The sequence below is a fragment of the Caretta caretta genome, chromosome 3, assembly GCF_965140235.1.
Source record: "Caretta caretta isolate rCarCar2 chromosome 3, rCarCar1.hap1, whole genome shotgun sequence".
Taxonomy (NCBI): Eukaryota; Metazoa; Chordata; order Testudines; family Cheloniidae; genus Caretta; species Caretta caretta.
The window spans coordinates 192,928,518-193,072,696 of NC_134208.1; the positions used below are offsets into that span (position 1 = coordinate 192,928,518).

A 144,179-nucleotide genomic window follows, 5' to 3' on the forward strand; every position below is an offset into this window, starting at 1 on the left:
CAAAAGGGAGTTTTCTTGGAACACTTTCTAATAAAAAGAGGGGGTATACAGTGAGGCGGTGCGGCTCCGGTCCACCCCAGAGAGGGTCGAGCCCCTCCAGACACCAGAGTGGGCGGAGCCAGGAAGCTCTGAGCCCGCCCCTCAGAGGGACAGACGGCGACCCGGAATTAGAAAGGCATGACTCGGAAGTATAAGGGCTCGCCCTCAGAGCTCACTAGAGGACCAGCCACCAGGGAGGCCAGACACGCCAGCCTAGCCCGCGACTGGGAAAACCCCACGGCCCCAGGTCCACCCCAAGACTGGCCTGACCTGCCCTGCACCCGCTATCCAGGGGAGTTACCAGACCTGCCCTGCCCTGTGCCCGCTACATAGAGGAGTTACCGGGCCTGCCGCTTGCCCACTACCCCGAGGAACCCATGGTGCTGGACCCCCCGGAGAACACCGCCATGACCCAGGTACCAGAAGGAGGGGAGTTAGGAAGTAGCCCGGGGGCAGCCGACCCTAGGCTGGCTGTAACTCTGCCAGAACCCATGTCAGTGTGTTGCGGTCAGGACACCGCTGACCCACCAGCGCCAGTTGTTTGCCGCTGCTAGGTCCCCGGGCTGGGATGCAGTGGAGTGGGAGGACCTGCGTCCCCCCTGCCACCCAACTCGTGGGTGGCAGTCTCCCCCTCTTCCAGGTCCTTGGAGGCCTGGGCTAATTCACATATGCTGTGAGCTACTGACTGTTTGTTGCCCCGCCCTGACCCAGGGCCTGGGCCTGTTACCACTGAAATGTTTGCTCACGCCCTGCTTGAGGGCCCGAGCTACTGAGTATTTGGTGTCTTGCCCTGACTCAGGGCCCGGGCCTACAGTGCTCATTCCAGTTACCACAAGGGCTGCCGAGGGAGACTCCGGTGGCCGGACAAATTCCCCAAAGTCAACTGTGTGTAGCGAGCCGGTGTGGCTCCCTGCCGCTCCGGAGAGGGTTGAGCCCCAGCTAGCCCCTTTACAGGGTATCAAAAATAATGACTCCCGTCTATTACCTGTACATTCCTGGCAGAGGAGATCATTCGCTTTGCTCCCTCATCCTACCTGCAGAGTTGAATCCTTGAACATCAACGGAATAACGAAGAATAGACATGAATGTAGCATAACACGAGTGATGAATTCAGTCCTGCCTGGTAGCAGCTGCTGTTGAAGTAAGTGCTATCTTGAGTCTCAGCTTCTGCTAAGTGTGGGTAAATGAGGCACGTGTGCCTGACCCCAAAACTGTCTAGGCCGGCAACTGCAGAGAAGTAAAGGGGGGAGGGTCTGATAAGTACGTTAGATACTGTGTGCAGATTGTGAGAGCTCAGCTAAGACATTACTTTCACATGGGTGTCAGTCACAAACCATGCTCCTTTGAAATGTAAAGAAAGACAGATCTCCAGCCTTCTCCACTTGTAACTAAGGTTTCTTTCTAGGACATGATTTACAACAATACCACTAAACAGAAGGCAACACTCATGGATTGTGCTACAATCTGGCTCTAGAGGACCATCAAAGAGATCAAATTCCAGGGGAAGGTATCCTCCACCTGCACTTCAGGAACCCAGACATCATAGGGTCTTTCTACACTGGCAGAGTTACAGAGCCGCTCAGAAAGTGCTGAAGGGAAACCGCTGTTGTGTGTTCATACTGTCAGCTGCCTGTGCAATAGCATGTTCACACTTGTGGCACTTGCAGTGGTATTCGGAGCGGTGCACTCTGGGCAGCTATCCCACAGAGCATCACTTTCTCTTCTGCCACTAAAAGTTGTAGGAAGGCAGAGGGGGTTGCGGGGCATCCTGGGTCCTGTCCCACTGCCCTGTGATGCACTGCTTCACATCTCAGCAATCCCTGTGCTTCCATCCACATTTGGCGCCATCTTTCAATGGTTTGTGCACTGCGTGGCCTGCCTCTTTGGGCTGCAGGAATGGATCCTGCACTGTTGACCAGTATGCTGCTCGCTCTGACTAACACATAACGAGTGGCAGTGGAGTTACTCCTTAAACTACAAAGGCAATAGGAGCGCGACACTGATCTTGCCAGGCATAGTAGCTACAGCACGAGATTGCTTGTGGCATTCAGGAGGTGCTGACCACAGTGGAACGTCACTTTTGGGCTGGGGAAACAAGCTCTGAGTGGTGGGATCACACTGTGATGCACGTCTGGGATGATGAGCAGTGGCTGCAGAACTTTCAGATGAGGAAAGCCACCTTCATGGGACTGTGCGATGAGCTCTCCCCAGCCCTGCGGCACAAGGACACAAGACTGAGAGCTGCTCTGTCATTGGAGAAGCACGTGGTGATTGCACTGTGGAAGCTGGCTACTCCAGACTGCTACCGATAGGTCGCTAACCAGTTCAGAGTGGGAAAGTCGACCATTGGACTCGTGTTGACGGAAGTGTGCAGGGCCATTAATCACATCCTGCTCTGAAAGACTGTGACTCTGGGCAATGTGTGTGACATTGTGGATGGCTTTGCACAAATGGGCTTCCCTAACTGCAGAGGGGCAATAGATGGCACACATTCCAATTCTGGCACCAGACCATCTAGCCACCAAGTACATTAATTGGAAGGGGTATTTCTCAATGGTTCTCCAGGCACTTGTGGATCACCATGGGCATTTCACAGGCATTAATGCAGGCTGGTCTGGAAAGGTGCACGATGCACACATCTTTCGGAACACTGGCCTGTTCAGGAAGCTGCAAGCAGGCACTTTCTTCCCGGACTAGAAGATCACCATAGGGGAAGTCAAAATGCCCATTGTGATTCTGGGAGACGCCGCCTACCCCTTAATGCTGTGGCTTATGAATCTCTACCCAGGGCACCTTGACAGCAGCAAGGAGTGGTTCAACAACAGGCTGAGCAAGGGCAGAATGGCTGTTGAGTGTGCTTTTGGCCATTTAAAGGCCCACTGGCGCTGCCTATATTGAAGGCTAGACCTGGCCGATGACAATATTCCTATGCTTATAGCCGCGTGCTGTACGCTCCATAATATTTGTGAAGGGAAGGGTGAAAGCTTCACTCAGGGCTGGACCGCTAAGGCTTAGCACCTGGAGGCTGAATTTGAACAGCCAGAGATCAGGGCTATTAGAGGGGTGCAGCACGGGGCCATAAGGATCAGGGATGCCTTGAGGCAGCAATTGGAAGCTGAAAGCCACTAATGTTTGTTGCAGTGCTCGGGAGTGCAGTGCTTGTCATGCGAGGAGGTGACTGTGATTGGGGCAGACGATGCCCTGTGAAGGTGTAAGGAAGTTGCCTGTTGCTTTGTAGGGCTCTGTTTGCTTTCCATTAATAGCACAAAGATTGCTTTCAAACCAAAACAGTTATTTTATTGAAAAACAACAACAAACAAAAAACACATCAGCACTGAGGAGGAGGGGGGAAGGGAGGGTCCCAGGAGGAGGTAGGTTAAAGATTTGTGTATGCCCAGGTGTCATATCCAACCTTCTCCGTTGGCGTACAGTGCAGCGGGTACTGTACTTCAGCAAGGCTAAACCGCAGAGGGACGGGTGTTGAGTGCAGTGGGTATTGGGAGTCCGCAGGGCTGGACTGCGATGGGGCAGGAATGGAACGCAGCTGGAGACAGGAGGTTGATAAGTGTGTTGGTGGTGTCTGGGGTGGCACATGGGAAAGAATTTTGTGACAGCAGCTGCAGGGGAGGGCAGGTGTGGAGCTGCTCGGTTTGCAGTGTTAGCCTGGAGCGTGTCCACTTGGCGCTCCACAAAGTTTAAGAGACAGTCTGTGGCTTCGTTTTAGCATGCTGTGTTCTCCTTTCAGTCCCTCTACTCGCTGTCCCTCCACTCCTTCAATTCTTGTTTTTCAACCATGGAGTGCAGCATTACATCACGTAGAAAGTCTTCTTTAGTTCTTTGTGGCAGCTTTCTAATTCTGTGCAGCTGTTCAGCCGGCGATAACGAACAGGGAGGCTGGGCTCCCAAGGTCATATCTGTGAAGCCAAAATGCAAAATTATACAGAAGCAGTATTGTTTGCAACATACAGGCCATTGATTTAAAACACAGCCACTATTCACATACCTGTCACTAACTGGCTGACCCCAGGCAAGCACACATGAGCCACAGGACCCCCAAAATGGTGAGTAACCTTAGGGGCAGTGGAAATGGGTGTTCCAAGATTATGCTGCACACTGGGCACATGACTCTTGGGAACAGCTAGCACTGTAGGCTTATAATTATTCCTGTCCACACATTTTCCACAGGCTGTGTTCATTATGGAAGATATCTCACTGCTGAGGGTGAGCAGAGAATCAAGGGAGGGTCTTCTCCAAGACTGTGGCTTCTGCTCTGGCCCTTATGCAGCTCTCCTGTGTGCAGCAACGGTCCCCACCCCAGTGACGGCAGAGTGGCGCGGGAAAGTTATCCTTAATGGGGTAAGAAACAAAGCAGCTCTGCCAAAGAACCTGTGGCAGCGGATTGTCCAGTATCTCCATGAGAGTTTCCTGGAGATCTCTGAGGCAGATTCAGTCAGGGAGTCAATCAACACCTGTTCCACTGCTCAGACTAGGCATGTGGTGATACGTACATCATACAGACACAAGCCTGCTTTCTGCAACCCTCCTGCCCCCAAAAACTTGCTTTAGAGATTCCCAAATTCAAAGCCACTTACCAGGGGCCTCCTCTCCTGTTTGCACTTTGCCAAGATCCAATAGCTGTGACTGGCTAGCCTCCTCCGGGGTAGAGAAGAACTCTGGGCTGCATGCATCTCTGACCCCCTCCACATCCTCATCCAAGATTTCCTCCTCCTGGCTCAGTCCACTCTTGACTGGCACGCGAGCCACCAAAGTATCCACAGTGGCCTTTGCAATGGAGGTGGGGTCATCACCAAGTATCGCTTCCAGCTCTTTGTAGAAACAGCAGCTCGTGGGCGCAACACCGGAGTGGTGGTTTGCCTCCCGCGCCTTGTGGTAGGTGTCCCGCAGCTCCTTCACTTTAACTCTGCACTGCAGTGTGTCCCGGTCCAGGCCCCTTTCTGTCATGCATTGTGAAATCTGTCCGTAGGTATCAAAATGTCTACGGCTGGAGCGCAGCTGGGACTGGACAGCCTCCTCTCTCCAAATATTGATGGGGTCCAGCAGCTCAGCGTTGCTCCTAGAGGGGGATTGCCTCATGTGTAGAGCAGGCATGGCCACCTGCAAAGATGGGCTGAGACCACTGTTCGCATCATTGAGCAAACAGGAAGGAGACTTTCAAAATTCCCAAGGAATTTAAGGACTGGAGATGACGGTTGGTCACCTGAGGGCAGGGCAGTAGAGTTCAAACCGATGGCCAGAGAGGTGAGAACAGGCATTGTGAGGCACCTCCCAGAGGCCAGTCACAGCGCTGTAATCGACCAGGTGTCTATACTGGCACTGCAGTGCTGTAGTCCCGGTGCAGAAAGCTCGACGCCTCTCGTCAGGGTGTTTCTTTAAAGCGCTGCAACTGCGCAGTTTCTGCGCACTAAGTGGCTTGGCCGCGTGTGCACCTCAGGTGCTACAGCGCTCAAAGCTGCTTTACTGCGTGCAAACTTGCCAGCGTAGACAAGGCCTTAGAGCCCTGTGCACTAAGTGCCTGATTTTCCGGCAAAGTCAGGAATACAGACATCTATCCACTCTAAATGCTACTACCCCAAATTGCGTTTCTAAACAAGGAGGCACATGTAAGGCCAGGCTGACGATTTAGTTCTAAATACATACAGCAAGGCATGTCTAAAATGGCTTAGCGATCAGCAGAGGGCTCTGAATCTTTCTTCTGGCCCAAAGAGCACGTGGATCTATCTGTTTCTGTGTTTTCTTTGTGTGGTCATATTGTTGAGCCAGACTGGATGACTGCTGATGACTCTCTCTCTTTCTTGACAATACCAACACCCCTGCTGCTACTGCAAATTCCTTCAGTAAGAAAATTGTGTGCCTGCTGCTAAAAGCTGCAGCAAAGTAGGGTGATTACAAGAAGTGTCTAATTTTGCTTTTGCCACTGGCCATTGGGGTTAGTGAGGGTTATTTACTGAGTTATAGACAAACCCTGCTCACCAAACTAATGCGTGCAGGCCCATTTATTTAAACATTGAAACTAATTTGCACTTATTAATTTCTCATTTCTCCCTAAATTCAGGAAAAGTGACTGCCAACAGCTCCCATAAAAGAGTGTCACTGATTCAGTCATTCAGATATGAATAGTAATTGCTTTCTGAAGTTTGGTTAATAACAAAATCCATTAGTGTAAATGGTTTCCCAGTTACTGTAATATCTATTTATTTCAGGTTATTGTTTCGCCTTTTCATGGTTTCCTTATCAAAATGTCTGTGTATCTAGCCAAACTAATTAAAATGGTCAGCTCTTCGGTTGCGGTGGGGACTAAATATAAAACTTCAATCGAAGCTGAAGAAAATAGAAAGTTTTAAGATGGAATAAAATCTTTTCATTTGAATTAGCTTTGTATTCACAGTTATAAATTAAGCAGATGAACTGAACATGAGTTGACAATCCAGGAAACCTATTTAATCCTATTCCATGCTAACGGGTCATTTACACGTTATGCTGGTGGTTTCCCAATTATTGAACACTCTAAAGAAGATGCCCCAAATACCTTTTTATGTGTGGTAATCTAAGGTCTTCATTACAGACAATGGCAAAACTTCCATTGGCTTCACTGGGGCTAGGATTTCATTCCATATTCCTTCTGTTTGAGTTACCAGGTTGAAGTTAAAAATATTTGGGCCGTATTTAGCCATTTCTTTCTCAGGTAAATTTTGTCATTGACTTTAGCAAGAGCCTCCTCCCCTTGCTTCTTTATTGGCATCATGTTTCACAGGGTCAGAGACTATTCAGGGATTGCAATTGTGGGAGGTTGATGGGCAGCTGCACAAGGAGACAAGGAGGGTCTTGCACACCCATGTACATGCAGTGGCCAACCAAAGTGTGACCCTAAGACAAAACCTCCAGATTTAGCTCTTTGTTATTTTCCAAATAGTTGCCTACTTGTACGGTTTCCAACTAACTACTTCTATTGTGCCCAGTAAGGTATTCCATTTGTTAAACCCTCTCAGAGGATGAAATCTGGCAATATTCTCATGCTAACACCTACACAAGCAGTCACATGGACTTCAGTGCATATGTTAGTATTTCCCATTCAGGCTTCACTCATCATGAGTAAGGGCTGTAGAAATTTGTGTAAGCAAATTTCTTTTCCACATCTTACTTTTTGGCCCCAGATCCTTATTGTAACCCCCAAGGAGATTACCTAGATTCCTGGGACTCTCTCTGCTGGCAGCTCAGGGAGAGGCACACTGCCCCTGGTAGGGAGGGGGAGCCAAGGCAGACTCAGAGTCCGCCCAGCAACCACTAGGGAGTGAGAGGCCCTCCCAGGGAGAAGCCAGTTTGTAGTCAGTCTGGAGCCAGCCAGGAAAAGGGCAGGATTGGCTGCGTGGGGAGCTGGTGAGTCCCAGGCCTGCAGGGTTCCCCCTGAGAACAGGCCTCTAGGGACCTGACAGCAGATCCCTCAGCTGGGTGTTCCCTTCCCCACTGATGATTCCCAATTTGTAGAGTTTGCTGGGAAACTTCCCAGCCAGGCTGAGTTTGCCCTCCAGCTCCCTAGGGGAGACCAGTCACCACATGGCCAGCTCTGCTCTGTCTGCTAGTCCAGGGAAGCTGCCTGCTGAGTGTGTGACTGGAGGCTGGGCTAGGAGGCTACCGTTTGGATGTTAGTGTAGTTGTGTAACCTACACCTTGAGCCCTGCACCCCCTTTGTGGTGAGGGGAAATCCTGGGACCCACGCACCCGGATTCCTGCCTGAGGAGGACCCCTGCCAGCAGAGAGCAGCCCCTCTGCAGTGACTGAGGAGTCCAGAGTCATCTTCAAACCTGAGGATCATTCATGGAGTTTGTGAGTGCACCATTGTTTAGTTAGTCAGGGAATTTGTTCTGGGGACCCCCTACTCCCTGAACTGGGTCCTCAAGCCAGGGAGTAAGGGTTTGAGGATTTTATAACCTGCTGCATATTACACCTCTGGATGGCTTTACCACCTTCTCCCACTTGCGAGTCCTTTGGGCTGTACTGAACCCAGTCAGCCACGCTGCTAAACCACTGCAGAGAAGAATTTTGTGGTTATAGGTCATCAAGGGCCCCAGCAAAGTGTGCATACCAATGGGACACTAATTTTACACTTTCTACATCAAGTCGCGGGTATTTGCAGTGTGGGCACCAGTGACCCTAAAAATAGTGTTTTACCCTGTTATGTTGTATTTGTCTCGTGTTTAATATAATTATTGTATTGAATATATTTTTATGTGTTTGTGTTATTTCTTGGAAGTCTCCAACTATTTGGCAAGTAAGTGGGGATTACTCTAGTTAAAATTTTGCGCCCAAGCTGCCCTGGTGACCCTGCCAGGAAGGAGCGAGGGGGGTGGAGGCACTGCCAAATAATTTCATAGGAAAAAAGAAGGAATATACACCCCGTTGAGTGGGTGACGGGATCCAAAAGAACCCAGACCTGTCCATCAAAACCTGTAAGCGGATTGGCATTAAATGAGGTAACCAGGTGGAGAGGGGACGCTACATTATATTTTCTCCATTAGTTCAAATCCCATTTTATAACCATCTGTTCTTCAAAAATGGGTAATGAGTCCTTCCTTAGTCTCATTTTTTCCGCTCAGGAGTACAGATTTTCTCTAAACTTTCTGCAAAAGTCAGATCCCAGCACCTCTATACTAACCTGTCTGCCAGATCTTCTCAATGTCTATAGTATCAGAGGTGACTGAAGTACTGTGCATTACCTATGTTGTCACCTGCTGATGGAGCATAAGATGATGTTAAGAACATAAGAATGGCCATACTGAGTCAGACCAGTGGTCCAGCTAGCACAGGATCCTCTCTTCTGCCAGCAGTCAGTGCCAGATGCTTTGGAGAGAATGAACAGAACAGGGCAATTTATTCAGTGATCCATCCCCTATTGTCCAGTCCCATCTTATGGAAGTCAGAGGTTCAGGAGAACCCAGGACATGGGGTTGTGTCCCTGACTGTTAACTACCAATAGCTGACTGACTGACCTAATCAGAAACCTGTCTGCTTCTGTCATTCTTACAGTAACCTAAATGGTCTCATAGCTCTACATACTAGGAAAATGGACTGTAATACTTCTATTTATGCATTTCACTAAAGTTTCCCTGAGGCACTGTCAAATGTATGAGTTTTATTATTTACAATTATACAATTGGCCTCTAGGGACCTGACAGCAGATCCCTCAGCTGGGTGTTCCCTTCCCCACTGATGATTCCCAATTTGTAGAGTTTGCTGGGAAACTTCCCAGCCAGGCTGAGTTTGCCCTCCAGCTCCCTAGGTGAGACCAGTCACCACATGGCCAGCTCTGCTCTGTCTGCTAGTCCAGGGAAGCTGCCTGCTGAGTGTGTGTACAATTATTGTTATTTACATTGTATGAGTGGCCCCAACCAAGACTGGGTCCTCATTGTACCAGGCACTTGACAAACAATTATCTTGTTGCTCAATTATTTGAATCATAAATACAGTATTGCTTTGTGTTAATATTGCTTCCTAGTCTTGTCATTACATTTCTGTAAGAAGAACTGAAGATGTACTTGAGCCATTTTATTTATTTATTTGCCAGCATTGGCTTGATTAGAGTCCCATGACATGGTGGTTATTGGATTTCCTCACACAATGCAAACAGTCAGCAGCATGGCAGATTTTAAATTACAAGGAAAAAAAAGTAATAATCATTTCCAAGAAGACATCCTGCCAAGTAATCAAATTTTAACAACCAGGACTTACTTTGCTTATCAGGGTTAGCAAGATCTTCAGACTAGCATACAATTATCTCATTGATTAGAAATAAATATGAATAGGGAATATATTGCATATGAATATTCTGGGTGAAATTCACCCTGTGCACAAAGCCCGTGAACCACTTCGGTCCTCCTGAGGGCTTACTTTGGCTTAGGTGATTCATATACCTTGTATCATCTGTTCTACAGAGATCCATTTCACTCTATGACTTTAACAGTACCAAGAGAGAAATACAAGTGTTGAACTTTCCCATTAAAAAAAATATAAAAATTAATGAGTGTTTGAAGACTGAGCTTTACCTCCTATTTATGCATCACATGAATGAAAACTAGAAGGAAAAATATATTTTTATAAGTAAATGGGAAAGATACCTGAAATGAAAAGCTTTTTTAGTTTCATGTTCTTGAACTATACATCCGACATACAGTAGTTTGGTTGTGGGGATTGGAGAGGGAAATACTTTTTAAATATACAGCATCTTCTGTTATTTTTTGGATGACCTGCTCACAGTCTACAATTACCTGCAGAAGGAGAAAATATCTGTTACTAGAGAGCTCTTTAATCCAGCAGACAAATGGCATGACACGATCCAATGGCTGGAAGCGAGTGTCAGCAGTGTTTAAACTGAAAATAAAATACACATTTTTAACAGTGAGGATAATTAATGGCTAGGACAACTCATCAAGGAATATGGTAGATTCTCCATAAACTGGAGTCTTTCCATTAAGATGGCAGAAAAGAGATCTTTCTAGAAGATATGCTCTAGCTCAACCACAAGTTGTTGGACTAGATATAGGAATCACTTAGTGTGGCCTGTGTTGCACAAAAGATCAGATGAGATTATCATAGTAGTCCCTTTTCATCTCAAAATCTACAAAACATGACCAAGTGCAGCAGAATCTAGCCCTAAATAAAAGTCCTCCTTCCTTGGACATTTCTTGGACATACTTAAGAGAATTATTCTACCATTATATTATGTGAATATAGATTAAAAGAAGATTAGCAATAATTATTTCTCTACAATTTATACCTTCCTTGGGGCCAGAGAGGCCAGAAAGATGCTGAAGCATGATATCCAGTCTGCCACTTATTATTATTCATATCATCATAGTGTTCACCCCTAAAAGCTGAGCTACAGCAGCTCCATCTGGATATAATCTCATGCGTGTGGGAGTAATATAATCTAGAGCAGGGGTTCCCAAACTTGGTTCGTGGCTTGGTCAGGATAAGCCCCTGGCGGGCTGCGAGACGCTTTGTTTACCTGAGCGTCCGCAGGTACGGCCGCTCCCGGATTTCTTTATAACTCTTCTCAATTCTAATTCCAGGTCGAGCATTCTAAACCTAGGACAGGGAGGGAGGAACCCTCAACCTCCAGTCTTCACTGTCACAATGATTCCTGACTCCATCAGCAATTCACTTATGTCCCAATCCACAAAGGTACTTCGCTACCAAACCCCCAGATTTAGCAAGCATACAACTAACAGACAAACTCACCCCAAGGATCATGTAGCCTCTCCTCCTTCACAAAACTCCCATCATGCTTATAATAACTGGTGCCATGAGACCAACCACCTGGCCTGCTTCCAGTCCTCTCTAACGTTGCCCCTTCTGCATCAGGGGACAAATCACCTTGCACAATCTGCTCAAGGTTCAAGACATGCCACATCTATATTTGTAGTTAATACATTTGCCTTTAGTCTGACCCAGTATGGCTGTTCTTATGTTCTAAACTATTTTCTGGGTCCTGCTTTGTCATGCCTGGAGATCCATTAGCTCTTCCCCATATGCTAATTAAGCAGATTGGCAACCAATGGGAATAATTTTTTTGGTCTTTTCTCATATAATCAGATCCTCCCTACTTTTCTACTCCTTTCCTCAGTCTTCCTCCTACCTAGAAGAGCCAAGCAGAAAAGGAGATGGAAGGAGAAAATGGAGCTGAATATTTGAGGATTCCTAGTCAGAATTTTCAAAGTAGAATTTTAGTAATTCCAGACACTGCTACGTGGGCAATTTATTCGCTCCTAGGATCTCACTACTTCTTAGGAGGCATAATATTCCTCTATATGCTCAACTCATGCAGATCTTTATGCATTGGTATATTGCATGTTAGCTTATCAAGGTTCCTTCCCCACTCTGAACTCTAGGGTACAGATGTGGGGACCTGCATGAAAAACCCCCTAAGCTTATTTTTACCAGCTTAGGTTAAAACTTCCCCAAGGTACAAACTATTTTACCTTTTGTCTCTGGACTTTATTGCTGCCACCAGCAAGCATCTAACAAATATAACAGGGAAAGAGCCCACTTGGAAACGTCTTTCCCCCCAAAATCCCGCCAAGCCCTACACCCCCTTTCCTGGGGAAGGCTTAATAAAAATCCTCACCAATTTGTATAGGTGAACACAGACCCAAACCCTTGGATCTTAAGAACAATGAAAAAGCAATCAGGTTCTTCAAAGAAGAATTTTAATTAAAGAAAAAGTAAAAGAATCACCTCTGTAAAATCAGGATGGTAAACACCTTCCAGGGTAATCAGATTCAAAACATAGAGAATCCCGCTAGACAAAACCTTAAGTTACAAAAAGACACAAAAACAGGAATATACATTCCATTCAGCACAACTTATTTTATCAGCCATTTAAACAAAACAGAATCTAACGCATATCTAACTAGATTGCTTACTGACTTTTTACAGGAGTTCTGACCTGTATTCCTGCTCTGGTCCCGGCAAAGGCAACACAGACAGAGAGAACCCTTTGTTTACCACCCCCCTCCAGCTTTGAAAGTATCTTGTCTCCTCATTGATCATTTTGGTCAGGTGCCAGCGAGGATGTCTTAGCTTCTTAACCCTTTACAGATGAAAGGGTTTTTCCTCTGGCCAGGAGGGATTTAAAGGTGTTTACCCTTCCCTTTATATTTATGACATAGCTACATATATTTACTCTTGAAATTAAATGACTTATGTTTTTAGAACATTTACCCACTTTCCTCTCAGGCTTCCCCCCCAAAAGTCTAAAAAAAATTAAGACGAGAGTCAGGAAATTAGATACAAACTTTTGAGTTCGGCTCCCACCACTGCATAAGAACTCAACTTCTGTCAGCGATTTTAAATCTGAAATAATAGGGTGCTCAGGGGATGGTAATGAGATAAAGAGCAACTGACCCCTCACTGGCCAGTCTAATGTGGTCTAGGTTAACAGTGACCAAAAGTTATTAGCATGGGAAGGCCACCACCTGACTGGCCAGATCTGGCTCACTAGCAGGCAATGTGTGGAAAGCTTGGGGAAAAAAGGAATACAAATACTTTGGGGAATCTCATTTACACCTCAGAAATTTTGGGAAGAAAGCATCTGATTGATTTTTTTCAGAGTATCAGCCGTGTTAGTCTGTATTCGCAAAAAGAAAAGGAGTACTTGTGGCACCTTAGAGACTAACCAATTTATTTGAGCATAAGCTTTCGTGAGCTACAACAAATCCATCACATTTCAGACTGGAAGCATGGAAAAGTTATTTTGCTTTTGAGAGGGGGAGACAGAAAGGAAAAATATCAGAACTCAGGCTTGACTTAAGCAGACGATACTGCAGCATACTACTATAACAACTGTGGCGGGCTCTTGGTAACAGTTGGTCAGTTACCCTCTCCATATAATTTTTATTTCAATCCTGGGGGGATTATATTTAATAATATTATGTAAAGCTACAAGTGATTTCTAGATTTGTTTTTGTGATTAGATGTATGACCTTGATAACCTCCACAGATGAAAATCGCTACTTTTATTTTAATAGAAAATTCTAATTCAACTCTTTGGAGCGGCTCAGATGGACATTCATATTGTCACACTACTGAACAGAATGTTTCTGCTTGCTGAATGTTGCTAAGGTCACATATGAAATCAGATAAACTCAGAAAACTCATCTATGACTAGAATTATTTTCAAGTGAAACAACTCTGACAGTAAACAAATTATTCCCAAATTCTCAACATGCAGAACAAGATCATGAGTCATCATTTATACTCAATCTTCTAAAGTCTGAGCCAGATTTCTGATGCACAATTTTTGAAAATATTATATTGCTTCCAAATACAGCTCAATACAGATTTAGACACTAGCAGGTTATTTGAACTCCTTTGCTGAAGCCCTTTCAAAAAATTAAATAATTGTCAAATCACAAATCTTAATGGCTGAGAACATTTCTGAAAACCCGTAGTGCCTTTGCAGACATGAAGATACAAGCCAATATACATACTATTACATACAAAACTCCCCGACGTTACAAGAATGTTATATTTGCAAAGTCAAGCCTTCAAAAGTTAGTAAATTCCTGCATAAAGAATGCCCACATAACCTTAATTCAGCCTCCTTGTGCATACACGCTATGATACAATCTTTAATTATATGATCACATGCTATTTTTAACTCTGCCATAGCTTCATTTTTTAAAAAAAAGAAACAAAAAACAATCCTAACATGTGGAACCATGCTGCCCCCCAACCCCCTTTGTGCCTCACCCCTCAGAATTCCAATCATGTCCCTTCCTCCTCTTCCTCACTGCCTAGGCTTCACCAGGAAGATCACTGAGAGCACAGAAAAGACTCTGCTCTCAGTTCCTGTACTGAGCACCACAGTGACCCATGGCCTCTGGGAGAAGCAACTGTAGAGAAAGTGCTACAGAGCCCCTGGAGAGGGGCATGCTCAGTCATTCTGCGGAGATGGTGCTTGCGCAGCCTGATTAAATGCAGGCGCTGTGAGGGGGTGGAGCATACTCAGTGCAGACGCAATCTTCAGAGAAGTCAGCTGCCAAACTCTAACAAGCTTCTAGTGAGCATGTGCAAAGTGCAATGTATGGAGGCTCTTTACTAAATATGGGCAGATTTTCACCAGGACGGCAAAAGGCACATCCCTGAAACCAGGGAGACAACCCCCTCCCTCTGCTAAATTTCAGATCCCTGCTCCAAAGAATGGGTGTGCTGGATCTTCTCAACAAAATGGTTTTAAGATATTTTTAAAATCCAGGCAAAATAATGTATTTTCTCCTAACCTTGTATTCAGTAACGGCTAAACCATTTTTGCTGAAACTTTCCATTAACATTCAGTCTGAAAAGGTTAAAAGTTAGGGAAAGTTACAAGCCAATTGAAAACAGGGCCTTAATGGGAAGCATTAGGCAAACAAACTACAAGCTTCACTTAAATAAGCTCAGCATAATTTAGTCAGTTTGTAGAACCAGCCATTTAAACATAAATTGACAGTATCATCAGTGTACACTAACTGGAAAAAAAAGATACACTAGAATTGATTTGGGGACATAATTTGAAATTTAGCATAAATTTTAAAAAATGGGTTTTCTCCAAGTTATTTAGACAGTTTTCAAAATTAGCAATTTACACCAGGAATGTCAGAGAAATAAGTGCAATTATAAGGTGAAGACATCCACTATTAACAGCCTGGTAAAACTTAATACGATAGTGTAGGATAGCTGAATAACAAACTAATAAAAATAACTGGTTTAACAAAGACTTCCTATTGAACTGAGAATGTTTTGATCTGCCATAAAAAAAGTTGTTCAATGTTACTTTTTCTTTATTTAGCATGGAATATATTACACCTTCGCAAAACTATAAACCTCCTTAAGGTAGGTCGACAATCCTTATTTGTTTGCAAGCATAGAAAGATATTCATGAGGAATGTTAATAGCTACATTCAAACCCATTAATCCTCCCTCTGACAATATGAGCTGTTAAGAAGTTGGAAAAGAGATGTTTTAAAAAAAAAGTCTTCAGTTAAACCACAATATAATCCCAGACTTTATGATTTGACTTCATCAGCTAAGAAGTTGAAGGCAAAACAATGTGTATCAAAAGAAAATGAAGCTGTTGCTCATTTTTTCCTCATGAAAAATCCGTCTGTAGTGTCTCAAGCACGGGTAAAGTTGGCTTTCAAAGTCATTCCCCAGCCCCCACCAATCCTGTAAACAGGTATGCTGTAAGTACTTCACATCATTTGGACAAAACTACTTTTTGGTTTTAATAAATTTTTGTGCTTCTTTCAAAAGTGTTTCAACATCTTCGTTGTCTTTGTCTTCAGGATCTGGCTCCCAATCGGAATCTTCATCAGTAGGGTCATACTCCTCTTTCTCCTCGTCATCTAGAAAGCTGTCATTCAGATCATATTCATTCGGTTCACCATCATTATCGCTGTCCTCCTCCAAAACACTTTTTCCTGTGCAGGGCAAAATGCAGAGAGATTAAAGTATAGACTTCAAGTGCTGTGGAAAAATCTAGATCTACGAGGTGCTTATTATAATGCAGTTAGCTCAAGAATTACAGTAATTTCACTTTTATTTTTTTTACCAGAAATTATTACAACCATTACAAAACTATTTATGGGATTATTTAGCTGTTCTATTAATAGAATACTTTGCACTTAGTTATATTTCTAGCACTTTGCACCCAATGATCCCAAAGCATGTATTAATATTAAGTAATCTTCTCATCACTGTGAAACATTGTACCCCATCTGACATCATGTACCCCATGTTCACCAATTTATAGGATTATGATATATTTTGTACAAAGTATGCCTTGTATCATTTGAAAACTCATAATCCACTGAACGTAATTGTCCTGTTAACATGTGTGTATCAACTGGATATGGTGCTACAAGATCTTGCTATATGATTGTTACTGAAATATGCTGTAGTTCTGGGTAACACCCTCAGTCCATTTTCTCAAAGACAAAGGCACCCTGGCAGGCCAGCTAGGTGCTAAAAGCTAGGTGCTAAGATTGGAGATTCACCAGCAGGGGAGTTGTAAACAAGAAATTTACAGTTCATCTGAAGGACAGCTGGCAGCTCACATATGCCATGGAACTGCCTGACCTCATGACCCAGGAAAGACTTTTCCAGTACAAAGGGTTAGAGCATAAGAAGTGGGGAAAATGCTTCTAGATACCTCTCCTTCGCCGTCTCTACTCACAGCAGCAAGATTGCTTGAAAGACAAAGGTGCACCACTGAACTGGGGGAGTGATCCTGCCCTGGAGGTTTTTCCAGCCAGTACAGTCTGCTGAAAGCTTGTGGGTGAGAGAAACTTTTTTGCTTTTAAACTTATTGGCCTTGGTAAAGTTTAGGAATTAGCTTGTGTGTTTATCCTTTTATTTATTTTGTAACTGATTCTAACTCATATACCTTATCATTTATAATCACTTTAAATCTTTCTCTAGTTAATAAACTTGTTTTACTGTTTTATCTAAACCAGCACGTTTGATTGACTCTCTACTCAGGTCAACTGGGCTGGTGCATATTCATTACCCTTTGTTGGAATGGCAGACTAATTTATGAGCTTGTACAGTCCAGTGGGCTACTGAACAAGACGCACATCTTTTGGGGGGCAAGGCTGGGATTGCGGGATATGTGGGTGTCACCCTGTATCTATTCATGGATGGCTGGGCATACCATTCATGCATTCAGCTGGAAGTGTTTTAACATGCTGGTGGCTGTGAATGAACAGAGCCTAGAGGGTTTGGTGTTCACTAGCAAAGCAGTGTAAAAGGCGTCCCAGTCTAGAGAGATAAGGGGACACAGCAGTTCAAGTTGCACCCTGGGGAATGTCACAACCACCACTATAAAATATTACTTTCATTTTTCAGATGGGTGAACAATGGCACAGGGAAGTTAAAAGACTTGCTGGAAGACACAGCAATCTGTGGAGGAGACAAGAGTACAATCCAAGAAAACCTAGTCCACAGTCCTCTGGATCTAACTACTTGCTTTGGACAATCCAGTTATGATGTGTGTGCCTAGAAAGGAATCAAATACTTGCCAACTCTGCCAATCTGGGCTGTAATCTACCATCTTGCTTGCTGTTTTACCACCTACCATCAGCTCTAAAAGGAGCAACTAATCATTTCCACCCAACCCCACTAACTTCACTGCTGAAAATGGTATTGCTTGTTACAAAAGTCACTAACGGCCTATGGAGCAGTAGATTCATAAGGGAACAGATAAGTGGCAGGTGTCCTAAATATGGTAAAAACAAAATCCTCACCATTTCAAACAAAACAATTAGAAAAGGTGTGAAAATACAGTAAAGTTGCAAGACAAAGGAAGGAAAAATTGGAAATAAGGAGGCATACAGGATTGAACAAACGGGAGGGTGGAGAAGAAGAAAAAAGGAAAGCAGCAGAAAACTGAAGAAAAGAATATATTGATTCCACTGTGTCCCTCTCTTTGAAAGGATCGAGTCTTCTCATGAGAGTGATTTTCATAAGTACCTGCAGCTCCCAATGACTTTAGTAAGAGCTGGAGGTGCTCAAGAACTTCTGAAAAGTCTCCCACAATTGTCCATTAACCACCTCCCACCCTGCCCAGTTAAGAAAAAAAAACAACTACCTGCTTCAAGAGTATTTGGCAAGAACGAAAATACAGGTTGATGATTATATGATACTGGACCTATTATAGACCACATTCTGGACCTCTTAAGCCTGTTGAATAGCACCTTACTCATCAAGTAGCCCCACTGAAATATATGGGATCTTTGGAGAGTAGTGAATTGCTCAATGTGAGTAAAGATGGCAGATTGGCCCTCTTGGGTATAGTAAGCCCAGAACCTTAAAAAAATCCCCCTTCACTTCCAGAGCACCACTTGTATCATCTTTAAGTGAACTGTTGTGTGGAGCTGCTGGCTATTTTCATCAACCTGTTGATATTCTGCCACTCGCCTACAAATAGTTAAAAATGGTACCAAAAAAAAAAAAAGAAGAAGACGACACATTTTTTCTTGCTTCGTTTTCAGACTCCAGCAAAGAACAGCGTAGGTGTTTTTATTGTTCCTTACGAAGTTTACTCAATCCCATGGCTCTTAAGGCAGCTTATTAAGCAAGCAGTTCTGACAAAACCGTCTCTTCTAGTGGCACCACATTTATCAAGATGACCTTGAGGCTCTTTTATTTAAAATGTGTTTACACAAAAGAAGCTCCAAGAGGATGCAGCACATCCTCTTTAAAAAAAGCTATTCTTGGGAACTAGATAATTTGCTTGCTAGAGATATGAAAGCTCTTCGTAAGAGGATTCCATATAGCTGATAGCGAAAGCAGACCACTCATCTGGGTAGCTGTAGAATGGACAGGCACAAATTTTCAAACAGTGAACAGAATCAGTGACTACATGAAGCCTTATTGACCCTTTTTGCTCTGATCCACCACCGTTCTACCCTTAGATAACGTTTCAAACCCTGGCCTCTTATTCTATATAGGCACTAAGCAATTAGCAGTCCCTCTGGTGGCAGTTAGGATAATGATTACGAACGAAACATGTCAAATGTCATCTAGTCAGTGCCCTTCTCTTGGTTGCTAGACTTTAAATATATTTATATGGAAATGTCAGCTCTACTCTGCTTAACACTGCAGCTGTGCCACACAGCATGTACTAAAGGTTAATGGAACCGTATCTGCCTGCAAGATACAGTATTCACAGCTGACAAGGACAGTCTCAAATGTGAACTTGCTGATCCTAGCCTTTTACAGGCTTTGACCTTTGGGAGCAACCACTGGACCCAGCAGATAGGACATTTTTAGAAAAAGTCAGCAAATATTAACCCTTGCTGATTGTAGTGTTGCAGCTGTGTTAGTCTCAGGGTATGAGAGAGACAAGACAAGCGAGGTAATATCTTTTATTGGACCAATTAGCAGGTGCAAGGGACAAGCTTTCGAGCTTCACAGCAACAGCAGTTGATCGAATAAAATATATTATCTCACCCACCTAGTCTCCAGCAACAATTAAGAGCACTTTAATTAATCTAAGTTATCTAAAATAAACAGAAAGAAAGACATATGAGCACAAAGAAACAAAATGTGAGTTTACTCTCACTGAAAGTGCCTTGCATCTTTAATATGTAGACTCTCTAAAATAACTGAGTTATACCATCACCCTGCCACAGATATTCATGTTCAGCTGGCCACCTGCCTGTGTACACACACATACCCCTGCTACAGCTGACAAGGGACACGTTATTTGAATTGTATTTCTTGTAGCTGCACACGCCATAAAAAACTCAGACTTATTTTTAATGTAAGTGGGACTTAAAACTATTAACTGATAGGACTTCACTATGCAGATGATCCAAACTGGACTGCATGACAACTGCATTTGCTACCTCTGAAGCAGCAGTGCCAGAGGGGTGGCGCCTAAAGTCAGATACTGTCAGCAAACATGTCTCAAAGAAGCATGGTGAGTAGGAACAGCCAGACTAAGTATTTCAGTAATAGCAGAAGTAAGCACAAATAATGTGAGGAAATCAGATCAACCACTGATGGTCTCAGAAAGATCTTCAATTAAAGCATTTCAAAGCTACTCATGGCCTCTCGGGAAAAGACAGTTACCTTTTCCGTAACTGGTGTTCTTCAAGATGTGTTGCTTATGTCCATTCCAAATTAGGTGTGTGCGCTCACCACATGCACCGGTGCCAGAAGTTTTTCTTGCAGTGGTAACCATAGGGGACCAGTTCTGGAGCCCCCTGGAGCAGCATGCACATGCTGCATTATAAGGGGTGCTGCCAGCTCCTCCCACCCTCAGTTCCTTCTTGCCGGAAACTCTTGACAGTGGGGAAGGAGGGCGGGTCATGGAATGGACATGAGCAACACATCTCGAAGAACACCAGTTACAGAAAAGGTAACTGTCTTTTCTTCTTCGAGTGCTTGCTCATGTCCATTCCATATTAGGTGACTCTCAAACACTGCCAACGGAGACGGGTACAAGTTCATGGACATGTAGATTGCAACACAGCTCTGCCGAACCCAGCATCATCTCTGGCTTGCTGAGTGATGGCGTAATGTGCCATAAGCGTGTGAACTGAAGACCACGTCATGGCTCTGAAAATGTCCTGGATGGGAACATGTGCCAGGAAGGCTGCCGAGGACGCCTGAGCTCTGGTCAAGCTGGCCTTCACAATCAGTGGTGGCGGGACCTGTGCCAACTCGTAACAGGTCTGGATGCAGGAGGTGATCCAATTGGAAATCCTCTGTGAAGACACTGGAAAGTCCTTCATCCTCTCCGCTGTCGTGATGAAGAGCTGCATCGATTTGTGGAAGGTCTTGGTATGCTCCAGATAAAATGCCAGGGCACGTCTGACATCCAGGGCATGCAGCCTCCTTTCCTCACTGGTGGTGTGCCACTTGGGACAAAACACCGGGAGGAAGATGTCCGGGTTAACATGGAAGGAAGACACCAACTTCGGCAGAAAGGCCGGATGGGGTCGCAGTTGAACTTTGTCCTTACAGAACACGGTATACAACAGTTCCGATGTCAGAGCTTTAATCTCCGACACTTGTCTCACGGATTTTATGGCTACAAGGAAAGCGACCTTCCATGACAGGTGGGAGAGGGAGCAGGAGCCCATAGGCTCAAAAAGCGGGCCTGTAATCCTAGAAAGAACCAAGTTAAGGTCCCACTGTGGGACAGGGGCTCAGGCCGGTGGGTAAAGCCTCTCGAGGCCTCTCAGGAATCGGACCGACATGTCATGTAAGAATACCATCTGACCTTGGAGTGGCAGGTGGAAAGTGGAGATAACTACAAGGTGCACCCTGACAGAGGACTGGGCCAGCCCCTGGTTCTTAAAATGGAGCAGGTAATCTAAGATAGATTGTAAGGAGGAGTGCGTTGGAGAAATACTATGCTCAGATGCCCAGTGGGAGAACCTCATCCACTTGGCCAGGTAGGCCGCTCTAATGGAAGCCTTCCTGCTTTCCAGGAGGATTATCTGGACCTCGCTAGAGCAGCCTGCTCTTCTGAGTTTAACCACGCAACATCCACGCTGTGAGGTGGAGTGGGACAAGATTGGGGTGTAAGAGAGGCCTGTGATCTTGCAAGAGCAGATCCAGTTGGATGGGAAGGGTCCAGGGAGAGGCCACCGCCAGGTCCACCAGTGAGCCGAACCAATGTTGGTGTGGCGACACCGGGGCGATCATAATAATTTGGGACTTGTCTCTCTTGATCTTTGACAGGACTCAGCTGATGAGCGGGATTGGCGGGAACACATACATCAGTCCCCCCAACCATGACAGGAGGAAGGCGTCAGGGAGGGAGTCCTTGCCCAGACCCTGCAGGGAACAGAAGCGATGGCATTTCCTGTTCTGTCTGGCGGTGAACAGGTCCACTTGGGGAGTTCCCCACCTCTGGAAGAGCATCCGGGCTACCTCTGGATGGAGTGACCACTCGTGAGAGAAAAAGGATCTGCTGAGGTGATCTGCCAGCATGTTCCTGACACCAGAGAGGTGATAGGCCTCCAAGTGGATCGCGTGCTCAATTCAGAAATCCTACAATCGGAGAGCCTCTTGATAGAGAGCCAATGAGCATGCTCCCGCTTGCCTGTTGATGTAGAACATTGAGGCCGTATTGTCCGTCAACACTCTCACCCCCTTGCCTGCCAGGTGCGGTAGGAGGACTCTGCAGGCCAACCGTACCGCTCTGAGCTCTTTGACGTTTATGTGCAATGTCATCTCCTCCGGGGACCACATGCTCTGGATCTGGAGGTTGCCGAGATGCGCTCCCCAGCCTCGGTCAGAGGCATCCAATATCAGCTAGATGGAGTGACAAGGGCTGTCGAACGGAACTCCTTTCAGGACTGACAGTGGGTCGTCCACCATTGCAGCAAGGTAAGTATTGTCAACGGGATGGTAATGACCTTTTCCAGGTGATCTCTGGACTGGGAATAGACCATCGCCAGCCACTGCTATAAGGGCTGCATCTGGAGCCTGGCATGGCAGATGACATACGTACATGCTGCCATGTGTCCCAGCAGGTGCAGACAAACCCTGGTCGTGGTCACGGGAATGCGGAGACTCCCGCGATGAGGTCCACCAATGCTTGGAACCTTTCCTGGGGCAGAAATGCTCTAGCACAGGTGGAGTTGAGCACCGCTCCAATGAACTCTATCCTCTGCACTGGAACTAATGTCAACTTTTTGTCATTTACCAGCAGGCCCAGGGATCAGCATGTGGCCTGCAACACCGAGACATCCCTTTGGACTTGACATCTGGATTGACCTTTGACCAGCCAGTCATCCAGGTACGGGAAGATCTGGATACCCCAGTGCCTGAGGTAAGTCGTAACTACCGACATGCACTTGGTAAACACCCTTGGTGCTGTCGCTAGGCTGAAAGGGAGGACCACAAACTGGCAGTGGTCTGATCCCACCCTGAAGCGTAGGAAGTGCCTATATGAAAGCATGCATCCTTCAAGTCAAGGGTGGCATACCAGTCTCCCGGATCCAGGGAGGGGGTGATGAAGGGCAGGGAGACCATGCAGAACCTCAACTTCTTTATGTATTTGTTGAGGTCTTGTAGATCCAGGATGGGCCGTAGACTGCCCTTGGCCTTTGGGATAAGAAGTACTGGGATAGAACACTTTGTTCCCGTACTCACAGGGAACCTCTTGCACCGCACCCAGCTGCAACAACCCTTCTACCTCCTGCATGAGGAGACTCTCATGAGAGGGGTCCCTGAAGAGGGATGGGGAAGGGGGATAAAAACTGTACGGTATAACGCTGCACCACTGTACTGAGCACTCACCGGTCTGAGGTTATGGTGGTCCATGCTGGGAGGAAAAAGGAAAGGTAGTTAGAGGAAGGCATGAAAGATAGATCTGGAGTATAATCTGGTAGGTCACCCTCTAGCGCACCCTCAAAAAGCCTGCTTGCTCCCCTGCTTATTGCAGGTCGAGCCTGATTGGGCTGAGGGAGGGGGTTGGTGGCTCGGGTGGCGTTTGTAGCTCCTGCTCTTTTTGTGGGGCGGCTCCTGCCGGGGTTGGCTCCCTTGGCCCTGAGTTGGCTGTGGTTTGAACCGCTTATGGGCTGGACCGGGGACGTACAGCCCTAGAGTTTTCAGGGTAGTGCAGGAGTCCTTGAGCGCATGCAGCTTACTATCAGTCTGTGCTGCAAACAGGGCCTGACCATCGAAGGGAAGGTCCTGCATTGACTGCTGAGCCTCTGTCGACAGGCCAGAGAGATGCAGCCAGGATGCCCGGTGCATGGAGATAGCTGAGGCCATGGTGCGAGCTACGGAATCCACTGTGTCTGAAGCTGCCTGGAGGGCCACCCTCGTGCAGTGCCCTCCTCAAGGATCACCTGGAATTCCTTCCTGGACCCTCTGGGAAGCGAAGCCTCAAACTTGGACATGGCCTGCCACATATTGTAATCCGTAGTGGCCAAGGAGGACAGGGTGGTTGGCCACTCTCAATTGAAGGCTAGAAGATGAATAAACCTTTTGCCCAAACAGATCCAGCCTCTTCGAGTCTTTATTTTTGGGCGTAGGCTCGGGTTGCCCTTGCCTCTCCCTTTGATTAACAGCCTCAACTACAAGAGAGTTTGGGACCAAGTGGGTGTAGAGTTACTCATGGCCTTTAGCTGGCACGAAGTATTTACGTCCAGCCCTTTTTGAAATGGGGAGCAGGGGGGTTTGCCACAGGGCATTAATAATTTTGATACCCCTTCGTGCAGGGACAAAGCCACGCTAACAGGTGTCGTGGAGCAGACGTTGTCAAACAGGGAGTCCGATGGCTCCTCTAGCTCCTCTGCCTGGAGCCCCAGGTTGGAGGCAACCCTCTTCAACAGTTCCTGATGAGCCTTAGCATCATCTTGTGGAACTGGGTGAGGGGGACCCATGATGGCTTCGTCTGGCAACGATGAGGATGACGCCGGTGCTGTGGGTGCTACCACGTTCCCTGGTGGTCCAGCAGGCTGCTCCCTTGTCTGCTTATGGGCCGGGGGGGGGAGGGGGTGTTTCCTGCCTCCTGAGGCCTCGACGTTGTGTGGGAACTCTGGGACCGTCAGCAAACCGGTGATCTATGACTCATGCTACTCGACCGGTACCAGGACCTGGAATGGGACCGGGAGTGGGCCAGTCGCTGGGAGGATCTCCCCGACTGCAGGGATTGGCGAAGGTGGGTTGGTGACTGGTGGCCGCGTTCAGTGATGGTTCGCGTGACCAGTTCCATGGCTGTGGGGACACTAAAGGCCGGTCTTGATGCTCTTTCTGGGGGGCGCATTCCTTGGTAGGTCTGCACCAGGTTACCAGCAAGCCACACCTTGAATCTCGCTGTCGGTGCTGAGGGTGCGGAGACCGAAAAGGGCTTCGTTGAGCCTGCCTCCCAGGCGTGATGGCTCTGAGTGGGCAAGTGCTGGCGGGACGTCCCCCATCATGGGGAGCGGTGCCGCTGAGGTGGGGACACACAGTAAGATCCCAAGGGAGGTTTACCCTTAGACCGGGGTACCGGTAAAGCCAGTGTGGGAGGCACTGGTAGTGACAGGATCTCCTGTGCTGCCTGCAGGGCCTCTGGTGTCAACGGGACATTTAGATGATGGAGGCCCTCGTCACTGTCTAGAGTGGCAGGCATAGTGTGGGATGGACTGCACTGCTCAACTTGAGCAGGGGCCCGACTCCCTGATGGTGGCGTCGACTCACCCGGCACGGGTCTTGGCTCTCCTCCTGTCCTTTCTCTTATGGGAAGTGGGGGATCATCCCCTCACGCTTCTCTTCGGCTTCTTGACTGGAGCCGGGGAGGCGGATGGGTGCTGGCTCAAAAACAGTGCCAGCGGGGCACTCCACACCAATGCTGTGATGCTCGCGGCTGAGTCGGACTGACTCCATCAGGAGCACCCTGAGACGGATGTCTCTTTCCCTTTTTGTTCAGGGTTTGTTACAGATTCACTTGTAACTTACGTGTCCTTCACCTAGAAACCTCAAACAACTAGCGTACGGGTCGCCGATGGGCATAGGCCACTTACAATGATCGCAGGGCTTAAAGCCTGGGGACCGGGGCATGTCCCTTCCTGAGGCTGAGTCCCGTCTGGGACCGCTAACTAGAACTAACACTAAGAGAATTATTAACTCGTTTACAACTATTTTACAGGAAAACGTTTGGAAGAAACACTGAACGAAACACAATGCTAGCCAAAGCAGCAAACGTTCCAGCACCATCACTGGCGGCAAGAAGGAACTGATGGTGGGGGGAGCCGGCAGCGACCCTTATACCGTGGCATGTGTGTGCTGCTCCAGGGGGTGCCAGAGCCGGTCCCCTATGGATACCACTGAGAGAAAAACTTCCAGCACCGGTGCATGTGGCGAGAACACACACCTAATATGGAATGGACATGAGCAAGCACTCGAAGAAGAACTAGGGTTTCCATCAATTCTCGGTTTCAGAGGAACAGCCGTGTTAGTCTGTATTCGCAAAAAGAAAAGGAGTACTTGTGGCACCTTAGAGACTAACCAATTTATTTGAGCATGAGCTTTCGTGAGCTACAGCTCACTTCACCAGATGTATACCGTGGAAACTGCGGTATACATCTGATGAAGTGAGCTGTAGCTCACGAAAGCTCATGCTCAAATAAATTGGTTAGTCTCTAAGGTGCCACAAGTACTCCTCATCCATTCTAAAATACATTCAACAAACCTAATCTAACAGTTTAGTTTACAGGTCAATTAAAGAATCTTGCATTTGTTTTGCGCTTCATTCTGTGGTGATACAATGTCATCTCATTCATGCAAAAGAGAGATTTTACTATGAGCCAACTCAGAACCTGGATTCAGATGGGAAAGATGTGTCTAATTCTGCCCTCAGACATACAAATGTAACCTGCACCAAAATCCTAATAGGAATCGTATGTACCTATCCTCCGGGCAGATTTGGCTCTAAGTAGAGCGGATCTTGGTATTTTTGTGGAGGTCAGGGAAGCAACCATTCTTGTCCACCATTTTCACAGCAGTACATGCAGGACCACTGCTAAGGCTTTAAAGGAGCATTTGTGAAAAGATCTGGCATACACCTCAGATTCACAGTGTCATCAGTGGCTCACATTTTACATACAAAGCGTGCACATGCCAGTGATCTTTGGGTTCACCCATCCGCCTGCTGGAGAGGGAGAGCCCAGCAATGTTTTCTTTGTGTTGGCCCTTGACCCCTGACCTAACCCTGCAAAGTTTATTCTTAAAATAAAACTATAACCTATAGGTTAGGGAAAGTTAAAATGCTTAACAATGTTGATAATAAAATAATTAAAGCTGTAGTACAAGTAGGGAAAACAAATGCAAAAAATTTTGTTATAGTCTTTGCAAAAATTCTAAGACCTAGACAATTAGCCTAATATGCTTGATGTAGGGATGTAAGATTTTGCAATATGCACCTTGTGATAAACAAATAAACCACAAAAGGGAAATTTAAGCTTGAAATAATGGATTTTGATTTAGTTGGGGATTGGTCCTGCTTTGAGCAGGGGGTTGGACTAGATGGCCTCCTGAGGTCCCTTCCAACCCTGATATTCTATGATTTTCAGTATCTGTATTAACGTGTTGGAAATATTGGGAAATATATGATTCCAATAGCTTATGCTAGCAACCAGAACCTTAATTATCATCCCTCGGAATGACAAATATGGATGGGGACCGCGACCTACATCAAATATAGTCCTAAATGTGGGGGGATGTAAGGGAAAAGGGTATAAAAAGGTGGTCATACCAACCCCCAGTTGGGACATCAGAATGACAGGATGGTGAAAACCTGCAACCTCATTCCTACTTATGGTGCTTCTCCATTTACTTTTCCTTCCATCTGCTCCTTTTCTGATATGTCTGATGGGTCTCCGTCGGTTGAGAGAATACACATTGCAGGGGATTTGTCTGCTACACTTATATTGCTTTTCTATTACTTTGATTTTACTTGTATGTATTTAAATACCAAATAAAATCCTCGCGTCTGTGTGATTCACCAGTCTCATTTCCTATAATAAATTTATATAGCCGCCTGAGTAAAAGATTCTGTTATTAGTGACTTGTGAATTTTGCACTTGACATTAATCAAAGGCTACATTTGAAATACATTAACCAATTGCAGTTGTGAGGGTTACATTTACTCTCTCACCAACGTTTGGAAACAATTCCATAAATTGATAAACTCTATAGTGAACATTTCTATAGAAAATGATCTGCTCTCTTTTCTCGAAGATCTGTTGACAGAGCAAAACTCACAGAACTACTGGGAGGTAACATGAAATCCATTTCAATCTGCTATGTTCGAGTGGGAGCCCTCTAGAAAAGTAAACTGCTAAAGAACTGGTGAGCTCAGGCCACTGGGAATTTTTAGGGTACACGTAGCCAGATTTTCAAAGAAGTGCTCAAATCCCACTGACACCTGAGCACTTTTAAAAAACTTTTAATGTTACAGCCTATGACATCTTAGTAAAATAACTAGACTCCATAAAATGAACTTTTGGCCAGTGAAGCAGCAGTATCAACATGCTAAGAGATTGGGACTAAATGGGTCTTGAGGGGAGATAAAAGTGCAGCAACTGAGATGGGGAAAATAAATGCAACTTCCCTGTTCCACTTGCTGCTTGACCATACAGCAGTACCAGTAATTGTTAAATAATTGCTTTGACAAATAAACACTGACACAAAGAAAACTAGCTTCATTAAGTAGCAGAGGAGACCAGCACTCCATGACAATACTAGACAGTCAGCTGAGTAATAAAGTAATATCAGGCTTCAGAGTAGCAGCTGTGTTAGTCTGTATTCGCAAAAAGAAAAGGAGTACTTGTGGCACCTTAGAAACTAACCAATTTATTTGAGCATAAGCTTTCGTGTAATATCACCTGCCTATAGCATGTGAATCAGAGTAACCAGTAATCTAATTCAAGGAAGAGGAAAAAAAACGTAGTAAATAAACTGATGAAGATTTTACACCATTTCCACCAATGCATAAAGCATTTAATGCATTTAAGAAGAGGATAATGAGATGATTTTTGATCCATTAGCAAGAGCAGCAGGGTGCAAGCATTGCCTATTGCAGAAAACGGAGGTTTCAAATATAGACAAATTGTGCAATATTAGAGATCCGATAAGTTTATAGTAAGCTTCCATTACATCAATTTTGTAATGATCCTGGCAGCTCAAATTTAGCTTCTTCACAATAAGTTTGGGGCCTGAACAAATGCAGCTGTTTTGTTAGGAAAATGTCCATTTTGTAAAGTAATGGAAATTAAATACATGATTTTAAAAATAAAAGTTTTGCAGATGTAAGAGTTTAAAACCAGTTTGAAGCATTAAGCACATATTGCTCTCTTTGGCCATGATCCCAATGGGCTTCATGGGGGCAATCAAAGGGTTTTTAATGGGTCTCTGTGCAGATGCAATGCATCCATCAGCATCGTCAGTGGCAGAGTTACCTGTCACTGGCAGTGGTAGAGCGTCTGTCAGCAACATCAGTGGCAAAATGGAGATTACTACAATTTGCATAGGCAGGGGACATTGATTTTTATAGTGGATACAGAAGTGAAGTTTTTCTCCTTTGCTCATGTTTCAGTGGGCTATGCTGTAGATTAGAATTCTGATGTGTTAGTAATCAATCTCTTTCAAGAGCATTCTACAAACTACTTCTATTAAATCACCTCTTCCTACACCCGCTCTGGTCTCTCTGTGCCAGTTCAGTCTCCCACCTACTCCTTGGCTGATCCTTTGCTACTGCCATACAGCTATCAAGAAGAAAGAATCTATCACTCAGATCCCTTGTTGACTCTCTCTGAAAAAATGAGATCGCAAATTCACATACTATGCAGACATAAGGGTCTCTCACAGATCCCTTTGTAGGACCAGGCCTGGATCTCCCATCCATCTACTTTCCTTCAATATTTACCACCATTATCCATTGCTTTAACAGCCATACATGTTATAAATTTGCATTCTCACACTACATTTTCTCTCTATTTTTATATCTATTTTTCACACAATGCACAGTCAACCTGTGGAACTCTTTGCCAAAGGATATTGTTATAACAGGTTTCCAGGGGTACCAAGCAATGGGGATTGCGGTTTTTCCCTAACTGTCAGGGTTCTAGGGCATCAGAACTCTTGCTGTACTGTTGGCCCACTCGGTACCACAGAGGAGTGTCCGTGGTACATCGTCGGTACCGATGGTTGTAAATGTGCAGAGCACTTTGTTGACAGGAGCTTTGTCACACCTAGTACTGAAGGTTTACTTGGTACCGCTTTTAGAGACAGTACGGTAATTGTCTTTCTCCTTAGTGGGTAGCACTCCTGCCTGAGAGCCTGAGACCCTGGTGTCTCTAGGCAGTGCGGCTGAGCTCACAGCAGAGGCCCTTTCTGGGTACCGCACAATGTTGCTACAGGTACTGAGGTGGCTGATCACACTGCGAAACCCTCTGGCTGGCCAACAACTTGGTTTGAGGTCTTGGAGCCCTTTTCCCTCGAGCCTTTACAGGGGGAATCTGCTGGGGGTTTTTTTGACTCTACCTCCCCTTTGAAGCTGAAAGCTCGAGGGATGATCGGGGGTCAGCACCGGAGTCCTCTGATAGCTGAAGTGCATTCTCCACAAGGAGGAGTTTTAACTTCAGCTCCTGTTTTTTATGAGACCTTTGTTTTAGCTGCTGGCAGAGGGAGCACTTTTCAGGGATATGGGACCTCCCCCAGGCACCGGACACAGTGAGAATGTCTGTCCAGAATGTCTGGAATCGACTCCTTGAAGGAGAGGCATCTCTTGAAGCAGGGGAGAGCCAGTATACCCCAGGTGGTGGGAGGGTAGTATCACACTCTAGCAGTGAAGAATACAGAAGAGAAATATTCTTGCCACTTCTTCCTCTTTCTTCTTTTTATTTTTAAACTGCAAGAAGTTAGAATGTCTTCTAAACACCCTTAAGGGAACAAATGGGGGACCCCCCCCCAAAAGGGAAAAATGTAAACTGAAGCTCTTTTTCTTCTCGCTCTTTTTTTTTTAATCCAACTGGGCAATAAAACACTAACTATTAAGAACAACAAAAGAACAAAAGCACCAAAACCTACTACTACTTATGCTAATGACGCAGATAAGGAAGGGACAACTCTTGCTCCCTTGGACGCCAAAGGTGGTTGAGAAGGAAATCAAGGGGTTCCCCAGCACAGCAGTAGATAGCCTCTAGGCAGACCATCAGAGAGGGACAGCATGTGCAATCTGAATGGACACTGCTCCCTAAAATCTCCAATTAGAGGTGCAGGGGCACAGATACACCTACAGTGGAGCACCCAGAGGGACACTACTCAAAGAAGCCGCACTTGACAGTAGCTGTATTGTTTTAAGAAATATAAACATATGTTTTGTATCTCGTTTGTTCAAAATGAGAGATAAACAATTTAAAACAAATCAACACATCTTTAGTGACAGCATTATAAGAGAACGTTAATATTTCACATACGGATAAAAAATGATCAAGCAGTGTTCCATTTGGTAAGCATTAACTCTTCACTACACTTCCATTTTAGTGAACCTTTAATTCAGAACATCTTATGAGGCACCAATATTTCAGATACAAAATTAAACGTAAGAAAAACTCAATGGCACACGCATACATGCACACGAAGTGAATTGCCTTCATGCTCTTTAGAAAACGGCTTAATGCAAAAAGGAATACATCAATGTTTTGGGCAGTCAGCCTTTACTGGCCAGCCTTTAAACAGTTGTAGCTGAAATACTGATTCCTTTTATCTTATTGCCTTTTACCTCTAGGCAATATTAGGGAATTAATTGGTTTAAGTCACTCAGTGTTCATCTTTCAAGTTAAAAGATACTTTGCCGTTTCCAGAGTAAAACTAGGTCTGCTTATCTGGAACACATTTACATAGAACACCCAATTTAAGGACTTTCACATGCAGTACAAAGTGGGGTATTCACTAAAAGAAAATAATGCACTTTCCCCAACTAGAGACCTAGCAAGTAGCATTCACAATAAAGTGCTTCAATATTACACCATCTCTAACTGAAACCAATACATTTAACCTGCTTTGTCTTTCATGTACATGATTTTGAAAAAAACCCCTCCAACATAACAGTAACAGGTCCATTTAGAAAATGAGAACTTTCTAACCTCTTTCAGTAGTTTTCTGTCTGGTTCTTCTTGTTTCAGTTTCTAAATGGAAAAAAAACCCCCACTATTATCAAGGAAACTACAATCTAGAAGAAATCTGTGACGTATCAATAACTGAGACCGCAAAAATAAAGAGTACATTCCCACATTTTAATGTAACTGTCATGGTGACTGTATTTACTATGTACATTTATGTATTTATGAGACTGGTCTTTTTCAGATTACTGACCACTTCCCGAGATAGTAATCCTCTCATGAACACCTTTTCCATGTTTGATCCCACACCTTTTCTGTGCCAGCAAAGCATATACAGTAACTCCCCACTTAACGTCATCTTGCCTAACATTGTTTTGATCTGACGTCCCTGCTCCATTACAGAACATGCTCCGTTTAAAGTTGTGCAATGCTCTGCTATAACGTCATTTGGCTGCCTGCTTTGTCCACAGCTGGCAGCCCCCCATCAGCTCCCCTACGCCTCTCCCCCCAAGCGCCTCCTGCCTGCCGGCGGACCTCGCGGATCAGCACCTTCCCCTTGCTCCCCCTGCCTCCTGCCCTCAGCAATCAGCTGGTCTGAGGCATTCAGGAGGTAGGAGTGAGGAGGACTCGGTGTGCAGCCTCCCCCCTCCCTCCCCTGCCTCCTGAATTCCACAAACCCGCTGATTGCCATGGGCAGGAGGAAGGGGAGGGAGGGGGGAGCCTGCACGCTGCGTCCTCACTCCTCCCCGCTCCCTCTGGCAATCAGCTGGTTTGCGGCATTCAGGAGGCAGGGGAGGGAGGGGGAGCCTGTGCGCTGAGTCCTCGCTCCTGCCCCCTCCCTCCTGAATGCCGCAAACCAGCTGATTGCCACGGTAAGGAGGGAGGGAGGAGGAGCGAGGACGCGGTGTGCGGAGTAAAAGGGGAGGAGGTGGGGGAGGGAGAAGAGGTGGGTTAAAGGTAGGGTCTGGGGGAAGGGGTGGAGTGGGCGGGCTGAGGGTTAAGCCCTCAGCCCCTGGTGCTTGCACAATAGGGGAAGCTGCTGCTGCACAATGGCTTCTCCTAGCCTATGGCAACTTCAGCCTCCTTGCCTGCATCCTCAGTGCCAGTGGGCTGTGCCTGTGTGGGGAAAGGCGGGGGCACCTCCCATTGCTTCATACTCAGCAATGATTGTAGTATTAAATTCCTTGTTTAAAACTGTTTACAACTTATACCTGTATTAAATTCCTTGTTTAAAATGTATATAATGCCTTTTGTCTGGCAAAAAAAAAATGTCCCTGGATCCTAACCCCCCCCCCCATTTATATTAATTTTTACAGGGAAATTGGATTCGCTTAACATTGTTTTGCTTAAAGTTGCACTTTTCAGAAACATAACTACAATGTTAAGTGAGGAGCTACTGTATATGATTTCACACTGCCCTGGTAGAGCTCACTAAGCCAGGAGTTCTCAATCTTTTCCTTTCTGAGCCGTCCCCCTCCCCTATATGCTGTAAAAACTCCACGACCCACCTGTGCCACAATAACAGGTTTTCTGAATATAAAAGCCAGGGATGGTGTTATGGGGTAGCAAGCAGGGCAATTGCCTGGAGCCCCATGCCACAGGGGCCCCTGTGAAGCTGCACTGCTCAGGCTTTGGCCCCTGAGGCGGGGCTCAGGCCCTGGGCTTCACACCCATGCAGTGGGACTTCAGCTTTCTGTCCTGGGCCACAGCAAATCTCACGCTGGCCCCACTTGGTGGATCCCCTGAAACCTGCTTGCGACCCCCCAGGGGCCCCAGACCTCCGGTTGAGAAGCACTGCACTAGGCTGCTGTGTTTCGGTTTCACTTCACTGGGTCCTGTGAGTTTTAAGCTTTCTGAGTCTGAACAGGGCCAGGCACTGCTTCTGGCTGGGGGTTTCTGGGCACACCCTCAGGGTACAGATCCTCTGTCTAACACCCCTTTCTGAGAGCTGAGACCCTGCAATCCAACTGACAGGACTCCAAGACTAGTGCCAGCACCCCAAAACTCTACCGTTGCTTGAGTACACTCCTTCCCAGAGCTCCAACCCTGTAGGCATGTTGGTTTCTTGTTTATCCTTCAGGGACACAATAGCTGAACATTTTAAAAAGTTGTAAATATAACAAAATGTTTGAATGTTTACATTACTTTTTTAGATTATTCTATTACTGAAATAGGAGACAGGTGGGTGAGGTAATATCTTTTATTGGACCACCTTCTGTTGGTGAAAGAGAAGCTTTTGAGTTACACAGAGCTAATTTTTCAGATCTGGGTCATTGAAATAACTGCACTTTCTCCTGTAGAGATAACGTTGCCGTGATCCCTAACTCTTGGGAAACTCTGAACAGAGTGGCATTACATTTGCATAGTTGTATTAAATTAAAAATCTTGCATTGTTTGTATGCGTGATGGATGGATTTATATTTTTTTCTTGAAAAAGCTTAGTAAACTTAAAAAAAGAAAATTTGATAACATTTTTAGAGAAAAATATCAAACTGCAATATTTTCCAATGTTAAGTGTTCAATAAATCTAATTACTTCTACCTGAAATGCAAGAAAAACAGCTTTTAAATGAATGCTTAGATTCCATCCTAATTAAACTCTAAGTTCCCCAAAGAAAATATGGAACTACTTGGTATCTCAGATGCAGAGAACCACTGGTCTAGAAAATAGACACGCTTTTTTAAACAAATATCACAAGCACTATATTCTGCATTTTTAACCCCTTCTCTCATTGTACTATTTTCCTCAGATCCCCTGCCAGAAATAAACAAAAACAAAAAAAACCCCAAGAGGAACTGTGAACTCTTATGCCAATACAACTGCAAAACAGTATGGCTCGCTGTATGGTAATATTACTGAACTCTTTTTTAGATATACATTTTAATTAGTAGTAAATACTGTGGTAAAGTCAATAGCCTGGTACATCATTTGTTTCCTTTTATTGGGATTGCCCTGTCTTAAAAATCAGAGTAATTCAAATTATAGAATTTTTGTTCCATTCAGTGTTTGGAGTAAAAACCACCAACTGATTCAAATATCTACTACTTCTTGGTGTTTGTCTGTATGGTATAAAAGCCATGCATGTACAGGTCATACTGTTAGTGTTGAACCACCTGGTGAGGTTACTCAGATGAAAAGACATCTAAAATAGTTAGTGAAATAAATCTTAAGTAAAGTAGAAAAGCAATAATCTTTACTGTGGACAACTGCAGGGAAGGAATTAAAGCATTAGGAATGGTAACATTACAGAGTATAGTAAGTGACAAATACAAATGAGTAAAGCTTAACAGAAACATAAACCATTTCATACCCCCTTTTAAGTGTGTATCACTGTTCTTATTTTTAAAGTTTTGAACAAGAGTCTTTACCTGGAGGTGCAGTGTGCTTATATTCAAGCTTGTGCTGTGGATTCTTCCTGCAAAGAATGAAAACCAATACAATAAAATAATTTCCTGCCCTTGCATTCCACGTTTCTTCATTCAAGAATTATTCACTGCACAATGGAAGTAATCATCAAACTTCAGAGAATGTGAATGAAATTTAAATTAATCACTACGTAGTTTCAAATCACTTATCTGCAGCTCTCTCAATATAAAGAAACAGTAAAAAGAAACAGCCCCCCCAAAAAAACCTTTTATGTTAAAATAATCAATATGACTGACTTTAGCTCTCTAGAATTAGCATTCTCATATGTATTTATCTATGGCACTTATAGACCCCCCCCATTACTGTACCTCAGTGCCTCAATCTTTAGTATATTCATCTTAGTATTTCCTATTTCATATGGTCTTTCAAAAAAGAACTAGATACATTCATGGAGGATAGGTCCATCAATGGCTATTAGCCAGGATGGGCAGGGATGGTGTCCCTAGCCTCTGTTTCCAGAAGCTGGGAATGGGTGACGGGATGGATCACTTGATGATTACTTATTCTGTTCATTCCTTTTGGGGCACCTGGCATTGGCCACTGTTGGAAGACAGGATACTGGGCTAGATGGACCTTTGGTCTGACGCAGTATGGCTATTTTTATGTTCTTATCACCCACACTTTACAGATGGAGATCTGAGGGGCACAGAGAATAAGTGACTTGCCCAAAGCCACACAGGAAATCTGTGACAGAGCAGGAAACTGAACCCAGGCCTCCCAAGTCTTTGGTTAGTGTTCTAATCACGGCACCATCCTTCCCCTACACGCCTCATTTGTTCAGCACAGTTTGTTCACCATTTTCAAAAGCAGAATAGGTTCATGTTTGTGACACTCTGTACCTCCAAATAGCACCCTGGAACCCCCATATTCATCATTGAGATATGATTGTATGTTTTGTACAATGCATGCCTTGTGAGGTATCATTTTAAAAGTCATATTCAAATCATTTGATTTGCTGAACATTAATATCCTGTTGGGTTGTATGTACTATCATTGTATGTGAAGTTATGAAGTATCGCTATATGTGTTATTGAGATGTCTGAGTACTGTGGATATCTATGTAAATGCAATGCCTGTCAGAGGCTTGTAGCTTGACATTAGCATCATAGTGTGAGAGACAGCCCAGACTGGTGGGTTTGGAGGGCTCAGTGGTCCCACAGCCCAGGCTGCACCCCAAAGACCCCGTCACAATGTTGATTTATTAAGAACCATCATTTTGCATTTCCCAGACTCTTTTAAATGAGTTCCAATGCCCAACCCATGCACATACCCTACAAAAGGGGTAGGAAATATATTTTTAAAAGGCTAAAGTTAGACGTATAATACTATAAATGTCTGACTTCAGCAAGGAATATGCACAATTATTTTTAAAAATTAATCATTTTACATTTTAATTACTTATTACATTTAAGTTTCATATACGTCAAAGAGGATTCAACTTCAAATGCCATTGTAGACAGTGTTCATGTGCTGAATATTCTGCAGGAAGTGTACACTCTGAAAAAAATCCCCCATAAAGTGGATTTGTATGCTGGAAACAGACTCTAAAAACACTATTGCTGGGTTTTTTGTTTATCATCTATCACAGATTTCTATGCAAATATGCTCCATTTACAAGTAAAAACTATTTTTTCCTCTCAATTCCCAGCCCTAAGAATCAGTCAAGCTAGGACCCAAGATAGGTTGTTTGTTTTTTCTAATCACCAGCAATACAGCACTTGAAGTCAATGGGACCACTCGTGTTCATGTACTTTGCTGGATCAGAACTAGAGTACTCAGCATCTTGCAGTAATGAACCTTAATTAGTAAACCAATATTAAGAATTATATTTTGTTTAGAATTTAATTTCACAGGAGTGCTCTCAACTTTCCCTTGAAGTTGTTTTCAAATCTCATTAACATCAATAAGAAATAACTCAGAGTGTTAATAGCAGAGATCAGTGCAAGGGAGGAAGAAGACAGTTCGTTACCTTTATGTAGAAATATGGTGATAGATAAAAATAAAATCACCTCCCACTTCACAAGAAAAAAAAATCAAGATTAATTTGCTACCCCTTCTTCATCTTAAATCTTTTGTATAATTAGTTGTCTTCATAGAAGCTGTCAGAAGGGCTAATTATTTACTCAACTTGCACACTGAGAAAGAGGAAAAATAAAGAGTGGCAATCACATGCAATTGACTGGAATGTTTATTACAGGTGTCACAAAGCTTCTAGAGTCATAAAAACACTGCCCCCCCCCCGCCAAAATCATGCAAGATCCTGAAAGCCTGCACCATGAATCACAGAGGACCCCGTACTTAGATGACAGTGTTATCCTTTAATAATAGAATTAAAACAGTGTGAAGCCACAAAGTATGAAACAAATGATATCTGGCCTACAGAGGAAATGAGATATGTACAACTAGCATATTTGCTCAAAAGTGCAATTTTGAAGACAAAAGTAACTTTTCATTAAATCTGTTTAATGTAGGACATTGGATCTACAGTCTGTAATTCTAGTTTCTACAGTTCTTTGTTTATGAATATCCCTAAACAAACAATGTAACCCTGTCCTCCTCACTGAATTTATTGCTAACACAGAAACTTTCCAGTGATTTCAATGGCCTTTGGATCAGGGCTACAATTCTAAGAGCCAAATTGTACCTCCCATGATAAAATCAACAGGACTCTCAAAATTTCATTAGATTCAGTATGTGGTATTTGTCGTGAAGGCTCCCCTCTGGAGGAAAGAATTACAGGACCTCCAGAACCAAAGGATCTGAGGAGAAAAAAGTCTAAATCTACTGATCTTGGGGTCTCCTTGAGCTTTGCTCGTCCATTCTGCTCCCCAAAACAGGCCTTCCCCCCTTTTCAGAAACTACATTGTACTGTCAGTCAATGCAGTGGAACCCACCCATTAACAAAGCCTGGCTTTGGGAAAAAGACTAATGGCCTAAGGATAATAGACCATTTGTGTGGAGTTATGGGAAGGCCTAATTTTCCTAACCAGAGTCTTGCTAAGAGAATAAGTCTACTTTGACTTGTTTTGGGAACTTGGACTTCTACTGATAGGTTCACAGACTGTTTAGAGATAACGTGCACCTGGACTATAGAAAAACATTCTCCAGATAAGATAAGTCCTGAGATGTGTGAGGGTTTTGGAGGAAAACCATGGAAAGTTCCAGGAGTCCATCACATGACCAGTGGTAACCTATGGATGACAGAAATATAAGACAAAGGACTCCAAGAGTGGGGGCTTCCCCCCCCCCCTCATTTGATGGTGTCTGTCCCTTTTCTTTTGGTTTTCTTATTTTCCACTCAAAGTTGCAGGTCTAGTGCGTGATAGCTAACTAACACAAGTAACATTACGTACAAGACAGTGTTTTTTTCAGTTATTGTTAGGGTTGCCAACTTTCTAATCACGCAAAACCGAACACCCCTGCCCTGCCCCTCCTCTGAGGCCCCACCCCCGGCTCACTCCATCCCCCCTCTCCCAGTCATTCACTCTCTCCAACCCTCACTCACTTTTACCAGGCTGGGGCAGCGGCTCTGGGGGCAAGGGCTCCATGGTGAGGCCGGGGATGAGGGGTTTGGGGTGCATGATGGGGCTTCAGGCTGGAGCAGGGGTTGGGTAAGGGAGGGGGCAAGGGCTCTGGGCTAGGGCCATGGGATTTGGAGTGCAGGAGGGAGCTCAGGGGTGGGGCAGGGGTGTGGGAAGGTTTGCAAGCTCTGGGGTGGGGCTGGGGATGAGGGGTTTGGGGTACACCAGGGGGCTCTGGGAGGGAGTTCAGGGCTGGGGCAGGGGGTTGGGGACCAGATGACACTTATCTTAGGGGGCTCCAGGAAGCATGTGGCATGTCCGGCTCCTAGGTGGAGGGGCCAGGGGGCTCTGCATACTGTCCGGGAACCACGGCCAATGGGAGCTGAAGAGCCAGCATTTGGGGGGGCAGCATGTGGAGCCGCTGTGGCTGCCTCTGCTCTGAGAAGCAGACATGCCAGCCACATCTGTGATTCGCAGGCAGCTTGCCTTAGCCCCGCTGCGCCACCAACCGGACTTTTAGCGGCCCGTTCAGCAGCGCTGACACAAGCAGCCATGGTCTCTTTTCAACCAGGCATTCTGATAAAAACGGACGCCTGGCAACCCTAATTGTTGATGGAGGTTTTCTCATCTTTTTTCCGTCTAGCCTTTTGATAGCTACTATACCTATTTAATCTTACTTCTGCTATTTCAGAAAGATTAACTTTCTGTTGGAACAACCTCATAGTCTTAATATACAGTACTAGTTTCAGTTTCTTTTTAACAATGTTTTTACAAGTGTTCAGAGTGAAGCAGTTTATGACAATAGTTTACACAGTTTAATATTTCAGAACTTCACACTACATTTTTCGCCGCATATGAAGGGACATTTAAGTTAAGCCATGTTCATGAGGATTTTCAGAACAACATGCATGAGTCCAATTTTACAATAAAAAGTTGTTTTTAAAACATCAAAGTCTCACTTTTGTGTCATACTGAAGAGTGTATTCTGCCAAATTATCTTTATTGTGCTTTGTTCTACAATTTGTATCAGGGACTGACCACATCACTGTATTTCTCAGCAGACAGAAAAACAGAATATTTCTGGTTGCATTTTAATATTTTCTGTTTTACTACACATTTAAACAGTGTTCGAATACTACAGAACATTTTTCAGGACAACTAATGATTTGGGGTTAGATTTTCAGAGATGCTGAGCACCCTCAGCAATTAACTTTAGTTGGAACTGCTGGTGCTCAGCACCTCTAAAAATACATGCAATATACAAAAACACAGGCTTGTACTTGATGGTATAGGAAAATGATTATCTGACTTTCAACTATTCAAGATTCAGGTTTTCTGAATTTTAGCTATATGTCATCCAAGTCAGAGAGTTGAGATTAACCTGTGTTCAGAAGTTTTAGACTTTGTATAGTTTAAAATTAGCGTAACTCTTCAATATGTATTTATTCAAGATTTTTTAATGAGTGAATTTAGGGCTTGTGAGTAGTGGCTGAATACCTGGAGACTTTATTCAGATACATCATGGGCAGTGGTAACGTAAGCTTCCCCAGAAATACCTGCTCCCTGCAACAAGAACACACTTCCAGGATGAAAGGGAGGTTTTCCACACTCCAGTTACACACACAGATCCATGGCCCTCTTGGAATACGGTTACTGGCAGCAGCAGTTCTGTTGGGGAAACTTCATGACCCAAAGACTGATAATGGAAGCAATGCCGCTCATCACTATGTACCCAGTTCAAATCCAACTCAAGATAGTATATGCAAAAACCAGTTACCATACAATTGTTGCACCAGTGGCTATGATGAAATGAGATTGTGGTTTCAATTCAATTCTTACTGGACAGATGATCCGGCCATTCTGGGATCCTCATTTAAGTCACAGAAAGTTGTTTTGATGCAAATGCTGAGACAACAATTCTCATGAATACATTACAGAGAGACATGAGTGAGACGAGAATTCTCAGTTTTTTGTGGCTGCTTCAAATCTTGTATTAACAGATATAGATATTCTGTAACTGAGTACCGACAGTATTTTGGGAGTTCACATTCATTTTATATCTATGTTTGACTATGTAAGTGATTTTGTCAATTATAATTTGAGGATGGGTCAGATGCATCTTCCACCTTGTCAGCCCAGGGCTCCTCGCCTGCATGGCATTTACTCACCAATTTTTATTCCATAGTTAAAAATTTATGTTACCCCAAATTTTAAAACTCCTACTCAGTCCTTACTCAGGCAAAGCTACTGATGTCAATGAGTTTTGCCTGCATGAGAACTATGTAAAAATGAACTAAGGACATTCAGTTTTAGCCTCATTTGTATGCACTTTTTAAAATGTGACGTTCATGTCCAGCTTAAGTATTCTTAAACGAAAGTGTGTTGTAACTTGGGATGTAAATACCATTTAAAAAATTAACCGTTTAAACGATTAAAAATATTTTGCTTAAACGTTTAACCGATTAAAGGGCTGGCTGGTGCGTGGCCACTGGGGCCGGCTGGCCCGGGGGTTAACGGTTCAGGCAGGTTAACTGGTTAACATCTTACATCCCTAGTTTAATTAATCTTGGGCTCAACTATTTTGTAAATATAGTTAAGGCTTTCTAAACAAAGGCTTGACAAAGTAGCTTCCAGTATTAATTGGCTCCCCACAGAAAAAGCCTAAGGCAGTTCAACTGCATGCATTTTGGAGCAAAACTCAAGGAAAACAACTCAGCCATATACCACTAGGATGTTTCTTTGTTTTTTAAAGACACCAATTATTGAAACCCACACTGCTCAATGATGATGAGTGCACATCGCTAAGCATGTGATATTATTTGTTATTTATGACACCCGGTAACATTTGCTATTAGTTGAAGCTTTAATATAATCTACAAAAAACACTCTTGCTACAAAAACTGCCTTGTGAATCCATGTTGCTCAACTAATCTAATTTTCTTGAAATTTCACAGAAAAAAGTCTAGGTAGTCTCTAAAAAGCACTCATTTGAATTTGTTAAACAACTTGCTAAGAGAAGAAGCAGTTTATTTGATTTGTGATTTTGTAACTACTGTTTCCCAAAATATCAGATTTCAAGGAAGTCTGAAGCACAGAGTGACATTTAACTGAATGAAAACTGTTGCCAAAACACTAGATGACTAAGTCAATGACTTCTGAAGTGCTATATACAAGACTAGATCTATATATACACACACACTGAGAATGAAACCCACGATATCTAATGGATTGGGTTTGTCACACAGAATACGAGATTCTCACTATCGTTCATATGGAAGCAGAGGTAATCACCAATAAAATTCAAGGGAGTTGAACTAGTGAATCTTTGACTGTAGTGGCACCAAGCATTTGCATCGTTCTCCTGTATGTCACTGCTTAATACAAGATTTGTTTATGCCTCCTCAAACACTTTGATCGAGTTTGCTGAAAAATATGGTGAGTGTCAAACAACAAGTTTATGGCATTATTAGTTCATGCACACTGAATGCCAAAATTTGAAAATTCATATTTGTTGCATGTATTTTCTTCAATTGATTAAATAACTGCTGTTTTATAGCTCTTTCTGCCTTCCAGTAGCTATTCACTAAACTGTCCAAAAGAGAATGAAGTTCAGCTGTTGGCAGGCAATAACCTCCTCATAAGGGACACTTCCAAAATAAGTTAACTATATCTTTAATTTATACAAGAAAAATCCCTGTATCACATCTCCACATCACTGCGGTTTTGCTAGCTTAGAAAAGCTGTAGACAACACACACATCTTGAAACTTCTAACAATCTCAAGTCTTGAAATTCAAGAAGAAAAACAAGTTATTCCTGCCCTTACCTACAGGTCAAAACAACAAAAAATTAAGCTGGCTTGGTAAGAATAAAATATGGCAATAGTATGCTAATATGCTAATTAAGAAACAATAATATTTACTATTGTGGTAAACCCAGGACAAACAGCTACAAAAGGGGGGTAGTAATTAGTCCCAGGGGATTAAAAGGCCCCTCCCTATCCACTGAGGAGAGAGAACCATGGGGCAATAAGGTTCAGCTGGAAAAGGGGTTGCTAGGGCCCAATTAGGTTCAGCTGACTCCAACTACTTGGGACCTTTTTAAACCCTCCCCTGGGTGGAAGGAGGAAAAGAGTGAGGGAGTGAGAGGAGCAGGGAAGCTGCCAGTAGGCCGTTTGCAGCAAGACACCAAACCTTCCCAGTAGGGAGGCTGCACTCGTGTCCCAGAAGGGAAGGAAAACAAGCACAAGGGACTGACTGAGGAGAGGAGTAGCAGGACCCTGTGCCACCTACAAGGATTCGCCTTGCCCCAAACCTGAGTCTCCAAGGCTAAAAAGGACTAAGCCTACTGAGGCGAACAAGGTATTTTGCCACACAATGTACAGAAAGAACTGAGTTTTCATCTGATGAATGTTTACTAAATACAAAGGAATACATATTTATCATTACCCTTGGGGAAGCATGTTTGTCTCTTCATTTAATGAACTTCAGGAACAAAGCATATTCCACTGTAACTTGTCATGACTGCATAATTATACATCTATTATTCCTTCTGGTAAATTTAATGAAGTATTGTTACAGCTGGTAGTAAAGCTGCAAGGGAATAAATAAAAGTATTGTATGAATAAAATTAACTTTCACTCTTTAACCTATCCTTGCAACAAAGCCCGTTGCCAACTGTGCCCACATATCTATTCAGGGGACACCATCACAGGGCCTAATAACATCAGCCACACTATCAGAGGCTCGTTCACCTGCACATCCACCAATGTGATATATGCCATCATGTGCCAGCAATGCCCCTCTGCCATGTACATTGGTCAAACTGGACAGTCTCTACGTAAAAGAGTAAATGGACACAAATCAGATGCCAAGAATTATAACATTCATAAACCAGTTGGAGAACACTTCAATATCTCTGATAACGCGATTACAGACATGAAAGTCGCTATTTTACAACAAAAAAAACTTCAAATCCAGACTCCAGCGAGAAACTGCTGAATTGGAATTCATTTGCAAATTGGATACAATTAACTTAGGCTTGAATAGAGACTGGGAGTGGCTTAGTCATTATGCAAGGTAGCCTATTTCCCCTTGTTTTTTCCTACCCCCCCCCAGACGTTCTTGTTAAACCCTAGATTTGTGCTGGAAATGGCCCACCTTGATTATCATACACAATGTAAGGAGAGTGGTCACTTTGGATAAGCTATTACCAGCAGGAGAGTGAGTTTGTGTGTGTGTGTGTGTGGGGGGGGGGGGTTGAGAAAACTTGGATTTGTGCTGGAAATGGCCCAACTTGATTATCATGCACATTGTAAGGAGAGTGATCACTTTAGATAAGCTATTACCAGCAGGAGAGTGGGGTGGGAGGAGGTATTGTTTCATGGTCTCTGTGTATATAATGTCTTCTGCAGTTTCCACAGTATGCATCTGATGAAGTGAGCTGTAGCTCACGAAAGCTTATGCTCAAATAAATTGGTTAGTCTCTAAGGTGCCACAAGTCCTCCTTTTCTTTTTGCGAATACAGACTAACACGGCTGTTACTCTGATACCTCTCACTTCAATGTAATTTTTATTCAAGTTAAACTTCACAAGTGACAAGCAATAATCTCTTGTCCCTTTACCGTGAAGCCAGTAAAAGAATGAACAGAAATATAACTTCTGTACAACTGATAAAATGGAAATAGCATTAAATATCAAAGCTTCATGCACAATTAAATTATTTTCATTCACTTAAAGAAAGAAAAATTAATACAACCAACCATAATTGTTGCACAGCTTTATTTATTTGTGTTAACTTAGCACCTAAAATGTGAACTGAGATGCAAGTCCCATGCACACCAGCCTCTATACATACAAATATTACTGCCCCCGTGGACCAACAGAAGTTCTGTGGCCCTCCGGGACACTTTATGCAGAAGCTTCAGCCTGGGAGGGATTTGACCCTCCCTGTATAAGTATTTGGCACTGAGGTTGATAATGGGGGGCTGATAGCTAAATAAGACTAAAAACTTGGGGAAACAACAGAGATAAGGAATTATTGGTTTATTTGATATGATTTAGTCAAACTAATTAGATAAAATTTGATGATTTGATAGTAACCCACTTTATTTTAATTTGATTTGTTTATATGTATTTTATGCTTTTGCTTATTTAGTTTTATTAATAAAATATATAAAATTGGAAACTTGACTACTCTACCCAGCCTATCACTGGGAAAATTGATTCCCCTTTTATGAGGAGAAAGGGCTATACAGTATCCATCTCAGCAGAAGGGGAAACCGATGTTCCACAAAACCAAAACCTTTTACACCACCTACCTAGCCAGCAGTTCACTTCCAATTTTTTTCAGGATCCACAGAATAAAAAGTGGTACAAATAAATAGTGCCTGGAAGTGTGAGGAAAGTAAATAGTACATACATGGATATGTTAACATAGGTCTCCAAAACCTGTCAATTTCAGATTGCCTGTAAATTATTCCAATCCAGAACACGAAAACTACATTTTATGTGATTTTCCTGGCCTACATTTTAAATATGCTCTGAATTAGATACTCTATTATGAAAAATCTCCATAATACAGCAGCAATTCACTGCAAGAGAAAAATAAATCCGCTACAGAAGTTATGATGCCCAATTACAAATGTAATCTAATGTGCTAATATAACCAAGACTCATAAAATAATCCTCATACAAAATAAAATTTAAGATGAGGAAGCATTCTGATTGGTTTTACAACACATCACTCCAATAATAATAAGAAGAAAAAAGGTTCCTTGAAGTATATACTTGAAACAATACCCACAATAGAGTTGTTTTCAAGGCTCCAATAATGTATTTTTTATGGAATTAATTTTGTTCATAACCTGTGTGACAGAGTGCTGGGCAACAGCTGAGCCAGCACTCTGGTCACCACAGCTCCAATTAAACACTGTACAATAGACCTTGTGAAGAAGAGCTGTGCCTCATTGGTGGGTGGAGGAGAGCTGGAAGGCTAATTTAGCCATTAGGCAGAGAATACAAAAAGGCACAGGAACCAAGTAGGAGAGGGAAAGCAGGCAGGTGAGAGGGAGGGAGAGAGGGAGGGAGAGATTGCTCTTCACTGCTTGCCGCAGGAGCTAAGGACTCCCTAAAATCGTAGGAATAAGGCTGCATAGTGTACAAGTGGGAAACAACATTGTAAATAAACTGCACTGAATGTTTTACCAGCATAAAGCTCTCTCAACTGCTTATGGACTTGAGCAGAGACGGGAGCAAGTGGGCCCAGCCACAACCAGCAATGTTAACAGATGAAGAGTACTGTTCTAAAATGGCTACATTTCAGAAAAATAGAAAACATGTCCCCAGATATGCTTTCATATCTGGATGATTTTCATTCACTAGTCACTTTGAACATTAAACAATATTTGAAAACTGTTCAGAGACAAGTATGAAGATAAGCATTTCTTATCTAGCAATAACAAATCTGACTGCTCATAGAAATTTGGATATTTCAAATATACATAAATAATTGAGAATCCACATTGTTTGCATTACTTCAAAAAGTATTAAACAAAATTAATTCCAGTAATCATATTGCTTCTGCTTTTTACAGCATGTTTACATTGAAGTATTCAGTTGAATTATTTTTATGCTTTCCAGAATCTGAGAAAACTCTTGAATAAAATGAAAAAACCCAACTCAAACAAGATATGCACTTAAAAAGGGGGGAAATATCTATTTATATGAGAAAAGAGTTTGTTGAAGCTCTGTGTGAGGGTCAGTCTTGCAAACGTGCCACTGAGTATAGGCCCTTTCAGTGCCGCTGTGGAACTGATGGGAGAATTGGGAGCTACTGACTAAATTATTAAGTACTTGTGTAGGAGAAGCATTTTCAGGACTGCTATTTCAACCATCCACACATTCATGTGGAGGCAGGAGTCTTTGTAGCTGTGAAAGTAACCTTCAAAATGTGAACTGAATACAAGCTGAAGTGAATACAAATTCAGAAATGTCAAATGCCCCATTCAACTCCAGGTATTACTAATGAAGACTAAGAGGACGGGTGACAATGTTGGCATTTTAAAGTATTTAACTAAAGTATTTAACTCCCTCCTTATTTGAGGAGAGAGATCAAGCTATTGTGCTCCATCAGTGCGGATATGGTAGCAGATATTGGCACAGACAATTACTATTAAAAAATTTCTTGATCATCCCAAATTTAAAGTCACCTAACTGCTTTGCCCAAAAGGAGGAAGGAAAAAGGAGATGCATCCACTCCCCAGAGCCAAAAGCCTCAACTGTCTCTTGGTCACCAAAAAGCAGCAACAAAAGATCACCACATCTTTCTGAATGTCAGAAGCCCCAACAATCCTCTATTCAGTGAGATAGACATCCTGCTTTCTCACAACAGGCTATGATGCATTTATGTGTTTTCCTTACAAAATCCTGTGGAACATTAAAAAAAAATGGTTACTCCCTTCTCGTAACTGTTGTTCTTCGAGATGGCATTAATAAAGGTTCAGAGAAGGGCAACTAAAATGATTAGGGGTTTGGAACGGGTTCCATATGAGGAGAGATTAAAGAGGCTAGGACTTTTCAGCTTGAAAAAGAGGAGACTGAGAGGGAATATGATAGAAGTATATAAAATCATGAGTGGTGTGGAGAAAGCGAATTAGGAAAAGTTATTTTCTTGTTCCCATACTATAAGAACTAGGGGCCACCAAATGAAATTAATGCGCAGCAGGTTTAAAACAAATAAAAGGAAGTTCTTCTTCACACAGCGCACAGTCAACCTGTGGAAACTCCTTGCCTGAGGAGGTTGTGAAGGCTAGGACTATGATAGGGTTTAAAAGAGAACTAGATAAATTCATGGAGGTTAAGTCCATTAATGGTGTCCCTAGCCTCCATTTGTCAGAGGGTGGAGATGGATGGCAGGAGAGAGAACACTTGATCCTTACCCATTAGGTGCACTCCCTCTGGGACACCTGGCATTGGCCACTGTCGGTAGACCAGATACTGGGCTGGATGGACCTTTGGTCTGACCCAGTATGGCCATTCTTATGTGTTCATGTCCATTCCAATCAGGTGTGTGGGTGCGCACATGAATGATGGCTGGAAGATTTTTCTCCTAGCAGCATCCATTGGGTTGGCCCAGGCGCCCCTCGAAGTCACGCCTTCATGGTGTTCAATATAGAGCCCTGCCAACCCTCCACCCCTTAAGTTCCTTCTTGCCAGCTACTCTAACAGAGGGGTAGGAGGGTGGGTATTGGAATGGACATGAACAACACATTTCGAAGAACAACAGTTACGAGAAGTGAGTAACCGTTTTTTCTTCTTCGAGTGCTTGTTCATGTCCATGCCAATCAGGTGACTCCCAAGCCCAAGTTCAGGAGGAGGGGTCGGAGCTGTCCACTGATTGGAGTACTGCTCTTCCAAAGGTCGCATCGTCTCTGGCCTGCTGAGTAATCACGTAATGCACAGCGAAAGTGTGTATGGAGGACCACGTCACTGCTCTGCAGATTTCCTGGATGGGAACCTGAGCCAGGAATGCCGTAGATGAAGCCTGCGCCCTGGTAGAGTGCACAGTGATCAGAGGTGCAGGAACACCTGCCAGGTCGTAGCACTCACGGATGCCAATTTTTACAGTGACTGCCACATACTTGCGTTCAGATTGTTATAATCTGATGGGAAATATATGGATTCTAGGCTTCTTCAACTGTACATTACGTTACTGCTAAGAAATTAAATGAACCAAAATCCCAAACAGGTAACATTCAATCATAATTTCACAATATTTTTAGTCTGCACAGCAGAGATGGCAGAAAACACCACACTCCTAGAACTGTGTTTACACCACAGACAAGAAAGTCCACTCAGCAGAGCTAAATTAGCTGGTACTCCATAAAAAATGCATATAAAACACTAAAATAACTGAAGTTTACCAAGTGTTAGGGTATAAAAACAGGAAAAAAAATATTGTATGCATCTAAGATATTACAAACAAGAGAAAGGTGGGGAAAAAACCATTGGAAACCCTTTTTAAAGCTGTTAATGACACCCAGTCATAAATAACTGAAAAGATTTTTGGTTTTTGGCATTATTAGCACAGATTAGCAACTTATTTTGCTCTTTAACATGTCAATATATATTAAACTACTAGTAAAAAATACATTTATTAAATTATATTCCAGTAGTCTGAAAAAGTAGAAATTCAGCTAACATTTTAGGCATGAACTTGAAAAAACATTTTTGTCTAAACCAATTTAAAGTGTAAATAAATTACTATAAAACACATTTAATCATTCTAATATATTACAATCATATGGTAAAGTACTAAAAAGGTCTGTATATAACTATAAACACATAAATTAGTTTTCAGATTCTTCTAAAAAGAAGCTTGAACAGATTTCTACATCTTCCCATCAATTGTTTTAGTCTAGTTTAGACAACAGTATAATGTGTACAATTAAAACAACAACTTTATGGTTTAATAGAAACTGACAGAAAGCAGTAGTAGTATGAGAAAGTAATATATCCCAAAGGCCTATGATTCTAGCACCCCCTATAGACCTAGGAATTAACACCCCCCTAGCACTACAAACAAACAAACACAGGACTGCTGGTAAAACACCTTTATTTCCAACCCCAGTTGCATGAGGGTTACAAACAATTTAAATTTGTTACATGGCAGGCTGACAGTAGCTACTATGATAAGCAGGATCACCATAATACTTCCAGTTAATATCACTCAGCAGCACTTTTGCCATTGATTTGTGTTAGATTGGTAAAATGTTTAGATCAGTGGTTCTGAAACTATTTACTATTGTGGGCCACATATGCAGCTCTCAATGTGGGCCTCATCCACACAATATATACACTACCTGAACAGCTACACAAAAAAGAAGTTTAGTATTTGTTATATGACAGCAATACAATTCAAATTGATATAGCACCTTTCATTTCAACACTGGCACATGTCTACCACAGGCATTTTAAATTAGCAAAGTAAGTCAAAATATTAACTGTTAAAATTAATTTACTGCAAGGGTGGCATGGCATGGTGTATTGCCACCCTCAATTCTGCACTGCTGGTGGTGGTGTGGCAGGGCTGAGCCCCTGGAGAGCATGGCTGCCGAGCCTGCCTGCAAAGATGGAGAGCCCTGCACAGTGCGGGGCACCCAGCCCCCCCCCAGCCAGGGACTGCCCCCTCATGCATCCAATCCCCCAGTCAGGGACTGTCACCCATACACCCAGATCCTCCACCAAATGACTGTCCCCCATCCCCTCACCAGACTGCCTCCCCCCACATCATCCAAAACCCTGGGGACTGTACCCCCCAGCATCCAGACCCCCGCAACACTGGGCTAAAACTTGTGCCTGCCCTGCAGAGACAGGGTGCCCTGTCCAGGACATATCGGCCACCTGAGGGACTGCCCCCCATGCACACAGCCCCCACCTAGGAATTGCCCCCCAGCAGCACCCAGCAACTGCCCCCCAAGGAGTGCCCCCCAGTACTCAACCCCCCCATCCAGGGACTGTGCCCCAGTATCTAGTCCCCCATCCAGGGACATCCCCCAGTCACCAGTCCCCCAATCTACAGTCTGTCCCCCCATGCACCAGCTGAACTCCCCTCCCCGTGTCTCTGGACCCCTGCACCTGCCCCCCACATTCCAGGCCCCTCCACCCCTTCCCCATTGGTCTCCTACCTTGGCTGCACATAATTCAGCCATGAAGCCTGCCCTGCCCCTGTGATCCGAATACTGGGAAGTTAGCTCTAGCCAGGGTCACTGGAGCCACGATCCTGCGAGGGAGGAGGGGAGCGCTGAGCTCCCTAGCCTCCTGCTGTTGCTGCTGGACCCGATCCTGCGCTGTCCCATTTTACATCCTCACCAGCAGCTCTGCACCCGGGGTAGGTGTCCCTCCTGCCCAGCTCTAGTTACAGCCCTGAGGAGGTCACATGGACTGCAGCTGTGTGCTGATTGGGCCGCAAGCAGCCCACGGGTTGAGAACCACTGGTTTAGATGGATAACTATTACTCTTCGGCTGGCCAGACAGTGGAGTTCCACACAAGGATAGTGGGGTGGGAAATGCATGTCCTGAGCTGCAGCAGAATTAACACACTTAATTCCTGACTGCTTAGTACAGCGACTGTAGCACTTAAGTGAAGATACTCCTACACAGACAGGAGAGCTTCTCCTGTCGGCATAGTTAATCCACTTTCCCAAGACTGGGTAGCTATGTTGACACAGCACTGTCTATTAGGTGGGTTAGGTCCGTATATCTACATTACCACGGAGTGTGGATTTTTCACACCCTTGGGCAACGTAGTGTGACAAGGTTCCTCCTCTGCCTTGGTGGGTCCTGCGCTTATTGGCGGATTTGCTCGCCTCAGAGATTCACGGTGGTCCTCAGTTTGGCCACTTTTGCTAGTGGCTCAAACCTGCCATTCACTCAGCTAACCTCATCACTGGCCAGCATGGGGAAAGGGAGGAGAACAATCCCCGCAGTCTCTGCTGGTCCACCTAGTGGGTCGGGGGATAGGCCAGGGACCTTCCCCTCTGGTGGGACCCACACTCCAGGTCAACACCTCCTGTATCCAATAGGGATTTGGTGGGATGGGGGGAACCTGGGCCCACCCTCTACTCTGGGTTCCACCCCAGGGCTCTGTGGACTGCAGCTGTCTACGGTGTTTCGTATAACACCTGTGTGACAGCTACAACTCCCTGGGCTACTTCCCCATGGCCTCCTCCCAACACCTTCTGTATCCTGACCATAGGACCTTCCTCCTGATGCCAGATAGCGTTTGTACTCCTCAGTCCTTCAGCACCACGCCCTCTCACTCTCAGCTACTTGCGTGCCCCTCCCTGACTGAAGTGAGGTCCTTTTTAAACCAGGTGCCCTGATTAGCCTGCCTGTCTTAACTGATTCTAGCAGCTTCTTAATTGACTTCAGGTGTCCTAATTAGCCTGTCTGCCTTAACTGGTTCCAGCAAGTTCCTGATTGTTCTGGAACTGCACCTGTTACTTTACCCAGGGAAAAGGGACCCGCTTAACCTGGGGCTAATATATCTGTCTTCTATCACTCTTCTGTAGCCATCTGGACCAACCCTGTCACAGTAGTTATACTGCTATAGGTCTGTAGTATAGACCTGGCCTCAGTCATCTGCTAACCCCTTGCAACTGCTTATTTTGAACTTTAGGAAAAGCTAATTGTGTTGTAGCCTTTGACACCCAGAGCAGACCACTGAAGGAGAAGAGTGGAAAACAGAGGGAACTTCTGCATCTGAAGATTGCCTCTAAGAACCCCAACACCAGGGTAAAGAAAATAGACTTGTTTTGGGGATAGGGCTGAAAGAAGATGTACTTTGGCAACAACACTGGAAATTACAAGTAAGAGCTGTCCTTTCAGTTTCCTTCTATTTTTATAAAATTCCATCCAAACAACTCCTAATAAAGAGAGGAGTTTAGGAGTTGGACCTCTTGTCACATTGGCTTGTGGTACATCATATGACCAAAGCTTAACAGAACAGACACTAAGTGCAAGAGTAATGGATCGCTAATTTACAAAGGAGACTTCAGTGGTAGTGGTTTTTCAATTCAATATAGAAAGAACTTTATTATGAAAAGCCTCAGTTACACTTCAAGGTGAACATAAGCAAATGTTTTAGTCTCATGTCAAACTGTAGCATTTTTATTATAACCGTAAATATTGTTTTGGGTAATGGATTTAAAAGAAAAATCTTTTCTTGCTTATTCTTTTAATCCAATTCAAATGTCTAGGTTACATTTCTTCTTTCTTTTCAGGTGGTATTTCCCTTTGATTGGGGGATTGATATTCAAATTAGTTCTAGCTTCAAATCCAACAGGAGAACACAATTTGAGCTGGAGCTCAAAGGCTTAAGAAAAATCATCTGCTGAGTATAGTGATAAAATCCTGAAGCAACAGGCCACTTGAAAAATTCTGTCCTAATCAGAGCAAAGCATTCCAAACATCAGCCAGGTCCTTTTTATTCTAAATATCAATTTACAGCAGAGGTGGGCAAACTACGGCCTGCGGGCCACACCCGGCCGGGGAGGCTAGCCCCCAGCCCCTCCCCCGCTGTCTCCCCTCCCCTGCAGCCTCAGAGCGATGCACCACCAGTGCTCTGGTCCACCGCTCCTGCTGGGCAGTGCAGTGGCGGCGTGGCTGGTTCTGGCCGGGCGGCGGGACTTTGCTGCTCTGAGCAGCATGGTAAGGGGAGGGTTGGATAAGGGGCAAGGGATACCAGGGGGAAGACAGGGAGCAGGGGGAGGTTGGATGGGGTGTAGGTTCTGGGAGGGGGAAGGGCAGTTTGGAAAGGTGTGGGAGTCCCGGGGGGGGCCTGTCTGGGGGCTGGGGTGTGAACAGGGGTCGGGGAAGTCAGGGGACAGGGAGCAGGGGGGATTGGATAGGGGGTGGGGTCCTGGGGGGTGGTTAGGGGCCAGGGTCCCGGGAGGGGGTGGTCAGGGGACAAGGAGCGTTGGATGGGTCGGAGGTTCTGAGGGGGGCAGGAAGTGGGAGGGGACAGATAGAGGGCAGGGGCCAGGCTCTTTGGGGAGGCACAACCTTCCCTACCCGGCCCTCCATAGAGTTTCAGAACGCCCATGTGGCCCTCGGGCCAAAAAGTTCGCCCATCCCTGATTTACAGACAGATAATGGTTCTTAAAAAGTAGTTAGCCCAGGGGAGGGCAAACTACAGCCCACGGGCTAGATCTGGCCCATCAGGGCTTTCAATCTGGCCGGCAGGATTGCCAGCCCCATGGTGCAGTTGAGCTAAGGCAGGCTCCTGCCTGCCCTGGCCCTGTGCTGCTCCCGGAAGCGGATGGCACCACATCCCTGCAGCCCCTTGGGGAGGAGGTGGCAGAGGGCTCCGTGCACTGCCCTTGCCTGCAGGCACTGCCTCTAGGGTGACCAGACAGCAAGTGTGAAAAATCAGGAGGGGGGTGGGGGGTAATAGGAGCCTATATAAGATAAAGCCCCAAATATCGGGACTGTCCCTATAAAATCACGGCATCTGGTCACCCTAACTGCTCCCCGCAGCTCCCACTGGGAATTGGCGGCTAATGGGAGCTTCAGGGGTGGTACCCACAGGCGAGGGCAGTGCACTGCGGAGCCACCTGCCCCACCCCACCCCCAAGAACCACAGCTGGACATACTGGCTGCTTCTGGGAGCGGCGCGGAGCCAGGGCAGGCAGGGAGCCTGCCTTAGCCCCACTGCACGCCATTGCCATTGCCATTGACACACCATCACAGGACCTAACCACATCAGCCACACCATCGGGGCTCATTCACCTGCATATCTACCAATGTGATATATGCCATCATGTGCCAGCAATGCCCCTCTGCCATGTACATTGGCCAAACCAGACAGTCTCTATGCAAAAGAATAAATGGATACAAATCAGACATCAAGATTTCTAACATTCAAAAACCAATAGGAGAGCACTTCAATCTCCCTGGACTCTCAATAACAGACTTAAAAGTGGCCATCCTTCAACAAAAAAACTTCAAAAACTGACTTCAAGGAGAAACTGCAGAACTGGAATTAATTTGCAAACTGGACACCATCAAATTAGGCCTGAATAAAGATTGGGAGAGGATCGGTCACTACAAAAAGTAATTTTCCCTCTAATGACACTCACACCTTTTTGTCAACTGTTGGAAATGAGCGATGTCCACCTTGATTGCATTGGCCTCATTAGCACTACAAAAGTAATCAACTGTTGAGAATAGATCACTTCCACCTTAATTGAATTTGCCTTGTTAGCACTGACCCCCCACTTGGTAAGGCAACTCCCATCTTTTCATGTGCTGTAATATATATACTGCTTACTGTATTTTTCACTCCATGCATCTGATGAAGTGGGTTTTAGCCCACAAAAGCTTATGCCCAAATAAATTTGTTAGTCTCTAAGGTGCCACAAGGACTCCTTCGTTTTTATAAAAATTACATTGATGCACAAACCAAAACAGCATCCAACTCTCTCTCTTGATGCTGTGTTGGTTCTGTCATTTTTCAAAGGAGAACTGCACTTTAAGAACATCTTTAGAGTCACCAGTTTCCAAACAAGCTATGGGGAATTTTTTTTAGACTTGTGTGTATAGAGGTCAGTAATGTTAAAGGAAGTTGTTCATGCATCAGTACGTCCCAATAGAAATGCTGACAACTTTTCAAGACATGACTTTGCCCAGTAAGTCTAGCAGCCATTAATTTCAGCTGGATAAACCTCTAACTGTGTATATTGAGCAGTGAAGTGAAACTTGCTGATATCTTTCCAAACAATCAATTGTCCAAATTCTAAATATACATTAAAAGAAAATGCAGAACTTTCACACCATGAGGTGGACTTTACTACTTATCAAGACATATTTTAAAAGTGAATTAAATTGTGTGCATGTTATTCTAAGAAATCAAAGTGTTGAATATTAAAATATTTATATTTGTTGTGACAGATTAGATGTAAGACGCATGTATAAGAAGTCAGGATACTAATGCTAGCCCAAAAAGAATGTGTACTTTTTTCTTCAGACTTGAAGAAGAGCTCTGTAAGCTTGAAAGCTTGTCTCTCTCTCATCAACAGAACTTGAGCCTATAAAATATGTTACTTCACCCATCTTTTCTAATATCCTGGGACCAACATGGCTACAACAACATGGCATACCAAAAAAAAGCACTTGTCAGATAAGCTGTAGTGAATGAGTAAATCATTCTCTCTTTCAAATAAAGGATATAAAGGGTAGATAGATCTTCAACCTCCATAACTTTGGAAACTTATTCACCGACATTCCCATTGTGGATGTAAGGTTTATCTTTTTTAACATGCCTGTTGGATCAGCAAAAACAAAGAGGAGTCCTTGTGGCACCTTAGAGCCTAACAAATTTATTTGGCCATAAGCTTTGTGGGCTAAAACCCACTTCATCAGATGCATGGAGTGGAAAATACAGGAGGCAGGTATAAATATACAGCACATGAAAAGACAGGAGTTGCCTTAACAAGTGGGGGGTGGGGTTGTCAGTGGTTAACGAGCCAATTCAATTAAGGTGGAAGTGGCCTATTCAATTGGCTCGTTAACACTGACACCCCCCCCACACTTGTTAAGGCAACTCCTGTCTTTTCATGTGCTGTGTATTTATACCTGCCTCCTGTATTTTCCACTCCATGCATCTGATGAAGTGGGTTTTAGCCCACAAAGCTTATGCCCAAATAAATCTGTTAGTCTCTATTGTGCCACAAGGACGACTCCTTGTTTCTGCTGATACAGACTAACACAGCTTCCACTCTGAAACCTGTTAGATCAGGTCACTATCAGAGGTACCTTTGCAACAAATAATATTAGTGACAAAAATACTATAGGACTATTCAAGGCAAGCTTCAAATGGCAATAAAACATAACCCTGTCAAAAAAATGCCACAACAGTAAGCTATACCCAAGATTTAATTTCAAGAACTACACACTACTGTATCATCATTTTGTTTGCATAGCTCCCAGTTAAAATATGTCTTGCTTTACAAATACAGACAACTGTATTGAATTATGTTTCTTACCTATAACAAGTAGTTCCATATGGACATTCAGGTCTGTCATCATCATCATCTTGACTTACAACCGCCACGTCATGATAATCGCGGTCACCAGGGTGACTGAACTGCTGAAAATGAACTGGATTCTTCCTGTGATATTAAGGAACATATGTAAGTAAAAGTAAACAATATGACATTCACTACTCATGTGCATACAGGAATGGGGAATGCTGTGCAGCTAATTCAAGGAAGTTTATATTCAACAATGCGTAATTATTCATCTGTTTGTGGCTTTGTATGTCGTGGTAAGCTTCAATTCTGTAATGTTAGTCATTTAAGACTTATTTTCATAGCAAATCATATAAAAGTTTTCAGTTTCTTTGTCTTAGCTCACGGGACTTGATTGTGCTCCGATAAAAGTTAAATAGGAGTTTTCCCCATTGACTTCAAATTGAAGTAGTATATGGTAACTAATGGCCTGGTACAAACTTCATGTGCTTTTTTCAGTACTTCTGTACCAAGATGGGACATGAGGAAAAAAGTCTTTCTATGGAGAGGTAAAACTCTATTACAAAATACCTACAAAACTGATAACCCAGTTGTAGAGACAAGTCCTTACTTAGGAATAGCTGGGTCTTATTTTCCTGACACCCAACTCTTCAGATCAGTTCCTAGAACAGTAAACTACCCTACTATAGTACAGAATCTCCCCTTAGTGGTCATCTTCCAAAGTATGTTTCAATTAACTATTTCCATACAATATACACATTAATGATTGCTGTTTTACTTGCCCTACTTAAACAGTTAAACTGCAGCCTCTTTTGTATTCGCAATTTTTATCTTTTAAAATCCATAAATAAATACAAACACCTATAGGCATATTCACACAATTTTGTCTTTCTCTCTCTCGCTGACAGGCGTACAAGATGCCAAAATGCATCTTCCTCAGTCTACTTGAACAGACCATGAAAATAGACTCTTTTCTCTGACAAAAAAAGGAATGCCCGAATCTCAAACTGCAAGATATAATTATTGGAACATGACATGTAAGATGCAATCATTACATTCATAAATTACAATCCCATTCCAGACACTAGTTCAGACAGTAGGATTGCTATATACACGAAGCCAGAAGCCACGTGGGACAACTCCACGATTGTCATAGTGGCCATGAACTCCTAAGAAGAATCATCTATACGACCATGAAAGCCACTGAGTACTACCAGCCTCAGCACATCAGTGCCACCATAGTGAGAAGTCTGGGGATTTCAGCTGTAGCTTCTACAAAGTGCTCTATCCATCATATTAAGCTCATTTTACTCCAATCCTGTGACCCATGCAGAAACTCAAAAATTTGAAGCAGGAGATTGTGAAGCTTCTGCTACATCTGAGACCAGATACTAAAACTATTAACAGCATAATGTACTTTTATGTAGTATAAGGATTTCAAAGCACTATACAAATATACCCATTTATAGATGGGTTAACTGATAAGGTAAGTGATTTGTCAAAAGTCACACAGCTAGTTATTGTCAACTATACCACTTGAATCCAGACTCAGTGTTCTGCTCAACCCACTAGGCCACACTTGAAGTTGCGTGCACTAACTGCAGAAAGACACTCTAAAGTTGCTTTTAACAGTCATTTTATCTTTTTAAACTATCACCGAACCTTTTAGAGATCATCATCATTTCCTTCCGTCAGATTAAGCACAACCAAATTAATGATGTCTTGGGAAATCAACTGACCTTTTTTGTTTAAGAATAATCATCAAACCAAACCTTCCTAGAGTCAGTTGGTTCAATTATTTTTCTAGAGGTAATGCTAATATGTTACCTAGATAAGCAAGGAGAATAGAAGACCACCAAGGTTAACTAACACAGCTTCCAGAACGATCCAAAAGAAAATAATGCTCTTGAATTGATTTTTATGTTCATTTCCACTCCAAGATTCAGACAGCAGTAGGTTTCTATCTAATGCCTCAAGTCCAACAGCAGTCATGTCTAGAAGTTACAGAATTTTATATGTCAGTTTTCTTTTTAGGGATACTTTATACAAAACATGAAGATCACTGAATAATTGGCCTTTCACCAGAGGAGGTCTTTCTGATCATTTTTTGTTCAATCAAGCATACAGATTTCTTAGGGACAATGACTGATTTAAGTTAACTGTCAAATTACATACTATGTGTGAAGAAGCTTAAATGGCCATCAGGGCAAATAAAATATTAAACTCTACCCTGTCCTGTCTGACGAAGTCCTAGCTGTTCTGCTTTCATTTCATGTTCTGCTCAATGTTACCAGCATGCACAGTAAAAGCATCAAATTATATACCATAGATAAGCCAATGTTTCTCTTCTTGACAGCAGAAGAACAACCTACTCATTCTCCCCATTGCTGTACTTACAGTTAACTTTCTACTTTTCTAAGGCACAAAACAATTCAGACAAAAGTAAAGGAACACCACATCCATTACACTAGGGAATGACCCATATACTACACTGTCGAAATGGTTGAATTCTATAATAAACTCTTGGACAGTGGAGAACACTAATGTTCAGCTGACCAGAACAACATGGTTTTTCTTGTGTAAGTAAGTTCAATACATTACTTACAAGAGTATTTTATATGCCTATAAAGATTCACAAGCTATGCGGCTTTGTAAAATAAAAGCTTTAAATTATACTTGATATACCTGAGTTATTTAATACCTGCAGCTTTACAGTAATTTATAGAAAATTTTAGTTATTATATACCCAACTTGCTGCTAAACAAAGCATTTGAACAAAAAATGACAGTTACCAAAAATCAAAGGAATTATCCACCAGGAAAAATCTTCCTGCTGTGACAATGAGCTATTTACTACAGTTTTTTAAGATTCCTGACTAGCTAAAGGGTCTTTAATCAAACCAGTTACAAAGTCAGTCGAGCTGATTTGAATCAATAGATTGGATTTTAATTCTCATTGATTTCCTAGAAGGCTTTTGATAGGTATACAAGCAACAAAGTCATTTGGAACATCAATTTTTTAAAAAAACAATGACTTTGCTGCTACAGTATCACCACCATTGGAGTCCCATTAACAAAAATGCAATCACAAACCATAGCTATTACACTATTGATTGTAAACCTGAAGAGTTCAAATCTAAAGTTCTGACATGCTAGCATGTGTCTATAGTAACATACTCCATCATTAAGTTTACTGGAAGAGAGAACTTAGAGAGGCTTATCAAATGCTAGGCTAAGTTTAATTTTAAGGAAAACTAAAGATATTCCATTTTCAGAAGGGAGTAACATATATTTAGAAAAAAATGTGTATGCAAAGCCAAGAGTTCCTGTGGGTCCTGTTCTGCCAGTTCAGACAACAGGTTCTATATCTGTCCCTTCTAAGAAGTGCAGACATGAAACACAAGAGCTTTGGTGAGGTCACTGTCCCTGTATAAAGGGTGCAACAGCTTCCAGACTCAAGCTGAGTAAATTAAGCTGAGACTACTTGAGACAAAGTATGGTATTGTGGTTTGGTTAAAGCACTGGCTTGGGACTCTGGAGATCCTAGTTCAGTTCCTGGTTGTACCACACACTCCTTTTAAAACCCTGGACAAATCACTTGATTATTCCCCATCTGGAAAATGGGGATATACAGTCTTTCCACCACCCTTTGTCTATTTACACTATAAGCACCATGAAGCAGGGACAGTTTTGTACTATGTATATACAGCACCTTGTACAGAGGGAGCCTGATTTTGGTTGCCCCATCTAGGCATTAATGCAGCGCAAACAAACAAGAACAGCAGCAGACCAACAACCATCTATTGACAGGGAGAACCATTTGGGCTGGCACAAAAACACATGAAAAACAAATCAGCATGTAAGAATTTAGCCTTTACTATTGACCTGAGAGAGCCTAGACAATGGGGTTGGCTCACAACTGAATTGAACATTGACCCAATTTATTTCATTCTAAAGCAAATCTGGAGTTGTTGTGATTAGGGATAATGGAAACTGTCACGTAGCCATTAGTGACACTATCTTATCCTTGGAACAAAGGTGATGTGGTATCACTGAATTTGAATCTGCAGACATTCTCCCAAAGCTTGGTGATAGGATTAGTGGTTTGAGAGCTGATCACCAGGCCTTCTCCTCTAGCTGAAGTGCCTCCAGCCCTGTATGGGAAGAAACTGCCAGTTTGTGATTTATAAAAAGGAATGCCTGAAGGTACAAGGAGCATAAGTGTGTTGCAGAGGTCAATTTTTCTTTAGTTTTTATTTTCAGCTACAATTTTAAAAGACTTGAATGGGGGCGGGGGGGAAGAGGGGAAGGAGTTCCTCGGATAGACACACATAATAGGGAAGAATCATTGTGTTTGCAAAAAGTTCACCTGTGGCCCAGGATCTCTCTTAGAAGGATATGCTGGTTACTGTAAACTTAGTACATATGGAGTAGAAGGTTGAATGCTATTTTAATCGGTTATGTGTTACTATTCCTAGGTCACATCCAACAAACAGGGCCTTCTGGCAGGAGTTTGCCAGCCTGAAAGTGAAACTCTCAACGCCATTCAACTGCTGCTGAAGTGGAGAACACTGAATGAAGAGCCATAAGTAACTGCAGGAACACTCAAAGTCTGAAAAGAAGCACCATTGCCATCTAGGGAAGAGGAGGATTTAAGGGAATAACTAGTCATGGAAAAGTTCAATTGCACAAGCACAAGCTTGTTTTAAGTCAGGATTCACCTTATATAATTTAGAAGCAATGACTGAAACGGCAACGCAAGTATCAGCAATAGCAGGACATACGACTGGCGGCAAAAGAATTTCAACAAGCTTATCGTCTTCTAAACTCATACGAGATGCTTGTCTTTTCTGAAGAAGTGGTGGTGTGACTGCTGCCAATTCAGAAACGTTTTTGTTATAAGTTGTGAAAAATACCAGATGAATGCATACAGACGTTTAGGAGTGGCTGAGAGATTTTTATCCACAGTCCCCAAAGCTAACTTCTCAAAAAGGGGGACTGAGGTCCTTTTCTTTTAAAAGAGGAACAAAAGGAGAAACATCCATCTGACATTTTGCTTGAGCAAGACACTGGTCAGTGAAGAAGATAGGTCCGTTGGAAAGGAAGGTGACAACAAGCATTAGAAAACAGGGCCAATTCAAGCCATCTGTTGCCCTCTGCAGATCAATTTCTGAGCCCCTCACCCCTATACATTGTGATCATGGCACCTCAGCTATTAGAACCATATGTTGTGTTATACATAACCAACAGCTTCCCATTTCACACTTATTTATCTAAAAACTCAGTCACCCTCAACCGCATACACAAATCCCCAATCAACCAGCATTCTTAATTATTTTAAAAAATTGCTTTTAACATGATGACCAAAGCTACAAAATTATTTCTCCAGCTGTAAACAAGTAAGGTAAGGTTGATCCATGTTCACTTTCTGAGTGACTTCTAAAGTAAGCTGAAGCTGCTGCTTCCAATACTGAACAGTATTTACATGAAACTCTTGTCCACAAGCACAAGGTTTCTGTTATGCCTCACTTTGTGACTAGTATTCCTTGTCTTACAAAGTTAATGGCTTCTGACAGAATCATTGCCAAGAACAGAAAGTCTGTTTTAGGATAGATAAATTGAAAGGACTAAAACACATGAGTTGCCAATAAAGAGAATATGAATTAATGTGAATTGCAACCAGACAGATTTACCAATAAAGATTTTAAAACTATGGTGTTGGTGATTCTTTTTGTTAATTCAACTTACAACTCTGTATCCTAACCCACATCTTCTTATGGACGTCCTCAGGGAAAATGGAAACACGGCAATAAGTCATTACTGACTATGAAAGTGGAGTAAAGATACTCTCTCTTGTATGCCTTCATTGTTCTTTCAACATGATCATGCATCATTCTGTAAAATCCTGTCTCAACTTCCTCCCTGCCACAATCTCACAAACAAATGCAGCTAAGACGGACTTATTAGCATGTAGAGACAAGGTGGGAAAGGTAATATCTTTTTATTGGCCCAACTTCTGCTGGTGGAAGAGACAATCTTTCAAGCTACACAGAGCTCTTAATCAGGTCTGGAAAAGGTAATCAGAACCTTTTAGGGCAAGTTTATGATCCTTTGGTCATATTTTTGAATCTATTCTGTTTTACCTACATAAGATTTTATGTAAGCAACACTTTGACTGGCTCCCCTTTATCCTTTGCTCCACAGTGAAATATGCCTTGAGAAAATGTAAACAGCCCATCTTTAATCCAGCCCCCACTGTCTCCTGTCCTGAATCATAAACCCTGATTTCAAATTTGCGTGTGGTTAAAATTTCTTTGCATCCCAAGCTCAAATATGGCTGGTTACAACCCTTCTAACTTTCCTCACAGTTAAATCTCCTTAAGCTTTTGCATAGACTGTATTGGAAGAGAACTGTCCTATTTAAGCAAAGTTATTAGCAATACTTGTTCCTGACTATAGGCTATAGAATCATAGGACTGGAAGGGACCTTGAGAGGTCATCTAGTCCAGTTCCCTGCACTCATGGCAAGACAAAGTATTATCTAGACCACTCCTGACAGGTGTTTGTCTAACTTGCTCTTAAAAATCTCCAATGATGGAGATTCCACAAGCTCCCTAGGCAATTTATTCCAGTGCTTAACCACCTTGACAGTTAGGAAGTTTTTCCTACGGTCCAACCTAAACCGCCCTTGCTGCAATTTAAACCCATTGCTTCTTGTCCTCTTGTCAGAGGTTAAGAATAACAATTTTTCTCCCTCCTCCTTGTAACAACCTTTTATGTACTTGAAAACTCGTTTCTCTTCATGTGTCAGTATAATAATGCCTGAATCTGTAATTTTCACTCCTTGCATCTGAAGAAGTGGTTTTTTACCCAAGAAAGCTTATGCCCAAATAAATCTGTTAGTCTTTAAGGTGCCACCGGACTCCTTGTACCTGAAAACTTATCTCCCCTCCTAGTCTTCTCTTTTACAGATTAAATAAACCCAATTTTTTCAATCTTCCCTCATAGATCATGTTTTCTAGACCGTTAATCATTTTTGTTGCTCTTCTCTGGACTTTCTCCAATTTGTCCACAACTTTCCTGAAACGTGGCACCCAGAACTGGACGCAATACTACAGTTGAGGCCTAATCAGCGCAGAGTAGAGTGGAAGAATTACTTCTCATGTCTTGCTTACAACACTCCTGCTAATACATCCCAGAATGATGTTTGCTTTTTTCACAACAGTGTTACACTGTTGACTTATATTTAGGTTGTGGTCCACTGACCCCCAGATCTTTTTCTGCAGTACTCCTTCCTCGATGGTCATTTCCCATTTTGTATGCGTGCAACTGATTGTTCCTTCCTAAATGGAGTATTTTGCATTTGTCCTTACTGAATTTCATCTTATTTATTTCAGACCATTTCTCCAGTTTGTCCAGATCATTTTGAATTTTAATCCTATCCTCCAAAGCATTTGCAACCCCTCCCAGCTTGGTATCGTCCGCAAACTTTATAAGTGTACTCTCTATGCCATTATCTAAATCACTGGTGAAGATATTGAACAAAACCGGACCCAGAACTGATCCCTGCAAGACCCCACTCATTATGTCCTTCTAGCATGACTGTGAACTACTAATAACTACTCTCTGGGTATGGTTTTTCAACTAGTTTTGCACCCACCTTATAGTAGCTCCATCTAGGTTGCATTTTCCTAGTTTGTTTATGAGAAGATCATGCGAGACAGTTATCAAAAGCCTTACTAAAGTCAAGATATACTACGTCTACCCCTTCCCCAAATCCACAAGGCTTGCTACCCTGTCAAAGAAAGCTATCAGATTGGTCTGACACAATTTGTTCTTGACTAATCCATGCTGACTGTTACTTATCACCTTATTATCTATCTCCAAAAGGCTAAAGTATTAACTAATGTTTTAAAAACACTTCTTTACACAAGTCAACCTTATTGTCTGACTTAGCAATACTCATGGCTGGACAAGCCTTTTGCTATTGTAAAAGTCTATGCAGGGCAAAGGGAAGTAGAAGACAAAAAGGAACTCTATGGGACTGTAAGGTAGGTGGCACTGAGGATAAAGGAACACATGGAACTCTGGATCCTGTTGGGCAAGGAGAGGAAGAGGGAGCCCAAAGGAACCACTCTGTAAAGCTAATAAAAGCTTCTCAGGACATTCATAATAGGCAGCATTCCAACGTTTTGCACAGCTCATACACTTTGCAGGACTGAACAAGTCTTGGAGAGACCCTGAAGTCCTCCTTGACTCAGTATTGCAGAAGATATAAGGGGAGCCAGGGATGGTGTAGAGTTTCTAAGTTCTGCATTGCTCAATTTTATTTTTTAAGCAAGAATTAACACATAAAAACCTTTAATTTTTATTTGCTACAAATAGACACCAAGTTATATTCAAAACAAAATATGTCAAAGTATGAAAAGATTCGTGAAGTAACTGTGGTTCTTCAAGATGTGTCCCCCTATGCGAGCTTCGCTTTAGGTGACTACTGAGCAGTTCCCTCTGAGGTGAAGGGGGCTTCTGAGTAGAGCAGAGCATGGAAAAAAGTACAGCAAAAGAACAGCAAACACAGTATTGGGAGCAGTCGTAAGTTATTGCGTAGTATTCCGCGAACGTATGAATATATGCCCACATAGAAACTTTACATATTTCAATAATGGGCAGGTTTTTGAGAAATGCCGTAGAGGTGGAAATGGACTCTGTAGAGTAAGTTTGTATGTCTGAAGGTGCTTTAACTAATCCAGTCAGATAGCCACCTGGAAAGTCTTTGATTAGAGACTGCAGACCCTTTTGATATATCTGTGAGTGAGAAACAATTAGGGAATCTTTCTGAAGGGTTTAGTCCTATCCAGATAGAAGGCTAGGGCTCGCCTGACAGTAACAGTGTGCAACAGTGCCTCTTGTTTATCTAGGTGAGGTTTAGGGAGGAAGACTGGCAGGTGAATGGGTGGGTTAATATGGAACTCAGAGACTTTAGGTAAAAATCTGGGGCATGATCACCAATGTGACCTTGTCCTTTAAAAATACTGTGAAAGGGGGGCTTGCCGACATGACGGCTGTCAACAATCCAGTTTTCATTGATAAATGGAGGAGTGAACAAGTAGCCATTGGTTCAAATGGTGGTCTTGTAAGGCATTTAAGAACCAGACTGAGGTCCCAAAGAGATTTCCAAACCCCCTGAAGGATTTCACTGTTGTTGGGTGGGCAAAAATGGAATAACCCTCTATTTGAGAATGGAAAGCAATGATGCTGCCAGATGGACTCTAATGGAGCTCAGCAATAGTCCCAAACTTTTTAGTGTTAGGATACAGTCCAGTATAGCTGGCAGCAATGAGGTCATCAATGGAATACATTTGAGGTCACACCAACAGACAAATCTTGTCCATTTTTGAAAGTATGCATAGCGAATAGACTGTTTTCTGCTGGGTAACAGTACTTTTTTACCTCCTCTGATCAGGTTGTCTCTAATCCCAAGAGCCATCGACCAACCATGTTTTGAGACGAAGCACTCAGGAAGACTGGGGCGAAGGATCTTCCCAGTAGAGGAGATGAGGAGCGGCCTGGAGAGTGAACGGTCAGCTGTAACAGGTAAGGAAACTATGTTTGTCTGGGACAGGTCAGAACTATTAGGATGACTCTGGCTTTGTTCTTTTTTATTTTGAGTAGAACTTTGGCTATTTGAGGAGTGGGTGGGAATGCATTCAGTAGATCCGACAACCAATGAAGGTGAAAGGCATATCCCCGGGATCAGTGACCCAGACTGCCTCTGGAGCAGGACACAGCTCTTGTTTATGGAATATAGAATATGTGGTGGGTCTCTAATGGTCATTCTTTTTTGTTACCAGAATGAACCTGGAACATATCCCCTTTCCTCTGTGCTGCATGGGAACTGTTTTGTAGCCCCCAAGTGTAGGAGAGAGTCTCTGCCTTGACAAACCAAGTTCTTGTGAGAGGGGTCCCTGAAGAGGGATTGAAAAGAAGTGTTGTCGATGGAAGAGTGAAAAAGTGGATGATGTACCCTGTGGAGATGACCTCCAACACCCATTTATCTGTAGTGATAGACTCCAAGCCTGCCTGAAGTGGTAAAGGCAGGTGCCAAAGGGAGGAAGGCAGGTGAATTGATACAGCTGGTAAGGATGAGGATAGTAATTCAGACCCTGGACCAGCCCATCAAAATTACTGTTTGGAGATGAAAGGATGAGAGGTCAAAGCTGAAAGGTGGATGGTTTCCTTCTCTGGAATTTCTCTCTCTTCTGATGTGATTCATACCACCTCTGGGAGGTTGGGAATTGGGCAGTATGGGATCTCTCAGCTGTCTGGGAATTGCTGAACATTCTTTTGTAGGCAGGTGTATAAATCCCACGAGAATGCAAAGTAGCCCTGGAGTCCTTTAAGATGCACAGAGAATCATCTGTGCTATCTGCAGACAGTTTAGAACCATCAAAAGGGAGGCCTTCCACCGTATTAAGGACTTCTTTAGAAAATCTGGAGAGCTGGAGCCAGGAAGCCCTTCTCAGAACTGCCACTGTAGAAATCAAACAGGTGGCAGTATCAACAGCATCAAGAGAGCTGCTTGTAGTGATTTTCTGTCAAGCAGTTGGCCTTACCCAATAATTGCCTTGAATTGCTTTCCATGCTCCGCCAGTAGGTGGTCCACAAAAGAGTTCAGTTTGGTGAAGTTTATATATTTATATTTCACCATTAACACCTTGTAGTTCACAATTCTAAATTGTAAGGAGGCTGACAAATAAGATTTTCTACCAAGTAGTTCTAGACGCTTACGATCTTTGTCATGGGGTGTGGATTTAGCATGATGCTGCCTTCCACATTTGTTAACTACGTTAACCACCAAAGAATTAAAAAAGTGATGAGAAAATAAAAACTCAGTCTGGAACGTAGTATTTCTTATCCACTCTTTTGCATGTAGGTGGAATAGAAACTCAGATGTGTTGAATGATCTTTGTGGGGTCCAGAAGGGTCTCATTGACAGTTAAGGCTATGCAGGCAGATGAGGCTTTCTGAAGGATGTCAAGCAGCTTATGAGGAGGCAAACTTCCTTGAGAGATATCTGCAGAGAGAGTCAGCAATTCTCTTGACCAGATCCTGAAACTGCTTAAAATCATTGACCAAGGATGGAGGAGGAGGCAAAACTGCTTCATCAGGAGATGTTGGCTGCAGGAGAGACCTCTTCATGGGCTCAGCTTCTCAGAGGTTTCTTCTTGAGGATCAGGACTCCTAGAGAGGGCAGGCAATGAAGGCTGCCTCTCTCTGTGATGGGCTGTGCCTGAAGTCCTAAAAAATTTCTGGCAATAGGCTAACCAAGGATCCCAGTATGGCCAAGAAGGTGTTATAGGAGGGGGCACCCATGGGTGTTCAAACCAGTGAGATGGTGGCTGCGATCTTGGGCCACGAGTGGTCATAAGCTCAGAGACTTCTGGAAAGGGGCCTCTATAAGGGTGAGGAGGAGAGCCCTGGACCAATATTTGGGAAACTGAGACAAGGTCTTCATCAGAATCCTGTTCCTTAAACTCACTAGAGAATGATGGAGCACCCAGAGAAATGAGATGAAACTATCGATACCAGGTGAATTTCCGGTGATCTTGGTATTGAAAATATGCCAGAGCTGAACAGCAGAGATTTGGGCATCTCAGATACAGTCAGGTCCCTGGGAAAACAAAAGCTCCTGCTGTACCGAGTCTGTGGTCTGCACCAAGGTAATAGTGGCAAAAGGAGCTGAAAGTACAGTGAGTCTCGGTCCCTCCAAGGGAAGTGCAGTAGGAACTCGAGCAGGCTTCCTCAGTACCGAGGCAGGAGAGGAAGAGCTCTTCTTGCCACCTCAGTCTGCTGACACTACTGATGATCTTTCCTGGTTTGCTGACAGTACTGATGATCTTTCCAGGCCTGAGGTTTGGCTGGTTTTTGGTCTAGCAGTGCCCTCGATACCTGAGGAACCAGCAGCCTCATGGGTACTGGACTGGAGAGCAGATGGTGTCTTCAGCTACTTCAGTACTAACGACAACGGCTTTTTTGAGGTAGATTCCTGACCTGGAGAACTCTGAGCATGGTCTTTGGAAGATTTATGAGAGGAGCCTTGGGTCTTCCTCTTAGATGCCCTTGAGGAGCGTGGCTCAGAGACAGTGGAGGCAGCAGACTTGCTCGGAGACCAATATACCCAGAAGGATGGGGAGAGGGGACCCTTGACCTGGGTCAAAAGCTGGGCACAGAGAGCTCTTCATCATGTGGAGGGGAAGTTTGATCTCCCTGTTATTTCTGGCTCTAGATTCTAACGACAGACAGAAGTTACACTTCTGGGCAACGTGTAATTCCCCGAGACAACAGATGCACCAGGAGTGCCTGTTGGTTACCAGGACTGCTTCTTAGCATGACAAATCAACGTCTGAAACATAGGCGTATGATAACCTCCCAGTGAACAAGAACCATCTACTAAGTAATATCTATATAATATATATGGAAAAAAAAAATTTTTAAACTAGGAAATGAAAGCTGCTACTACTTACTAACTAATTACACGGATGCTACGAACTAGAATAAAAACTGGGACACAGTTGAGGTAATCTCAATGGGGACAACTGCCAGAGATCCACCTTGGGCCGAGGCAGCTGGGAAGCAACTGAGGGCAGTTGGCACGTGCACAGCCCGAACAGACACTGCTATGAGAAATCTCTGATCAAATGTGCAGGGTGCAAAAGTGCACCTAGAGTGGAGTACCCATCGGGACACTACTTGAAGAAGAATTAACTGTTGGGAGAAGATAGAACATGCAATTGCTTCAACAAATGCACATACATAAAATTACAATTTCTAATAAAATCTTTGTCAGTTAATAAAATACACACACGTCGGCCATTCTCTCCAGTTCAATTCCTTTTCTCTACTGTACTTGCAACTGGCTGGTGCAAGTTGTTCTATTGCTTATTGAACTGTGGTTTCTAATTTGCTGACCTATTTCGCCCCCTGCTGAGCTTATATTGACTGGTCAGTAACATTTCCAGAATATCCCTTTTTATGCTTCTAAAAAGATTGCTACTCTATTTGATCTTTTCTAATCCTTTCCTTACAATATTTTTAAAAAGGAAACTAATGAATTGACCATTATCTCCCATTTGGGGTAAGTAGTGACTTGCTAGCGTAATTTGAATCTAGCAAATAAATTGGTTAGTCTCTAAGGTGCCACAAGTACTCCTTTTCTTTTTGTGAATACAGACTAACACGGCTGTTACTCTGAAACCTAGCTTAATTACAATTCCACTTTACCTGTAGCAACCTGTCCCATACATGCAGGGTGTTCTCTTCTGCTTGGTTTGTTTAGAACTCTGTAGAGCATCTGTGCTTCTGGCTGAGTTAAAATCTTCAGCTTCAGGATCCTGATTTAAATCAAGCTCTTGAGTGTCAGCTAGGGAAACATGAGAGTGGGATGGCTTGTCCTGGTGAGTCTGTTGGCCTGCAGAATGGATTACCTCATATTTGTTTTCCCTTTCATTCATTTTATTTGTGTCAGTGGAGAGCTGGCTTTTTGCATCTAGCCTGTGGTCAGGCCTCTTGCTGTGGAGCTGACAATCACTTTTCTCCACAGAACTTTCAATCTTTTGTGACACAGTCTTATCATCATTCTCTTCCACTTTCCTCATAGCCCTGCTAAGAGGTATTCCCGATGCATCCTGTGAAATAGAAAATAAAAGATCACAACAATCTTTAGAGTGCCTTACTGTGCAAATAGTTCTATGGACCACTCATGGAATAATGTACTTCTGAATGTAAGCAGGTTTCAGATTCTGCAATCATAAACATTCAGGACATATGTTCCTACAGAGGAGATGATACAATCAAATACAATTTTTAAAACAAATCTTTTCTGTGTTTATAATAAAATTTAAATCAGAAGCTTCAGTTCAGGACTCTATCTTTGTCAAGAAACAGATTAGAGTTTGTCAAAACTATTGTGGTCAGAGCTGGAACCTTTGGCTAACAAATTCTTCCTTTTAATTTTGTGAGGTCTCTCTCAGTTATAAATACATACATATATACATACATAGTATAGCCTCTATCTCAATAACTTGTGTAAGATCCTTTCTATAAGGCATATGCTCCCCTATTTACTATCTGGGACTAGGGCTGGGAAAAATTTTTGGCTGAAACTTCCTTCAGTCCAAAATGCAGATTCAGGTCAAATCAAAACCATTTGCAAATTCATGTAGATTTTGTCAATTTGTTTCAGGTGGAAAAAAATTAGAAATGCTAAAACTATTTTTTTCAACATTTCCAAAATTAAACTTTTTGATTTCGTGGGCTAGATTCAGAAGGGGATGTAGGCAACATTCACAAAACCAATAGCCCTGTGATTAGAGCCCTCACATAGGCTCGAAAACCTGGATCTGAATCCCTGCTCTGGGGCAGGGACTTTAACTCAGATCGCCCCCCTCCCATGTTCACTGGATGAGAGAGACACACAAAGACAGAGAGAGATAGACACTAAAGCCTGGTAGTTAGGACACTAACCTAAAAGGGAGACACCTGCGTTCAGTCCCTGCTTTAGAGTGTGGATTCAAATCTGGGTCTCCCACATCCCAGGTGAGCGCCCTAGCAATTTGACTGTTAAGTATAAATGGGGGACACAGGCACTTCCTCAGCTTTGTGAATGGCACCTAAATCCCCTTGTCATTCTAGCTCATTTCCAAAATTTCCTTTGCACTACTGAAAAAGCGTTAAAAATATCTGAAGCAAACAAAAAGTTTCAAATAAAAGGTTTCACTCAACTCCAAACTATTTTTTTCTGACTTTTTGATTTAACAAAAATTCAAGAAAATTTCAGGCTTGGGTTCACCCAATATGAAGTTTTCCACAATTTTTTGGAACTGCCAGTGAATGAAAAACCAGTTATTCACGCAGCTCTAATCTAGAAACACAAATGCTACAGACTGTATATACACATTACATAGTGCTTTAATATACTACAAAACTGTTATGAGGTCTACAGTGTTAATTGTAGAAAGGCTCCCCTCCAGTACATTTATTTCAGTTCATAGTAATATAATTTTGAGAAGTTTGTGGTATTTCTCTGATTTAGCGGCTTGGACTCTTTTTTTGTGCGCGCGCATGTTCCTTTAAAAATCTGGAACTAACCAAATGAATGTCAAAAATAAACACTGATATGACTAGTGGGATAAAATTTATTCAATATCAAGTAAGCCTTCCTGATAATTAGATATACTGTATAGCAGGGGTGGGCAACAGTTTTCACAAGGGGGCCACTCCATGAATTTTGGTAAGTCGACACGGGCTGCACATTTCTACTATATTAATGAAATTTTTAAATCCTACCCCTCCACTGCAGTGCCACCAAATAAAATAATTCGCGCAAAAACTGAGGGTGCAGGAGAGGGTGCAGGGTCTGGGAGGGAGTTTGGGTTTAGGAGGGGGTTCTGACCTGGGGCAGGGGGTTAGGGTGCAGGAGGGGGTGCGAGGTGAAGGCTCTGGCTGGGAGGCGCTTACCACAGGCAGCTCCCAGCCGGCGGCGGAGCAGGGCTCAGGCAGGTTGCCTGCATGCTGTGGCCCCACATCGGTCCCAGAAGCAGCCTGCTGCTGCAACGTCTCTGCACGCCCCTTTGTGGGGAGGGGGGCAGCAGGTCTCTGTGCGCTGCCCGTGCCTGCAAGCACCGCCCCTGCAGCTCCCATGGGCCGGTTTCCTCCAGTTTCCTGGGAGCTGCCTCCCCTCCCCCCACCAGGGTCACGCAGAGACATGCCAGCAGCAGCCGGCCGCTTCCAGAATCAGCATGGGGCCATGGCATGCAGGCAGCCTGCCTGAGTGCCCTGCTGCACCGCGAGGACAAAAATTTTAGTCATTGCGGGCTGGACAGAAATGTTAAATGGGCCATATTTTGCCCACCCCTGCTGTATAGTCTCACAAGAGGAGCAGTTAAAACAGGGGTAGTCAATTACTTTTTTGTCAAGGTCCAAATTTCTTGGTCAAGGTATAGTCAAGATCAGACTCCAGAGAAAATACAAAAACAACAATGATAATAATAAGTAAATAAAAAGATTTTGCTGTCTGTTCAAAAGCATCTGGCAGTCTGGATCTGGGCCACAGTCCACCTATTGACCACCCTCATTGTCTGAGACTTAAAACTAGACTGCACAAAACACAAAAAGTGCACTAGGTAATAATCCTGCATTTGCAGGGAGATTGACTGAATGGCCCAACTAACATCCCCCTCTATCTTGTATGATATTTTCCCCCACAGCAACCCTTTATCCATTCCTTTGTCTATATTATGTCTAATTAAGCTACAAACACTTACTTCCAAGCACAGTAGTCTCACTGAAGAAAAGAGCAATTAAGTAAAGTTATAGACAACCGTTTTATTACTTGTGATGGTCATGGCAATCACGTCAAACACGCACTTTCTGTTGGCTGGCTGCAGCTTAGAGTGAATCAAAGAGGTACTTCTATACTTCAACTCTATATGAGATTTTTTTCCCTTAGCTAAGTATGGTAATAGTGGAATAATGTTCTGAGGCTGAAGCACTAGGGTTTTATGGCTCATCTAGTAATTAGTGTTTCCATGTTTGAAACAATGAATTAATTGCAGAATGGCATTCAACCAGCTAATTTTTTTCTGCGAAGTCTAAAGAAAAGTGGTTACGTTGTGTTTGAGTTAAAGATAATTAAAAGCTACTTTGAATATGGAACCACTCAGTACAGCTTCATATTTAGAGCTGCAACCAGAGTTCCATTATCAACCCTATAACTCATTCGCTATATCATTTGTCATGAGGAAAGTGTACTTTTAGGGTACACTACTCAATAGGGAAGCTTATCATGTCAAGCACTGTGCTCTGCAGTAAACATCTATAGGAGCAGGCTGTTACATTATAAGCTCCTTGGGGACTTTGTCTCATGCCTGTGAAGTCCGATGCATGCTTTAAGTAGGGTTGTCAACCCTCCAGGATTGTCCTTGAGTCTCCAGGAATTAAAGATTAATCTTTAATTGAAGATTATGTCATGTGATGAAACCTCCAGGAATTCATCCAACCAAAGTTGGCAGCCCTAGCTTTGTGTTGTAAAATGTAATATTTTAAGTTAATATTGATAGGGTTTCATTAATATTGAACATTTTAAATTAATATTGAAAGGCTTTTTTCAAATTGTTACATAAATACAGATCTCAAGGTACTGTACACATAATTTCCAAACTTACTGTAACAGAGTGAAATTTCACTTCCAAGGATGGGTTCTGTGTGGATAATAGGCTTCATTCTCCAACTAGTAGGTGCATGGTTAATTTTTCAAGTCCTGGGAGAGTATAAGCCATGTCTTTTCTGCCTAATGCAGGGGTTGTACTTTGACAGTAGATTCTCCGCCATTTACTCTCTATTTAAAGAGAAGGGACTTTCTGTTCTAATTCTCCAACAGCACTAAGGAATTAACTTTTTCACAAAGCCGGGTGGCCCTTATAAGGAATGCTCCATGCAATCTTTCTCTCTCCAGTGTTGTTAACACTTCTAAGTCCACATTTGAAATACTAAGTCTGGCAAACTGAATATTTTTACATCAAGAGACAAGAAACAATCCATAAGGTTTAAGCTGTTCATGATGAGCTTATTCCAAGGTAAACACATTAAAGGTAAAATAATGTGGATAGTCTTCGCAGTGTAATCTGATCACAATATAGTTTAATGGCTGAAAATGCATAGTTAAAAAAAATCTCTGACATGCCCATAATGATAAATTCACATGTTAATTTTTGATGTAAGAAAGATCTTTAAACCATTAAAATCAAGTGACTGGTAGAAGACTTTCTTTTTAAGATTTTTTTTTTAAATAGATGTTCAAAGGCAAACATTTTTCAGGGAAAGCCTCATTATCTTATCACAAAATGTGGCTTTTTCATAATTAGTTGCCAGTAATTATGTTTACAATCCTAGCAGCAAGAAAGAAAATGGTGACAACGTTTTGCAGAAGTTGCAATGTGAATTCTTGTTTCCTTTGTGTAGCAAAACAAAACTAAGGCACATACTGTATGTCACGCTCTGTGTTTATGAAAACTCAAACAGCCACTATATTGACAATAAAATGATGACTTCTGCTGCCAGAAAACAAAAGTTCTTTCACCAGCATTTGTTAACTCATTATCATTTTACTTCTCAGCTTGTCACCCAAGTAGTAGTAGTGAAAAAAAAAAAAAAACAGCTCACACATGAGGTAGTTTTTGCCTAGGACATGGCTACAGATAAGGTAGGAAAAACTTATTGACCAACAGGCACCTGCTTTGGACTGAGATCAGAAAGTTCCCCCCACCCAAGCAACAAGAACCTACTAAAATGGCCTACTCACAAAAGGTCATGATTTAGTCTAATCTCAAAACACCTTTTTAGGAAATTCCGTCCCACAAAAAAAGACATGAAATAGATGACACCGCCCAGGCATCAAACACAGCCACTGAGGCTAAAACAGGGGTCTATTCCCCTCTATTCTCCCAGATCACCATGGGTCTCAGATAACCTGAGACAGAAGGAAAAGGAAAGAAGAAAACTCAAGCACTGAAGGCAACAGCACAGGCAGACACTCAAGCACAAGGAATTCTTGCAAATCTATGAGTTAGCCATGGAAAAAGCAAAAATTGCCACCTTTTCTCCAACATAAGTTATGAAATCCTCCAATTTCTGCAGCTACCCACACCACTTAATGTAGCTGTCCATGAAATAATGCTGCTCTGCCTCACAGATGAGGTTTATAGGATTGAACTAAGATGGCTTCAATAAGACTGCATCCAGACAGTCACCTGCTTCTCAATTTCCAGAGCCCTTCCTGGGGAATAGCAAAGAATCCAGCCTCTGCTATAGTCTGCTCAGCATCTTTGCAAAGCAGCTAGCGGAGATTGCAAAACAGCACCTCTATAGATTTAGCAACTTGCAAACAAAACCAAGCTTTATATTCCCATCATACTAGATAGCACCATGTATCAGCTGAATCAAGGAAAGATTACAGTGATGCTGGTAGACCGAAAGAAGCACTGAAGAACCTGTCACCTCAATATCATCAGCTTCCATTGATGGAGTTTGCCCTCAGATTGTTGTGACCGTCCAACAGACTTCATGATCTCCTGCAATCCTCACTGCTTCTGGATATCTATCAAAAAAAGTCATGGATTCAAAAAAAAAAGCCTCTTTCCATGTTCAGGATTAAAAATTAACCATAGTGTTCGATACATTTGCAGCCTCTAGTCTTGATTACTTCAACGTTCTGGATCTAGAAATAGAACTGACAGCCTTAAAAGAGCTCCAATTGGTTCAGAACACAGCAGCTTGCTCACTCAGCAATACTGAGCCAAGAGCATGTCACCCTATGCTCAGGTCTCTTCACTAGCTTCTTGTTGAACACTAAGTCAAATTCAAGATTTTTGTCTTAATTTTTAAAGCACTCCTATTAAATTTGCCCAAGTTACCTTAGGGGCCAGTCACTGATCATGACATGCCACAACAGATAAATTCCACTGAAACAATGGAACTGGCAACCCAAAGATTCAGATCCATACAGCTTTCTTGGCAACTAGTCAACAACTGTAGAACTCACTTCTGGAAGAGATCAGAATGACCACAAATCTGGGTGCCTTCCAAAGAAAATGTAAAGCCCAGTTGCCTGACCTAGCTTTCCCACACTACCAGCATCTCCACCAAAATCACATATTAAAATCTAAAAACCAAGACACCCTATAACAAAAACTTCACATCCTGCCTCCTCTACGAACTAGAGAAAATTTATGGAATGTTTATGATAGTGGAGGGGAAGCCATAAAGAAGTCTTAGAACTACAGACTGAGGTAAATAACATTTCAGCAGGTGATCATACAAGCCACAAAAACATACATGAGGACAAGAAAACTATATCTTATAATAAATCACTGCTATTAAAAATAAATCCCCTTCCACTCTTCCCTGCACTAATCTCAACGCTGGTAAATGGTGCTACTGACAAAAAACAAAACAAAACAAACCACAAAAACCTGAGCAAATTCACAGAAGGTAAAAGTATCAGAAAAAACATAACTATCAATAAGAGGAAAAATTACAGAAAATAAAGACATGGAGGTTTCTTCATCTTTTCTAAAACTAAACCATCAAGCCAAAATCTGTTACCTTCTAACATATGTTGGAAAAAAGCCATTAGTAAATGGGATTAAAACATAAAATACTACCAAATTATCACCACTAATTTTTAAAAGCCTTCAGATTATCCTATGGTATATTTCAATTTTTGAACCCCAAAACACGGATACGGGTAGTACAGTTAGCACTAGGGGTGGCAGATCATTGACAGAAGAATCTTAACAGTACTTTATATCCTAGGTTTCTTGTTTTACCTTAAAGTAATTCCTGTTTCTAGTTTGTACAATGCTGGTAAGGCACGTTTTATCTGGAATAAACATTTTATCATGAGATAAAAAGCTGAAGATAGTTATAATGCAAGAGATGAACCAGTTTTAAAGCTCTAACATTGCTAACTGCACTTCAATAATATTAAAATAATGGGACTCAGCAACATACAAAAAACATTACCCGTGATGGGGGGCCAGTGGCTTCCTCTTCAGTAGTTTTGCTCTTTTTTCCCTGATCCTGTCCCATCTCTTTGAAATCCCCTAAATGCTCTTCACAAGCTAACCGTTTTCTCCCTTGCACATTTGCTCTTGACTTTGATGGTTCCATATCGTTTTTTCCTCTCCCTTTGCCTCTTGTTACTCCACCACCTTAAAGAAAAAGAAAAGGAGGACATTTATGGGATCCAACCTTGAATGCAATCTTCAAGACCTCACGACAGGTCCTAGAAGACTGGAGAAAGGCTAATGTACTGCCCATCTTTAAAAAGGAGGGAAAAGGAGCCAGGAAACTATAGACCAATCAAAGGACCAATCCTTCGATATCTGGGAAGCTACTAGAGCAAGGTATAAAACATTCAATTTGAAAATACCTGGAGGATGAAAGGGTAATCACTAGCAGCCACCATGGATTTACTAAGAACAAATCATACCAAAACAGCTTGATTTCCTTCTTTGATAGAAAGGATAGGGGGAAATGCAGTGGACATAATATACCAGGACTTCAGCGAGGCTTTGACATAGTCCCACATGACATTCTGATAAGTAGGCAGGAGAAATGCAGCCTTAGCTGAACCACCATTAAGTGGATACATAATTGATTAAACAACCACAAACAAAGAATGGAATGACATCAGATTGGAGGAAGATCCCAAGTGGGGCTCTACAGGGATCTGTTTAGGGTTTGGTGTTATTTATTAATGACCTGGATGTAGGAATAGAGAGCTTATTGATCTGATTTGCAGATGAGACAAACCCTTCTCCCTGTCTTAGCTCTGCTTGGCTCAGTTCTCAAATTCTGAATATTTATGACTCCACCCACCATGAAAACTTACTCTCTAGCTTGTGGGAAAACAGTGATCTGCCCACTAATTACCAGCCCTTGCTTCAAGGCACTTCAAATTAATGGCCTTGCTGTAGCTCCTTGCATGTGTACACAGACAGAGATACAAACAAACAGGGGACTTATGTAACAAGAGAGAAGGAGCAACGTGTGCAACCAGAAAGAAGCAATGCTGGTGTCAGTGCAAAGGACACGGTGGGAAAAAGGGACAACATTCTTCAGAGTGCAGCCTCTAGTGTTGACTTCAACATCTGGGAACTGGAGGAAAAAAACAGCACTGGCTGCAAGTCATAAAACAGGGAATATCTTCAAGAAATCCCTGTACCTCTGGGTTAAAAAAAGGAACACGTGCCAAATATAAACAGTGCCGCAAAAAGATGCAAGGTCTGGTTCTCAGAATGAAATATTATGAAAAATGCTTCTCAGAAGGCAATGACTTTGAAGATGATGCTGCAGACTTGTCTGAATAATCTGGAAGAACTGGTTAGCGAACTCATTTTTGGGCTGCCTACCATGTCTTACTATACCGGTAAATTGCAGAGTTGTTGTAACTGTGTTGGTCCCAGGAGACAAGGTGTGTAGCTCAGAAGTTGGTTCAATAAAAGACTTTACTTTGCCCACCTTGTCTTTCTATACTAGAGAATGATAAAAGTAGTCAACAACAAACTAAAGACAAATGTAGAAGATATGCTAAATACACTGACACCTATTTCCATAGCCTTGGACAAATTGCAGAAAGATTGCTGAAGTATTGCTGATGCTGTTGAAATTTGGAAAAAAAAAACTTCAAGACATGTTTTTTTGGAATAACAGGCACTATAAAACTGACCAGTATTGTTATATAGGTAAACCTGTCATCAAGGTGTAATCTATCAAGAAAAAGAATTAACAAAACCAAACATGTAAAAGAAAGAAATTGTCAACAAGCTTTTGGGAAGGCAAATGTGCCCTCCGTGTCAGGCTTACAGGTCAAAATAAAAGTGCTAAAACATCAGCTTACTGTTAGCTCACTCACCCTCTCTTTGGATGCATGCTGCAAACACCAGAGACGATAACGTGAGACAAAGGAAGCAACAGAAGCGAATATGTTCAGCCATCTGTCAAACTATAAAGATGAATGTAAAGAGGATTCCGTGGGGGAAAAATAATCAGTTTATACCTGCACTTTCCCATATCAATGGGTCAGAAGAGATTAAAGCAGAGAATATGCATATTGTCATAAGTACTTTGTATTGCATTACTAACTTACCTCTTTTAGTGACTGGAGTTGAAAGACTTTGAACCATGAGGTCTCCTTGCAACATCCAAGATGGAAGCATCCTTTTCCTCCAGACAGGTTTTAGCTCCTCACTTTCATTACAACTAGCAGAAAAAAACTGAAATAATGTTTGTTGATTAGTACCACAGTACTTTTTTTTTTTTTCTAGTTTTAGGATACAGAAACTATGAAAAAAAGACTTTGTTCAAAAGACATTTGTAAGCAGCTTTGTCTTCATAAACAGCCTAAACAGACCTGGTTTTCTTGTAGGTACAGCTTAACGGAAGCAAAAGTCAGTCATAATGCTGAACATTTTGGCACCTCCTACTCTCTCAGCCAATCAGTATTTAAAGAAGCCTCTCTTTACTCCCACAGTTAAGACCTCCTTAACACTCAGAAGAAAGCCTATGTTCATTTACAGACCAAAAGGTTCATAAAAGATCTCACTGATACCTTGCCACTGATGCCACATGGTTTGTGGCCACTGAAGCATCAGAAAGCCTGGAGACAGTGAGAGTAAGGAACACTGAATTACTATACAGAATGGGAGATGCAAAAAAGTTCAGCATTTCTCAAGTGGCTATTTCGCTCCCAGTTAAGTTATGCTCAGAAACAAAGACTCCAGAACTGGGCTAGAGAAACAAGAAAAACACACAAACTCTGTTTATGACATGATCATTGACTGGTATAGTCAGTTTTAAACCAGGACAACCTCTGCTTTTAAGAAGGGATAAAATATATTTTGGAAGTCTCGTAAGTGTGATGAAGGCTGGCATTTCAATTGTACTTATAAAGAAAAATATCAGCTATAGTATGTTATCAAAGAGCAATTGTCCTGCATCTGTCTTTGCATTATATTGCTTTCTCCATTAGAAAAGCAACAGTAGTAAAAATAAAATAAAATTGGCATCTCAATAATTACACTATCTGAAAGCCATTTTTACTCCGCCAGAGTAAGATAACAAGACATTAGAGTTTTGAAAATTCGGTTCTGTTTGCAAACTCTGGCTCTAAGCCTCTTTACCACAAACATAAGGAAACATTAACACTACAAAAGCAGGGTAATATGAACCTTTTTTCTGTATTCTGTCTGATCCTGGACACACAGCTCCAGAGCTGTAACCAACTGAAAGAAGCTGTGTGAACAATACATGTGGATCTTATTCCCTGACCTAGACCCAGAACAGTGTGTCGACAGTTCTAGATACATGTGAACTTCAGAGGCTTTTCAGCAGGGTACAAGCACTGTGTTGTGTTGTACATTCCCCTAGGCAATGGCTTTTGGGGCACGTCCCTGTTCACAGTCAGAGTCCTGACCTTACCCTTTTTTTCAGTATATCACGGTGCTTTGGAACGCAACAGGATTTGTAAGGACATAAGCAGAACTCAACACTTGTTTCTCCCACAAAATACAAATTTTATTTCGGATATCACTCACTTACAAAGCCATTCTTTGTTCTGAAGAAATCTTTTACTGCTTTGCACCTGTTTATAAGGTATAAGGAAAAGTTCAGGCACGTCAGCTTACGGCTTTTGTGATATGCAAAAATTTTTTGGAAATTCTATTATAGTACATAAAATCAAGATAATGTATTCTCAAACAGCCTCTTGATTTGTCAAAGAACCTACTCCCCCATGATGGGTTTTAAAAAGGTATAGAGACAAGAACAAAAACAATTTTCATTTTACCCGATTTTCAGACCACCCTTCCAAAAATACAGACTGTTGCAATATTTAATCAGATATTAACACCCACCAAACTCTTGGAAGAAGTCTCATTTTTTGGAATTTCTGCTGTCCTTTCCAATAGAGAATGTACTTTCACTTGTATGTTATTATTGGAACATGATGTTAATTCTACTAAAGATGGATCACAAGACATCTTGATAGGATGACCACTTGAAGAGGATTTATTTGCTGTTTCATCTGCAGCAATCTTGCTATTTTTCCTATAGTATATTAAAATGCATCTTTTAGTGGAAAAAAAATTCAAAAACTTCCTTTATCTATTTGAACTGAACACAAGTTTATTTGTATTCTAAATGTCTATTTCCACTCAAATGTCATAACATAGAAGCAAACCTCAGTTTCAGATATTAAGAGACCAACAAGAAACCTCTACTGTATTGCATCTACCATACATATTAATGGTGCTAGAATAACGTTCTCTTAAGTCTGTTGGCAATTTTTTACTATGATGTATCTAGGCAACAAACTACATGGTTGCCTAAAAGCAACAAATCATCAGTCAGCACAACTTACGATCCAAGACCATACAAAACCCCAATATGACAAGGTGAAACTAGATTTGCATTACTGACCATAAAATAAACTGGTTTCTGCCTTCATTTAACTGTAAGAGCTGTTAATTTTCAATAACGCAGTAGTAGTATTGTAAATGATAATTTTTACCATAAAATGAATACAGGTTTTGAAGTATGTTATTCAAATTCTAAAAGATACAAATATTACAGAAGTAATCAGCAGCATAAAATCCTAAAATAGAACAGAAAGAAAAGCCAACTTTCATTCCCAGCTCTCATATCTCAAACAAACATTCATTTTTCATTCCCTGTAGCAGTAGCTCATTTTTCATTCTCTCTCCTACTAGCTTATTTCAAAGTAGAGAGTACAGATTGTTGTTGCTTTATAAATCAGAAATAGTAAACAAGACTATATATAATAGATTAAATGCACTTCTTCATTTGGGGCCTAATTCAGCACGATATTTGCGCATAGGTTTAATTTCTACTTACACACTTGTATAATTCAACATACATTGTTTTGTCATAAAATAGCTGGCAATTGATAAACATTTGCGCTAGGCTGAAATTTGACACTCATCTATTTACGTTTTTCAATCTTTACATAGGTTTTTGCTTTTTTTAAAAAACAGAAATCTTGTTGGCTGTTCCAGTCTTGAGGCTTGTGGACAACTATAGTGCCCTTGGGAAAACTAGAAGTCAGTGTATTTTAAAAAAAATTCTGAAGTTTAAAAATTTCTAAGAGTTTAAAATATGATTCAGGATCTTCAACTGTACTTTAACATTTGCCCGTCTACTAGCTCTCTCCTCTCCACAACTTGGACAGTGTGTAGTATCAAAGAAAATACACAATGAATTGAAAATGTAAGGTATGCAGTAATTTTTGGTTACTATAGGAACCATCTGACGTACAGTGTCTATCAGCAATGTAAATGTTTCATTCTTTCAAATCAGTTGTCCCCCGAGAGTGGTGTTCGTGGTAATTTTTCTGCTCCTCCACCAATAAATATTTTGGTAACTCACTTACCAGAAAAAAAGTTAGATCTAAAGGGTTACATCTAAAATGTCTTTAAAACAAGATTCCTACTTGTAAGATCAGGATGTATGGACATAGAATCCTTTTAATGGTTGCTAAGCAAAGCTTATTTTTTAAATTAAAATTACATTTAACATTATACTACCTATTTAAGTAAAGTTCAATTTTCCCCACACTTTCTACAACACAGGTTTTCAATGGAAGTTGGGTGCCATGCCTTTGAAAATCTCACCCATGAGATACAAAAGCGCTTTTGATTCTATTTATTAAAACACTGACAGGTACGAATGATAAAGCAGGTACATGTTTCTCATTCCCCACAACCTCCCCGCCAGATACTACAATAAATCACTCACTGGGGCTCCAGGATTGGGACTGCAGTATATATCGGATATGGATTGATCTAGTTACTTCATGCTTTCCCTCTATCTTCTTAATGAAGAGATAAAATAATTTAAACTTGACTTTAAGCAGATGTTTATTTGGATTTATTTTTTGTTCATTCAAGATCTGTTGTGCCTTAGAAAACTATAATTAACAAGTTTCTATTACAACTAGTATTACTATTGGTTTTTCCACATCAGATATCGTTACCTTAGTGTGCTTTCCACATCTGAGTGTGTAGAGAGGACCTTGAAAATGTATTTGTCGATTAACAGGGAAAAGCTGTCACCTGGGCTCAAAGCGTGCCATTCATCTGTTTCCAATGGTAATAGATGGCTATTCTCAGGTGATTGATAAAAACAAGGATTTACATGGACCTGTCAATTTAAAAAAGAACATTGGTACACCATGTGCTATGCCGTAGGAATCCTAGTAGCTTACATTACGCAGCGAAGCATTGACTCAGTTACTAACACCATTCCAGATACGGCTGCAACCTTTGAATAGTTGTTAGCATGTTAAATAGAAATAAAGTACAGTATTAGAAAAAACAACTGATTCCCACTTATAAACTTTTTTTTATATCGATATTATGTATGTACTGGTAGCTGTTCAATAGAAGCTATAAGGCTGAGTTGATATTTCCATTTATAGTTAAATTTTGTTTGGTTTCTATGAAGATGAAATAATTCCTGTACCAATTTTACACCAGAGGTCTAGGTAAGATTTAACTCTGGGGAAAATGTTGAAAAAAAATCCAATATATTCAGTGTTCTAAACCTTTTAAATGACTCATTTGATAAATTACACCTTGCAGATTGGACCAGAGCAACTCATAGGCAAACTAGGCATATGCCTAGTAGGACCCCAATTGGGAGGGCGGGGGGAGAACGACCAACGTTTTGCTTTGGCCAATGCAGATTTGTGCGTGAACTAAAAGAACTTCACTTACTTGAGGGGTATTATGACCCATGTGCTAGGTAACGCCACCACTCACTCAAGTGAGTGAAGTTTTTTCAGTTCACGCACACATCTGCACCAGTGGATGAGTGGGAAGAGATAGTCCTCACCCTTCCACCACACAACAGAGACTCACTTTTCCATTCCCAACATAGTAAAGGAGAGGAAGGTGGCACTGGATAAAGAAGCCACTAGTAGTAAGTGTACAGACAACAGTAGTAAACGTACAGTCTGGGATGGGAATTTACTGCAATGGCATGTATGGGAGGGAACATCACTGAAGTGTATTTTTCCCTTCCTTCCGTCTCTCCTCCTCCGTGTCCTCCCCCCTTTATGCTTGCATTTCCCGTCATTTTGTGACTATTATAGCAAACAATGCCTCTTTTGGGACCAGCAATGAATAAAAAAAAGGAACCGGAGGCTGCTGCTGTTATTCAGATTAGAAGGCAGGATCCCAGAAGTGTATGTTTCCCTAGGGACCAGGGACGGGTTAATCCAGCCCTTCTTGTAGATTAACTTTTTATTGATCTCTCTAGTCTCAACAGTCAGACTTCAAAACTACCTACCTTTGTGAAAAGCTAAGATTTTAGACACAGGATATATTAGATGAAGTATATGAATTAATGCATTTAATTCTATTAGCCATCAAAACTACTTGATTTTCATGGAGAAAGCTTATAGAAAATCATGTCTGCTATGAGCTTGCATACATAAGAACTACTGTCCAATGTGCTGGGAGAGTCCGCAGCTAGGAAGAGCTAGGCCTGCATCCTGCAAAAAAATTACTTATGTACTGTGTATCACACACTAAACAGTCCAATTGGAATCAATGGCACTTAATAAAGTTAAGCACTTGGGTACTACTAATCAATTTTAGGTGACCTCAGCATTATAATTGTTCCCTATAGAATAAAGTCACCTAGGTCATCTTCTCGGCTTCTCCGTTCAATTCTACAAGCTGTAGTTGCAAAGATTGCAATCACTACTTATTTACATTTCTAACTGGCTGACAGAGGGCATTTATTTACATTCACAGAGAATAATTAAAATTAATAATTCAGTGATGGGGAGTGAGATAACAGTATGAACTTTGTTTAATTTATTTAGACAAGAAAATAAAGTGAAGATCTCTGAAAACTTCCCTGTCCTTACAGCATACGCACATCACAATAAGATTCTATTCCTGCAATATAAAAAGCACAGGGTTAAATTTCAGAAGCATGACACATTTATCTTATCTTCTGATCTGTTCCATAATCCTCTAACTGTAAACAGTTTTTGAAAAATACCTATGAACTCTGTCAAGAAAAAAGGTTGTGTGCTCTTCCGGATAAATGTAAAAGTTAAAGTCATTACCTGTCTTTGATATGTCTAGGGAATTGGGGAAAAAAATAGTGGTACTCTATCCTTCTTCAACTATGATGGGTCCTCCACGATTATCCTGCTTGAAGACAACTCCTGCAACTTCTGACAATTTTTAAAATAAAGTTCTTTAACACCTCTGTTTTTCCTATTTTACTGCAGTGTAGACAAACTCTGAGTGACATCAAGCACAGCAGCCCTAAACTACGAATCAGAGGAAAGAGAGGCTGAAGGAAGAGTGGCAGAAAAGAACAGTAGAAATTAACCGCCAGTCCGAGATGGGAAAATATGGGCCTACTGTGCGTCAGCCACACAACTTATGCTTTGGGAGAAGAACACGGCAAAGGTCTGAGGTAGAACTTGTTCAAATGTGCACTCTGATCAGAGGTCTGTGATGACTCAGAAGCCATGAAATTGGATCTAAATTGTTCAGTTACAGTCAAGTTGTTAGCGGTGCAAGAAAGGCAAACAGTAGTTTAATTTTCCAGACAAGCCTGAATAAACTATGTAACAACTTTCAGAAGCTTGAAAATTCTACTCCTGGAGGGATTCTTTGCTTCCCCGCAGAAGAATGACTTTCTGATAGGGAAGCCACAAGAGCAGTCATGTGACTCTCCACAGCATTATGTTTCAGGTGCCCAGGGCAGCCAGCGGTGAGGTAAATCACTGTGGGGCGCAGGGCGGCACTGGGGAAGACCTGGCCAGTGGCTCCTACCCTGTGCCGGAATCAGCTGCTAGTCCCAGTTCGGCTGGGGAGCATGGGACTTCCTCTTTCCCTGCATGGCATCCGGGGCCAGGTCAGACCCACCCCCAGATTTCTTCCCCAGCTGCAGGAAGCTCTCCGAACTCCCCACACACACTCGCTTCCTGCATCCATCACTCCTCAGCTGCAGGGGGAGGGATCCCTGTATAGGGAGCTGCTCCCCCATCCACCCAACCCCCATGCATCCAGACCCCGTTACCTCACCGAGCCCCCCCACCCCAGTGAGCCCCACTCCCCCTGCAACTGGACCACCCTGACAAGCCACCCACACCCAGATCCTCACCCCAAGTGCCAACCAGCTGCACCTGGTTCCCCACCCCACTGAGCACCACTCCACCAGCATCTGGAACCCCCACACCCAGACCCCCCCATGCTGAGCCCAAACCACCTTCACCTGGACCCCCCTGCAGAATCCCATTACCATTGTACCCAGAACCCACCCAACAAGTCCCTGTTCAGCCAGACCCCCCCTCCACCTGGATCCCCAACTGAGCTACCCGCACCCAGATTGCCCATCCAGATTGCCCCACACAGGGCTGCTGCTCAGGAGGTCCAGCCAGTATAAGGCCCCCTCCGAGTCGACTTTTGCTTTGTCTAAAGCCAGTGTGCGGGAATTTATAACTTGGGACAGAAATCTGTTGTATATATCGTTCTCCACAATTGAGGGAGGGAGCAACTGTCAGGAGTTTACGCTGTACAGATCTCTGTGCAGCGCAAGATGGTATAATTTTGGGTTTACACTCAAGAAGGGGGTGTGCACTTGAGTAGCTGGGCAGTTCCTTAGCTGTAGCCTCCTCGTGCAGAGTTGATCACAGCATCTGTATGTACTGCAGCAGGGTGTGTCCCTACCTGTGTGTGTGTGCTGGAGCCTGGGAGGGGGCTTGGCAGGTTGGTCACAGCAGTACAGTGTGAAGGAAGCCCAGGCTAGTCGGTCTGGGGGGCTCAGTGTTACCCCAGTTCAAGCTGGCACCCCGGGGGGAACCCGTCACACATGGGTACTTGTCTCATTTCTTCAGCTGAGTGCTGTTCGTATTGCTGCACAGTTGACAATCCTAATCACTGACCAAAGCCTCACTCACACCTCTAAGGGTATGTCTACACTGGCAAGTTTCTGCGCCACAAGTTATACCATTTTTATTCAAATGCTGGAATTAAACTGCTGTCGCATCCACATTAGCAGTTCTTGCAATGGCAAAGACAGCAGTGCATTGTGGTAGCTATTCCACGGTGCAATTGGCAGCAGGGCGCTTTGGGAAGGGTTTGCAATGCCTCATGGGGCAGGCACAGCATCACATGATGCAGGTTTCCCAATCCCATTGTTCCATGGGCATCCTACTGCATTGCCAGCTGCTTTTCAACTGAAGTGTGGGGGCGGGGAAGAGCGTGACACAGGGAGTATGTGTGGTGGGGGAGAGACAGACTGTTTTGGGGGACAGAGTGTGTCAGCATGCTGTCTTGTAAGTTCAGACAGCGGGAGGAAGCAACCAGTCCTGAGGCAGGGGGAGGGGAAACCCCGACATCAGCCTCTCACACACAGACACCTCTCTGTGTTCAACAGCACGAGCACTCCACATTAATGGTTTGCTTTGTGTCCCGGAGCAACGGCTGTCAGAAACTGTGATTTGAAACGGGAGGGGTGCATGTCTCCAAGGCAGCCCAGTTCAAAACAAGGAGCGTGGTCACTTAAGGCATTATAGGACAGCCCTGAAGGCCAATTACAGCGCAGAAAGCAATCAAGTATCTACATTGGCAATAGAGCGCTGGAGCCTCTGTGCAAATAGCCTTACAATTCTCATCGAGGTGGGTTTTTTTGCAGAGCTGCAACTGAGGAGTTTCTGCGCACAAAGTGGCTTGGCAGCATGTACACGTCTGCAGTTTCAGCACAAAAAGCTGCTTTACTGCACAGAAACTTGCCAGTGTAGACAAGCCCTAGAATCAGAGGCAAACAACTAGGCAAACAACATTCCCCCAAACAGCCTTTTACAAAGTGAGAAGTTGTACAAGTTCCACAAAGCCAGTTCTGACAGAGCTGGGAATAGAACCTAGGTCTCTACTATGAAAGCGCCAAGTGCTATCTTCTTGACCACACTATCTTTCAGAATGACTGTCCCAGCCCTATGAGCTTGGTTACCCCATCTGTAATCACTGCTCTAACCACTAAACAACACTCAGCTACCAAAAGTAGGAAGATAACACAGTAATCCTGATACAGCAGTTGTGTGCTGGTTATCACAAATAGTTGTGTAACACACCAGCAAACTGCATCATTTTCCTCTACTCTCCATTAGCCTACTTTGGCTTCTAGTTGCTTCTTTAGCTCAAGCAGAAGAAGTGTATGCTGTGCATCTGAAGATCCTGGGTCCAAATCTTGCCGACCAACCACACAGGAGAAAAAAATAGAATGCAATCATGAAAGTACATACTGTACCATAATGCTCAGGCAAACTTAATTCAGGCATTTCCAAGTGTGAGTGCTTGACTTGGCAAACTTCATGTTCTTTTAGTATAGCATTTTGTATGTAGTATAAACAAGTTATACATATATGAATACATACACATTATTTCTGTGAAGAATGTGAAGTCCCTTGAGTAACTGCAATAATTTTATAATGCAAAACAAATGAATTGGGATGTTACATTAGAAATACAATGAAAAATAGCGTGTAGCTCAGTTAATAGGAGCTGTCCCTTTAAGAACAGGACGGGTACTTCATTGTAGCATGTGTTTGCAGACCACTGAAAACACACAACAAGAAAATAGGTTGAGAACCACAGGTCTAGAGCGGTGGTTCTCAAACTATGGGGTAGGCCTCCCAAAGGATGCACAGGAATGTGCCAAGGGAGGTGCAGGTTCTGTGCTCCCCCACCCTGCCTTTTTTTATTATTATTATTAATTATTATTATTAAGCAGCTCTGACTGTTGGCCCCAGGTGGCTGGGTCTCATGCAGAAGGGACATGGACACTCAGGAGGCAGGGATAAAGGAGAAATCCAGAGCCCTGTTGACCTAGGACTCTCTTCCCTCCTGCCTAATCAATCCCTCATCGGGCTGGTGCTCTCCTTCCCCCATTCCCCAATCCCTCACTGCGAGGCAGCTCAGCCTCTCTTCCCCCTCGTCTCTCCCCTGGAGATGGCAGAGCTCCAGCTGTCAGCCCCGGAGTAGCAGCAGCAGCACAGAAATAAGGGTGGCAATGGGGTGCTAAGTCTGCTGTGAAAAGTGATATTGACAAATATCACTTTTTACATTGCCACCCTTATTTTTGCGTTGCTCCTGGGGTGCACTGCCTTCAGAGCTGGGTGCCCAGCCAGCAGCCACTGCTCTCCACTCTCCCTACGCAGCTGCATGATGGTATATGTACTTGGGGGAGAGGCGTAAATGACTACAGACACACAGAAGGGGGGCACAATCAAATAAGTTTGAGAACCACTGCTCTAGAGAATATGCTCTGCCCCAGACTAGCCTTAAGGCATGCTGACAGAGCAGTGGAAAACTTGTCCAAATATATATAGAATTTCATACATCAGGGATGTCACACCACTGCCTTTCACTAGCACTGAACTGCCATTTTTTTCTAAATGGAAGTTTATAGTTATTATAGTTATTTTCAAATATGCAAATCAACCTATTAAAATGGCATGAAATGGGTGACAAGATATACCCCTATGTTCACCCCTTTTACATGACTATGATAAATTTCATACAAAGTATGCCTTGTGTATCATTTGAAAACTCTTGGTAAAATGTGAAGCAACACTATGTAAAGTTATAGGATTCTACTGCAAGATATTACTAATGATATGTTCTGAGTCTGGGGAAGAGTCACAAACCACCCAGAGACAAAAAGGTTATCCAACGCCTCAAGCAGGTGTCAACAAATTAAATGGACTATCACCTGGTTAACTGACCATTCTTTGGCAGGAAAGAGGACATGAGCAGAAATCTACATCTTGACAAAAACAGCTGAGGGTTCGGGTTGACACAGACTTTATGTCTCCTGAATCTCAGCTGGAGATGATTCTCAAAGAAGAGAAAGGATTATAAAAGGAAAGAGTGGAGACGCTCCAAATTATTGCTCTTTTAACTTTACCCACAGCATCCACAACACCTGAAGAACAAAGGGAACAGCTTTGGACTGGGAGAGGGATCCTGACTGAAAGATTCAGCCAGTAAGACTGCTAAAATATGTAGTGAGGGAGACCTTTGCTTTGAATTCACTCTAGCTTGTTAAGTTAGGCATTAGTTGAGATTTACTTTTATTTTCTTGTAACAAGTTTGACTTTTATGCTTCATTACTTGTAATCACTTAAAATCTCTCTTTTGTAGTTAATTAAACTTGTTTTATCTCAACCAGTGTGTTTAGATTGAAGTGTTTGGGAAACTCCATTTCGGATAACAGGATTTGTGCATATTATTTTCCATTAACAAAGTGACAAATCTTATGAGCTTGTGTTGTCCAGGAGAGAGCTGGGCAGTACAAGATGTACATTTCTGAGGAAAGACTGGAAATCTGCGGGTGTTACTTTGCAGTGTAATTCAAGAGTGGCTGACGGTAGCACTCAGAGTATAACTGGGAGTAATTTACATGCTGGAGTTTGACAGGGAGCAGACTAGGAATGGTAGCTCTAAGCAAAGCAGTGTAAAAGACACCCCAGGTGAGAGAACTGAGGGGACGCAGCTGTTCATCAGTCCAGATTGTATGCTGGGTAATGTCACAGTCATACAGAACTGCACAAAATTGGACAGTTATGTCTCTAGGTCAGTGGTTCTCAAACTTTTTTTTACTGGTGACCCCTTTCACACAGCAAGCTTCTGAGTTCGACCCCCCTTATAAATTAAAAACACGTGTTTATATATTTAACACCATTATAAATGTTGGAGGCAAAGCAGGATTTGGGGTGGAGGATGACAGCTCGCGACCACCCATGTAATAGCCTTGTGACCCCTTGAGGGGTCCTGAGCCCCAGTTTGAGAACCCGTGCTCTAGGTTATGACTTCAGATGTATGGGAGGGAGTTAGAGATTCCAAAGCTGCTGCAGAACAGCAACCCGTCAACAAACAACCTTGTCAGAAGACATCCACAGTTTGATTCTTTCATTTTAACAAATGTTAAAATCTGTCCTAGTTCATATGACTATTACCCTAGGAATAGTTGGGAAAGATATTTATACATCCTGCTCTTTGAATATTATTTCCCAAATCACTCATTTTCAATAAAGCAATTAATCATAATATCCTAATGTCACATTAATTTGTTTACTGCTAGCAAGTCAGCACACCAAAATTCAGTCACTTATCTTACTCGGAGAAATATTTTGCCTCTCCTCAACAGCAGAACAGACTTGAAATAAAACACTGTCCCACAGTACTACACTGCTTTAGAAACAAAAAGTCAGTCCTGAAATTATATACTACCTAAGTGGTATAATATGCAGTTTAGGAACCAACACCATTCCCTCAGTTCAAAAGCTATTTTATATTCTTGAATGCAAAGCTGTGAAGAGACCATCACTTAAAAACTGAGTGGACTCTCTGCTGTGTTAATACACAACAAATTTTTCTTTGGATACGTCCCAACTATTTGGCCAGCATTCAGTGCAAAAACATATATTTAATCCTATGTACAGTAACACCACAGTATGTTGTCCCTCTTGAAAAGGCTTTCAGTCAGTCATGTTTAGAATAAGGCACTGGTAAATGGTACAGCACTTGTCCTAGAAATCTCTGCACTGCTGGACAAGCCTTTGCTACATTGTTCAGATGGTACATTTAAACAGAATATCTTCAGCTGAAAATAAACTATTAGATTCTATTTGGTTTCTCTCACTCCCTAGATCTGAAGTTTAAACTAGAATTCAGGATCTACCTTTAATTTTTAGCATTATATTTCAGTTTTAATGGTAGGTTTAAAGTTTGATTATCTTAGTGAAAATAAGGGTGAATAATAATAATAATAATTATTATTATTAACTGCAACAGCAGCTGGTCCAACTACTTTGGAAAAGTGTATTAGCACCAACATTTTACCAGCTATATGAACAGATTTGATCTTAAAAGTAAAGCAACATTAGCTAAAGAGAACTGCCTGTTTTGCATAAGACTAAAACAATGCCACATGCAAACACGCAGATGATTTGCGGGAAAACTGACAGACGTATTGATATATTTTCTTTTTCCTTTCCCTATTTATTGGTGTAATGAAGAAACTATACTGAAAGGTACTGCAGAAATAATTTATAAAATATAGCATATTCTAATATCTAGGCTAGATAGTAATGTCCTAAAAATATTCTGGCTAGAAATCTGGCCTGGACTTTTGGAACATAAGGAAGAGACTGCCCCTTGAAGTCCATTTGAGAGTCTACTCCAAGGACATTGATCGCTAGATCAGGACATTTGGAGTTCAGTCAGTGCTGCATAGATATTCATGTAATACACGTTAGAGGCTCATAGTTGTTTGTCAATATTCAGTTTGTGATTTGGTTGAAGAAGCTTCCAAGTAATTTGCAGTAGTTACTAGTAACTTCTGCTTAGAACTTCATCTGCTCCCTCTTATTCATCACACGAAGTCTTGGAGAAGATAGGCATACCAGACATGACAACATGCCCTATAATCATTCCCATGGCTACATTATATATATGCTTATATAGTATTTGGAACAGGTGAGATCGGATGCCAGTCTTATCAGTAGGGCAGTTTTAAACAGTGTTATGCATGTCAGAAACATGTATGAGGGGATCAAGAAATCTTGGGTCCAACTTCAAAGAAGAGAGCCCCACTGAAATCAACAACAGTGGAAACAATCAGCGACCACACCAAGCAGATGAATCACTGGGTGGAACACTACTCTGATCTTTACTCTTATGAAAATATTGTTAGGGATGCAGCCATCAACACCACTGAAAGCCTTCCTGTTATGAACCAACTCAATGATGAACCAACTGTTGAAGAGCTTAGCCTTGTCATAGATATCTCCCCAATGGAAAGACCCCTGGAAAAGACTGCATACCATCAGAGGTCATAAAATGCAGAAAACCTATTCTACTGCAACATCTTCAGAAACTGCTCTGCCTGTGCTGGAAAGAAGGCTAAGTGCCGCAAGAAATGAGAGATGCCTGCTTGCCAGGAGCTAGGATTCACGATGTGACGGAGAGACTGCCGAGACTCATCAAGCCCTCGGATCGCTACCCCTTCCTGCTTCTTCACGTGGGCACCAATGATACTGCCAAGAATGACCTTGAGTGGATCACTGCAGACTACGTGGCTCTGGGAAGAAGGATAAAGGAGTTTGAGGCGCAAGTGGTCTTCTCGTCCATCCTCCCCGTGGAAGGAAAAGGCCTGGGTAGAGACCGTTAAATCGTGAAAGTCAACAAATAGCTACGCAGGTGGTGTCGGAGAGAAGGCTTTGGATTATTTGACCATGGGATGGTGTTCCAAGAAGGAGGTGTGCTAGGCAGAGACAGGCTCTACCTAACGAAGAGAGGGAAGAGCATCTTCGCAAGCAGGCTGGCTAATCTAGTGAAGAGGGATTTAAACTAGGTTCACCAGGGGAAGGAGACCAAAGCCCTGAGGTAAGTGGGGAAGTGGATACCAGGAGGAAGCACGAGCAGGAGCACGCGAGAGGGGCAGGGCTCCTGCCTCATACTGAGAAAGAGGGACGATCAGCGAGTTACCGCAAGTGCCTATACACAAATGCAAGAAGCCTGGGAAACAAGCAGGGAGAACTGGAAGTCCTGGCACAGTCAAGGAATTATGATGTGACTGGAAACAAAGACTTGGTGGGATAACTCACATGACTGGAGTACTGTCATGGATGGATATAAACTGTTCAGGAAGGACAGGCAGGGCAGAAAAGGTGGGGGAGTTGCACTGTATGTAAGGGAGCAGTATGACTGCTCAGAGCTCAAGTATGAAACTGCAGAAAAACCTGAGTGACTCTGCATTAAGTTGAGAAGTGTGAGCAACAAGGGTGATGTCGTGGTGGGAGTCTGCTATAGACCACCGGACCAGGGGGATGAGGTGGACGAGGCTTTCTTCCGGCAACTCACGGAAGTTACTAGATCGCAGGCCCTGGTTCTCATAGGAGACTTCAATCACCCTGATATCTGCTGGGAGAGCAATACAGCGGTGCACAGACAATCCAGGAAGTTTTTGGAAAATGTAGGGGACAATTTCCTGATGCAAGTGCTGGAGGAACCAACTAGGGGCAGAGCTCTTCTTGACCTGCTGCTCACAAACCGGGAAGAATTAGTAGGGGAAGCTAAAGTGGATGGGAACCTGGGAGGCAGTGACCATGAGATGGTCGAGTTCAGGATCCTGACACAAGCAAGAAAGGAGAGCAGCAGAATACGGACCCTGGACTTCAGAAAAGCAGACTTTGACTCCCTCAGGGAACTGATGGGCAGGATCCCCTGGGAGAATAACATGAGGGGGAAAGGAGTCCAGGAGAGCTGGCTGTATTTTAAAGAATCCTTACTGAGGTTACAGGGACAAACCATCCCGATGTATAGAAAAAATAGTAAATATGGCAGGTGACCAGCTTGGTTTAACAGTGAAATCCTTGCTGATCTTAAACACAAAAAAGAGGTTTACAAGAAGTGGAAGATTGGACAAATGACCAGGGATGAGTATAGAAATATTGCTCGGGCATGCAGAAGTGAAATCAGGAAGGCCAAATCACACCTGGAGTTGCAGCTAGCAAGAGATGTTAAGAGTAACAAGAAGGGTTTCTTCAGGTATGTTAGCAACAAGAAGAAACTCAAGGGAAGTGTGGGCCCCTTACTGAATGAGGGAGGCAGCCTCATGACAGAGGATGTGGAAAAAGCTAATGTACTCAATGCTTTTTTTGCCTCTGTCTTCACGAACAAGGTCAGCTCCCAGACTACTGCACTGGGCAGCACAGCATGGGGAGGAGGTGACCAGCCCTCTGTGGAGAAAGAAGTGGTTCGGGACTATTTAGAAAAGCTGGACAAGCACAAGTCCATGGGGCTGGATGCGCTGCATCCGAGAGTGCTAAAGGAGTTGGCGGATGTGATTACAGAGCCATTGGCCATTATCTTTGAAAACTCATGGCAATCCGGGGAAGTCCCGGACGACTGGAAAAAGGCTAATGTAGTGCCCATCTTTAAAAAAGGTAAGAAGGAGGATCCTGGGAACTACAGGCCAATCAGCCTCACCTCAGTCCCTGGAAAAATCATGGAGCAGGTCCTCAAGGAATCAATTCTGAAGCACTTAAAGGAGAGGAAAGTGATCCGGAACAGTCAGCATGGATTCACCAAGGGCAAGTCATGCCTGACTAATCTAATTGCCTTCTATGACGAGATAACTGGCTCTGTGGATGAGGGGAAAGCAGTGGACATGTTATTCCTTGACTTTAACAAAGCTTTTGACACTGTCTCCCACAGTATTCTTGCCAGCAAGTTAAAGAAGTATGGGCTGGATGAATGGACTATAAGGTGGATAGAAAGTTGGCTAGATTGTCGGGCTCAAAGGGTAGTGATCAATGGCTCCATGTCTAGTTAGCAGCCAGTATCAAGTGGAGTGCCCCAAGGGTCAGTCCTCAGGCCGGTTTTGTTCAATATCTTCATAAATGATCTGGAGGATGGTGTGGATTGCACCCTCAGCAAGTTTGCAGATGACACTAAACTGGGAGGAGAGGTAGATACGCTGGAGGGTAGGGATAGGATACAGAGGAACCTAGACAAATTAGAGGATTGGCCCAAAAGAAATCTGATGAGGTTCAACAAGGACAAGTGCAGAGTCCTGCACTCAGGATGGAAGAATCCCATGCACCGCTACAGACTAGGGACCGAATGGTGAGGCAGCAGTTCTGCAGAAAAGGACCTAGGAGTTACAGTGGACGAGAAGCTGGATATGAGTCAAAGTGTGCCCTTGTTGCCAAGAAGGCCAATTGCATTTTGGGATGTATATGTAGGGGCATTGCCAGCAGATCGAGGGACATGATCATTCCCCTCTATTCGACATTGGTGAGGCCTCATCTGGAGTATTGTGTCCAGTTTTGGGCCCCACACTACAAGAAGGATGTGGAAAAATTGGAAAGAGTCCAGCGGAGGGCAACAAAAATGATTAGGGGACTGGAACACATGACTTACGAGGAGAGGCTGAGGGAACTGGGATTGTTTAGTCTGTGGAAGAGAAGAATGAGGGGGGATTTGATAGCTGCTTTCAACTACCTGAAAGGGGGTTCCAAAGAGGATGGATCGAGACTGTTCTCAGTGGTAGCTGATGACCGAACAAGGAGTAATGGTCTCAAGTTGCAGTGGGGGAAGTTTAGGTTGGATATTAGGATAAACTTTTTCACTAGGAGGGTGGTGAAACACTGGAATGCGTTACGTAGGGAGGTGGTGGAATCTCCTTCCTTAGATATTTTTAAGGTCAGGCTTGACAAAGCCCTGGCTGGGATGATTTAGTTGGGGATTGGTCCTGCTTTGAGCAGGGAGTTGGACTAGATGACCTCCTGAGGTCCCTTCCAACCCTGATATTCTTTGATTCTATGATCATCACTCTTTATAAAAACAAGGGTGACAGGAGCTACAGTAACAAATATCGTGACATTTCCCTTCTTAGCCTTATGGGAAAAGCCTTTGCCCGAGTTGTCCTAAACAGATTTCGGACCCTTGCAGACTGAATCTATCCTGAATCACAGTGCGGCTTCAGAGCTTAAACATCTATTATCAACACAACCTTTTCAAGTATCAAAGGGGTAGCCGTGTTAGTCTATATCCACAAAAACAACGAGGACTCCGGTGGCACCTTAAAGACTAACAGATTTATTTGGGCATAAGCTTTCGTGGGTAAAAAACCCACTTCTTCACATGCATGGAGTGAAAATTACAGATACAGGCATAAATATATTATGGCACATGAAGAGAAGGGAGTTACCTTACAAGTGGAGAACCAATGTTGAAGACCAATTCAGTCACGGTGGATGTAGTCCCCTCCCAATAACTGATGAGGAGGTGTTAATACCAAGAGAGGGAAAATTGCTTTTGTAGTGAGCCAGCCACTCCCAGTCCCTATTCAAGCCCAAAGATGGTATTAAGTTTCCAAATGAATTGTAGCTCTGCGGTTTCTCTTTGAAGAGTGGCTGACTTAGAACAACACTTCCTCAGCTCTCATCCCCTAGCATCCCTCCTCTACTTATGCTATATTGACGACATCTTTATCATATGGACCCACCGGAATGAGACCCTTGAATAATTCCACCTGGATTTCAACAATTTCCACCACACCATCAACCACAGCCTGGACCAGTCCACACAAGAGATCCACTTCCTGGACACTACAGTGCAAATAAGTGATGGCCACATAAACACCACCCTATACCGGAAACCTACTGACTGCTATATTTACCTACATGCCTCCAGCTTCCATCCAGGACACATCACACAATCCATTGTCTACAGCCAAGCCCTAAGATACAACTGCATTTGCTCTAATCCCTCAGACAAACACCTACATGATCTCTATCAAGCATTCTTAAAACTACAATACTCACCTGGGGAAGTGAGGAAACAGATTGACAGAGCGAGACGGGTACTCAGAAGTCATCTACTACAGGACAGGCCCACCAAGGAAAATAACAGAACACCATTGGCCATCACGTACAGCCTTCAGCTAAAACCTCTCCAGTGCATCATTGACAATCTACAACCTATCCTGGAAAACGATCCCTCACTCGCACAGGCCTTGGGAGGCAGGCCAATCCTCACTTACAGACAGCCCCCAAACCTGAAGCAAATACTCACCAGCAACCACACACCACACCACAGAAACACTAACCCAGGAACCAATCCCTGTAACAAACCCCATTGCCTTCTCTGTCCCCATATATACTCTAGTGACATCATCATAGGACCCAATGACACCATCCACACCATCAGGGGCTCATTCACCTGCACATCTACTAATGTGTTATATGCCACAATGTGTCAGCAATGCCCCTCTGCCATGTACATTGGCCAAACTGGACAGTCTCTACATAAAAGGATAAACGGACAAAAATCGGACATCAGAAATGGTAACATACAAAAAAGTCAGGAGGAGAACACTTCAATCTCCCTGGACATTCTATCACAGATTTAAAAGTAGTTATTCTTCAACAAAAAAAACTTCAAAAACAGACTTCAAAGAGAAACTGCAGAGCTACAATTCATTTGGAAACTTAACATCATTAATTTGGGCTTGAATAGGGACTGGGAGTGGCTGGCTCATTACAAAAGCAATTTCCCCTCTCTTGGTATTGACACCTCCTCATCAATTATTGGGAGTGGACCACATCCACTCTGACTGAATTGGCCTTCAACATTGGTTCTCCACTTATAAAGTAACTCCCTTCTCTTCACATGACAATCTTCTCACTGAGACAACTACAAGAGAAATGCAGAGAACAAAAAAAAAAACCCCTTTACATAGCCTTCGATGATGTCACAAAGGCTTTTGACTTTGTCAGTAAAAGTGGACTATTTGCACTTCTAAAAAAGAGTGGATGTCCCCCACAAGCTTTTAAGCATGATTCAATCCTTCCTTGAAAACATGGACGGCATAGTTCAATACAACAGCTCAGTCTCTGAGGCCTTCCAGATTTGTAGCAGAATTAAGCAAGGCTGTGTACTTGCCACAACTCTGTTTGTGATCTTCTTCTCCTTACTATTAAAACAAGCTTTTGGTTCCTCAACTGAGGGAATCTACTTGCACACAAGATCTGATGGAAAGCTGTTCAATCTTGCAAGACTCAGATCTAAAACCAAGACTCAGAGGCCCTTAACCAACACCTCCTCTTTGCTCATGACTCAGCAGTGACAACCCACAGAGAAGCTCATCTCCAAAACCTTATGGACAGTTTTTCCAAAGCCTGTCAAGACTTTGGGCTTACCATAAGCCTAAAAAATATGAGCATAATGTTTCAAGGAATTGAGGAAGCAAGATCAACAACTATGAATTTGAAGTGGTGCACAAGTTAATATACCTGGGGTCCACTCTCACAGTCAACCTTTCACTTGAAACAGAACTCAAGATCCACATTGGAAAACCTGCCACAACACGCCTACACTGGCAAAACAACAAACTGACAGAACACACAAAGATCTGTGTGCATGTGTTATCAGCACACTTTTGTGTGGGAGCGAGACACGGACCTTATATGCTCATCAGGAAAAGAGGCTCAACAGCTTTGACATGCATTGCCTTCGTCAAATTTTTGGAATCTCCTGGAGGGACACAGTCACCGACACTGCATGCAAACACTCCTCAAACAGAGATGCCTCCGGTGGCTTGGGCATGTGTGTGAGGGGTTGGATCACAGAAACCCCCTGGGCGCTGCCACCTGATGTGCCAAGACTACTTCTGCCCCTGCTTTCCTGCCCAATCAGCTTAGGACTCCAGCACCCTGCTTGGTTTGAGACAGACCCACTAGCCTGCTGCAAACCCAGACCCAGGTCTGAACCACGTCCCCTAACAGCTGTAGGCTTAACTGAAAGCAGCTCACAGAAGTGTGCCTGTCTTTAACACTCGGATGCCAAACTCCCAATGGGGTCCAAACCCTGAATAAATCTGTTTTACCCTGTATAAAGCTTATATGGGGTAAACTCATAAATTGTTCACCCTCTGTAACACTGATAGAGAGATATGCACAACTGTTCCCCTCCCACACCCCCACCAGTATTAAAACATACTCTGAGTTAATTAATAAATAAAAAGTGATTTTATTAAATACAGAAAGTAGGATTTAAGCGGTTCCAAGTAGTAACAGACAGAACAAAGTGAATTATCAAGCAAAATAAAATAAAACCCACAAGTCCATGTCTAATGAAACTGAATTCAGACGAAACCTCACCAGTTCCAGTAAGTTTCCTTTTACAGACTAATCTCCTTCTAGTCCAGGTCCAGCAATCATTCACACCCCCTGTAGTTACTGTCTTTTGTTCCACTTTCTTTCAGGTATCCTTAGGAGTGGAGAGGCTACCTCCTTAGCCAGCTGAAGACAAAATGGAGGGGTCTCCCATGGGCTTAAATAGACTTTCTCTTGTGGGTGGAGACCCCCTCTTCTCTCCTATGCAAAGTCCAGCTCCAAGATGGAGTTCTGGGGTCACCTGGGCAAGTCACATGTCCATGCATGACACTCAGTTTTTACAGGCAGAAGCCATTGCCCGCATGGTATCTTGAATGTCTCCAGGAAGACTTCTTGTGTGGATTGGAGCATTCCAAGATGCATTGTTTCTTAAGTGCTTCTTGATGAGAACTTAACTTTGCGAGTTCCTTTCTACAGGAACTGACCAAATGCTCTACTAAGGTTATTTAGGTTTCAGAGTAGCAGCCGTGTTAGTCTGTATTTGCAAAAAGAAAAGGAGTACTTGTGGCACCTTAGAGACTAACCAATTTATTAGAGCATAAGCTTTCATGAGCTACAGCTCACTTCATCGGATGCGTACCGTTGAAAGTATAGTGGTGAGATTTTATATACACAGAGAACATGAAACAATGGGTGTTACCATACACACTGTAACAAGAGTGATCAGGAAAGGTGAGCTAATACCAGCAGGAGAGCGGGGGCGGGAACCTTTTGTAATGATAATCAAGGTGGGCCATTTCCAGCACTTTATAAGAACAGTACGAGGGGAAATAAACATGGGGAAATAGTTTTACTTTGTGTAATGACACATCCACTCCCACTCTTTATTCAAGCCTAAGTTAATTGTATCGAGTTTGCAAATTAATTCCAATTCAGCAGTCTCTCGTTGGAGTCTGTTTTTGAAGTTTTTTTGTTGAAGAATTGCCACTTTTAGGTCTGTAATCGAGCGACCAAAGAGATTGAAGTGTTCTCCGACTGGTTCTTGAATGTTATAATTCTTGATGTCTGATTTGTGTCCGTTGATTCTTTTACGTAGAGACTGTCCAGTTTTGCCAATGTACATGGCAGAGGGGCATTGCTGGCACATGATGGCATATATCACATTGGTAGATGTGCAGGTGAATGAGCCTCTGATGGTGTGGCTGATGTGATTAGGCCCTATGATGGTGTCCCCTGAATAGATATGTCTATTCACCATATATACACCATATTTAAAATTTTAAATGAATCAAAATTACATGCTTGAATAAAAAGAATATAGCAGTAGGATTACACTCCGTGCCCAGGACGGTGACAGTGATTGTGAAATTCTCAGGGAGATTAGAGAGGCTACAAAAACAGAAAACCCAACAAGAATGAGGGATTTCACCTATCCTCATGTTGACTGGAAACATGTCACCTCAGAACAGGAGGTAGAAGTAAATTTTCTAAACATCATTAATGACTGCTTGTTAGAGCAGCAAGTCCTGAAAGAGGCTTAAATCAGCCTCTGTACCAGATGACTCCAGAGGCAATCCTGGCAATTACAAGCCAGTAAACCTAACTTCCATACCAGGCAAATTGGTTGAAATTATAGTAAAGAACAGAATTATCAGACACACAGATGAATACGATATGTTTGTGAAGAGTCAACATGGCTTTTGTAAAGAGAAATCACACCTCACTAATCTATTAGAATTATTTGTGGGAGTCAAACAAACATGTGGACAAGGGTGATCCAGTGAATATAATGTACTTGACCTTTCAGAAAGCCTTTGACAAGGTCCCTCACCAAAGGCTCCTATGCAAACTAAGTAGTCATAGGATAAGAGGGAAGGTCCTTTCATGGATCAATAATTGGTTAAAAGATAGGAAACAAAGGATAGCAATAAATGATCCGTTTTCACAGTTAAGAGAGGTAAAGAATAGGGTCCTCCAAGGATCTGTACCAGGACCAGCGCTGTTCAACATATTGATAAATAATCTGGAAAAGGGGTAAACAGTGAGGTGGCAAAGTCTGCAGACAATCCAAAACTACTCAAGATAGTTAAGTCCAAAGCTGACTGTGAAGAGTTACAAAGGGATCTCAGAAAACTGCATGTCTGGGCAACAAAATGACAGATGAAATTCAGTGTTGATAAATGTAAAGTAATGCACATTGGAAAACATAAACCCACCTATACATACAAAATGATAGGGTCTAAATTAGCTGTTACCACTCAAGAAAGATCTTGGAGTCATCATGTGTAGTTCTCTGAAAACATCCAATCAATAAGCAGCGACAGTCAAAAAAGCTAACAGAATTTTAGGAACTAGTAGGAAAGGGATAGATAACAAGACAGAATATATCATAATGCCACTATATAAATCCATGGTATGCCCACACCTTGAATACTACATGCAGTTCTGTTCGCCCCAGCTCAAAAAGATCTACTAGAATTGGGAAAAGTACAGAAAAGAGCAACAAAAATGATAAGGGTATGGAATAGCTTCCATATGAGAAGAGATTAAAAAGATTGGGATTGTTCATCTTGGAAAAGGGATGACTGATGGAGGATCTGAGGGGTCTATAAAATCATTAATGGTGTCGAGAAAGTGAATAAGGAAGTGCTATTGACCCCTTCACATAACACACGATCTGTGGTCACCCAATAAAATTAACAGGCAGCAGGTTCAAAACACGTTGAAGGAGTACTTCCTTATGACAACAGAATCAGCCTGTGTAACTTGTTGCCGGGGATACTGTGAAGGACAGAAGTATAACTGAGTTCAAAAAAGAATTAGATAACTTCACAGAAGATATTTCCATCAATTGCTATTAGCCAAGATGGTCAGGGACTCAATCCCATGCTCTGGGTGTCCCTAAACCTCTGACTGCCAGACACTGGGACTGGATGACACGGGATGGATCACTCAATGAACTATCCTGTTCTGTTCATACCCTCTAAAGCATTTGGCACCAGCCAATGTGGGAAGACAGGATCTTGAACTAGATGGACCAAATGTCTGATCCAGTATGGCTATTCTTAACTTTATGTTCTTAAGAATCTGTGTTATTCCATTAAGATCATTCATGATAAAAGTTAATTTTCTTAAAGGACTCAATTTAATTTTCACTTCAAGAAATTATCAGATTTTCTTACAAATTTTCAGAAAATTCATCCTGTACTCAGTAAGTGCTGTAAACTTAGTGAGGATGCACTATTTTTCATACAAAAGAGGATTTATCCCTGCTTTAAGTGGAAAACTGAACTAACTATGGAGTCACAATCAGCATTTCCATAATTATGTTCTATATTTCTTAGGTATTTCTAGTGCTACACTGTTGTAAAAGACAAAAATAAAAGTAAATTATTGGAAATCATTTGATGGCAGAATACAGATATGCCAATGAGAAAAGGGGTGGTCTGTACAGAATGAGGGGAGGGGGGCGTGGTCAGGAGAACTGTCTCTTGTTCATTACTCTACCATCCTTTTTTTTCCCCCCTGTGAACTGAGGCAACTCACAGTCTCGAAAAAATGGGGATAACACCAGACAGGTATAATGAGTATACTGATGTTTGTAAACCATGTTCCCATCCTTGGAGAATGCCAGTTTCACCCCACAATCACCTTTTAGAAAAAGCAGTGTTGAGTCTATGGATCACCACATTAAATTCAGTAGCTTCATTTTCAGACATTCCTGATCAATTTCTACTTCTTACACAGATTTTCATTAAGCATTACTTAGATCCATGTGTATCTGATATCAAAGTAGCTTTTTTCTGGTGTAGCTTGACTGTTACAGAAACAACAAAAAAGTCAAGTTACCGGTTTGATGCGAAGCTGGTCACCCACCACTTCCAATATGGCATGTTTTCGGGATACTCTCTTGTCTGTAATCTGAAAAGAAGACAGACCGTTGAGATAAGAGCAAATTATGGCACTCATATCTTGAATCATTACAGCAAACAAAAATCAAATCAAGATAAACCAATAGGCAGATTAAAAGGTTTCATTGAGTACAGTTCATGCAGGCTGTAGGTTTCTGACTCCTTGTAAGTAGTTCCACATAACACAATTAGTTTTAAAAAAAAGAATTCGTAATTTGAACTAGATTAAAACGTTAAGATCAAGATTTTCAGAACTGGGTGCCTGAAGTTATACTGTTTTAAATCCAGAAATGAACTTTCTAGCCTCAGTGTGGAGAAAAGCTTGAGAATATGAGCCCTGCCAGCTCAAAAATCCAAAGGCAAGCAAAAAACCCCAGAATTTACCATTTGTCAAAATCTTATGATTTTTCAAGGTCTGACAATGCTACTCAGAAGAGACAGTAATGTGTCTTGAAATGTTATAGAGTGCTGTGCTTGTCTCAAAGCTACTAGCACACAGAAAGCAGGAATTCATGTTTTCTATAAAGAAAGTTTCAGGGTAACTCCAGTAAATTTCACCACCATCACCACAGTAGACAAACAGTTAAACCTAGAAACACTGACACAAAAACTGAAATAGAGACAGTACCCTGAGGCTTACAAAACTCAGGAAAAAAGTTGTTAGCTCCTAAGAACTGGCATTACAAGAACATTTTGTGAGGAACTCATTGTTTTAAAAAATTGAGATTTTAAAAAATTGAGATAATTTTTAATCCAACGTAATAGATGCTAATTCTCCTGTTTTTTCGTTTGGTGCTCTAATGAGATTTTGCCAGAGTCATTTGTTTTAATATCATTTATTACAGTGAGAGAGCTCTCTCTTCTGTATGTGCAGCAAAACTAATATTGATGGATTAACTAGAAACCTGCTGCTATTTGCAAGGAAAGTTTTTCCTGTTCATGCATTTCCTTTAAGTGTGACATTCAAGACAGCAAAAAGATCCAATTACATCTTTGTAGGAAACTGTAATTCATTTCTCTCAATGTTTATTAGGTTTAAAGATGTGTATTCAAACTGGCAGAAAACTGCTACCAGCTTTACAAGTGTATGTTGTGACCTCTAGTGAGGAACTATGTTACTTCACTTAACCAAATAAATTCATAAGAGAAAACACAGTCGTTATATATGAGATTATTATACAAGAAAATACATCTGAGAGATTACTGAAGGTAAAATGTGTTAAATTTGACCAGTATAAATTCAATTGAAAAAAATCAGACTTTTTCCTCTCGTTGTAAGCACTTACTACAAACAAACATTACATGCAAAATATTAAACAAGTGCTGCAAGAGCAAAGCTAGGGAAAGAAACAAAGCTTGCACAGGATAAGCATAAATGTGCTACTTCAGGACAGGGTCCTAATGTATTATCTTGAGAAGGAAGATGAAACAGTTTAGAGCGCACTAAATCGGGACATAAACGGGGTGTCACAGATGGGAGAAGGGGAATGGGTATGAGTCCAGGAGAAATTCACACCCTTAATGGCAAAAGCAGCATAAATTAAGAGGTGGCACGTTGTGTGAAATGTTCCAAGCCAGAGATGGAATACAGTAAGCATGTGTATGGTGCATATATAGCAGGGTTATCATAGAATATCAGGGTTGGAAGGGACCTCAGGAGGTCATCTAGTCCAACCCCTTGCTCAAAGTAAGAAACAAGGTGCTGTGTGATTACTGAGAACATCCTATTAGGTCCAAGTCACTAGAAACCCCATGACAATAAGAATGTGTACTGCTGTTGGACAGGAACAACAAAATTTACTATCCTTGTGAGGAATCAGAGTCCAATTCAAAACAAGATAATTAACTAGCAAAATAATCCATCAAGCTGCTACTGTGGCAAGAACAAACCCTTGATACCACAGGATCCTAATTAATGGCTAATGGTCATAGACCCTTGTACACACAATAACCTCAAGGTGCTTGGAAGGTGTGCAGTAGCACATAAGTGTCCATGATTCTGCCAGACTGCCAAGCATTCTTCATGCCCATCTGAGGTATGTGAATAAGAACCAACACACTCCATGAACAAAGATGGTAGCAGACTACATCACCATCATAACTGGGTGTGTGTGTGTGGTGATGTGGTCCCAGGGTACGTCGGCTATATGTCAGTGAGGAAGCCAAACACATGTGATCATGGGACCTGCACTGATATTTGGGATAGTCATTGTGGGTACTTCCATCTATTGGTAGTGGATATTATCTGAGCTGGGGTCTGCAACTTCCATGGTTTTCGCCTACAATGTTCATAGATCTAGCCTTTATAGAAATAAAAGAATTTACACTGAGTTAGAAGACATTGTTCCCATATCTCTGCTGCTCTTAGTTTTGCCAGGTGACAGAGAGAAATCAAAAGGACTCAGAGTGTCCTTTGCTATTAAGAACCTGTGGTCAATGAAACAGGTAACAGTGACGAGGTGGATGAGGGAATATCTTTTATGGGACAAACTTCTGTTGGTAAGAGAAACTAGCTTTCAAGTGACACAGAGCTCTTCATCTGCAAACAACTGATAGATCAGTTACACTCTGCTGTTTGAGAAAGCTATGAACACTAGCAGATGTAAGCATTAGAATAAAAAAAACAAAACAGAGGCCTGGGGAGCGTAACAGAGATCCACCTCAATCTATAGATCCTTCCCAGCACCACTCTGATTGCTGAGAGTGAAGGCGGGGTAAAGCAACAAAGACACCCAAGCCAGCATGGCTCTGCAGCAATCAGGAGGTTCTGAGGGAGTAAGCTGGGAGAATATTCTTTCTTTTTATCAGCCAGAGGCTGCTGGTATGGCTTTCAATTTTCAAACACCCACTAGGCAGAAACCAATACGAAAACCGGAGCATCTGAGCCGAGTCCACTGATAAGAATCCCAGCACCAGCCCTGCTACCAACAGTTGGGTGTGAGGGCTAGAATTCTCAGAGTGTTGCCTTTGGATCCTTCAAACTCCCCCACCACTGCTCATCTTTCCTACTGGTCTCTGGCTAGTAGGTGTCTTACATTTTTTCAGCCATACTCCAGTTCTACAAATGAGGTTTTGACATAATGGACATGATTTCATCTCTTTCCACAGAAGGACAATGTAGTTAATATGGGAAGAAGTGTTCCCACTACCAATGCCCTGCTCATATCTACTGACATTTCCAGAGCCAGAGAAAGTGATCCAAATAAATCTTTCACACATCCTCACATTAAATAGGGGAAGCATTGCTTGCAAAGATCTTATCTGCAGCCTCCCCCAAGTCAAGCCTTCCTCAGCTCTTCAGTAATCCAAAGATCATAGAGCACTTAAGTCTAACATATTACAACAGCAGGTCTGGGAGCCTCATGAAGCGGTCCTCCTCCATTCTTTAGCTACCAGTTTAACCTTTGAAAATCAATTAAGCATGCAGATAAGCAACTAAAGCAGTTCTTATTAAAGCAAATGCTGACAAAGTAAAATATATTAGAAGTCAGCTGGGAGGTATTCTATGAATTAGTAAGGAATATATTCAAGCCATAAAAATTTACAAAATGAAAAAATGCCTCAGTTAAAGTAAAGTCAAATATAATTCAACAGCATAGATCAGTAACAGCCTAGTGGTCCAATTATGAAATACATCCCATGAAGAAACACTGCCCTGTGCACAACTCTTTGAACCAGCCAAGAACTGAGCTTAAAACTACATTATAGATGCTCTTAAAATACAAAAGTGAACGCAGGTGTACGAGAGAAACAACAAATGGCCATCTTTTCAATTGGAAAAATGTATCTGCCCTCTTCAGAGGAAGACCAGTCAAAGGGACAAATGCAAAATAATGGTTCAGTGCAAAAAACCCCAGGCAATAAAGGATATCTAAATGTGAAAAAGGCCCAATTTGAATGCAACCAGAAGAATTTATTTTAAAAGGACTTGTTCCCTCCCCTCACTACTCCTTTCCTACCACTACAAACAACAGCAGATGGCTTCTTTAACAGCATAAATGGGATATATCCATCCAGGTAGTTAATATGGTGCTTAGCCCTCTGGGCTGGGATTATGCAGACATGTGTACACCTCAGAGCTGGAAAAAAAGATGGAATGTTAAGTAATTTGGTATATTAGAATGTGTAGAACACTAAAAGTTTTATTTACTTTCCACTACTTACACAGTTTCCTTTTTGCATTCCACATCCAGTATGATGAATCCACACTGATCAGTTTCACAACCTTTTCTAGTCAATCTCACTTTTCTCACCTTCATGCACACTATTCTGAGTGTGGGCACTAGCATTACAGAAGAGTAAATTAAACACAGAAAACAGCTGATCAAATTCTCCCCCTAGTTAAATCCACTGGTTTGTATAGGGTGTAATTAAGGGCAAAAATGTATCCTACTGTTTTAAATTAGTTTAAAAATACTAACACCATTTGTATTAGATTATCTTGAATTCTCTCCCCCAAATCTAAAACTACTTAACAAACTTGTATATCAATGTGAATGCAGCCACATTTGCCACCTAGAGAAAGGTACCATAGCAATTAGGCACTAAGTGCTGATATGGCTGAGTGAAGTGAGTACAAGCCCTGGTCTACACTGAACATTGAGACTGACATAAGTACATCGCTTAGGGGTGTAAGAAAGGAACTCTTGAGCACCATAGTCAAGCCAACCTTAAGAATTCTAAGTTAAGAATTCTTCTGCTGGCCCAGCTACTGCCACTCAGGGATGTGGAAAAACCCCTTTCATAGATGTAGGACACGTCTACATTATGGTGCTAAAGCTGTACAGCTGTCACTGTAGCACCCATAGTGTAGACATACCTCGAACCTACCTGCAAAAAAAGTTTTGTTGCAAGAGACACTGCCAATTTAAGTCACATCTTTCTGAAATGTTATTACCAACCTATTGTTACAAGTATACCTGAAGTTACTATTGAGAAAATTGACAGGTTTCAGAGTAGCAGCCATGTTAGTCTGTATTTGCAAAAAGAAAAGGAGTACTTGTGGCACCTTAGAGACTAACAAATTTATCTGAGCACAAGCTTTCATGAGCTACAGCTCACTTCATCGGATGCATTCAGTGGAAAATACAGTGGGGAGATTTATATACATAGAGAACATGAAACAATGGGTGTTACCATACACACTGTAAGGAGAGTGATCACTTAAGGTGAGCTATTACCGGAGGGGGGCACGACCTTTTGTAGTGATAATCAAGGTGGGCCATTTCCAGCAGCTGACAAGAATGTCTGAGGAACAGTGGGGGGTGCAGGGGGAATAAACATGGGGAAATAGTTTTACTTTGTGTAATGACCCATCCACTCCCAGTTCAAAAACAGACTCCAAGGAGAGATTGCTGAATTGGAATTAATTTGCAAACTGGATACAATTAACTTAGGCTTGAATAAAGACTGGGAGTGGATGGGTCATTACACAAAGTAAAACTATTTCCCCATTCCCCCCCCCCCCCCGCACCCCCAACTGTTCCTCAGACGTTCTTGTCAGCTGCTGAAAAGTGAACTCTTGCTTTCATGTCTCAGAGCAGAACTTAGTTTGTGTTAGCAGAAAGTTTGGGGGACTGATGCTATTCCCTCTCCACAGTTTGACCCCTAATTTCCTCTGATTTGGGAGAGAATCAGGAGATGTTTATGCAAACAGGAAAATGAGTCAGCATCACCAACCCATACGATTTATTAGTCTCAATGTTTAGAGTTTCTCTTAAAGCCCCAGCTCCTAGAGTCACGTTAAAGGAGAATCGTCGTTTTTGTTAACACAAGTTTCCTACCATTCCGGATTATGGAGAAATGCTTGAAAGGAGCTGGAGGGCTCTGCTTCCACCTTCCCCAGCCTCTAATCCACCCTGGTCCCACAGCCTGCTGGGGATATCGGTTGGCGGCCCCTCTGTGAAACCGTGAGCACAGGCGTGTACCTAGTGCAGTTCACCCCCATCCCCAACGCCTGCCCCTTTTGCGCTGTGAGGGAGAACCTGGTGCATGCTTATCTCAAATGCGCCAGGTTGCAGCCCCTATGTTCTGGCAGCACTTTTCCCCACACCTGTTTATATTTGCACACTCTGTCCATGGCCCCACCAAGTTGCGAGACTGCCTCATTAACCTCCTCCTGGCCCTGGCCAAGGTAGCCATCTACAACACCAGGACGAGGATGATAGATGAGTGGGTGCTTTGCAACTGTGGGACCTATTTCCGCTCCTCCCTGATTTCACGCATCTGGGCAGAGGTCCGCTGGATCCCTAGACAGCTCTGAGGAACAGTGGGCACTGTCAGAGGTTTCTCTGCTCAGTGTCCTCCTCTGAATCCCTAGTTTTGAACCTATGACCCTCGCTCCTGACCCTGTTATTCCTTAGCTGCTCCCCCCCGCCTTCTCCATCTGGTTCCCGGGCCCAGTGGTCCCTCCCACAAGGCTGGGGGAAGGGCCGTTAGACATGGGCAGGCGTCCATCCGCCCACCTCCCCGGCTTCCCCATAAGGCCTTCCCCCAGACGGGGCTCAGCGGGTGAAGTCTGAGAGCCTGGGCTATACTGGTGGGTCTGGTGACCAGCTGAGCCCCTGGCCCCTTCCAGCCCCAGACTCCATGACAAAGAGAAGGCGAATAAAAGCCTCCCGCTGTGTCAGATCTGCCCCAGGCCGGGGCTGCCGACGCCGGGGCCTGCACAGCGACGGGGCAGCTGACAGGGATAATCGCTCCCTGTCGGAGCGTCACCCAGCGGTGGGGGAGAGGCCTCTTTGCCCAGCGGGGTGCGCAGCGTCCGGGCCAGCCTGGGGCCCCGGGCAGGCCCGCGCCAGGCCTCCCCCCAGAGGCGGTTCCTGGGCTGGGGGCTGCAGCGGCCGTACTGGGCAGCGGGGTCAGGGAGCCCCCCCTCCCCCCTGCGAGGAGCCAGACTTACTCCCAGCAGGGGGCCTCTTCCCAGCACTGTCTGGCCGGGCGGCAGCGCCACCGGGTAGCCCCCGTCCGCGGGCGCTAGCTCGAAGCCCGGCATGGGCGTCGCTGGGACGGGGGCTCTCCGCCTGCGGACAGGGAGCAGGCCCCGCTGTCCCCTCCGGAAACTTGAGGTTCCTCTCCCTTCCGTTTCCCTCTGTGCCGGGAGGCGGGGCCGGCGGCCGCTGTTTGTGTTTAAATCCCCGCACCGCCGCCCACCCCTTGGCCGGCCATCCCGGAAAGGGTAGTTTCCAACTGTCACCCTCCCCGCCCGGCCGCGCGTGAGCGTCGCCGCGAGGAAACTACAAATCCCGGCGTGCACCGCCCCCAACAGCCCCCTCCGCATGCGCATTGCCTCGGGAAGCCGGTGGTGTAAACAAACACGTTCGAATGGGGGAGACGTTTAAACCGTCAGCTGGGGGCAGCAGCGTGGGGCCAGGTAGGGGGGCGGCCTGCGGGGTTGGAGTTTCCTTCCACCTGCCTTCGCCGGGGGCGGCTGGGGGGGATGAGAGCTGGCTCCAGCCACGGCTTGGCCAGGCGAGCTCCCCGGCGGGGCTGGGCTCGGCCAAGGGCGCCTGATGGTTGAGCACGGGCCGGGCACCCGTCAGTCTCTTGCCTAACACCTGGGGCTCGGCTAGCCTTGCCTTAGCACAGGGCACTATACAACAATGGAGTGATTGCTGAGTGCTGGGCAAACGAGAGCACCAGTGACCCACCCGGCACTGCTTGAGGGCTGGGCCAGCCTGGGGACAAGGCACAGCCCACTCTTTAATATGTGAGACACTTTAACATAACCTTCAAAATTAGAAAAAAGGCATACTTGTGGCACCTTAGTGACTAACAAATTTATTTGAGCATAAGCTTTCGTGAGCTACAGCTCACTTCATCGGATGCATTAACTTGGTGAAAGTTAACTCCATGTATTATGTAATTGAGATCCGTGATAACGGCATGTAACCACCTACCTGTCAGGCTGTTTAGTGACCACTGTACTTCCTCACCCCCAGGGTTACTCATGGTGGGTGTATTGAGGCCTTAAATTATGCAGAAAGCCTCAAAGAAGAACAAACAGGCAGTCGCTTCGTGTAAAGAACTGACCATCCTTCCACCAGCCAAGAAAAAAGAAGAAAGTCGGGAGGACTTTGTGACGCTGCTGCCTCCAGAAGTCAGTTTTAAAATTTTCAGTGAATTGGATATTCAGAGCTTATGCAAAGCTGCAATGACATGCAAGAGCTGGAATCGTGCAATTGAGAACAGTGACTATTTGTGGAAACACCACTGTTTAACTGTAAGAGCTGTCTGTCAGCGAGAGATAGACTGTGATAGAGGAAATGGATATTCATGGAAGGTAAATTTAAGAACATGGACTGTCTAGCTTTGGGAAACTGGATAGCTTTTGGGATGAGCATTAAGATATTAGAGGTTCTCTTCTGATCAGCATTTCTGATCCATCCAAGGTCAAGAGCAACTCAAAGTTGTTACCATCTAATAGTTACAGCCAGTGAGGTCTCAGGGCTTGTTTACACTACAAAATTAAGTTGACCTAAGTCGAAGTACAGCCACCACAGTAATTAAAAGAGGAAGTTCACGTCCCCACTTGCTCCTTCAGTCGGCAGGAGTGTTTCCACTAACTGAAGTGGGGCATTATAGGACACAGCTCTGGAGCCTACCAGCCCAAGCTGTCAGCGGGGTGCAGGGCTCACCTGGCACCCAGCTCTCCACACCAGGGCTTGGGGGCCCCAGCTGCAAGCCAGCTCCCACAGCTGACAGCTCAGGCTATCGCCATCAGAGAGTAGAAGGACTCCAGCTGACGGCCCCCCCTTGAGGCTGACAGCCAACAGGCCGTGTCAGTTGATCACTGTCTAACTGCATCAACATAAGCGCTACACCTCTCATGGAGGTGGAGTTATGTCAGCGTAACAGGTGACTTACTTTGTCAGAAGCAGCATTCTAATGTAGACACTGAAATAATTAGATCATAATAAGCCACCTTGTATCAACCTAACTCTGTAGTGTAGACCAGGCTGTAGTGAAATAGTATCACAAACACCATCACAACTGGCAGTCTGTGCAGAAATGCCAAAAAATAAGAGTATCATAGAGACAATGAACTACCTGATCCTTGAGAAGTGATCAGTCCAGCTCTGGAATGGAACACATTGAGAAAGGGACAAAGTTTTACATACATGATCCCCATAATTTTACTTCAGTGAAATACTGTTGGGAGAGAAGGGGTTCCTAGAATCGCTGATCTAGAGGTTTTTGCCCCTACATACCTCTTAAGCTAGATACAGCTAGGGGTCAAAGAACCAGCTGCTTTAGAACCCCCTTACCCAGCACTATTGCAGCTGCTACTCAAAACAGCGAGGAGGAGCTGAACATGTTGAGTGAAATCCTGTTGAGGAACAGAGAAAGCATAAACTCTGGCAAGTTAACATATAATTAGGAAGGCCAAAAAAGAATTTGAAGAACAGCCAGCGAAAGACTCAAAGTAACAACAAAAACATTTTTAAGTACATCAGAAGCAGGAAGCCTGCTAAACAATCAGTGGGGCCAGATTTCCAAACTTGAGCCATTCTTTTTAGGTGACAAATCTGAGGAATGTCCCAGACTGAGGTATAAGCTTTTGTGGGTAAAAAAACCCCACTTCTTCTGAAGAAGTAGTTTTTTACCCATGAAAGCTTATGCCCAAATAAATCCCTTAGTCTTTAAGGTGCCACCGGACTCCTTGTTTTTGTGGATACAGACTAACATGGCTACCCCCAGACTGAGGTGTCATTAGAGAGGTTTTGGAACAAATTAATAAATTAAACAGTAATAAGTCTCCAGGACCAGATGGTATTCACCCAGTAGTTCAGAAGGAACTAAAATATGAAGTTACAGAACTACTAAACTTATCATTTAAATCAGCTTCTGTACCAGATGACTGCAGGACAGCTAATGTGATGCTAATTTAAAAAAAAAAAAAAAAGGTCCCAGAAGCAATCCTGGCAATTATGGGTCAGTAAGCCTAACTTCAGTACCAGGCAAATTGGCTGAAACTATAGTAAAGAAAAGAATTATCAGACACATAGATGAACATGATTTGTTGGGGGAAGAGTCTACAAAAAGTGTTAAGGGAAATCATGCCTCGGCAATCTGCTAGAATTCTTTGAGGGGGTCAACAAGCATGTGGACAAGGGTGATCCAGTGGATATAGCGTACTGAGATCTTCAGAAAGTCTTTGACAAGGTTCCTCACCAAAGGCTCTTAAGCAAAGTAAGCTCTCCTAAGTAGGATCCTAACAAATTCACGGTCCAATTTGGTCACTGGTGATAGGATTTTTAAAAGTGTAAATTTCATGATTTCAGCTATTTAAATCTGAAATGTCATGGTGTTGTAATTGTAGGGCTCCTGACCCAAAAAGGAGTTGTGGGGGGTTGCTGTACTGCTACCCATACTTCTGTACTGGTGCTGGCAGCAGCGCTGCCTTCAGAGCTCGACAGCTGGAGAGCAGCAGCTGCTGGTCGGAAGCTCAGCTCTGAAGGCAGAGCCGCTGCCAGCAGCAGCGCAGAAGTAAGGATGGCATGGTATGGTATTGCCATCTTTACTTCTGCGCTGCTGCCTGCAGAGCTGGGCCATCAGTCAGTAGCTGCCTCTCTCCGGCCACCCAACTCTGAAGGAAGCAATGCAGAAGTAAGGGTGGCATGGTATGGTATTGCCACCCTTACTTCTGTGCTGTCTTCAGACCTGGGCAGCTGGAGAGTGGCAACTGTTGGCCAGGTGCCCAGCTCTGAAGGCAGTGCCTTGCCAGCAGCAGTGCAGAAGTAAGGGTGGCAATACCATACCATGCCACCCTTACTTCTGCATTGCTTCCTTCAGAGTTGGCTTCAGATTCCTTAAAATAACCTTGTGACCCCCCCAATTTGAGAAATGCTGGCCTCCCCCATGAAATCTGTATAGTATAGGGTAAAAACACACAAAAGACCAGATTTCACAGTCTGTGATGCTCATGGCCATGAATTTGGTAGAGCCCTACTCACGGCATAAGAAGGTCCTCTCCTGGATCAGTAACTGGTTAAAAGATAGGAAACAAAGGGTAGGAATAAATGGTCAGTTTTCAGAACGGAGAGAGGTAAATAGTGGTGTCCCCCCAGGGTCTGTACTGCAACCAGTACTGTTCAACATATTCATAAATGAGCTGGAAAAAGGGGTAAACAGTGAGGTGGCAAAATTTGTAGATGATATAAAATTACTCAAGGTAGTTAAGTCTCAGGCAGACTGCGAAGAGCTACAAAAGGATCTCACGAAACTAGGTGACTTCAACAAAATGACAGATGAAATTCAATGTAGATAAATGCAAAGAAATGCACACTGGAAATCCCTACTATACATATAAAACAATGGGATCTAAATTAGCTGTTACCACTCAAGAGAGAGATCTTGGAGTCATTGTGGATAGTTCTCTGAAAACATCCACTCAATGTGCAGCAGTCAAGAAAGTTAACAAAATGTTGGGAATAATTAGGAAAGGGGGTAGATAATAAGAAAATATCATATTGCTTCTGTATAAATCCATGATATGCCCATATTTTGAATACTGCATGCAGATGTGTCATCCCATCTCAAAAAAAGATATATTGGAATTTGAAAAAATACAGAAAAGAGCATCAAACATGATTAGGGGTGTGGAACAGCTTCCATATGAGGAGAGATTAATAAAATGGACTTTTCATCTTGGAAAAGAGACTACTACGGATATGATAGAGGTCTAGAAAATCATGGCTGGTGTGGAGAAATTAAATAAGAGTAAATAACACCTTCTCATATCTAACACAAGAATTTAGGGTCTTCAAATGAAATTAATAGGCAGCAAATTTAAAACAAACAAAAGGAAGTATTTCTTCACACAACACACAGTCAATCTGTGGAACTCTTTACCAGAGGATGTTGTGAAGGCCAAGACTATAACAGGGTTCAAAAAGAACTAGATACGTTCATGGAGGATAGCCATTGATGGACCTATTAGCCAGGATGGGCAGGGATTCAAAACCATGCTCTGAAGTTTCCCTAGCCTCTGCCAGAGCTGGGAATGGGTGACAGGGGATGGATTACTTGATGATTACCTGTTCTGTTCATTCCCTCTTAAGCACCTGGCACTGGCCACTGTCAGAAGACAGGCTGCTGGGCTAGATGGACCACTGGTCTAACCCAGTATGTCCGTTTTTATGACAGCTATCACCTGCAAGACGTAGCAGATCAGAGAGGGAATGAATTCAGACATTGCAACCACCACCCTGAACCAGCACTAATTTGAAAGAAAGTAGGATACAGCCACCTCTTTTGGGGTTTTAAGTCTACCTCTGCATAGATCACTGGTCAGTGAACTCAGAGTTACACAGTTTCAGACTCATTTCCTCTCTGAGGAAGTGTTTTAGTAGTTCAGTTTGAGGCAAGAGCTCATAAGGAGGCAGGGCTGTGAGCAGATGGAATACTCACGCTGCTCTGAAGATAGTAGACACACTGAAATCCAAACTCAACACCTTCCTGGCATCTGACTTCATTAACAAAGCAAATATCACAAATCCTAGTCTAGTCTTTCTCCGGTTATATGGCCATTTCCAAGTCTCCTCCCTTAGGCCTTCTCTACCCTAGACCCCTCTCCCAGACAGCTACTTCTACCTCCTTATATCCAGGGTTGAGGTAACAAGCTACATGTGTCAAAACGTCAATAAGTTAGTACCTGCATGAGCAGGGAATATCAACAGAGAAACCCAACCACCCTGCTGCATGAGCACACAAGAGAGTTTAGATTATTTTGGGGCTCGCAGGATAGGGAAGAGAAATAGAAAGATATTTTAGAAGTTTTACTTTAGGGTAGGGATTTAGCCTGAAAGGGTGGGGATGAGAGGCAGAAGATTTGAGAAGTGAGAATGATGCTCATATTACACAGGAAAATGTGAAGTTAAAGCCCTGGTCCACTAGAGGGCATTTGTACACCTATGTATTGCATTGAGGTCCCAGACACCCAAATGTGTTATGCAGATGCTTCTTCTGGTGTAAAACTTGAGTTCTCCCAACTTCCAATGTTTACATTGACTTCTGCTTAATTTATTCAACTTTTTCAAGGTTTTTTAACTGTTTACTCTGTATCAGGTCACTCTACTGAGAAACTACTGGAAGAGCAAAGTGAAGCATGAATGGCTGAGTGGAAAATATAGCAACATTCACTCACGCTGTGGCTTACCAGAAAAAAGCATGTATCCCATGGATGCTGATACATGGGGAGAAATACTGGAAGCAGAACTGGAAAGATAAGAAACCAGACATGGATCTTAAATAGCAAGAAATGGCACAGAACTGACTGTTTTTACTGTAAATATTTAGCCATTCACACCAGTGACATTTGCAAATATGTAGTAGAAACTTCACTGGAAAAAATGTATAAATACAGAGTTTATTTTTATTTTTCACTTTATCAGAACAGCTTCTTGTAAAAACCCTAAATGAGATATAAACTATACAATGTAATTATTTTTAAACATCTGCTAAGTTAAACAGATGTTAAGTCCTGGATTGACTTTTCATTATGCACTTTTTGAAAAAAATGGAAAAAACATTTACACGTTTGTTTGGTTTTTTTACTTGAAATTCATATGAAGCAGAAACCTGTGACAGTGAAGAGTCCACGAGAGTGAAAAATCGCCACAGGCATGGGAAATGGAGGGGATTGACTACAGTATAAGCATCAAAGCTACTGGGTATGAACTCTTTCAGTCTGGCCTTCTTTACCATCAGGTTCTACTTGAAGTACGGTTACAGTCACAAGAGTGATTGTAGTGCCTCCTTCCTAGTCCCCTGACCTGCTCCTAGTGTGTATTCAGTCACAGAAACAAAAATCAGCAGTTAAGTTTTATCTTTTACTAGTGCAGAAACTACTATGACAGGTTTCAGAGTAACAGCCGTGTTAGTCTGTATTCACCAAAAGAAAAGGAGGACTTGTGGCACCTTAGAGACTAACCAATTGATTTGAGCATGAGCTTTCATGAGCTACAGCTCACTTCATCGGATGCATACTGTGAGTAACTGAGCTGGATTTACTCTGACTTAATTCAGGTTACAGCCCCCCCGTGCCATTTTAACATTAATTATTATCGTAGAACTCTCCTTGAAATGGAAATAAGGGTTAAGTTTCCCCAATAAACCTCTTTAAGCCTAGAGTTGAAACCCCACATACAATAGGAAGGGAATTCAGTCATCCTCTTACCCTCACCCAGCCTCCAGCTAGTTGACACCACTTCCTCTTTGCTCCTGGGGCAAAGAGATTTCTACATATCACTTTACTGTTGACTGCTTGAGTCCAGCCTTTGTAATAAGGGGAAGTGTTAGAGAATTCTTCAGGGGAAGAGAAAAGCAGGGAGGTCAGAGGACATTGTACAGGTGGGTTCAGGAAAAGGGTAAATGAATTCATGGAAGGGAAGCAGCAGTGGGAGAATGGAAAACAAAAGGGATTGCACAGAAGAGCAGTGAGGAGAAAGCAGTAGCCTGGTGCAATAAACCACCTCCTCTTAAGCTCATTTTGTAGTCCTGGTCTATACGCAGTTTTTGTACTGATATAAAACTTGATTTTTTTTTAACTGAAATAGTTCAGTTGTCACAACCTCTATTGCAGGTGCTTATAATTGGATCCACACTGGGGGCATACTAATTTACATGGGTTTTAAACCGATAGAATGGTGTTTAGACAAGCCCTGACAGAGCATCTTTCATACAAAGTATTGTAAAATGTTTTACAATGAGAACCAAGCAAACTGATGGGTGAGGTTTAAGAGCAGTTGGCTCAGAAGGAAAAGAAGAGAGCTGGACAGAGAACCTAATATAGAGAGGAGGCAATAGTGAGTTAGGGTTAGAATCAGGGTGAGGGTTAGTGGTTAGATTAAGGGTAGGGTTTGAGATAGGGTTAGAGTTCATGTGAGCGTTAGAGTGAGGGTTAGGGTGAGGTTTAGGGTTTGGGTTATGGTTAGAGTTGAGGGTTAGGGTTTTTAGCTAGGGTAAGGTTGAGGGTTAGAGTTAGAGTTAGGGTGAGGGTTAGGATGAGATGGGTTAGTGTTAACTTTAGGGTTAGGATTAGAGTTAGGGTGAGGGGTTCGGGCAGGGTGAGGGTTTGGATTAGGGTTAGGTTTAGGGGTGAGGGTACGGGAGAGTGGTTAGGGTTAGGGTTTGGGTTTGTTAGGTTTAGGGGCAAGGGTTAGGGTTAAATTTAGAGTGAGGGTTAGGATTAGAGTTAGGGATTAGGGTTAAGGTGAGGTTAACGGTTAGGGTGAGGTTGAATGTTAGCATTTAGGGTTAGGGTTTGGGTAAGGTTAGGGTTAGGATTGAGGGTGAGGGTTAGAGATTGTGGTTAGGGTGAAGTTGAGAGTTAGGGTTAAGGTTAGGATTTAGGGTGAGGGTTAGGCTTAATATTAGTTTAGGGGTTAGGATTAGAGTTAGGTTTAGGAGTTGGGGTGAGGGTCAAGGTTAGGATTTGGGTTAGTGGTTATGGTAAGGCTGAGGGTTAGGTTTAGGGTGAGGGTGAAGTTTAGGGTTAAGGTTAGGGTTATGGTTAGAGTGAGGGTTAGGGTGAGGTTGAGAGTTAGGGTTAGGATTTAGGTGAGGGTTAGGAAGGGGGTGAGCGTGAGTGTTAGAGGTTAGGGTCATGGATTAGGGTGAGGGTGAAGTTTAGGGTTAGGGTTAGGATTAGAGTTAGGGATTGGGGTAGGGTTAGGGTGAGGGTTTGGGTTAAGGTTAGAGTTCGTGGTAGAGTTAAGGTTGGGGTGAGGGTGCGGTTTAGGGTTAGAATTAGGGTTAGGATGAGTTTCAGGGTTAGGGTTAGGATTAGAGTTACGGTTAGGGTGAGGTGGAGGGTTAGGCATTCACTCTCTTGCAATGTTTCTGATCTCTATCCCCAGCTTCAATGCGGAGTCATCCCTGTGTGCAGTGGGGTCAGGGCTCAATTCTGCTCCCACCTCCCTGGATTCAATCCACAGTGACCCTCCCTCTGTCTGGGGTCTGTTCTCAGCTCATGTGACTCCTGGGGCTCCCCTCAGAGATGGATCCAGCTGCTGACTGAGCTGAGCATCCCTGAATCTCCTTCCCCTTCGAGTGTTCTTATATGGATCCCAACTTGGAAGTTGGGTTTGGGGTGGGGCAGCTCCTCCCACTGAGAGGCCCAGAGATGTTGGGTGGGGCAGGGAGTTAGGTGGGAAACAGGCACAGGGCAGGGTCCTGAGACACTGAGAACCACACAGCCCCAGTGCCTGGTGCACCTGCCCCTGCGATGCTCAACCCAGTATTTCCCCAAGGATGGGAATAGAACCCAGGAGTTCTGGTCCCAGCCCCACTGCTCTAACCACTAGATACCACTCCTCTCCCAGAGACAGGGATAGAACCCAGAAGTCCTGGCTCCTAGACTCTCCAACCGCATGGCCCTAGTGCCCCAGTGAATCTACCCCCTTACTGGGTGCCCTGGGTACCCCATAATCACAACCCCCAGCCCCAGCCAGTTCCCCTCAGAGATGGGTTCCCTGACCAAGTCCCTGGATATCACGAGGGGCAGCAACCCAGCCAGGGGAGGGGCAGGCCTGGCTTCTGGAGATGCCCATGTCCAACCAAGTCAGTGGGAGCTGTGTCCTGCCCCCTCCTACCCCCAGCAACACCTGAGTCTCAGGGTCTGGGGGAAAGGCAAGGGCTGGAGAGGACGTGCGGCACAGTCGTCTCTCCTGGGTGTGTCCCCTGCCGTGTGTGTGTGTGTGAGAGAGAGAGAGAGAGTCGGAGTGTGTGTGTGTGCAGTGTATATCAGTGTGTGTGTGCTCAATGTGTATGAGCAGTGGGCGTGTGTGTGTGCACAAAGTGCAAGGGTATGCATCTGGGTGCGGAGTATGTTCAGGTGTGTGCTGTCAGCGTGTGAGTGTCACTCTGTGCTCCGGGGTAAATTTGTCCCTGTGTGTGTCTGATCTGATCTCGTCACAGTCTGATCCCCAGGTGTGTCCTGTTGGAGTAGGAGTGGCCTGGGCCCAGGGGGATCTGGGGCAGGCTGCGTTGGCTGAGTGGAGAGGGATCTGGGGCAGGCCGGGCCCAGGGGGATCCCATTCACCCTGCAGTGTCCCCTGGTGCTCACGGGCTTGGGGTTTGACACCACCACAGTCCTGGCGCAGGTCCAGATCTGGCCCTAATGGGGCTGCCCACAACCCCATTAGCCTGGACTGGCCAGCCCCACCCCATCCCAGGCAGGGAGCAAGGCCCCATGGCCCGTCCCACTCTGCCCAGCCCTGCTGGCTCCCCAGGTGTCGGTTGGTGTTTGGGCCACTGCTGGATCCCTCCCTGTGGTCTGGGGCCAGCTGCTCTCCCCAGGACATGGTGGGGACAGGACCATACACACCCAGGGGCATTTTCACAACCCTGGGGCCCATGGGCTGAGGCTGGAGAAACTGGCAGAGGGATGGGGCTGGGTGCGTGTGACTGTAGGAGGGAAAATTTTCCAGCCAAGGTGCTTTCAAGCTGAGGGAAGTGATGGGAAATGTCCCGGCAGAATATGCCTGGGTGCAGAGCTATGTGACCTGGCAAGATGAGGGCACAGCAGCTGCTGCCACCTACATGGTGAATCCTCCAACCCATCGCCAAACAGCTCTTCCACATTCTGCGACCTGGCCTCACTGGCTGACTGTCTAGGAGAACAGAAACACTTTGTTAGAGCAGAAGAGTCTCCTCAATGTAGCTCTCTTTCCACAGCTTCCAGAGGGTCACAATGAAACACCTGCAAGTCTCTAGAAGTCTTTCAAGGAATTCCCTGCTCAGTCACTTGGCACCCACTACCAATGGTCTCTGACAGTGGCATTACAAAGGGGAGGTCAGCAGATGGTCCCTTCTGTGGCTTCCTGAGTGGGAGGGAGGTTGGTCTTGTCATTTAAGATCTAGCTGTCAGAGTCATGGCTCCTGGGTTCTCTGGCTTTGGAAGTGGGTGAAGTCTAGTGGTTGGAGCTGGACTGGTATCAGTACCATGCTTCCTTCCTGCCTCTGTCAGTGACGTCGTGTGTGACCTTGCAGCCAGTTGCTTTCCATCCCTGTGCCTCAGCTAACAGAGATAATACTGACCCCCCCCCTCAGAGGGGCTGGCAGGGGTCACTACCATAATGACTCAAGTTGGAGTGAGTTGTGCTCTTGGCAGCGAAGCGCCCAGATTCAGTCCCCATGGATGCCCAAGATGTCTATATGTGGCCATGGTTTGACTCACCTAGCATTACAGGCTGTTTAGCCTGGTCCTGGCCACACGTGGAGCATCTTCTCCTGGCCCTCTCTAGCACACAGCTCCATCACACACAAGAACATGAACATCTATCAGCTCCTATCTGGTGTTCAGCTCCAAGATGGATGGTGAGCCCTAGACAGACGATAGAAAGACAGGCTGGTGTTCTTTGGTGGAAACTGCTGGAGCTTCAGCCTCCGCTCCCACCTCCATCCACCAGCTAAGGGCTTCAAAAGTGGTCCCTGATCCCAGGTAAACAAAGTAGCTGAGCTGCGGCCAGGGTGGAATTACTGCTGGGACTGATCCTAAGAGAAGAGCAGATTTCTCCTCTGCTCTAGAGAGATTCCCATAGGAAAAGCAGCTGGGATGGGGATGGGGGCAATACAAGCACTATCCCTCAGGACTTTGGGAGCCAAGGCACTGGTGTATCTTGCCGGACAAGCAAAAAAGAACATTGGAGAAATTGTCCAAAAGTCAATGTCACAGCTGGGTCAAGGGCAGCTAGACCTACTGGTCAGAGCCAGAGTCCACACTCACATGACAGGAGTTGCGAGTCAGCTGGGTCAGGATACTGGAAGATCAGAAGCATAAGACAAACTTGCGATCACAACCACAAATCAGATGCCAGGAAATCAAGCCAGGGGAGCGGCAGAAGAAACAGGCAGCACACAGTCCAGAACAGGGAGCAGCCCTGGTGTTCAGTCAGCTTCCTGTTCCTGCTGCTGTCTTAAGCAGGGCCAGAGGGCCAATTAGCTTCTTTGGGACTCCTCCAATAGGACCTCAGGAATAAAGCCTCAAACTGGGGCTGAACTTCATGGGTCCTAGGTAAGCAATTTTCAGCAGACTTCCAGGTGGAGGGTTGGAGTGTGGCTGCTCCCATGAACGCTGCAGACCCGGGTTGAAGACAGTGAGTGATCTCTCCCTGCTCAAACCTCCTGCAGAAAACATTATCCAGGATCCTGGACACATCCTCTGAGAATAAAAGGAGGATATCATGATGAGAAATAGGTCTCTGTACCAGGGCTGAGATGCAGGGGCAGGGAAAGCTCCCAACCAGGATATGGAGCAGGAACCCCCGTTTGTTGCAAGAGCCCCAAGTGGCAGGAAGAGTGAACAGTTCTTACCTCCAGGAGATGCATGGGATCTTCCATCTGAGCCTCAATGAGATCCATGTTGCTTGGGTTTGACAGGATGAGATCACCTGTCCCCACTGCTCCCTCAGCTGGACTGCTGCAGGATACATCTGTGTGAGAGGCTGGGACAGTGAACAGTGAGGTGTCAAAATTTGCAGGTGATAAAAAAACTACTCAAGATAGTTAAGTCCCAAGCAGACTGCGAAGAGCTACAAAAGGATCCCACCTGGCGGGGCAACAAAATGGCAATGTTCAAAATTCAGTGTTGATAAATGCAAAGCAATGGACATTGGAAAATACAATCCCAACTCTCTCTATAAAACAGTGGGGTCTAAATTAGCTGTGACCACTCAAGAAAGAGATCTTGGAGTCATTGTGGATAGTTCTCTGAAAACATCCACTCAATATGCAGCGGCAGTCAAAAATGTGAACAAAATGTTGAGAATCATTAAGGAAGGGATAGATAATAAGACAGAAAATATCATATTGCCTCTATATAAATCCATGGTATGCCTACATCTTGAATACTGTGTGCAGATGTGGTCACCCCATCTCAGAAAGATATATTGGAATTGGAAAAGGTTCAGAAAAGGGCAACAAAAATGATTAGGGGTATGGAACTGCTTCCAAATGAGGAGAGATTAAGAAGACTGGGACTTTTCAGCTTAGAAAAGAGACGACTAAGGGGGGATATGATAGAGGTCTTTAAAATCATGACTGGTGTGGAGAAAGTAAATAAGGAAGTGTTATTTACTCCTTCTCATCCTTCAAGAACTAGGGGTCACCAAATGAAATTAATTGGCAGCAGGTTTAGAACTAAAAAAAGGAAGTATTTTTTCACACAACGCACAGTCAACCTGTGGAACTCCTTGTCAGAGGATGTTGTGAAGACCAAGACTATAACAGGGTTCAGCAAAGAACTAGGTAAGTTCATAGAGGACAGGTCCATCAATGGCTATTAGCCAGGATGGGGAAGGATGCTGTGCCTAGCCTCTGTTTGCCAGAAGCTGGGAATGAACGACAAGGGATGGACCACTTGATGATTACCTGTTCTGTTCATTTCCTCTTGGGCACCTGGTATTGGCCACTGTCAGAAGACAGGATATGGGGCTAGATGGACCTTGGATCTGACCCAGTATGGCCGTTCTTATGTTTGGAAAGCTGACAACAATCTGGTCATGACTATCCTTGTGTGATGTAGGTCCAAGTGGGGTATAATGAGTTCTGTACATGTACTGGAAATACGCCCCCTAAAATATGTTGAGCGGTCAGACTTAATAAACCAGTTTGGCTTAGAGATGGAGAAGATGTTCCTGTTTGTTTCTCGTTCATAGAGCCATAGCTAAATCGCCAAGGGGGGAGGGGAGAAGAGAGTGTACCAGGGCAAGTGCTGGGGTAGGACCCAGTCAAGTTCCCAGCTCTCTCCCAGGTTTGTGGGTGAGACCTAGGACAGGTCTCTGTTGGACAAAGGACAACGACCTGCTCCTTACAATCCTCTGTGTGCATGGGAGAGAAGGGATTAATCCCTCCTTGAGAATCTCAGCAGCTTCCTAGGAAGGAGCCAGTGCTGTTCTCGGAGGACCTTCTCCTGGACCTCAGAGGGGTCTGATGCTCTCACTCCGCAAGCCTGCCTGCAGCCTTGGAGCTAGTGCTCAACAGAACCAGGCAGAGCCCTGTTGTCGAGCACCAGCACCTTCCCTCTGGCCCTGAAGGAGGAAAGACCCCAACACTGCTCTGCACTGACTGCCCTGACCACGGGTGGCCCAATGGCTCTCAGGTAGCAGGACCCAATGGAAACGTGGATCATCCAGTCTCTCATTTCCAGGCCTCCCCAGGACTAAGGTAAGATTCCTGCTGCCCCCGCCCATTATGCTCACCTCCAAGATGTGCTGAAGTCTGTCTGTGCTGGGGGTTGCTGTCAGCAGGCTCTTCAGCATGGCATCCATGTCTCTGGGCAGGCCTTCTTCAGAGCCTGTCAGGGGACGGAGACCATGGGTCAGGGTTATGAAACCTGGGGCTACACCAGCCAGGATGACAGCTGGCTCTGCAGTCCTTCCCAGAGCAATTCTCTGCAGCGGGCTTGGTGCCTAGCAAGGTAGGGAACAGCTAAGCTGCTAGGGGTGGGAGCTGGGCTTCCTGGCAGAGTCCAGGAACCAAAGCACAGTATCTGCAAGGAAGGGATTCCCCACAGAGGGGCAACATAATTTCCCACAGAGGGGGAGTCTCTCCCTGACACTTGATTAATCCTCTGGCCTGTTCCCATCTCTGTCCACCGCACCCCCAACTCAGCAGCTCCAGCTACCGAAGAGAGCAAGAACCAGAGGCCTTCCTGGGGCAGAGGAGTAGGCTGATGATCTCCCTGGATGTGAGTGTTTGCCTTCCCCATGCCCATGGTCTATACTCCATTCAGGGCAGCGCACAGGAACTGCAATTCCTGTTCTGGATCAAGGAGTGGCTTCAGTTTGCTGGCAGGAGACTGTACATGAGACCTTGCAGTTGGGAGCAACACAGTACTAACATGAGCATGGAAGTTTGAGGAACAGGGCAAAGGCCTGTGTGGGGCAAGGACGGCAGGGATTTGGGAAGCAAGAACAGTGGATCAAACACTTTCTTGATCCCCATTTCAAAGACAGAGAAAGTGAGGAACCAGGTGGGAGAGTGACTTGGCCAGGATCACGTTATCACTCAGTGGCAGGACTGCATACAACCCATTCCCTGCTCTCATCACTGGACCCTGCTGCCCCTCCTGTATGACCCCTCCAGCCATCTTCTCCCATTGGCCATCCCCACCACTCTCCAATACCAGGCTTCTTTCCATAATGAAAGCAGGCTTGTAACAGAGTTCACTCACCGATAGGTGCCCCTTCCTGGCAAGGCCTGGTGTCACAGCTTTCTTGCTGGGCTAGCGCCCCCGCTGATAGTTGCTAGGGCACTCTGGCAGTTTTTTGGTGTGGAACTCAGCCCTTCAGCCAGGCGACCGTCTTTTAGTCCACTCCTTCCTGAGTTGCGCTCATCCCAAACTAAAAGTCCAAAAATGTCTTTAACAGAAACAAGGTCTTCCATCCCTTTGTTGGCTCTTCCTCAGACTGATTTTGGCTCAGCCTGCCCTTGCTAGCCTTGGGAGCCCTTTCTATGGCCTTGTATGTCCCCTTCCTTAGAGACCATGGGAGAACCAGTCCTACCCTGGACTCTAGGTTGTGCCCCAAGGCCCTGTATCGAACAGCTAGGCCTGCTCCTGTACCTTTGCTGCGGTTTTCCTTGGTTTTCCCCTCAGGTGGAGCTCTCTCTGTAATCCATTTGGCCTAGCTAGCTCCAGGCTTTATAGCCCACAGGCCAAGCCCCCCTCTTATATACCCTTCTCCTTAGAACCTGGCCAACATGGGGGGCAAGTTCTATTCTTGTCCAAGCTTCATCCCTCATCATCTCGTCACTGTCACCAGCTCCGCGCTTGTACAGCCTGGGCGCACAGTGTCTCCAGCTCCACTGCCAGCTTGCTCACCAGAATTAAGAGGCAATCCTTCTCTTCTGCAGTGTCCCAGCACTCTTCCTGCAGCCACTCACTCGTTCTCATTAACCACTGCTTGCAGAGCCTCTTCCGAAGCCATTAGCTTCTCCTGTATCCTTTTTGCTACTGCCACTGCATATGCCAAAACCTTTTCAGACAGGGTCTGAGAATGCAGCATGGACTGCTCCACCCTGGTGTTTGTCCCTACTTCAGTCTGCTTCATCTCTGGGCCAACTGTTTCGTCCTTCACCTCCCTGCAGCACCCGACAGGGTGTGTTGGTGGAGGGTCTGCAAGGTCCACAGCCATCCCTGCCACCTCCACGTTACCTGCCTCATGTGGGTTTGTGTCAGAGGACATCTTCTCCTTTCTTTCTACCTTCCTGGGGCCCAGGACCCTCATTTTGCCACTTAGCAATTTCCTAAGCAGGCCGTGTCTTTTCATATGGCCTGTTTCTCTGCACCCAAAACAAAGAACTCTTGTCCCCCATCTTGGCATTAGGCCACGCTTGTACACTTTCTCATGCTCTGCTCTCCTGGGCTAACCTTCTCAGCACAGCACAGCCATGCTTTCCTTGTCTGCTCTTTTTGTCCATGGGCATAGCAGACCCTGGGTTGATTTCCTTTTGCAGGATCTCTCACGGGCATTGCTGCTGCTCCGTCTGTAGCTCCACCTGCACTTCCTTCTACTTCTGTTGGTGTTCTAGGAGCTGCTGGAGAAACCCCTAGACCTGCTTCGGCCTCTTAACCAGTCCCTGGAACTGAAGTGGGAAATCCAGTGACCAGCTCAGTCCCTCCATACACCCGCTTGGGAGGACAGACCTTCCTTCAGCAACCAAGACTTCCATCAGCCCTCATGGATCACAGGGGGAATTCAAACCTCCTGACTATGCCAATCATAAACTAATTTACTCATCGTTATGTGCCCCCCTGGCGGCGAGGCTTAGCATCACAGCCCTTTCACTGGGCTAGTGTCCCTCAGCGATGGTTGCTCCAGCACCATGGCAGTTTCTCTGCCTGGTAACTCAGCCCTCCGGCCAGGTCACCACCTTTAGTCCACCCTTCTGGGGCCCAGCTTGTCTCACACTAAAAGTCCAAAGAGGTCATTCCACAAAAAGAAGTCCTTCTGCCATCGCTGGGGCTCTTGCTCAGCATGCAGCCCCCTTGCTGGGATTGGTAATCCTCTACGGGTGCGTGTACGCTCCCTTCTTTGGGGCCTGTCAAGGTTCCTTCCCCACTCTGAACTCTAGGGTACAGATGTGGGGACCTGCATGAAAACCTCCTAAGCTTATTTTTACCAGCTTAGGTTAAAACTTCCCCGTGGTACAAACTATTTTAACTTTTGCCCTTGTACTTTATTGCTGCCACCACCAAACGTCTAACAGATATATAACTGGGAAAGAGCCCATTTGGAAACGTCTTTCCCCCCAAAATCCTCCCAAACCCTACACCCCCTTTCCTGGGGAAGGTTTGATAAAAATCCTCACCAATTTGCATAGGTGAACACAGACCCAAACCCTTGGATCTTAAGAACAATGAAAAAACAATCAGATTCTTAAAAGAAGATTTTTAATAGAAGAAAAAGTAAAAGAATCACCTCTGTAAAATCAGGATGGTAAATACCTTACAGGGTAATTAGATTCAAAACATAGAGAATCCCTCTAGGCAAAACCTTAAGTTACAAAAAGACACAAAAACAGGAATCTACATTCCATTCAGCGCAGCTTATTTTATCAGCCATTTAAAGAAAACAGAATCTAACGCGTATCTAGCTAAATTACTTACTAAGTTCTAAGACTCCATTCCTGTTTTGTTCCCAGCAAAAGCATCACACAGAGAGAGAGGGAGAGAGAGAGAGGCTTTGTTTCTCCCTCCCCCCAGCTTTTGAAAGTATCTTGTCTCCTCATTGGTCATTTTGGTCAGGTGCCAGCGAGGTTATCCAAGCTTCTTAACCCTTTACAGATGAAATGGTTTTTCCTCTGGCCAGGAGGGATTTTAAAGGTGTTTACCCTTCCCTTTATATTTATGACAGGGCCAGGAGGGGAACCCAGTCCCACCCTAACATTGGTAGCAGCCCAGAGCCCTGTACCCAACAGCTAGGTCTGCTCCTTTTTCTTTGCTGCAGTTTTCCCTGGGCACTTCCTACCTCCCTTCTCAAGTTCCCTCTAGGCTTTCCTTGCTGCTCTGAACTTCCTACCTTGTTCTCATTCCTGTTGATACCCCAGCTGGGCTGTATCACCACTGAAGTCTGGCTCTTTGGGCTGGGTGGTACATAGTGCCTCTGAGTTAGGGCTCATTGTGTAATCAGCTTGGCTAAGCCCCAGGCCCCCTGTTAGAGGCCTGCTCTGCCCACTCCTACTGTTCCTGGGCTGGGGTCCTTGCTCCCCATTTCAGACCTGGTTTCCAGAGGAGCTGAGTACACACAGACCCCACTGCCTGGAACTGGAGTTTGCTTGTTCTAGTGACTCTGACATTCAGGACCTTCATCATTCAGTGGCTGACAGGTGTGGTGAGGGGGCTGGAGAAACCCCACTGCTGAGTGGAAGGAGGTCAAACAGTTGGGATTCTGGGAGCTGAAGGGTTCATTTGCTCTGCTGCGGGAAGTGGAGCTGGAGACTAGAGATGCCATGTGAGTGAGACTACCAGATGCTCTCTTCATGCCCGAGGGGCTAGAGCCTCCTACCAGAAATACTCTCATGAGTCCAGATTCAAGGACATCTCTGGGGAACCCCTTCCTACGAACAAAACCAGGGTGGTACGATGATGGAGAAGTCTCTGTCCCAGAGCTGGGAGCCAGGGACGGGGGAAGCTCCCAGCCAGGCTATGCATCGGGGATCCCATTTCTCCCCCAAGAGACCCACATGCCCAAGGAGTAAATGGCTCTTACTTCCATGAGGGAGTGGGGTCTTCCATCTAAGCCTCTTTGAGACCCATCATTGCTTGTTTTGATGGGACAAGGTGACCTGTTCCCACTGCTCCCTGAGGTGGCTCGGCTGCAGGCTGCATCCGTCTGGAATCCCAGGGCCTGGAAGACAGCTGGGAAGGAGGCTCCTATTCACTTCACACCAAGAGACCCCGTAGAAGGGCCAAGGGAAATAAAGGGCAGGAGGTGAAGCTATCCCTGAGCCTCTGTCCAACCCCACCTCCTCAAACGTGGAGCTTTCCCAGCTTCAGTGGGGCTAGGGGCTGTGGCCCTGACACAACGGCCCTTCTGCACCATAAGCGGTGGGTAGAGCTCTGCCTGAGAGCAGCGGGAGTGGGATAGGGGTAGACCAAGGAAAGGGGGAAAGGGAATGAATGAATGATGAATCTTGCCCATATGCTCAGGGTTTAGCTGATCACCATATTTGGGGTCGGGAAGGAATTTTCCTCCAGGGCAGATTGGAAGGCCCTGGAGGTTTTTCGCCTTCCTCTGTAGCATGGGGCACAGGTCACTTGCTGGAGATTCTCTGCTCCTTGAAGTCTTTAAACTACGATTTGAGGACTTCAATAGCTCAGACATAGGTGTGAGGTTTTTTTTTTTTTTTGTAGGAGTGGTGGGTGAAATTCTGTGGCCTGCGTTGTGCAGGAGGTCAGACTAGATGATCATAATGGTCCCTTCTGACCTAAATATCTATGAATGGGTGTGAGGGAAAGAGCTCCTGCCCCAGATGAAGGAATTTGGGGGGCAGAGGGAAGGACCCTGCTCCACAGAGAGAGGAGGGAGTTTTAGTGAGTGCCAGGGGGCTTCATTTCCCCTTCCACTAGCTCCCCATTTACAGGGAGCCAGAGCAGTACCTGCAGCAGGGAGCGGGAGTTGCCGGTGGCCTCAGAGGCGCAGCCCCTGCAGTGCCTCAGGCACCTGGCGCAAGTGCCGGATGATGCGAAGCTGGCGCATCACTTTGGCCGTGACGTCCTCCTGCTGCAAGGGAATGAGAACCTGTCAGAGACTCAGATGCCCCCGAGGAATCAGGGGGGATTAAGGGCACCTGGAACCAGCAGCATTTCCACCCAGCACCTGCCCACCTCTGAGGGATGGATTCACCCTCCTGACCCTCAGAATGGAGCCTTGTTGTCCTTTCTAGTGACCTCCAGTGCCAACCCCCCTCCTTGTAGGGTGAAGTTCCTGCCACCTCCCCATCAGTGCCCTAACAGCAGTTCTACCTCCAAACCACAGCTCAAGTTCTCAGAACCTTCTCCTCCAGGTTGGGCAGGGAGGGGGCTCTAGCGGGGGGGCAGGAGGGATTCTGGCAGTAGTGAAGTGGGATGCGGGGAGGTAGAGAGATCTTTCCCCAAGTCATCCCAGCCACTAATGCTGAAGCCGCAGGATGGCAGCCCTGGTGATGGGGCAGATCAGCAGCCCCTGCTGCCTGAATCCTCCCGTTCTCTCTACGTGGTGGCTCGGGTGACATGGACACTTGGCCACTGGGAACTGGGTGCAGCCCTGTGGAACAGGAGAGGCTTGCGGAGGGCACTTAGGGGACTCTTCTGCCCTTCCCAAGAGTGATAGCACCGTGTCCTAAGAACATAAGTCCATGATGCTAAAGCGCTGCTCCAGGGACAAGCTGGTTCCCCCCTCCTCATGGAGGTGAATTCATCTCCCTTCCCAGTAGCACCTGCTCTCACTCTAATTTCCCACCAGGCTCCTTGCTGCCAGGCCAGAAAATGGCGAAAGGATGGGAATGAGGCCTGGGCCCCGCCCCAATCACCTGAGTCTAATGCAGCTGCTTACCTTGTCCCCCACCAGCTGCTGAGCTTCTCCCAGGAGGGAGTAGGTGAGGAGCAGCCCAGCCTGGCTGACACACAGCAGGGGGTCATGGATGGCCAGCACCACCGTCCGGAGGAAGAATCTTCTGTGCCCCTCCGAGAAGAACTTTCCGAAGACCTAAAACCAACAGGATGTGAGGCATTAGCAGATTACCCATAGCCAGGCTCCAAATCTGGGGCTAGAACGGCATCTCCATCGAGTGGCCCAAGGATGCAGCCACTGCAGAGGACCCAGCCACGCCCCCCCCCCCCCCCCGGCACTCCCAGAGCTGTCTCATGGCCTGGCAGAGTGTCCTTACCTCCCCGACCCTGGCTGTGTTCCTGTTGCCCAGAAGCCTGCTCTCCTGGTGCCAGGCCCAGCACCACATGTCTTCGGCCTCATGAATGGTCACCCCCGGGAAAGAGACACACACCCACATTTGTCATTCTGGTTGCAATCCATGTGGTGTCCTTCCAATCCCACTGGTGGCTGCACAGTGGGCAGAGTCCTCGCTGTGTGCCTGGCCCAACAGAATTGCAGGGGGTGGTGAAGAACGGAGATACAGAGAGACTCAACCTCCAGACAGGGTCAGTCTGAGAGAAATTGGATGGGGTCCCAGTCTCACTCTTCTATGGGTTCCTTACCCCTCTGGTGCAGCAGCAGCTGGTAGAGCTGGTAAACCCCCTCCCTGGCCTGCCAGCTCGTGTCCTTGGCTGGGTCACTGATGAACAGAGCCAGCTCTGCCACATGGTGACCCATCCTGGGGAATTCTGCTGCGTTCTAATGGAAGGGAGAGGGAGAGGGGACTCCATCAGCATTTTCCTGTCAGCTCCCAGTCCCCCCTGGGACAGGACTCTCCTTCCCCTCAGCCCTTCTGCAGGAGATGCTAGAGGACAGAAGCTAGAGCTAGACCCTTAATTTCCTCTGCTCCCAAGGGAGCCTGGAGCACAGGGATGTGGGCAGGGCCCTCCATGAGGACTTGCTTCCCCAGCTGCTCCAGGATGACACGAAGGCATGAGCCTGGAGCATGGTCCCCTTAAAAGCCCAGAGTCACCACTTAACCAGAACAAGAAGAACTTGACTCAAGCCAAGCTCATTCTCTGCTCTCACTCTGCCTCCCCAAGAGGAACACTCCTAACCCACAGCCCCTGCAGCACCAGATCCTACAGCCAGTTGGAGCCAGCCCACCTATGCCTGGAGTCAGGAAGCTGGGGTCACAGGTCACTTACATCTAACTCAGGGAGGGTGATGGTGAATCTGAGGAGGGCTGTGCTGCTTCTAATAGCCCTGGCTCTCTCCTGGGACACTCTAGACATGATCCAGTAGTTCATGGGCTGCGGGGAAAGGAGGCAGCTCAGGATCAATGAGCAGGTGCACGTATTATGCAAATGAGACCCTCGCGTCCCGCATCCCCAGAGGGCTGAGACATTATGCGCAGGGTGGAATATCTAATTCTTTGATTGCAGGGCTTTAGAAAGGGATTGTTGTCCCCAGGACTATGCTTGTATCCTGCAGGTCACAACTTGTCGTTGTCTCTCTAGATTGGAAGAATGTCTGGGGTCGGGGCTGGTCCCATCCGCCCTAAACTCCCTCCCTGGCTCTCAAGTCCTTGGTTGGGTGAAGGGACTGAGTGTGAGCACAATCCCCCCAGGAATCTCAGGGTCCCTTGGAGAGAAGGGCTGATTCTCTGGGGTCCTCCTGTTTCTCGAGAAAGGAGCCAGTGACTCTTCTCTGAGGACGATCTTCTGGATCTCATAGGAGGGGTTCAGACTCTCACCTCCCAAGCCAGCCAGGGGCCCTATGCGCAACAGAACCAGGCAGAGCTCTGGCTTGAAGTCCCAGCTCCTTCCTCAGTCCATCAAGGAGGAAGGGCCCGACACTGCATTGCACTGACTGCCCTGACCAAGTACAGACCACTGGGGGCCCAGCTAGGAGGACACACTGGAGAATGGATCGAAGAGTTAAGGTAAAATTGCCCCTACCCCTCAAATCGGGCTCACCTCCACGATGTTGTGGAGCCTGTCGCTGTCTGGGGACTCTACCAGCAGGTTCCCCAGCAGGGCATCCATGAGGTTTGGCAAGACCCTATGCAGATCCTGCAAAGCAAGGGAGAGCCATGGCTCAGAGCTAGGGAAACTGGGGCTACACCTGTCACAGGATGGGAAGAAGGGTCTCTGGGAAGCGCTGGTGAGACCCCCAAAACACATATCCTGGCCTCTCTCATTCACATCCCACTGCAGGCAATTAGCCAGGATTCATGGCAGGATGACAGCAGGCCCTTCGATCCATGACTTAAGCATGATCTACCTGGAGGTGGGTGCTGTCCTTCTCCGTGCCCAGGGTGAAGACGGCATGCGGGGCAGCTCGAAGGAGGTGGGTCTCTAGCTCTGGCTCCAGGGCAGCTGTCGTGGTGCTGGCAGGAGAGAGGAGCTGGTATTAGACCGTGCAGTGCGGAGGCGGCACTGGTACCAACGTGGACGTGAAGCTGTAAGGAAATAGGCCCAGACTGGCGAGAATGGAAACTGAAGCACCGAGCCAGGGAATGACAAGGCCAAGGTTTCCCAGACAGAGAGTGGCAGGGTAGGAATAGAGCCTGTTCCCTGGACCCTGCTGCCCCCTCCTCTATCTGATCCTGGGAGTGAGCCTCTCCCCAAAGCCACTGCAAAGTAACTGGAGGGAAAAGAACGGCCCAGCCAGGAGAGTGTGAACCTTCCCAGCACCTCTGCCACAGGAGTCACCCTTGGGAGGTGAGCGGGGAGTGGGAGGGGTAGTGACTCCCAGCCGTGGGCCTCAACAGCACCGGGATTCGGGGAACCGGCGTGAGGGTCTCGGTACCTGAGGTTGCCCACAGCAATCAGGGAGTTAGCGAGGATGGCGCTGGGTGGAGAGATATCAGGCAGCTCCTCAATGAGCTCCTGTGAGACCCAAAGGAGACAAAGGAGCGTGAGATTTGGGCCTGACTGACGCTTCTCAGTGAGGAGATAACACAGCCAGCACCCCACACAGCCCGCAGGTCTCCCCACCTGCCTCCTGCTCCTCCGATTCCTACGCAGTAGTGACCAATCTCAGAATTTCTCCCATCTCTTCTCCCCAATCTTCAGCCCCAGCAATCCCTGGCCTCAGTTACCCCCCCAGCACCAGCCATCCCTCATCCATTAGGCTGGGGTGACCCCTGCCCCTCCCATATCTCTGTCCTCCCTCCAGCGGCTGGGCACCGTGTCTCTCTCACCACAATAATCTCTACAACAGCCGCCTAGCAGCAGTGCGGCTCCAATGTGTCCTGCTCTCTCTGCTGTGCAGCGAGACACGCAGGGTGGATGGCATGCAGGAACATGAACTGCTGGGCCTCGTCCTGCACCCATCAGGAGTGGGGTTAGGGGAGACAGAGCCAGTTAGCCAGGGACCTCCCTGCCTCACCCATTCCTCCTCCTCGTCCTCCAAGTCCCTGGCGGTCCCTGCACCAGGGACAGAAGTGGGGAGGCTAACTCCTGTTCCACTCGGAGGAAAGACAGGGGCATGGTGGGGCAATGTGCCCCCTCTCCACCTCTAGGACCCGGGGGGGGATCAGACCCCACACTCCCACCTCTCAGTGATGCCTTCAGCCCCCAACTCCTTCAGGAGCCCAAAGCAAAGAGAGCCCCCCAGACTGTCCTGGACTTCCTGCGTGGTGCTTCACCCGCCCCAACCTGGAGCATCAAGGACCAAAGTGGAAGCATCTAGTATCAGTGGGGTTTATGTGGCTCAGGCCTGACACCTGGGCTGGGGATCTGCCCGCAAAGCACTGGTCGAGTGCCTGGGCCCAGGGTGGCTTCTCACAGTCCCCTCCTCACCCCTCCCTGAGTCCAGCCTGGCTTCTCAGCTGAAACAAAGCAGCAGCGCCCCTCCCTGAGTCCCAGGAGCTGCTGCTGTTCCATGGGGAGTGGGCCAAGTTACTGGTGCTGGGACAGAGACCCTTCACCTTCTGCCCTGGGGAGGCTGGAATGTCCTCAGTGAACGGGCAGGGCAATACCTCCTCCTGGGAATCAGGGCTGAGCTCATGGGACCAGTGCTTCCCACACAACAAACCCCAGAGCCACCCAGCCCGGCTCCCCTCCTGGGTTGGGTCCTGCCTGCCCAGGCGCATCCTGGGACAGCTCCATTTCGGCCTGGCTGGTGCCTCTCCCACCTCGGTGCCTGTGCTGGGAGCGGGTTTCCTCCACCAGAAGGCTGGGCGCTTCCACCTCCTGGCTCGGGCGGGAACTCCTTCCCCGCCAGAGGGGACAAAGGGACTCCTCTGCTCCTGGGGAAGATGGCAGCTGCTTCCCTCAGGCTCTGAGGCCACCTGCAGAGCCTTCTTTCTCAACATCCTCAGAAGCCTGGCCAGAATGGAACCGAGTGAGGAGCAGCCGTAAGTCTGGGCCCAAGGCAGCCTCTCACTAACCGCCCTGTTTGGTCCCTCCCCATCCCTGTCCCTGCCAGAGCAGCTCCTCCTCCCCACACAGGGGTGCAGGGAGTGCAATCTACACACACTGCCAGGAGTTCATTGCATCATCTGCTCCCAACGTTCCCCCTCGTCATCCCTGGTGCAGCAATACCCGGGGAGTCTCCTCCTTTTCCAGCACTGGGGTCAGTCACAAAGACCACCTGTCACTTTGGACAAGCAGCTCCCTCCTCCATCCCAAGCCACACTCCCCCTCCAGGCTAGAGAAGGAACAGAATCCAGGAGTCCAGATTTCTCCTGGGAAACCATTCCCCATGTCATAGTCCCTAGACATAGCAAGCCCTGGGTCTCCTTGTTTCCCATTGATTTCCATGCTCAGCAGCTCACAGGGTCTAGCCCAGTTCAGAGACTCTCAGCCTTGGGAACAGTCTCCCACAAGGGAAGGGCTGGGAGCCCCATTGCTGGGACCTTTCCAAACACACTGGAGATGGCTCTGGAGAAGCCCCTCCCCTGACTGAAAGCGAGGGACTCCTGGGGTCGCTTTGCAAATCCGATCTCCTTTCGGAGAGATTCTCTCACCCTCTTTCTGCCTCTCCCCAGACAGACGGGGGATGCCACAGAGGAACCCTAATGCCACTCACTTGCTCTAGGTGATAAAGCGATGCATGGTGGATGTTCAGGCTTGCCAGCTGTTGCTCTCCCACCTCCTCATTCCCAAGCCCAAGGCAGGCTGGAAACTGTGGTGACCTGAGGAATTACCCTGCCGAGCCAGCAGGCAGGGTGGTGACACTGGGTGATCGACTGGCTGTGAAGAAAGAGTTTGTCTTATTGCCAAGAGACGGAGTAACTCAGCCAGCAGCAGGGGGTGCAGAACACTGCCCTAGTGCAGGGGAGACAGCGCCTCCCAGATATTGACATCCCAGCACTTTACACACCTTCCTGGAGCTTGCTGCTCTTATCAATTTCAAAATAATAAAATACAAATCAAATAGAATATTTCTTCGATTAGGTCATAATCTGATCTGAGTAAATGTGATAGGACACCTCTTATTATCTCCTGCTCCAAGTGATACTCTCCAATGGATCCCCATCCTCCCCGCACCGTGAGGTAGGTAGGAGCGGATTGTTATCCCTACTTGAAAGAGAGAGAAGCAAAGACTGAGAAAGGAGAATTGACTTGTCTTAGGTCACACAGCCAGTCAGTGGCAGAGTTGGGAATAGGACCCAAGAGCCCAGACTTTCAGACTAACCATCGCATCTTGAATTTCATACATTGAATGACCTGAATAAAGAAAAGGAGTACTTGTGGCACCTTAGAGACTAACCAATTTACTTGAGCATAAGTTTTCGTGAGTTACAGCATCCGATGAAGTCAGCTGTAGCTCACGAAAGTTTACGCTCAAATGAATTGGTTAGTCTCTAAGGTGCCACAAGTACTCCTTTTCTTTTTGCGAATACAGACTAACACGGCTGTTACTCTGAGACCTGAATAAAGTGTTCTCATATGAACAACCACAGTTCAAAGTAATTATTCACAAAGTATTTCAGAAGAACTGGAATGTTAGAGAGAATCATGAACTGCTCAGAGACAATTAATGCAGAGAAGCAGCAAAATTTGTCAACCATACGACTGGTTAGGTCTTATTTACTTGGTCTTAGAAGAGACCAACAGGACCTCAGTCAACTCCCTGTTAATAATCCCCTGCTCAGCCAATCAGGGGAGAGGGGCGGGAGGCTGTGGGTTCTCACCAGAGAGCACAAAGGATGGCTCCGGTCACCAGTGGGGATCACTGTCCGAGCACTATTTCAGTCCCACATTTTTGGGGGACATCCCACAATGGGAACTGCAGAGCACCCCCGGACACACACATACACATACCCCTCTCCTGGTGGTGGGATGGGGAACAGAGGTAAGGACAAAAGAAGTAAGAGATGAAGAGAAAGGAGGAAGGGATGGAGGAAAAGGTAAAACCACCCAAAGGACAAACCCTAATGTCCCCAGTGATTCTAAGGGACAAAATCCTAGGTGTTTGGCCAAAAATTCTGCCACCTTAAACTAGTGTTTTCCATGCCTAGATTTCAGCTGGCACCAGATGGATCAGACTGAACAGGTTACAAACCTCTCAGAGGCTCTTACCTTCTCAACAGGAACATCTGTTTTCTCGTAAAATCTGTAAAAGGAAAGGAGGAAACTCCAAGGGGATTTCTCCTCGCGCTCACGAATGTAAACCCTAATACTCTCTCAGTCCTCAAAGAGAGACCTTGAGTAGGAATCTTACTGAAGCAAAGCCACGGGGATCTCTTGACGTTTCCCTGGCCCTGTGCCCCTGTCCTGTCTGGATGATGTCAGCATCTCTCTGTGAGGTCACCACCTCCCCATCACCTTTGACCAATAGGCTGAGCCCCTGCAAAAGGCCCTTGTGATCTCACTGCCACACCCATCCCTCCCCTCCACAGCTAATGTCCTGCTGCTGTCAATGAGGGTTCATTCTGGGAAGCAAGCCAGCTAGACACAGGGGTGCAGGGAGTGCAATCTACATAAACTGCCAGGAGTTCATTGCATCATCTGCTCCCAGCGTTCCCCCTCGTCATCCCTGGTGCAGCAATACCCGGGGAGTCTCCTCCTTTTCCAGCACTGGGGTCAGTCACAAAGACCATTGGTCACTTTGAACAAGCAGCTGCCTCCTGCCATCCCAGGCCACACTCCCAACCCAGGCTAGAGAAGGAACAGAATCCAGGAGTCCAGACTTCTCCTAGGAAACCATTCCCCACGTCAAGGTCCACCTCAGCCAATCGGGGTAAAGGCTGAAGGGCGGGAGGCTGCGGTTTCTCACCAGAGAGCCCAAAGGATGGCCCCGGTCACCGGTGGGGATCACTTTCCGAGCACTATTTCAGCCCCACATTTTTGGGTGGCCATCCCACAATGGAAGCTTCAGAGCACCCCCCGGGGGACACAAACACACACCCCTCTCCTGGTGGTGGGATGGGGAACTGGGGAAAGGACAAAAGAAGTAAGAGATGAAGAGAAAGGAGGGAGGGATGGAGGAAAAGGTAAAACCACCCAAAGGACAAACCCTAATGTCCCCAGTGATTCTAAGGGACAAAATCCTAGGTGGGGAATAAAATTCTGCCACCTTAAACTAGGGTTTTCCATGCCTAGAATTCACCTGGCACCAGATGGATCAGATTGAACCGGTTCCAAACCTCTCAGAGGCTCTTACCTTCTCAACAGGGACATCTGTTTTCTTGTAAAATCTGTAAAAGGAAAGGAGAAAACTCCAAAGAGGTTCCTCCTCGTCCTCACGTACGTGAACCCAAATACTCTCTCAGTCCTCAAAGAGAGACCTCGAGAAGGAGACTTCCTGAAGCAAAGCCACAGGGATCTCTGGACGTTCCCCTGGCCCTACGCCCCTTTCCTGCCTGGCTGATGTCAGCATCTCTCTGTGAGGTCACCACCTCCCCATCACCTTTGACCAATAGGCTGAGCTCCTGCAAAAGGCCTTTGTGATCTCAATGCCACAACCACCCCGCCCCTGCACAGCTAATCTTCTGACGCTGGCCAGACACTTTGGAGGTTTGAATTACTCCCTGTGGATCACCCCACTCAATGAGGGTTCATTCTGGGAAGCAAGCCGGCTAGACAGTAAAACATCAGAGGCTGCTCCCAATGCTACACTCAGTTTTTCAGAAACTAGGAGACTGTATGCCCAGAAGAGGCCATTACAGCATTTCATCTGACCCTTTGCATATCACAGGTCTCCTGTAGACCACAATAGCTCCTCTCGGGGCAAACACATTCCAGATAGGCATCTAGTCTTCATTAAATGACATCAAGAGATGGAGAATCCACCACTTTCCTTGGTGGCTAGTTCCTGTCGTGAATCATCCTCGCTGTTGAATATTTGTTCCTTATTTGAAATATGAATTTCTCTCTTTTCACCTTCCAGCCATTGGGTCTTGTGATGCCGTGCTCTGCTAGATTAACGACCCCCTTCATACCCAATATTTTCTCTCCATTAAGGCACTTCAACACTTCAATGAAGTCACCTTTCAATCTTCTTTCAATAAGCTAAACAGGTTGAGCTCTTTCAATAGCTCATTAGAAGGCACTTTTCTCCACCCCTCAGAACACTTGGTGGCTCTTTGCTGCCCCAGCTCCAAGGTCTCAACATCTTTTTCAAATGAGAACACCAAAACCGTATTCCAGGGTATGTCTACACTATGAAATTAGGTCGAATTTATAGAAGTTGGTTTTGTAGAAAGCGTTTTTATACAGTTGATTGTGTGTGTCCCCACCCAAATGCTCTAAGTGCATGTAGTCGGCGGAGTGTGTTCACAGTACCGAGGCAACCGTCCACTTCCGGAGCGTTGCACTGTGGGTAGCTATCCCACAGTTCCCGCAGTCTCCACTGCCCATCTGAATTCTGGGTAGAAATCCCAATGCCTGATGGGGCTAAAACATTGTGGCGGGTGGTTCTGGGTACATATCGACAGGCCCCTCTTCCCTCCCTCCTTCCGTGAAAGCAAGGGCAGACAATCGTTTTGCACCTTTTTTCGTGAGTTACCTGTGCAGACGCCATATCACAGCAAGCATGGAGCCCGCTCAGCTAACCTTCACCGTATGTCTCCTGGGTGCTGGCAGACGTGGTAATGCATTGCTACACAGCAGCAGTTTATTGCCTTTTGGCAGCAGACGGTGCAGTATGACCGATAGCCATCGTCGATGTAGTCCTGGGTGCTCTTTTAACCGACCTTGATGAGGTCAGGGGCGCCTGGGCAAACATGGGAGTGACTCAGCCAGGTCATTTCCCTTTTAAGTTTCGTCTCATGGCGATTCAGTCCTCCCGGCAGTGCACTGTCTTTAAATCAGCAGCCAGAAGATGATGGCCAGCAGTCATACTGCACCATCTTCTGCCGAGCACCCAGGAGATGATGATGGCTAGCGGTCGTACTGCACAGTCTGCTGCCAGCAAGATGTATAAAGAGAGATGAAGTGGCTCAAAACAAGAAATAGACCAGATTTGTTTTGTATTCATTTTCTCCTCCCTCCCTCCGTGAAATCAACGGCCTGCTCAAACCAGTTTTGAGTTCTATCCTTGAGGTTTTGAGTTCTATCCTTGAGGGGGTCATTCTGTTTCTCGCAAAGCCACCCACTTTGTTGATTTTAGTTCCCTGTAAGCCAACCCCGTAAGCCTTGTCGTCTCATGTGATCCCTCCCTCCGTCAGAGCAACGGCAGACAATCGTTCCACGCCTTTTTTCTGTGCAGACACCATATCACGGCAAGCATTGAGCCCGCTCAGATCACTTTGGCAATTAGGAGCACATTAAACACCACGTGCATTATCCAGCAGTATATGCAGCACCAGAACCTGGCAAAGCGAAACCAGGCAAGAAGGCGACGTCAGCGCGGTGACTAGAGCAATGAGGATATGGACACAGACTTCTCTCAAAGCACGGGCTCCGGCAATGTGGGCATCATGGTGCTAATGGGGCAGGTTCATGCCGTGGAACACCAATTCTGGGCTCAGGAAACAAGCACAGACTGGTGGGACCACATAGTGTTGCAGCTCTGGAACGATTCCCAGTGGCTGCGAAACTTCTGCATGCATAAGGGCACTTTCATGGAACTTTGTGACTTGCTTTCTCCTGCCCTGAAGCGCACAAATACCAAGATGAGAGGAGCCCTCACAGTTGAGAAGCGAGTGGCAATAGCCCGGTGGAAGCTTGCAATGCCAGACAGCTACCGGTCAGTCGGGAATCAATTTGGAGTGGGCAAATCTACTGTGGGGGCTGCTGTGATGCAAGTAGCCAACGCAATCAAAGATCTGCTGATATCAAAGGTAGTGACCCTGGGAAATGTGCAGGTCATAGGCGATGGCTTTGCTGCAATGCGATTCCCTGACTCCGGTGGGGCCATAGATGGAACCCATATCCCTATCTTGGTACCGGAGCACCAAGCCGGCGAGTACATAACCAAAAGGGGTACTTTTCAGTAGTGCTGCAAGCCCTGGAGGATCACAAGGGACGTTTCACCAACATAAACGTGGGATGGCCGGGAAAGGTACATGACGCTTGCATCTTCAGGAACTCTGGTCTGTTTCAAAAGCTGCAGGAAGGGACTTTATTCCCAGACCAGAAAATAACCCTTGGGGATGTTGAAATGCCTATTGTTATCCTTGGGAACCCAGCCTACCCCTAAATGCCATGGCTCATGAAGCCGTACACAGGCAGCCTGGACAGTAGTCAGGAGCTGTTCAACTACAGGCTGAGCAAGTGCAGAATGGTGGTAGAATGTGCTTTTGGACTTTTAAAAGCGCGCTGGCGCAGTTTACTGACTCGGTTAGACCTCAGCAAAACCAATATTCCCATTGTTATTACTGCTTGATCTGCGCTCCACAATATCTGTGAGAGTAAGGGGGAGACGCTTCTGGCGGGGTGGGAGGTTGAGGCAAATCGCCTGGCCGCTGGTTTCGCACAGCCAGACACCAGGGCGGTTAGAAGAGCACAGGAGGGAGCAGTGCACATCAGAGAAGCTTTGAAAACCAGATGCATGACTGGCTAGGCTACGGTGTGACAGTTCTGTTTGTTTCTCCTTGATGAAACCCCCTGCCCCTTGGTTCACTTTACTTCCCTGTAAGCTAACCACCCTCCCCTCCTCCCTTTGATCACCCCTTGCAGAGGCAATAAAGACATTGTTGCTTCACATTCATGCATTCTTTATTCATTCATCACACAAATAGGGGGATAACTGCCAAGGTAGCCCAGGAGGGGTGGTGGAGGAGAGAAGGACAAAGCCACACAGCACTTGAAAAGTTTAAAACTTTAAAACTTATTGAATGCCAGCCTTCTGTTGCTTGGGCAATCCTCTGGGGTGGAGTGGCTGGGTGGCCAGAGGTCCCCCACCGCGTTCTTGGAGGCTATGGAACTTGGGGAGGAGGGCGGTTGGTTACACAGGGGCTGTAGCAGCAGTCTGTGCTCCTGCTGTCTTTCCTGCAGCTCAACCATATGCTGGAGCATATTAGTTTGATCCTCCAGCAGCCTCAGCATTGAATCCTGCCTCCTCTCATCACGCTGCCGCCACCTTTCAGCTTCAGCCTTCTCTTCAGCCCGTCACTTACTCTCTTCAGCCTGCCACCTCTCCTCCCGGTCATTTTGTGCTTTCCTGCACTCTAACATTGTCTGCCTCCATGCATTCCTCTGTGCTCCGTCAGTGTGGGAGGACAGCATGAGCTCAGAGAACATTTCATCGTGAGTGCGTTTTTTTCGCCTTCTAATCTTTGCTAGCTTCTGGGAAGGAGAAGATCCTGTGATCCTTGAAACACATGCAGCTGGTGGAGAAAAAAAACGGACAGTGGTATTTAAAAAGACACATTTTACAGAACAATGGGTACACTTTTTCACGGTAAACCTTACTGTTAACATTATATACATAGCACATGTGCTTTCGTTACAAGGTCGCATTTTGCCTCCCCTCAGCGCGTGGCTCACAGTGGGGAACATTTCTGTTCAGCCACAGGCAAACAGCCCAGCAGGAATGGGCACCTCTGAATGTCCCCTTAAGAAAAGCACCCTATTTCAACCAGGTGACCATGAATAAGATCACGCTTCTTAGGATAACACAGAGAGATAAAGAACAGATGTTGTTTGAACGCCAGCAAACATACACTGCAATGCTTTGTTCTACAATGATTTCCGAGTACGTGCTACTGGCCTGGAGTGGTAAAGTGTCCTACCATGGTGGATGGAATAAGGCTGCCCTCCCCAGAAACCTTTTGCATAGGCTTTGGGAGTACATCCAGGAAAACCGCGAATGCCAGGGCAAATTTTTCATTCAACATGCTTGCTTTTAAACCATGTATAGTATTTTAAAAGGTACACTCACCAGAGGTCCCTTCTCTGCCTGGTAGGTCCGGGAGGCAGCCTTGGGTGGGTTTGGGGGGGACTAGCTCCAGGTCCAGGGTGAGAAACAGTTCCTAACTGTCGGGAAAACTGGTTTCTCCGCTTGCTTGCTGTGAGCTATTTACAACCTCATCATCATCATCTTCTTCATCCCCAATACCTGCTTCCGTGTTGCCTCCATCTCCATTGAAGGAGTCAAACAACACGGCTGGGGTAGTGGTGGCTGAACCCCCTAAAATGGCATGCAGCTCATCATAAAAGCAGCATGTTTTGGGCTCTGACCTGGAGCGGCCGTTTGCCTCTCTGGTTTTCTGGTAGGCTTGCCTCAGCTCCTTAAGTTTCACGCGGCACTGCTTCGGGTCCCTGTGATGGCCTCTGTCATTCATGCCCTGGGAGATTTTGAAAAATGTTTTGGCATTTCGAAAACTGGAACGTAGTTCTGATAGCACGGATTCCTCTCCCCATACAGCGATCAGATCCCGTACCTCCCGTTCGGTCCATGCTGGGACTCTTCTGCGATTCTGGGACTCCATCATGGTCACCTCTGCTGATGAGCTCTGCATGGTCACCTGCAGCTTGTCATGCTGGACAAACTGGAAATTGAAATTCAAAACTTCGCGGGCCTTTTCCTGTCTACCTGGCCAGTGCATCTGAGTTGAGAGTGCTGTCAAGAACGGTCACAATGGACCACTCTGGGATACCTCACGGAGGGCAATACTGTCTAATTGTGTCCACAGTACCCCAAATTTGACCCAGCAAGGCCAATTTCAACGCTAATCCCCTTGTCGGGGGTGGAGTAAGGAAATTGATTTTAAGAGCCCTTTAAGTCGAAAAAAAGGGCTTCGTCGTGTGGACATGTGCAAGTTTATATCGATTTAACACTGCTAAATTCGACCTCAACTCCTAGGGTAGACCAGGGCTTACTGATGCTGTGTCACCTCCCTATCCTGCTCACGGC

At 44.7% G+C, this 144,179-nt stretch overlaps 2 protein-coding genes and 1 long non-coding RNA gene across 6 annotated transcripts; 1 reads left to right on the forward strand and 2 right to left on the reverse strand.

The window, feature by feature from the left end:
* Nucleotides 1-9,590: 9,590 nt before the first annotated feature.
* Nucleotides 9,591-110,647, reverse strand: APLF (aprataxin and PNKP like factor). Of its 4 annotated transcripts, XM_048842752.2 has the most exons (12): nt 110,249-110,307; nt 107,512-107,629; nt 103,286-103,357; nt 82,754-82,920; nt 80,616-80,808; nt 78,851-78,977; nt 76,723-76,910; nt 69,424-69,827; nt 56,159-56,284; nt 35,036-35,082; nt 31,692-31,733; nt 9,591-16,013 (listed from the first exon to the last, which is right to left on the reverse strand). In XM_048842752.2, exons 2-12 carry the CDS (start codon nt 107,527-107,529, stop codon nt 15,805-15,807), a joined length of 1,593 nt encoding a protein of 530 aa, XP_048698709.1. In that variant the 5' UTR covers nt 107,530-107,629; nt 110,249-110,307; the 3' UTR covers nt 9,591-15,804. The 4 variants fall into 4 exon arrangements, with proteins under 4 accessions (XP_048698709.1, XP_048698705.1, XP_048698708.1 ...); XM_048842748.2 differs by lacking the exon at nt 107,512-107,629 and having other exon boundaries at nt 110,249-110,647; XM_048842751.2 differs by lacking the exons at nt 35,036-35,082; nt 107,512-107,629 and having other exon boundaries at nt 15,968-16,013; nt 110,249-110,647.
* FBXO48 (F-box protein 48) lies at nt 110,623-116,835 on the forward strand. Its single transcript, XM_048842755.1, has 3 exons — nt 110,623-110,719; nt 111,288-111,628; nt 116,416-116,835. The coding sequence occupies exons 2-3, from the start codon at nt 111,323-111,325 to the stop codon at nt 116,575-116,577; spliced, it is 468 nt and encodes a 155-aa protein (XP_048698712.1). The 5' UTR covers nt 110,623-110,719; nt 111,288-111,322; the 3' UTR covers nt 116,578-116,835.
* A 25,706-nt stretch (nt 116,836-142,541) lies between these two features.
* On the reverse strand, nt 142,542-143,803 carry LOC142071461 (uncharacterized). The gene is made up of 3 exons (XR_012667493.1): nt 143,707-143,803; nt 143,504-143,610; nt 142,542-142,650 (listed from the first exon to the last, which is right to left on the reverse strand). It is a non-coding gene; the product is annotated as an uncharacterized LOC142071461 (long non-coding RNA).
* Between the last annotated feature and the right edge of the window lie 376 nt (nt 143,804-144,179).

Bases quoted from the DNA above. Each gene is read 5' to 3' on its own strand.
- APLF (XM_048842748.2), bottom strand. From the start codon at position 110,632: ATGCGCATGCGGAGGGGGCTGTTGGGGGCGGTGCACGCCGGGATTTGT. The intron at 31,734-35,035 runs GTAAAGACTCTT...TTTTCCATTTAG, and splicing joins TAAGCACACTGCACCTCCAG to AAACTGAAACAAGAAGAACC. The intron at 16,014-31,691 runs GTTAGAAAGTTC...TGCCCTGCACAG, and splicing joins ACAGAAAACTACTGAAAGAG to GAAAAAGTGTTTTGGAGGAG.
- FBXO48 (XM_048842755.1), top strand. From the start codon at position 111,323: ATGCAGAAAGCCTCAAAGAAGAACAAACAGGCAGTCGCTTCGTGTAAA. The intron at 111,629-116,415 runs GTAAATTTAAGA...ACTCTGTATCAG, and splicing joins GAAATGGATATTCATGGAAG to GTCACTCTACTGAGAAACTA.